Source organism: Canis lupus, chromosome 14 (assembly GCF_011100685.1).
Source record: "Canis lupus familiaris isolate Mischka breed German Shepherd chromosome 14, alternate assembly UU_Cfam_GSD_1.0, whole genome shotgun sequence".
NCBI lineage: Eukaryota > Metazoa > Chordata > Mammalia > Carnivora > Canidae > Canis > Canis lupus.
The window spans coordinates 15,893,716-16,002,800 of record NC_049235.1 but is presented as its reverse complement, the minus strand read 5'-3'; the positions used below and the strand labels follow the sequence as shown (position 1 = coordinate 16,002,800).

The 109,085-nt window shown below is 37.1% G+C and overlaps 1 long non-coding RNA gene across 1 annotated transcript; it reads left to right on the top strand.

Annotated features, from left to right (window-relative positions):
* The first annotated feature begins 34,524 nt into the window (after positions 1 to 34,524).
* On the top strand, positions 34,525 to 82,904 carry LOC111098743. Its single transcript, XR_005369164.1, has 4 exons — positions 34,525 to 34,698; positions 59,927 to 59,993; positions 74,302 to 74,393; positions 82,798 to 82,904. It is a non-coding gene; the product is annotated as an uncharacterized LOC111098743 (long non-coding RNA).
* Positions 82,905 to 109,085: the final 26,181 nt, after the last annotated feature.

The following is a 109,085-nucleotide window of genomic DNA, read 5'->3' as shown; positions in this document are numbered from 1 at the left end:
AGTGACAGCGATTTTAAGGAAAGGACGGGAACTGAGTGGGAAAAATTAGAGAGGGTGACAAACCATGAGAGACTCCTAACTCTGGGAAACAAAGGGTTGCAAAAGGTGAGGTGGGTGGGGTATGGGGTAACCGGGTGATGGGCACTGAGGAGGGCACTTGATGGAATGAGCACTGGGTGTTATGCTATATGTTGGCAAATAAAACTTCAACAAAAACAAATGAAAAAAAATTGCAACTGTCTGGAAATATTTATATTACTGTTTAGTTTTCTACAAGTTAACTTCTATCTCTAAAGAGTTTGTTAAATAGTTTAGGGAATCACAGACTATCAAATTTACACCGTTCCATGGAATCAGACATTCCTGGAGAATTTGTTAGACAAATGACCTACATTCCACTGGAAGGGCATTACATTCTTTTACAGACTTGCTTTTTTTTTTTTTAATAAATGGTGTGTAAGTAGTTTTCCTTCCTTCTATAATGCATATGGTGTCTTTTTTTCCTTTTTTGGTCCAGTATATTTTTTTGTTTCTGATTATAACTGTTTTTTGAACATATATTTCTCCACAGTAGTATTTTTAAAATAAATGTTTACAACATTTAGAGAACATTAGAACTCAGGGGGTGAAGTGAAGGACACTCCATAATCTCTTTTGCTATTTTTCCAAGTCTTTGGCAACTTTTCTGACAATTTCACCTTCCCCCATTTGTGATAATAAAATAATATCCAAAAGGCTGGTTTCATTAGATTTTTGCCTGAGTGTTAACATAGTTTTCTGGAAGACTAATACTTATCCATTTAGACCTCTTTGAATTTGCTTTTCAAATCTATATCCAGCCAGTAATATGAAACTACAAAGGCTACAGAATTAACTTTGATTTTGAGGTTGTTGTAAGGAATTTTGGGTTGAACTTTAAAAGGCTTGGTTATTTGTTCTTGTATTCCAAAATTAGGAAACCAAGTCCATTAGACTTCTCTTATAGTAGCTATAAATTTAGGCGAATTTCTTCTTGAGGTCTTTAAAATTTGCTAAGATTCCTGACCTGTCAGCAAGTGACCTTCCTTTCCACCTCTGAGTCCAGTTTTCCTGGAAGGACATTGGAGACATTGGATCTATATATTAAATCAAATTGTTTATTAACAGTGACTTGTCATGCCTGATTAAATGAGATTCATTCTTGGATATGATGCTCCAGATACAACATTGATTTGTCCAATTATGTTCTGGTAAAAAGGAGGAGAGATTTTTTTTATTAAATCTATGCAAATAGCCATGTTGTCATAAAAAGTAAGAAGGCCCAGTTAAATAAATTGCAAATCTGGAGGAGTCCAGTAAGAATTAGATTCTATTTTAAAATATTTCATATCAGTTTTCAAAAGAAGCAGATTTTACTAAATTGAGGGTTAGAGATAGCTTGAGAAAAAGAAGTACTACCTCATACACATACATAAAATTAAAATAATCTTACAAATAAGTAGCCATAATTAAATTTCCATCATCTTTTCATTTATTCTTATGTAATTAATTCTTGTTCTTTTGGAGCTGAAGTCAGCAAATGTTTTCATAAAACCTTATGTTTCTGGACTAAAAAGAGTTCTGGAAATCTTGACTCAGTACCTTGGTATTTTCTGAAAGTTGTCTAAGTGCTATCATTTTGGAACTCTGTGCCTAAGAACCTAAGAACCTATTTTCTGAAGTATCAATAGTTTAAAGAAACTTGTCCTTCGTGTGAAGCTCTGTCTTCACTTGAGTCTGTCCTGTGTTGAAGACACCTGTAGCAGAGCTTTTAGGCAAGCACCAAAATAAATTTTAATAAAAATTTAAATAAATTTAAATAAAATTTTAAATAAATTAAATATTTTTAATATTTTTAATTAAATAAATTTTAATTTCAGTGTGGTTAATGTACAATGTTATATTAGTTTCTGGTATACAATATAGTGATTCAACAATTCTATACATTACTCATCATGATAAGTATACTCTTAATTCCCCTCACCTATTTTACCCACCTCTCCCTCCCACATCCCCTCTGGTAACCATCAGTTTATTCCCTATAGTTAAGAGTCCAGTTTTAGGTTTATTTTTTTTTCTTTTTTTGTTTGTTTCTTAAATTCCACATATGAGTGAAGTCATATGATATTTGTTTTTTTCTGGTTGACTTATTTCACTTAGCATGATACTCTCTAGCTCCATCCATGCCATTGCAAATGACAAGAGTTAATAATTTTTAATGGCTGAGTAGTATTCCACCGTATGTGTATACCACATTTTCTTTATCCATTCATCAATTGATAAACACTTGAGTTGCTTCCATATCTTTACTAAATAATGTTGCTATAAACATCAGGGTGCATGTATCCCTTTGAATTATTGTTTTTGTATTGTTTGGGTATATACCCAGTAGTGCAATTGCTGGACTGTAGGGTATTACTATTTAAAAATTTTGAGGAACCTCCCTACTGTTTTCCTCAGTGGCTGCACCAGTTTGCATTCCCACTGACAGTGCACAAAGGGTCGTTTCTCTCCACATCCTTGCCAACACCTGTTGTTTCTTATGTTGTTGATTTTAACCATTTTGACAGGTGTGAGGGAATATCTCATTGTAGTTTTGTTTGTTTTTGTAAGTATTTAACATGTAAATATTAAACAACATATTACTGCACAAGCAGTGGGCCAAATAAGAAATCAAATGGCAAATCAAAATATGTCTCAAAACAGAAGAGAACACAATATTCTAAAACCTATAGGATGCAGCAAAAGCAGATGTTAGAGTGAAATTTATGTCATAAATATTTATATTAAGAAAAAAGTTCAAGAAAACAACTTATCAGTACACCATAAGGAACTAGAAAAAGAAGAATCTTAGCTGAAATTTAGTAGAGAATGGAAAAAACAAGAAAAATCAGAAATAAATAAAATAGAGACCAGAATAAACAATAACATAACATTGAAAGTAATGACCAGTTTTTCAAAAATAAATAATAAATAAATAAAGTTGACAAAGCTTTACACTAAAAAGAGAGAGAAGGCTCAAAAACCAAAATGAAAAATGGAAAACAGTACAACGGACATCACAGAAATACACACTATGATAACAGATTACTATAAACAATTATATACTAACAGATTAGATAACTTAAGAAAAAACCCAGACAATTCCTGAAATGGACAAATTACCAAGATATTGAATCATGAATCTTGAATTCACAAAGTAGAAAATCTTAGACCAATAACAAGAATGAAAGTTGAATTAGGAATCAAAAATCTCCCAGCACAGAAAAGCTTGAGACTACATGGTTTCATTGGTGAATTCTATCAAATATTTAAAAGAATAATGACAATCTTCATAAAAATCTTATAAATAATGGAATAGAGGGAACACATACAAAATCATACCATGAGGCCAGCACAACCTGATACCAAGATAGGTTAAAAACAATATGAGAACAAGAATGTCTAGTTTGTTCAATATAAGTATTGCCACTCTGGCTTTCTTTTGACTCCCATTTGTGTGATAAATGTTTCTCCATCTCCTCACTTTCAATCTACAGGTAGCTTGAGGTATAAAAGGATTCTCTTATAGGCAGTATAAGATATTTAGTCCATTTACATTCAAAGTATTTATAGTTATATATTTGTTGCCATTTTTTATTTGTTTTATCATTGTTTCTGGAGATTTTCTCTGATCCTTTCTTGTCTTTGTCATTTTTGGTCTCTCCTTTGCACTCAGAGTCCCCTTTAATATTTCTTGCAGAGCTTGTTTAGTGGTCACAAATGTCCTTAATTTTTGTTTGTGTGGGAAACTCTCTTTCTACTCTGAATGATAACCTGTTGGATACAATATTTTTGGCTACAGATTTTTCCCACTCAGCACTTTGAGTATATCATGCCACTTTCTTCTGGTTTGCCAAGTTTTGGTTGATAAATCTCTAGCTAGCCTTATGGCTTTTCCCTTGTAAGTTAAGGACTTCTTTTGTCTTGCTCCTTTTAGGATTTTTTGTTATCACTATATTTTGTAAATGTAATTACAATATGTCTTAGTGTTGGTCTGTTCTTGTTGATTTTTATAGGAATTCTCTGTCCCTCCTGTATTTTCTTCCTCAGATCAGGAAGTTTTCTGCTATTATTATTTTGAAATAAATTTTCTGTCCCCTTTTCTCTCTCTTCTTCAGAGATTCCTATAATATGAATATTATTACATTTGATAGAGTCAGTGAGTTCCCTAAGTCTATTCTACTGTTTCATAATTCTTCTTTCTCTCTTTTGTTTAGCTTCATTTTTTCCATTATTTTGTTTTCAAAGTCACTAATTAATTCCTCTGCTTCTTCTAGTCTGCTGTACATTGCACCAAGCTTGTTACCAATCTCATTTAGTGTGGTCTTCATCCCTGATTGATTCTTTTTTAAACTTGCTTATCTCTGTGATAAGGGTCTCCCTGATGTCTTCTATTCTTCTCTCAAACCTCCTGTGTATCCTTATGATTGTCACTTTAAATTCTCCATCAGGCATTTCACTTGGACCTGTTTTGCTTAGATCTCTGGCTGTGGCCTTATGTTTTTCTTTCATTTGGGATAAATACCTCTGTCTTGGCATTTTGTTTAGGTTTTTGCCTTCTTTTCTGTGTTAGAAAAGCCAGTTATGTCTCTTACTCCTGAAAGTAATGGCCTTATGAAGAAGAGGTCATATAGTGTCTATGGCCTGGTACTTCAGTGAGCATCTTTGATGTGTGCTGCGTGCACTCTGTTGTTGTGTTTTGGCTGCTCTGTCCTTCAGGCCAGTTATCTACAGAGGCTCTCTTTGCCTGCTGTTGCAGTGTTTGGTCCCTGGCCTGAGTGTGATGAGTTTTAACTAGGTGTGCTTTGATCTACTTGTGAAATGAGACCTGATAGCACTTTCATGACAACTGAGGCCCTGTAGAATTCTCTGATTGGGAGACGTGGTGTGGGCAGGGGTTTGAAGATCATTTTTCAAATTGGTGTTTCCATGCTGTCTGATCCCTGGGTCGTTTGCCTGCCTTTAACAGGAGCGGTGCAGTGCCCTCTTGGCTTTGTCCTAGCCAAATCTGTGGCTCTCTAATACTCCAGGGTTTAGGGGCTCCTGAATGACTCAGTCAGTTAAGTGTCTGACTCTTGGTTCTAGCTCAAGTCATGATCTCATGGGTTGTGACATTGAGCCCCAAGTCAGGCTCTAGGCACAGAGGGGAGTCTGCTTAAAGGGTCTCTCCCTCTGCCTTTCCCCCAACTCATGTGCCCTCTCTCTTTTAAATAAATACATCTTAAAAGCAAGCAAACAAACAAACATGCAAACCCCCAGGCTTTAGAGACATGGTGTGGGCAAGGGCCGGTGCTGCTCTTTCTGGGGAGGGGCCTGCCATGCTGGGACCAAGGGAAGCTTGACTGAGAAGTGTAGTTGGGCTACAGCACAGGGAGGTGGGACTTGGTGCAAGCAGCTTAGGCAGCCCATGTTGTGTTGTGCTGCTTCCCTTAGGTGGCTCTGTGTTTATCCTGAGAGGTAGGGGAAAGAAATGGCACCTGTCACCTCCTTTGTTCCTGGAAAAATGTCTCAGTGAATGCTGCCTCTCAGTGATGCCCTTCCAGCAAAATAAATAATCTCTCCACTGTGTGCCCTAGGTATTCTCCAAATCACTGTTTCTGCACTGTCTGGCTCTGAGTTACTTGCCTGACATCTCTCTAGGAGCAGGGCAGTGCCAAGCCTGGTGACTTTTATTATTTATTTATTCATGAGAGACAAAGAGAGAAAGTCAGAGGCATAGGCAGAGGGAGAAGCAGGCTCCCTGTTGGGATTCTGATGTGGGACTCGATCCCAGGACTCCAGGATCATGACCTAAGCTGCAGGCAGACACTCAACCACTGAGCCACCTAGGTGCCCCAAAGCCTGGTGACTTTTGAAAATCTAAGCTTTAAGCCCCTGCTGGTTGCCAGAACTCAAGAAATTTAACCCCTCTCATTTTCCAAGCCACGGGGTTTGGTGAAACATTCTCCTTGTGCATTTCCATGTGCTCCACTCTCTCTTGCCCTTCTCCATGGCCACAGCTCCTCCCCTCCACAGCACTTACAATCCATTTCTCCCCTGAACCACACTTTGTACTTCCTACCATCTTTGATGTGGCCTCTTCTATCTCTTTATTTGTGGAGATTGTTCTGTCACTCTTCAGGTTGTTTTCTGGGGTATTTAGGATCATTTGATAGTTATCTAGTTGTGTTTGTGGGACAAGATGAGCCTAGGGTCTTCCTACTCCACCACCATTTTCCTCTGTATCATAATATTATAACTTTTTTTTAAAAGATTTTTAAAAAATTTATTTATTCATGAAAGAGAGAGAGAGAGAGAGAGACAGAGAGAGTGAGAGAGGGAGGCAGAGACACAGGTAGAGGGAGAAGCAAGCTCCATGCAGGGAGCCTGACACAGGATTCAATCCTGGGTCTCCGGGATCAGGCCCTGGGCTGAAGGCTGCACTAAACCGCTGAGCCACCCGGGCTGCCCAATATTATAACTTTTAATCAAAATATTTGACTTCTATTGCACAGATAAAACCAAGGGGCAGGTAACTGAAGAGTCAATACAAGCATTTTAGCAGACTATGATCATGCATATACATAACCCAATTTTCTTTGGCCACACAGAATACCTTCACATATTCTAGTACCAAAAATGAACATGTTCATTTATATGACACAAGGATACATTCACTTTATAGCATGTAAAAATAAAAACTAATAGTATATAAAGTTAAAATTATGATTAGTAAATTCAAAATTTTATCTTATTTAGAAACTATGTAGATATCTAAGAATTATCTGTTAGTGAATCAATTTAATATTGTCTCAAGGTTTTAAGTTACCCAGAAATGTTAGAAATTATATGTAAACTAGCACATTATAAATCATAATTTCGATTGATATAAAAATTTGTCATAATGTTTCAAATTAGTTTAACATGATATATTTTTCATAATCTTAAATATAATGTAAGACTTATGTTAGGAAGTTCATATTAGCTAGTTCATGAGAAAACAACCTAAGTCTTATAAAAAATAAAATGATGAATGAATGAATGGATGAAGAAACTATGGTATGTATACACACACACACACACACAAATAGTATTCAGCCACTGAAAAGAATGAAATCTTGCCATTTGCAATAACTTGGATGGATGTTGAAGGCATTTTATGGTATGTGAAAAAAGTCAGACACAGAAAGACAAATAACATATGATCTTTCTTATATGTAGAGTTTAAAAAGACAAAGCAAAAGAAACAAACAAAAACCATGTACAGCAACAACAAAAAAAACCAAGGTCATAGATACAGAGTACAGATTGTTGGTTGCCTGAGGCAGGTGGTAGTAGGTAGGAGAAATGGGTTAAGGGAGTCAAAAGGTAAAAAGAAGTGAAGTTGACATAAAAATAAAAGAAATAAAATGTATATTTGCATATCTGTAATTCTGGTGAATTAAAGACATAGCTTGTTTAAAAAAATTACTAAACCCATATAACTAAGTCTTAATTATTTGATCTTGGATTCCTAAAATAATTCTGAGCTAACAGTATCCATAACAGGATTTTTTCCCGTAAGTGTCCAGTACATTAGGAGTTTATTATCCTTAGAAGTTCAATTTCCCTATTGTTTTGTGAATTATGGGACTATTAGAGATGATAGTTGCTTAGATATCTTGATAGCAATCTCTATAAACTAATTAGACTGGAACTCCTTCAATTTAGGGGATATAATCTAAATTATTAATGTCATTTGGAGATAGGATAACATTTTCATTCACATAATAAGAGGTCAAGACCTTTGTCAACTATAAACATGTAGACACCCAGACACGTGGATAGCTTATGGCCTTGAGTTGTATAACTTTAGCTACTGGTCAAAAATAAAAAGAGGGGTACCTGGGTGGCTCAGTCTGTTAAGTGTCCCACTCTTGATTTCAGCTCAGGTCATGAACTCAGGATTGTAAGATTGAACCCCATATTGGGCTCACTGCTGGGCATGGAGTCTGCTTAAGATTCTTGCTCTCTCTGTCTCCCTCTTTAAAAAAATAAAAATAAATAAATAGAGAAAAACAACAATTCTCTAGTTCAGATCTCAAAGACCTTTCTTCTTCTCAATGGGTATGAAATCCTAATTGATTTATGTTCACAAATAGACAAGCAAAAAAAAAAAAAAAAGACTAACAAATCAGATCTCTTTTATCGCTCACTTAATAGAATGTGTGTCTCTCTCATCCACCAAGAAACTCATCAGATAGTTAGATTATAAACCAAATTCCCAATCATTGCTGCCACCAATGGGGAATTACTTTACTATGTACAAACCAGAAGCAAAAACAAAACACAAATTCAGTAGAGAGGAAACAAAGATCCTAGAGAAACCATTAGCAAAGTTAAGTTTCTATTGCCCCTTGGGATTCCCTGTGAAAACCAAGAAAAATATGCTGGGTTTAAATTGCTAATGACATATGCTTCTTTGTTAACCCTGTTAACCCAGTTTTACCTGGCTACATCAATTCCATCCATCTGGGCACCTCAATGAGTGATTTGCAAAAGTACTAAAGGATAATTTTCAAAAAGATAAAAATACAACATTGATAGAATAAAATATGAACACATTCAAATATTTTTCTTTACTCATTAATTAATGATTAAACCAATATGAAATGGTGAACAAAATAAATTGGCATTGCTGTGAACAGAAATCATTTGCGTTACTATGGAAAGAGACACTTATGTTACTATTGGTTTTTCGGTAAGTTAATTTCTATCCATGCAGAATCTATCAAAGACAAACCAAAGATATACACCTTTTATGGAATCTGGAAATCCACAGAAGACTTCCTAGAAATGTCCAGTATTCCACTGAAAAGACACCCAGTAATCTCTTCTTGCTCTTTTCCAATACTTTGACAATTTTTCTTGACACTGGGAAACATTGGTAATCAAAACTGACAGAGATATATGTCTTTGTGGAACTTGCATTTTAGTTGGTTAAATAGACAATGCCCAATGAAACTACCAAATCAATAAACATTTTGGAGCCTTTGGAAAAAGAATGGGCTATGGAAAAAGAAAAAGGAAAGCAAGGAAAGTAGGAATAAGAGTTCTGGGTAGGGGAGAACAGGTTGAAATACTAAGTAGAGTGGTCCAGATAATGGCCTTGATTTGAACAAAAACTTTCAGGAAAGGAACAGATGTTGAGCAAGATTGTTCTGGGTGAAGATTAGTTAAAACAGTCCCTAATATGTGTCTTGTTCAAAGGACAATGAGAAAGTTAATGTGGCTGGAATGGAGTGAGTAAGGGGGAGAGGAAGTGCTATAGATTCAATGTTTTATCTTCCTCAGATTCATATGTTAAATCCTAATGTTCAATGTGATAGTATCAGAGGTGGGGCCTTTAGGAGAGGGCTCTGCTCTCCTAAATGCAATCAATGCCCTTATAAGAGAGACTGCTCCACCATATGAGGACACGGTGAGAAGACAGCCATCTAAGAACCAGGGAAAAGGGTCTTTTTTTTTTTTTTTATTGGAGTTCAATTTGCCAACATATAGTATATCACCCAGTGCTCATCCCATCAAGTGCCCCCCTCAGTGCCCATCACCCAGTCACCCCACCCCCCCGCCCACCTCCTTTTCCACTACCCCTTGTTAGTTTCCCAGAGTTAGGAGTCTCTCATGTTCTGTCTCCCTCACTGATATTTCCCACTCATTTTCTCTCCTTTCCCCTTTAATCAGGGAAAGAGGTCTTACCAAACACTGAATCTGCCAATTCCTTGATTTTGGAACTATAGATCTGTTCCCAGTCTCCAGAGATGTAAGAAACAAGTTCTTTTTTCTTTCTTTTTTTTCTTTTCTTCTTTTCTTTTTTTTCTTTTCTTTTCTTTTCTTTTCTTTTCTTTTCTTTTCTTTTCTTTTTCTTTTTTCTTCTTTCTTTCTTTCTTTCTTTCTTTCTTTCTTTCTTTCTTTCTTTCTTTCTTTCTTTCTTTCTTTCCTTTTTTTTAAGAAATAAATTCTTATTGTTTTATAAGCTACCCAGTCTATAATACTTTTATTATGGCGATCTGAACAGACTTGGACAAGAAATTGGTACCTAGATGTGGGTGCTGCTATAACAAATATCTAACAAATATCTTTGGGACTGGGTAATGAGTGGAGGCTGGAAGAGTTTTGAAATGGATGGAATGGAAAGTTTACATTGCTATGAATGGACAGTTAAGAAGGATTCTGGTGCAAGATCAGAAAGAAAAGAGCACTGAAAGCCTCAATCTTTTTAGAGAATACCCAAGTAATCCTCAACAGAATTTTGGTAGAGACATGGATGGTGAAGGCCATTTTGATGTCTCAGATGGAAATGAGGAGAGGCCATCCTTTCTATAAGGTAGCAAAGAACTTGCCTGAATTGTGCTTGTGTTCTAGTGTTTTGTGGAAGATAGAACTTGGCAGTGATAAAATGGGTTTTTTAACTGAAGCTATTTCTAATAGCTTCAGGATTGACAGCATTGAAAGCACAGCTTGGCTCTTCTTGACTGCTTATAGTAAAATATGAGAAGAGAGAAATGATTTAAAGACGGTTACTAATCAAAAGGGAAGCTGAATTTAAAGATTTGGAAAGTTCTTAACCTATTTATATTGCAAGAAGTGAGAAAGTGTGGTTGGAAGAGAGCACTAAGTGTGGACAAATGACAATTGGGTAAGATTAGTATCCATCAGTCATCTCAACAGAAGCTAGGAACTGTTGTCCAAGAAAATGGAAGAATGACCCCTAAGATAATTTGGGAATCATCAGAGCTGTCATTCTCATTGATTCCATTCAGGGTGGGTCTGTGGGGCAGGGCTTGCAAGGGCTTGGGAGGCAGAGTGGTTTCAAAGGAGGGTCTGGCCTCTTTGGGACCTTGGTGTATGTGGCCTGGCACCACCTTGCATCTTGGGACTTCACCTTCCATGCTTTAGTGCTGTAATTCCTCAGCTGTCCAATTGCTGTGGTGAGTTCCAGAGCAGCATGGGCTATGCCCAGGAAAGCCAGGGTGGCTTCCAGAATACCATACTCTCCATGACTTCCATATTTATGCCTTCTCACACTTCTTTACTAATTTTCTTAGTTCTGGCTGCTACAGCAAAGTACCATAAACTGAGTGGCTTAAACAACAAACATTTATTTCTTACATTTCTAATTATCCAAAATCAAGTGGGCTACAGATCCATTATCTAGTGAGAGATACTGGTTTAGCTTGTAGACAACAGCCTCCTTGCTGTGTGTTCTCACATAACAGAGGGAGTGAGGGAGGGGGGGCGAGAGAGAGAGAGAGAGAGAGAGAGAGAGAGAGAGAGAGAGAGATTGAGCAAGAACAAACATTGGTGTGAGTGTGTGAGCTCTGGTCTCTTCCTCTTCTTATAAGGGCACTAATCCCATAGAGGTTCTACTCTCATAACCTTAGGTAAACACAATTACCTCTCAAAGGCCCCACCTCTTAATATCATCACACTGGGGATTGGGACTTTAACATAAGAATTTTGGGGGAACACAAACATTCATTCCATAGCACCGGTTTTACAGAGGTCAAGAACTCTCCTGTACTGGATCTGTACTTAGTAAAATACTTCCTGAGTTTTAAAGCCATTCCCTGGCTGTATCAGAAAACATAATCTGCATATAATATTTGACTCCCTCACGCCTGACTCTTTTTTTTCAGTGTTTTTTGTTCAAGTACCAGATGAGAGGATCATTATCTTTTTGTGGCACTACTATGTAATGAAGAGGATAGTAGTATTTAATTTAAAGTCTACTTTTGAGGATTCAATGTTATATAATATTTAAAGTGCTTGGGATTGTGTGTGGATTAGTGTGTGCTCAGTAAATGTCAGCAATTATTTTTTATCTTCAGGCAGGTGGGCTTACTAATACAGAACCTGAGAATTAGGCAAATACATCATTCCTAGTCATAAGCAGTCTGAAGAGTCACATGACTCTTCTGTGGAAGAGCCTTTTCTTCAAGCCAACAACTAGAGGTAGGTAGAGTGGGGTGGTGGTGTTCTTCTCTATAGATTGATTTTGAATAGGAAGTTTTGGTTCTCCCAATGACTAGAAAGTACTTCTGACATTTAGTAGGTGGGGAGCAGGGTTTAAAGTCCTGTAATGCATGAAGAATTATCCCTTTCCAGATGTCAAAATTGCCTACATTCAGGAATGCTGTAGAAGGCTTGATATATGGTTAAGAATAGCTGAGATGTTATATTCTCTATACTCAGGCAACTCTCAAGAGCAATGATAGAGAGGAAGGGCCTGGGGCATGATGTTGAGATCCTAATTCCATCATATGAATGATAAGCTAAGGCACTTCACAGGAGAGAATGAGGAGGTAGAGAGATTGAGGAGGAATGTTTTGTTAGTGGAACTCCGTTCACGTAGAAGGAGTTTGGGAATGGAGAATGAGAATTCTCTCCATGTTAAAAATTGGTTGAATGTTGCCTTTGGGATGCCTGGGTGGCTTAGCGGTTGGGCGGGTGTCTGCCTTTGGCTCAGGGCGTGAACCTGGAATCATAGGATTAAGTCCCACATCAGGCTCCCTGCATGGAGCCTGCTTCTCCCTCTGCCTGTGTCTCTGCCTCTCTCTCTCTCTCTCTCTCTCATGAATAAATAATAAAATCTTTAAAGAAAAAGAATGTTGCCTTTATATTCAAACAACATTTAGGTATGTTTAATGTCTTGGGTTACAAATTTTTATAATTGCTTCCTTGCTTGCTAAATGTTGAGTGTTACTAAGAGATGCTTGAAACAATCTCAAGAAAATGTGAGACTGATTTTCTTTTCCCAGGTAAATGACTTGATCTTGTTTCCCCCTGTATTCCCAATTTATTCCTTCTTTACTTTTGGATTTTAACAGCTTTACAAAGTTATTAATTGATGTTGACTGTCCTTGATCTATTTTTCCCCTGGAGAATGACCAGCCATTTGATGTATGGATTCAGAACTATTGTATTTTTTTCTTGCATTGTATCTTTTAATAATGGCAATGTTTCATTATTCTCGTCTGCTTTAAAGGAATTTTATTTATGTTTATGTGGGTTCTTTTAAGCCACATTTTAGATGTAATAGAGAAAGAATTTCCATTTCTATTCTTGTTTTCCTTTTTGAGATTTCCAAGAAGGGGAAAGGGAAATTCTGACAATATGCTATATTCAAAGTGCATGACCTTTTATGTTATTTCAAAGCCATATTTCAAATTCAAAATGTACAAAAAAGTTATACAAACATTCCATTTTTAAGTCAGTTTTCTTTTATATTTTTGACTCCAAAGTATTCCTTACTCAAGGAATTAGAATAAAGCTAAACATTTTGATTTTAACCTTTACCGTTCAATCTCTGTCAAGGAGATAGGAATGTTTTTACACAAATTAAAATATACAGTAGCCATGAATTGAAAAAAAACCAAAAACTATAAATAAATATCAGCTGATGCCTTCATGGATTTCTTGAGAGTTGGATTGTGTTGGGGTGATCTTGTGTACCAATGATTCCCAGACTTGGCTGCACATCAGAACATCTTGAAAAAGCTAGAGAGAAACCCAGGTTGTGGATAGAAACAGACATATGAACAACTGCATTTTTTTGAAAGTATTTAACAACTTGAAATGTATTTTCTTCCCAAAGCAATGAAAAGTAGTTCTTTAAAACATATGAAGTAGAAAGAATGATTTTTCTCTATAGTGTCATATTTCTATATAATTTTACAATTGGATTTGATGTATCAAATTAGCTTTTTGGTTTATATAATCTTCCATTATAATAAATCAGGTGAAATATTTTAATATGAATAATATTTAATGTTTTCTTTAATGTAATATTTTAATGTTTTTTTAATCTTTAGATCATAGAAAAGCTTCACTTTATTACAGAATGAACCTAAAAGATAATTATATCATTTTTATACTTTGGATAAATTGTTCATAAAATGACTTAAAACTGCTCTTAGTGATAAGTGCTCATGTCTGGTAATGTAAGGAACTGGGACCTTGTAAATGGAAAATAAATGGTTTTATATGAAGTCTTAAGTATTTTTTTATTACATCTGTCCTATTATAAAGTAGTTTACTTCTTTAAATGTTGCTTGTAAAATATATATAGTGATTTTACTATAATCCTTTTAAGAAAGTAATTAGATTTTTCCAAACTTACTTTACCTCTGATAGAATAACTTAGAAAATGTAATTATGCCTCATATGTTAAGCATTTCCTTTATTTACTTGAGCAGTAAGGAAATGTAACTTAAAAATGCCTGTGATAGTAGAACATTATGATAAATATAATCATGGAAGAAACTTCTCTAGAGACAGAGGGATTATTTGACATTTTCTTGACAATTGTTTTGTAACCAGAGTCTCTGAATCTTTGAGCATGGATTGTCACCGGACATTTGGTTGTAGTATTTTTGAGTATCAACTGAATTAAAGAATGATTGTGCTCTTTCTGGTTAAAATGGATAACTAAAATCATAAAAATTATAACTGTATAGGTGAAGTTTTAAATTTTTATTTATCTCAGGATAAAGAAAGAAAAAGCAGTACCAGCTCACTTTTTCTGGTAGGAATATCCCACATTTTGTTATTGTGTTCTCTTTGAGAGAGTTAAAAATCATATTGCCTATGTGTTAAATGTTTGACATTAATACATTTTAGTTTGGAATGTGTTCTGGATCAGAGATAGTGTCATCCTGATCAATGAGACCTAGTGAGAAAAATGCTTTGATTTCTTAAATGTGTATGCTGATGTAAGAAGGACTGTGTATTTTCCCTCTAGTGACCATCCTTGCCAATTTCAATGTGTATTTTTTGAAATATTTCATTATTTATTTATTTGGGGGTTACAGGGAGGAGCAGAGAGAGAGGGACAAGCATGGAGCACAACACAGGGCTCAATATCATGACTTGAGCTGAAATCAAGAGTCCAGCCCTTAACTGATTGAACCACCCAGGCACCCCAAGAAAGTATAATAGTATTTAAACATTTTCCTCTGATTCCTGTGGTTAATCATTTTTAGAGGCATGCTTTCCTTATTACTCTGTTGTCTCTTACTTGATCCTCAAGATTTTTGCTTAAGCTCATCATAATTCTCCTCTCTTTTTTTCTTATAAATAATAGCTGTCACTTACTGAGTGCTGACTCCACTTTGACACTGTGCTGGACATTTCCAGACATTAATGATTATTATTTTTGTTTAATAAATGAAGAAGCTAAGACTTAGAATGCACAAGTCAGGATTAAAATTCTTGTCCATGTACATCAAAAGACCAGGCTTTGTCTATGATCTTTGGAATGAAGAGAGCTCTTTCTACAGTTTTAGTAATAGTAATAGTCATAGTCCAAGTTTCTGGACCACAATTAGCCAACTTGATGCTGTTGAATTCCACATAAAGTCTCCATAGATACCAGGTAGCTGTGTAGTTATGAGTCTAATTCTTAATATCTAGCAGTTGTCTGTCTTTGCTGGACTGGGTGTGCATTGTTCTCTTACCACTTCTGCTTAAAAAATCTATTACTAAGAAGCGAGGCAGGACTTATACAGCTCTCTGAGCTCTTTCTATTTGTTTCTACTTTACCAGCGGGATCTATACTACCCCAGAAGCATATGACAACATAGGGTTTCCTTCTCTGTTTTTGAGTTGTTGTTTATTGTAGATCTGTCTACAGAAATAGAAACTGAAGAGGAAGCTAAGGTACACAACTCTCAAAATAAAATGTCCTCTCAGTATGGAGTGACTGCTTAGTTTTACTCAGCTTGTACAGCTCCTGAATTTTTGAGTGAGTGATTGTAAATGTACCTTCCCTACACTTTTTTTAGGATGGGCAACCTATTTTTCCAGTTGGCAAACTATTCATGAATCATAAATTGTGTTTCTCAGTAACTTTGATCAGTGATATTGGTAAGGTATAGTTATGGAAAAATTCTCCTGGTTTCTAGCTGTAGGTTGACTATTAGTCTTATTTTTTGTTGGTTTTTATCTTTTTATTTATTTATTTTTATTTCTAGGAGATAGAAAGGGGGACAGATTGCATTATGGAAATAAAGCCAGGTGTCATTTTTTTCAAATTTAAAAAAAAGATTTTATTTATTTATTTATGAGAGACAAAGAGAGAGAAAGAGAGGAAGAGATACAGGCAGAGGGAGAAGCAGGCTCCATGCAGGGAGCCCGATGTGGGACTCCATCCCAGGTCTCCAGGAGCACACCCTCCTGGGCCAAAGGTGGTGCTAAACCGCTGAGCCACCCGGGCTGCCCTCTACTTTTTTTTTTTTTTTTTTTTTTTAAGTAGGCTCCATGTCCAGTGTGGAGCCCAGTGTGGGGCTTGAACTCACCAACCCTGAGATCAAGACCTGAGCTGAGATCAAGAGTCAGACACTTAATTGACTGAGCCATCCAGGCACCCCTCAAGGTGTCATTTTTAATTAACCCCTCCAGTAGTTATTTTGCAAAATATGCTTTAATTATTTTCCAAGTGTGGTATTCTGGCTAATATATAATGTCCTGGGAATCTCACACTTAAATGATTTCATACATGAGGACAGAGGGATCTTTGGACTGTGAAAGATTCTGAATTATTTTCTCTTTTGGTACTCCTTCAAATTCTATTTGGGAAAAATGACAATGACCTTTATTTTTCCATTATCCCTGGCAAATATGTATTCCATTGAGACACCCTGCCTTCTTTTACATTCTCTCCTTGTCCAGAACTTTGCCTTCTGAGTTTTGCTCAGATTTTTGGGGTTGAGTAATTCAAGAAAACCCTTAAGAATACCTGTGATTTCAGTTGTTTTCTTACACAATGGTGCACTCATTTAACTTAGTTTTCTAACTGTACATTTCTCAAAAGCCTTTCTCTACAAATTGCTTTGAAAGGAATTGAGAAAATACACATAGGATTTAGGAGGGAGGAATTTCTGATTGGTACAAATGACATATTTCTGTAATAGATTTCAAAAGAATATATATTTTTCAGTATAAACAGCCAATGATGATGGGCAGTTAAATATTTTAACTTCATATTCAAAGTAAAAGAGCTCATTCCTAGGGATAATAATAAGGCCTTTCACCTTACTGCAACAATTCTGTGAATTTCTCAGCTAAATTATGTAAGATTCAGATTCTCATAGTCTATAAAGTACTTGTATAGCTAGTTTTCAAAGTGTGGCTTGAGATCCCTGGGTTCTTTGGATTCTTTCAGGCAGTTCATGAGATCAAAATTATTTTCATTGTAATGCTTAAAACTTATTTACCTTTTTCACTCCCATTCTCTCACAAATGTACAGTGGAGTTTTCTGGAGGCTGCTTACTGTATGCCTTTACAGCACATGGAGTGCAGAAACAGAGAATGCGGTTGTGTTCAGTTAAGCCGGATATAAAGGGAATAAAAAATGTAAGACATTTGTCATAGGACAAAAGTGGTCTCTCAAAGGTCCCCATTCTAATCCTTGGAACTGTGGATATTTTTTTTTATGGGCAAAGGGGACTTTGCAGAGGCAATTAAAATAAGGATTTTGATATGAGGAGATTATTTTGGATTATCTGAGGAAGGCCCAAGGTACTCACAAGGGTCCTTGAATGTGGAAGAGCACAATACAAGTCTCAGAGTGATGAGATATGAGAAATATTCGACAGGACTTTGGTGGCTTTGAAGATGGAAGGGGACCACAGCCAAGTGATGTGGAAGACCCTGAGAAATGGGAAAAGGCAAGAAAAACATCTGCTCCCTTGAAGCCTTCAGAAAGGAACCCTGTCTGCTGGCACCTTGATTTCAGCCTAGTGAGACTTATTTTGAATTTCTGACCTCCAGAATTCTAAGATAATAGATTTATGTTATTTTAAACCGCTAAGTAATTTGAGGCAATTGGTGATAGCAGCGATAGGAAATGAATACAATATTCAGCAAAAGCCTCTTTTTAAAAAGATTTTATTTATTTGACAGTGAGAGACACAACGAGTGCACAAGCAGGGGGAGATATAGAAGGAGAAGCGGGCTGTCCGCTGATTGAGGAGCCTGATGGGGCTCAATTCCAGGACCCTGGGATCATGAGCTGAGCCAAAGGCACTTGCTCAACTGATTGAGCCACCCAGGCGCCCAATAAAAGCCTCTTTTAAAGGCCATATTATTATTTTTTGTATTGTATCCTCCAGTGAATCTTGGTTGCTTTCAGAAAAAAAAATGAAGCTCTAGAGTTTGGTATATGGCCTTTGTCATTTGACTTTAACTGTTAATTCAGGTTTCTTCTTTTTGACTCCCTAGTTTCCATCATCTATGCCATGCGTCTAAAACTATTATTGTTTTTCAAAACTGTCACCTTTCCCATGCCCTACTTTTGCTCACACTATGTTCCCTGCCTATATAGTCCATTTTACTGTCTTTCCAACCCCTACCTATCCTTATAAACTCACCTATAATGCTATCTGCTATTCATCACCTTGCCTCAGCCCTCTTGCCTCTTTCATAGGTAGCACTTATCACATTTTATCTAGTTTGTATGTGTTGCCTGCTTCCCACCCTGCAGTGAGCTACTTGGGGAGGTAATAATGCCATATTTGTATACTTCCAGCATCTAGTACCTTGCTTGATTCACAGTATTCCTCAATTATATATTTTTACCGGTTGCTAGTTGATTAATGATTGGCCAATCCCTCACTAACAGTTTGTGTGTTTATTTAACTATTCACTCATTCATTCATTTGTTGGAATCAGCCTTCAAACATGATTCTATCACATACTCGACTGAACTTTGCCTTATCCTGCTGCCTCTTCTAGTTACCATCCTATTTTTCTCCCCTTTTTCCTGCCAAATAACTTGGTGAGTGAGTGATCAACACATGTGTGATTTCAAGTTTCTTCTTAACTTCTTGACATGTTACTTCCATTCTAGTGCTGGCTTTTCTTCTTCAAAGAAAAGTAGAGAAAAGTATCTACTGATTTCCTTCTACCTATTTTTTTTCCCTAGTAACTAGGGACTAGTAACTTTGACACTACTACTCTGATCTTTACCTCTTTTAGTTTCCATGTATATTACTGCTCTTTTCCTACTTCTGTGGGGTTTGTTTTGTTTTGTTTTGTTTTGCTAGTTCTTCCTCTTTCCACACCTTAATTTTGGGTATTTCCCCAGTATTAAATGCTTAAGCCTTGGTTCTTCTCTCTATGCAGTTAATATCTTGAAGATTCCATCCACTCTCATGGTTTTGCCACCATGTGCAAAGATAGCTTTGTCTGTAGCCAAGACCTGCCACAGTCTTGTCCATATAAAAACTGTCAAAGCCTCCGCCATTATCTTAGACAAAGACAGATACTGAAATCCATGGATTCTTCATAAGCAACTCTCCTTTTTTGACTTGTCTTTCTCTGATGGTGACCTTTCCACTATGCTCAGTTCTCAGGTTAGAAATGTTGGAATTCTTTTTCACATTTTCTGTTTTTATCTTTTTATTTTATCTGTTACCAACTTATTTCTTCTGCAAGCTATCTCTGAAGATTTGTGTTTTTTGTTCTGTTTTCTTTTCCTGTGCTCACCACCCTAACCTAGTCCCTCATAATTTTAAGAGCGACCTGACTTTATTCCATACCTCCAGTATTTCTTCATTTTAATCAGTCATATATCCCACACTCTTCTCTCTAACCTACCATGAATCCTAACACCACTTTGGCTTCCAATACCCAACTCTTCCTGAAGTGCTTTTATGTGATCTTCCCACACAAGAAACTACAGTTAATTTGTATTGGTTATCATAACATGCCCTATGTGGTCTTCTTAAACCCTACTAAACATTGAGACTCACTCTAACTATCAAAGCTGGATTAATACCAGCCTATTAAAAAGAACCAACACACAGATTGCCACAGGGCAACAGGTCTTCCTCTTCGGAGGCCATTGTAGCAGTTCAAAAACTCAGAGGCTAGGGAACTATCTGCTTTAGAAGTCTGATGTCATTCAGGGGCAAATTGCTTTTGTAACAACAACCCCTCAGGCATAGTTTCTAGGGTCCTTGCAAGGACCCTAGAATACCAGGGACATACCAGTTATAAGAGTCACTATATTCAGGTGAGTTGCATTAGTCTTTTTTATAGTTCATTTATATTTCTTCCTGGTCCATGGGTCATCTTACTATAAGTAATGTTATGCAGCAATACAGTGAACATTCTACCCTTATGTTATCAGAGTAATAGTGATAGCAAATTAACTGAGGGTTAGCATCTTGTACAGAAGGGGAAGGGATTTTGTTAACTTTTTGTCCAAAGTTATGAATCAGGTTGGAACTCCTTTATTAAGGTTGTTCATAATCTGTCCCCATCCCCCAACCCATTTATTTAAACCTCTTTCCCAGTACTCCCCACCTAATATAGTATAAATCTCCAATATTTTCTTCCTTCGTTGTATTCCAAAATTCAGTGCCTGCTATAATTCCAGGCAGGAAGTATCTATTTAAGAGTCACAGAATAATAGAATCTCAGTGTTATGAGAGACAATCCAAATTGATGGCTGGATTCTAAACTGTTTTGCATTGACATAAACTAGACACAGAAAAAAATAAAAAAAAAAAACACCTTATAATTCACTGATGGACTGAGAGAGCACTATTGTAAAACTTTTTTAGAGGTGAAAAGCTCAGAGCTCAAAGTTAAAAAAAAAACCACCTCCAACCCAAGCACCTAGAAATACAAATCTGAAAAGATAAAATACAATAATTGGATGAAAACTAAGTTGAACCATAAAATTGCTTAAGTTTCGAGAGAGGCTCACTCTCCCAGGTGGAGGCAGGGAGGAGTGAGGCAAGCAGAGGAGGTGGAACTTGAGGCCTTAGGAGACAGAAGACAATGAATGTGGTTCAGGTTGACTGGTGTATAACTTCCAGCAAGTTAATTAATTTTTCTGTGCTTTAACACATGTCCATGAATACACATCGTGATATTTTCCCATTATTTACCTAAAGCAATATGGTCAGAATTAATGAGGTGATACTGTGAAGGGTCTCAAGTTACATAGAAGAGAAATTCAATAGAATTATAAGGTATTTTTATTTCTCCCATTGGAGATCAAAGAGTAGAGTAAGGAGAGAGATTTACATGAATCTTTTAATTGTGTCTATATAGACCAATTAGAACAGAAATCAACAACTTTTCTGTGCATTTGATCAATATGGGCAAGAGATTAAACTCACTCAGGCTGACCTGTATTATTTGATTCTTTATTAGAAGAATTTTTGGGTCTAAATTATTCTTATAATTGCTTGTTGTTGCTATTCTAATTTAACTTTTTTTTTTATTGTAGTGGAAGAATCAAAAACAAATCCTTGATTCCTTTTTAGGTGTAAGATTGAACATATTAAAGTTGTATTTTGGACAGGAAATGGGAAAAAGTATTTTGTAATAAGAACAAAAAGATATTAAGACTCATAAAAAAAGAATAAAATAGAAAATTTTGTGAGCTATGCATTTGATTCTGGTATTTCAAAGCTAAAAGTCAAAGCAGATGGACACATTGAAAGATATGTGTATCCTAAACTAGTGCCCAATCTAAACTATATTCCAAGTTAAAAATGCATTAAAAAATGCACTCGGGCAGCCCGAGTGGCTCAGTGGTTTAGTGCTGCCTTCAGTCCAGGGCCTGATCCTGGAGACCCGGGATCGAGTCCCACGTCGGGCACTCTGCATGGAGCCTGCTTCTCCCTCTGCCTGTGTCTCTACCTCTCTCTTTCTCTCTCTCTGTGTCTCTCATGAGTAAATAAATAAAATCTTAAAAAAAAAATGCACTCGATATGTTGCAGTTTGCGTTTTTGAAAGGAAGTAATTAACATACAGTAGGAACTGGTAACTTTCCTTCTTTCTCTCTTTGTTACCTTTCTTTTTAACCTTCCTTTTTTAAATAATGGATTTTTTCAATAAAAACATAGAAAAGAATGATACTTTGTATGGTCCTCAACAGTTATCAGCTATAGTGACTGGGAAGTAGTTAATTCAATTTTCTCTTCTAGAAAAATTGATCTCCTATTGTCCTCTTCCTTGCTCACATTAGCCTTAGTAAGTAAAGGTAATAAACAGAAGTACCTCCCCAATTGCATTTATTCAGCCTGTGGAATTTATTACCACAGGAGGTCATCAAGTCAGTTAAACATCTGGGCTCAAAATGAGGTTGGGAGAATTTTATAACCAATAACACTTAGATAGTAAGCAAATGACTTATGATTTTTATGCTTGAGGATATAGGATCATACTTAAGTTCATAAAATATTAAACCACCAAATCAGAAAAGAAATTTTCCTTGTAAAATATCATTGAAGATCTTTGATAGAGATCATTTCTGGTACCTCATGATAGACAAAAATGACCTAACAACAACATAACAGGAGTGGCCTTTGGTAGCAAGTCCAACATTTATTTAATACTGCAATTAAATACAACAAGCAAACTGTCAAGCAAAAATTGAAGTTCTGCCTGACGTCTACTTAGTGACAAAACAACTGGTTAAAAAGTGTAAAAATTCAGTTGAATAAATTACTGAAATTAAGGGGACATGAAAAATTCTTGCTATTTGTGGAGCTCAGCTTAAAAATATGAATTAAGGTAAACTTCCTTGTATGCATAAATATAGCCTACATGCATCTAAATAGTAGCAACTAAATAGTAGCAACTTGATTCAATTTAAAAATTTTTTTATTTAAATTCAATTAATTAACTTTTGCTGTATTATTAGCTTCAGAGGCAGAGTTCAGTGAAATGGATTCTATTTTTAATATAAAAATTTATCATTTTTATTGGTGGAGTTCAGGTATTGAAATATACCTTTGTAGTTAGAATTTTTTCATGGTCCTTCTGCTAGTTAGACCTATAATGCAGCTCCAGCTTCGCCAAGTAGCTTGAACAGGAATTTGATCATTTTAAATCCAATGCAGTGCCAAGTAGTTCTCAGAACTCCTGACTTTTAAGGAAGGATAAGATACTATCTAGGTTCAGAGATTATGGAAGTTGAGGTGTTGCTTTTAGAAGAGCTTTTATATTAACATTGACATTCAAAGTTTTGCTTTTTTAGTTGCATTTTGGATATATAGAACCATTGTGAATCAAAATTTGTAATGTGTGATACTATATAATGCATGTTAGTTTGATCTTATAATATGTCAAGTAATCTTTGATAGGTAATTATGAAGTGTCGGCAGACTTAGGATAACTTCTTGGTTTCTTTCATGTCTGGATCATGCTCTCCATTTGGAGTGCGGAGACTGGTAGGCAGAGACATCTTTGGTGGGTAGTTCTTCATAATATTTCTTTTCTCTGTGTTTGCTTTTTATGTTGCCTATATTACTTATGTTTTGAGTTGATTCTCAAGTATAGAGATGTATACTCTGTTGATTTGAACATTGGGCAAGAACAGAACTAATGGCCATAGATAAATAGAACTTTACAATTCGTTTTTATGGCTATCAAATAGCATCTATCCCCCACCCCCTAGTTTTACAAAGATTAGTAGTCCCAGAGAGACATAAAGTGGCCTGCTCAGAAGCAGCTAGTGTGATTGTTAATTTTATGTGTCACCTGACTGGGTCAAGGGGTGCACAGATATTAGGTTAAACATTATTTCTGGGCATGTCCATGAGGGTGTTTCCAGATGAGATTGGCATTTGAACAAGTAGGCTGAGTGCAGGAGACTGCCCTCCCAAATGTAGGTGAATATTGTCTGCTGCATTGAAGGCCTGAATAGAATGAAAGCCAGCGGAAGGGATAATTGGCTCTCTTTGCCTGGCTATTGAGCTGGGACATTGGTCTTGTCTTGCCCTTAAACTGGGACTTACGTTATCAGTACCTGTGGTTCTCAGGCTTTCAGACTTGGACTGGAACCATCAGCCTCCTTGGGTCTCCATCTTGCAAATAGCAGATCATAGAACTTCTTAGTCTCTGTAATTGTGTAAGCTGATACCTAATAATAAAAATCTACTTATGTGTATCCTACTGGTTGTGTTTGTCTGAAGGATGCTGATTAATACAACTAGTTAGGGTAGAAATAGGACTAGAACACAGATGTGAGTCAACTGCCATTTATGACAGCATGCCTCTCAAAATGCCTAGCATGGTGCCTAATATGAAATAAATGTTTTTGGATGATGAATAAATAATAGTTTCAGAAAACATTATAACTTTATTTTGCACAAAATAGACAGGACCTAATTGTAGATGCAAATTTTTATTGTCCCATTACTCTGTAAAGAAAGAAAGCTCTTTCCTCCCATTAAAAAAAAAAAAAAAAAAAAAAAAAAACACCAAAAAACCAAAAAACCAAAGGATAACTGAAAGCCAGCATTATCATACGCCTTTCTTTTGCCTTAGGTGTTAATTACTTATCATCACAGAGATTGTAGGCTCTGATGAGTTTTTTATAGGAACCCGCTGTAGTTATGCTCCTATACAGCCAGTTCTTTGCATAAGTGGTTAGAAAATTTGACAAAGTGGTTAGAAAATTTGACAAACTGACCAAGTTAGTTTTAATGACCACATCCCGACGCAGCCTTTAGGCACAGAGAGTTTATTGACCACATCTGCTAGATCTTTAGGAGTAATAGTTTCAATCAATCTAAGCAACATCTTGTCATGAGTACAAGGAATAGAGCAATGCTTCTAAACTATACTGTGCATACGAATCACCTGGGAATCATGTTAAAATGCAGATATTATGAGTCATAGGTCTGGAGTGGGCTCTGGGACTCTGAATTTCTAACAAGCTCACAGCTGCTGCTGAAGCTTCTGGTTTGGGAAGGAGGAAGAAGCTAGCAACTGGAGAGTCTGATGATGTGACTCTTGTGTCTGCTTCTCTACTTTTATCTCTGGCCTTCCTGGTATTTTGTGGACAATTTTATATGCTAATGATGGAGCTTCACAACTGCAGCATTTAAATAAGGCTAAAGACTTTTTACTACTCTTGAATTACCATTTTCTCCTCTAAGTTATGTAAATATCAGCCTCAGTCTTATTTTGTCTTTGCATATAGAGATCCAGAGTCATGTTCCATCTCATGCTATGAGTAATATTATATTTTAAGGAAACCTTTAAAAATATAGATAAGCAAGTCTGTTAGGAAGTATCTTTCACTTAAAGATTCATGGTTTAATTTAGAAATAAAAAAGTGTTATTTGATTTAAAATGTTAATTATTGGGAGTATGGGCGGTATCATTGAAAGTTTCTCTGGAGCAGAAGTTTACATTTCTATTGAAATGACATTCACATATACACACACACCTTTGTAGAGACAAAAAGGAAAAACATTTTAGCCACAAGGTGGCAGTAAGATATATGTGAAAAAGAAAGGGATTTCAAATAAATAATGATTTCAGACTATTTCTGAGGAAATGATTGTCAAAATAAACAGCATTTGCTAATGCAGTGGTATGCAGAAATGCCTTATCGAAGCTTCTTATTTATGGAATTCTTGGATAATCATACTCTAAATTGTGAGCTGTGCTAACTGGGCATCCTCTTGGGTCCTCTGTGAACATTGCAGAGGACAATTTCCAGTTAAAAAAACAATTGCATTGTAATATTTTTTTATTTATTTCAGTTTCGTTTCACTTAACCAATAGTTAGTGTCATAAATTACATATAAATATCCCCAGGATGTGAATTCTAGAAGCTCTGACAAGCTATCAATTTCACATGACATACTTAACTTAAACTGCTTCTTTGGTACAAGGAATACATTTATTAAAAGTTTTGAAAATGTTTTACTGTTCCACTCTTTGTGAAATTATATCACTTTTTAAAAATCTTAAATATATGACTCATTTTTTTAAAAAAGACTTTTTGTCTTGTATTATAACTGTATTGTATACTAGGAATTAAACTGATTGTATTTTGAGTATCCCATCAACAGTTCATTCGAAAGCCAAGATTAAGTTTACATAAGCAGTTCTAATAGAAAGGTGAGATAAATATTACAAAAGCTTCAAAGGTATCCAGATGAATGGGGTACTCTTTTCCCTTTGGAAAAGGATTGCAAGGGTCATGGTAGAGGATGTTAAGAAGGGCTTTGCGAAGGACAAAGAGACAGATTGAATTATTCAATACCTGTTCCAGTTCTTTAAATAACTTTTCATAAGGTGAAGCTTTGCTCACCATATATTTAGAACTTGAAAATCTCCTCAAATACCAGCTACAGGCCAAAACTTGTAGCTGTTTTGGCAGTCAACTGGGAAAAGGAAGAATGTTCTGGCTGGAGTAATGGGTGGAATTTCTTCTACTTCCCTGCCTTTGGCAGGATGCCCGAATGTCAGTTGTGTTGAAGCTGGAAAACATCCAGAGTGAAGCCGGGGCCAAAAAGCCAGGGAGTGACACCTGTGCTGGTGTGTCTCTGGCTCTTACTCAGATATCTCTTTTTTTAAAAAATATTTTTTCTTCATTTATTTATGATAATCACACACAGAGAGAGAGAGGCAGAGACACAGGCAGAGGGAGAAGCAGGCTCCATGCACCGGGAGCCCGATGTGGGATTCGATCCCAGGTCTCCAGGATCACACCCTGGGCCAAAGGCAGGCGCCAAACCACTGGGCCACCCAGGGATCCCTTACTCAGATATCTCTTATGCAAGGCAATAGGGACTGTACTTTTGTTTGCTTTAGACTCTGCTGAAGGGTTGAGCAGCATTATACAAATCATATATCTAAATATGAGTGAGATTCTATTAAAATCAGTGCTCAGAAATGAAGGAATTGTCTTTTTGGAATTTATGAACACTAAAGACTTCAGGTTTATGAAGTCTGCCATACTAGAGTGCTCTTTCAATTACTCTATTTTGAATAAAAAACCCACTGTTGTTTGCAATAACTCCACAATATCTATCAGTGCTATATTATGGTATTTACAGCCTTTAACTGACAATTAAAAAATAATGAGAGAAAAACAATTTAACAATGACTTTATAAACATTCCAGGGGTTGTAGTATCATACTCAGAAATGATGGTGGAACTTTCTGTTGATGTGAGCTTGAAACCACAGGCAAGGAGGGAGAAGAGCTAAAACCATGGAGTGTTATTGTACAGTGATGCAGTGGTTGATGAGGCAATGAAACCATCATAAGTGAAGCAGCATTTACATACAAATCATAAAGATGTAAGTACAAAACTGAATTTAATATATGAAGGATCATACTTCTGAGTAAAACTATCATTATCATTTCATTTACTATTATTGCTGCAATCAAAAAGGTGAATCTTCTCTGGAAAACAAAAATCTAGCAACAAAATTTGTTTTGTTATCTTTATGTTAGGTTCTAAAATAGTACAAATTTTACTATTCTGTTTTCTTAATTTAGCTGATGAACTTAAACTATTAATTTAAAAAATATGCTTGATTAAGAATCGAAATCATTGTGGCAACAGCCTATATGCCTACTAGGCCATCATCTTTTATGATACCAATGGGGAACACATGCAGCACACAATTGACAAGTGGACTATGTTGGATCTTTACCTCGTAGCCTGAGTAAATCATATATCCTGATCACAATGAACGCTAACTTATGATTTGGAGTGATAGCAGATACCACTATTGTTCCTAACCAATCACAAATGCATACTCCACCATCATAACCAGTGACAAAGGGGACTCATGTCATGGCCAAAGACATCCAGGACTGGGCAACAAGACATAGTATCTCCTAGATTTTCCATCCATCTTATAATATTCAGAAAATAGATATCATTTAAATGGTAAATGAAGTGTTGAAAGTTCAACTAAAAATTCATATGCCATCGTTATAAACGCAGGACTATATTTCCAGCTGAAGCCATCATAGAAGTCAACAAATTCAGAGATTTCCAGCAGGGGGATACAGTGGACATAGCAACATGAAACTCCAAGAGAGTGTTTTCTTAATAGTGACTGACACAGTGGGGACATCAATTAGATGTAGCTGTCCTAGATGTGGGCCCAATTCATTCCAATGCTAATTCAGATATAATTTGGTTACCTCCAAAGTTTAAAATGTATTTTTCTCCAGAATTGCTAAGATAGGCTTTGGATTGGCTAAACAGAGCTTGATGATGGTGAGAGTGGTTATTAACCTTGCTTACATGAGGAAGCTACTTCATTACTGCATATATAAGGGGTGAATATCATTAGATTGGAAGTAGATAATTGTTTTGTCTAGCCAATGCTGTCACCCAGATTGTGAATTAGGCAAGGCATGGGAAATTCCGTGCTGTGGGTTTAGGGTGAGGGGATCCAGGTCATACTGGTGCCAACATGCAATTGTCTCCCTGATGGGAGCTTGAGAAAGAGGAAGGTTACAGCTATAAGCCCTGGCAGCAAAGAGTGAATGAAAAAATAGAAGGGAGGCACTTATTGACAATTTGTTGTCAAGAGACAGTGGGAGAATAAGTTTGTTTCCTAGGTCAGGTGGAAAGGAAGAGCCTGCCAGGATTGTCAGTTTCCTTCTAGTAAGCCTCATGCTTCTCTGCCTTTTTTGGGGGCATCATATACATGCTTTATTCCTCAACTTGACAATACTTCCACATTTGGTGCAGAAATGAGGGGCATTCTCATCCTCCCCTATATTCTACACTAATTATGAGCACTCTTATCATCATAATTGTTTTAGTCAGGTAAGCCTCAATTGTATCAAATATGATACCCAATCCTAAAATCTGAGTTTCCCCCAAGCACATATAGCTTATTGCCACAAAAGGAACTTTGTAATGGAGCTAATTTTCAGTACTTAAGGTGCCCGTATATCCAGAGAATTGGTTCCGTCAGATGGGTGTTCTATCTTAGGGCACCATGCATAGTCTCCTGTCAGATTTTCTTTGGGGCTGGACTACTGTAGATCATGCACCCCCAAACCCTGATAGATAGTCTCTGGAATGGTGCCCATTGGCCTCATCTCTGACTCTTGCCTATACTTATTTAGGAAAGTAGGAAAGCAAATTGTCTCAATTCTGCCTATTATTTGGCCAGAGAGGCACATTTTGAGCAGTTCTGTTATAAGAAGTTATCCTCTGGTCAACAGAGATCCTGGATACTTTGCCATTGTCCATTTGTTTTTAAGATTATAGGCTTACTCCTATTGAGTGCTTGATACAATCTTGAACAAAAAGTGTGTATTGGTTTAGAGAATATTTACTTCCAAATTGGGAAGAAGAAGCATTAGCTGAGATGACTCCCTCTGATGGTAACCCAGTTGACTCTCCAGATAAACTATTCTAGGATGGAAATCCTATAGTTAACATCTACCAAGAATTGTATCCTCATGGTCTTTGAGCTCACACAAGCTGCTGCTAACTGAGGTGGGAACACTTTTATCAGTTTGGCTCAAAAGGTTATCATTTGTTCATCTTATGGTGACTCTTGACCCAGGGGCTGGTTGGGATGAGCCTCTTGAACTTCCCACTTCCTGTTTTGCCTCATCTCTCAGCCTCTAATACAACAAAACAGTTCTGTTTGGCTCAATCGTCAAAATATATTCAGATTCTGACTACTTTTCACCAGTTCTGCAGACACCATTTTTTCCCCCTAATCCACCACCATCTCTCCTGATTTTTTGCCAAAACCTCTGCATAAGTTTCCCGGCCTCCTCCCTGGTCTATTTTTCACACAGCTGCAAAAGTCACATCATGCTTTAGATCCTCCAGTGGCTTTTCATCTCATTCACAGTAAACACAGGGCTTCAAGGCCATAGCGGAGAGCATCCATCCTACAATGACAGCCCCGTGTCCTACCAGTGTTTTCCTCCTCATTACGCTTCAGCTACTCTGATTTCCTTGTAGTTTCTTCAGTTTCTTCTGTGTGCTCATTATGCTTCCACTCTGGGCTCTCTTGTTTCCTACTTGGAATGGTCTCCCTACTTGGAATGGTCTCCCTCCCTCCCCACCCTTATATCCATCCGCACAGCTTGCTCTTTTTTCCCTTCTCGGGTGTCTGTTCAAATATTAGTTTATTGGAGCTAACTTCCCTGATGACCTTATTTAGAATAGAAAACTTCAGCTTCGTTCATCTCTAGTCTCTTCACCAATAGTGTTGCCACATTCCATGTTTTTGTTTAGTTGTCCACTTAGTTGTTAGTTTTCTCTCAAACAAGAATGTGAACTACTATATTTAAATAGGTCCTTGTCCGTTCTGTTCATGTTTCTGTTTCAGTGCCTGGAGTACTGCCTGGCAAATAGTGGGTCCTCGTTAAGTATTTGTTGAATGAATGAATGAAATGTGGCATGTGCAGTCCAGTTGACCACCAGTTTATATTCCATATAAACTTATGTTAAGCCTATTTTATTATCTGCTTATTACCCTTTTTAGGTATTTGAATTTGTGACTCTCAGCTTATAGCTTAGAAACAAAAGTTAATTTAAGATCAAATGAGCAAATATTCAGATAATATGCCTTTGAGAAACATAAAAAAATCTATGTTAACACCATCTCCCTGCCACTTTCCATCCCTCCCCCAGGACAGAAAGTCCAGATCTCAAGAATAGAGGCTTTACTTTCTTGGGAAAAGAGAAAAACAGTTCATTTCTTCCCAGAGTCTACAGCAATGACACAGCCTTAAATTAATTCCTCTGAGGGAGAAAATGTGGTAAATAATAAGCTTATTTTTACAATGTAGAATAAATGTTTTTTGAATTAAATGGAATTGTACATAATTCAGATCAGAATGATTTTTATTTGACCATGGCTATTAATACTTTGTGTCTTTGCCTCACCCCTGACTGAGTTGTTAAAGATATATAAAGACTGAGGGAAAGGAAATTGCTATTTTAAAGGATTCTTCTGAGCCCGGAAAGAAACCCATGATTATATGGGCAATTAATCTATGACAAAGGAGGCAAGAATATACAGTGGGAAAAAGATAGTTTCTTCAACAAGTGGTGTTGGGGAAACTGGACAGGTACATGCAAAAGAATGAAACTGGGCCACTTTCACCATATACAAAAATAAGCTCAAAATGGATTAAAGATCTAAATGTGAGACCTAAGATCTAAATGTGAGACCTGAAACCATAAAATTCCTAGAGGAAAACACAGGCAGTAATCTCTTTGACATTAGCTGTAGAAACATTTTTCTAGATATGTCTCCTTTGGCAAGGGAAACAAGAACAAAATGAAGCTATTGGGACTACACCAAAATAGAAAACTTTTGCATAGTGAAGGAAGCCATCAACAAAACAAAAATATAATCCACTGAATGGGAGAAGATATTTACAAATAATATATATGATAAGAGGTTAATATAAAAAAAAAAACATGAGAAACTTCTAAAACTCAACACCAAATAATCCAATTAAAAAATGAACAGAAGACCTGAATAGCCTTTTTTTTTTTTTTTTTTTTTCCTAAAGAAGATATACTGGGCACCTGAATGACTCAATCAGTTAAGTGTTTGCTTTGGGCTAAGGTCGTGATCCCAGGGTTCTGGAATCGAGCTTTGCATTGGGCTCCCTGCTCAGTAGGGAGCCTACCTCTTCCTCTCCTGCTCCTCCTGCTACTGCTCTATGTCAAATAAATAAATAAAATCTTAAAAAAAGTAAAGATATACAAATGGCCAACAGACACATGGAAATGTACCCAAAATCATTCATCATCAAGGACATGCAAATCAAAACCACAATATCACTTCACAACTGTCAGAATGGCTAAAATCAAAAACATTCAAAACAGCACACATTGGCAAGGATGTGGAGAAAAAGGAACATTGTTGGTGGGGTTGTAAGCTAGGGCAGCCACTGTGGAAGACAGTATAGACATTCCTCAAGAAATTAAAAATAGAATTACCATATGATCCAATAATTCTACTCCTGAGTATTGATCCAGAAAAAATGAAAACACGAATTCAAAAAGATATATGCACTCCTATGTTCATTGCAGCATTATTTATGATAGCCAAAATATGGAGGCAACCCAAGTGTCTATCCACAGATGAATGGATAAAGAAGATGTGGTGTATATATACAATGGAATATTTCTCAGCCATGATAGAAAATGAAATCTTGCCATTTACAACATGGATGGACCTAGAGGGTATAATGCTAAGTGAAATAAGTAAGTCAGAGAAAGACAAATGCCATATGATATCAGTCACATGTAGAATTTAAGAAACAAAAAGAATGAACAAAGAAAAAAAGATAAAAGATCAAACTCTTATCTGATGACTCTTATCATATGAGCACTGTGTAATGTATAGGACTATTGAATCACTATATTGTACACCTGAAACTAGTATAACACTGTAAGTTAATTATACTTGAATTAAAAAAATAAACTCTTTTGACAATTTCTTTTTTATTTAATCAAATTATTGAGGTTTAATTTACATATAATAAATGGCACCCGTTTTCATTTTCCAGCATAAATTTTAATAACTGTACACACCTATGTAATCATTTGCATGGCATCAAGATACAGAATGTATCAGAACTCTGAAGAGTTTCCTTGTGTCCCTTGGTAATTTCTTTCCTTCTTACTTCCTTTTCTAAGCAACCACTGATCTGCTTTCTGTTACTCTAGATTAGTTTTACCTATCTTAGAATTTCAGGTAAAATGGATCATACAATATATAGTCTTTTATATTTGACTGCTTTTGTTCAGTATAATGATTTTTGAGAATTATCCATGGTTTACATGTATCAGTAGTTTGTTCAGTAGTGAGAATTATCCATGGTTTACATGTGTCAGTAGTTGTAAAGATATTTATTTATTTATTATTTATTTATTTATTATTTATTTATTTATTTATTAGAGACAGAGAGAGGCAGAAACACAGGCAGAGGGAGAAGCAGTTTCCCCACGGGGAGCCCAATGCGGGACTAGATCCCAGGACCCCAGGATCACGACCTGAGCCAAAGGCAGACACTCAACCGCTGAGCCACCCAGTCGTCCCATGTGTCAGTAATTTTATTGTTGAGTGATACTGTTTTAACTTACCAGTTTGCTTGTTCATTCACCTTAGAGTTGTCAGAGTCGGTGGCGGAATTTCTAGTTTTTGGCTATAATTAAAACTGCTGTGAACATTTGCTCAGGTGCTCATGTGGGAGTGTTTTAACTCTTGGATAAATACTTAATAGTAGAATTCCTGGGTCATCTGGTGAATATATATGTAATTTTATAACAAAATTCTGGCAATCTTTGTCTTCTTGTAAAGGGAAGCTTTCTTGGTAATTTACCTGCTTTTCATTATGCTCATATTTTTTTAATTAAGTCACTTTTGTGTGTATGGGGGTGGTGAAGACTCAAATATGGCATTTATTGCCAATCATGCCTGTAGAGAAGTTCAGAAATGGCATTCAAATGGAGGAAAAGTTTCCTCTCCCTAAAACTCTGTGGCTGGATGATGTGTCTGTCCCTCATGGGGCTGCTGGGGTGGGGGTGGGGGGAGGTTTCAATGAACTGAGACATAAAATGTCCTTGATATAATGCCCTGCATATAGTTCATGCTCAAGGACATCATGTGCTTATTATCTGTGTTTATTAATAAATTCAGATAGAAGATGTGACTCAAGTGGCATAGAGTGAAACTATTGACTTTGTACTCTATGGTGATTATCTCTCCTGAAAAGCTTACCTCACAAAATCCATGGTAGCTTACTCACTTGCATTAGTGCCTTATAATGTATGTTCATCTCCATTAAATACACGAAAGTAAGTTCAGAGGATCAAAATGTCGAGAAAGGCAGAATCCAATAATGTCTCAAATGGCAAAATGAGAAAAATAAGAGCAGAATCACAGGTGGAAAATTATAATAATTTAAAACTGAATACGTACTTTAGTAGAGACTTTCCACTTTCCTAAAATGAGATAATTTCATTAAAGCCTGTAACTACTTTTGACTTTTGCTGTGTCAGCTCTGGTGCTTAACCCTTTTCTCTGATGAGAGGATCATGCTGATAGTCTGCGTGTATTTTTAAAAATGTACTAATCTTGAAGACTCTTTAATCTGTGGGTGGCCTTGTTAAATCCAGAGGTTGGAGAGAAGAAAGAATATTCAAGTTTATGTAGAAGCTGCATTTTTAAAACAAAGAGAAACCTTTATGTAATGTATATTTTAATCAGAAGTACAAACCACTTGGTTTTGTTCCTTAGCAAGTAGTAGAGCCTATTACTGACCTCCAGCCTCAAGATGGCCAAGTTACTGTGGGCAAGCTCTGTTCCTAGTCAAAAAGAGTTCTTGGATGCCTCTATATGAGCACAACAGAAAACCTCCTGTGTAATAGTTTTCATTTTTGATGAGAAATTAGTAGGAATTAAACTGCCTTGGTAGAGATAGGTGAATCTCTAGTCTTTCCAAAATAAGATTGAATGAAGATCAAAAGGATTGCAGTGGTTAGCAGTCTCATTAATCAAGTGCTATTTGAAAAAGACTGTGTTCTGTACTGAATGCTACTGAAGATTATCAGCTGGTAAAATGCCTACATTCTCTCTCAGTATTCTCTTGCCATGTAATCTAAGAGTTGAGATAGAGAAGAGAATCACCACTGCTTTGCCCTGTTGGTGGGAGAAGGATTTCTGCTCTAGGATTATAGGGATGGCTGCACACATGACACCCCACGCTGGGCAGATGATATTGACAGCTCTTGGAGTTCATGCTGTGTTAGGAGGGAGCCTGGAGCAGCCTCCATGAAGATGAAAGAACAGAGAGTGAAGTCCAGATGAAAGCCAATGCTAACTTTCAGATAGGTATGTGTACGTATCCTCACAGCCTGGTGGAAAAGGACATCACAAGTCCTACAGAGCCTCATGGGGGTTGCACTCCAGAACGGACTGAATAAGCAAGGGTTGTGGGAGGCAGGCTTTGTGGTATCAATAGGGATAGGAGCCTTCTGGTTGCAGGGTGGGGAGTGTTATTGGCTTGATTGAATAATTCCACAGATTAGCAGAGAACTTAGACTCGATGCTCAAGGATAAATAGGAGCTACACATGGTCCTTTTGATAAGGAGAGTTGTGTAACTGGGGATCTTATGCCCAGGAGCAGGGTGGGGAGAGCTGGTGGTTAGGCCTTTGAGTACCTCCTGATTTTGCCAGATATCAACGCAACATATAATATTGGATCTTGATTTAAGCCTTATACCATACTATCCAACAAATATTTAATAACAGCTACTAAATGCCAGGCACTGTGCTAGAAGCTGAGAATGTTTCACAAATAATTTATTTCCTATGCACTTGAGGTGTTTAAAGTTTTATAGAAAGAGCAAAACATGCAAATAGGTAAGTGTTAAATGAGCTATAGTAGATATATAAATATAGGACCTGAGGGCATAGAAGAAAAGTAATCAGTCTTACCTAGATGAATAAGAATAAGAATAAGAATAAGAATAAGAATAAGAATAGTTTCCCCAGCAAAGTATTTGTTTTCTGTCTCCTTTGTGAATAAGGGAAATTGTAGCAGAAGCTCCTCCAGAGGATATTTCCTTTATATATCTATATCTATTTATAGCTATATCTATGTATATCTATCTATCTATATATCTATCTATCATCTATATATGTATCTACCACTCTATCACCTATTTTTTTTTTTTGGTCAAGGTTATATTGTATGGACATATCTCAGTTAGTTCCTGGTTAGAGAAATTTGGTAGCTGATTGATTTAGACAAATTGTTCAGCTGCTGGGGTTGGGAGGTGGGTGATGAAGCACATGGCTGCTCAAAAAAATCAACACAGTTATTCTAATTCTTCCTCTTCGACACCTCTTCTTCTCTTCTTTTTTTCTCCTTCTCCTTATTATTTACCCCCCTCCCAACCTCTCTGCACCCCCCCTCCTTCTTCTTCTTTCAAGATGTGGGCAGATTCATAGTGGGGTAGGCAATATCAGCTCTTACCTCATCCTCTCATGTCCAACCTATCAATTTGGTTCTGTCAAATCTAGCTCCAACACATTGTTAGAGTCTTTCCACTTCTTTTCATGTCCACTGCCAGCACCTTAGTTGAGGCAAAATGGGGCTCTTTCTCTGGGCCCTGAACTTTGGAGGGCTCTGTGTATCACAATCAACTTATTAAAGTGCACATGGGTTCCTTTTTAATTGGCTCTGGAACTCCACAGAGGCACAGCATGATCCTTCACCCTGACCAGCTAACCACATGATCAGCATTGTCCCTTTTCAGGGAAATTCTTCTCCACAACTCTCACCCTGTATTCTGTAAGCCAGCAATGACACATTAGAAAAAGCCATGAAGGCCTGTGATGTGTGCTTTCACCAATGTCACAAATTTAATATATTCCAAGACTTGTACAACCATCATCTCAATTTAAGTTTAGAACATTTTCATCACAACAAAATCCTGCAACCGTTAGTAGTCATTTCCTATTCTCTACCCCTTTCCCCATCCTTTTTAAAAAATTTTTTTTATTGGAGTTCAATTTGCCAATATATAGCATAACACCCAGTGCTCATCCCATCAAGTGCCCCCTCAGTGCCCGTCACCCAGTCACCTAATCCCCTGCCCACCTCCCTTTCCACTACCCCTTCTTCATTTCCCAGAGTTAGGTGTCTCTCATGTTCTGTCACCCTCTCTGATATTTCCTACTCATTTTCTCTCCTTTCCCCTTTATTCCCTTTCACTATTTTTTATATTCCCCAAATGAATGAGACCACATAATGTTTGTCCTTCTCCAATTGACTTACTTCACTCAGCATAATACCCTCCCGGTCCATCCACGTCGAAGCAAAAGGTGGGTATTTGTCGTTTCTAATGGCTGAGTAATATTCCATTGTATACATAGACCACATCTTCATCCATTCATCTTCTGATGGACACCGAGGCTGCTTCCACAGTTTGGCTACTGTGGACATTGCTGCTATAAACATCGGGGTGCAGGTGTCCCGGTGTTTCACTGCATCTGTATCTTTGGGGTAAATCCCCAGCAGTGCAATTGCTGGGTCTAGGGCAGATCTATTTTTAACTCTTTGAGGAACCTCCACACAGTTTTCCAGAGTGGCTGTACCAGTTCACATTCCCACCAACAGTGCAAGAGGGTTCCTCTTTCTTCACATCCCCTCCAACATTTGTGGTTTCCTGTCTTGTTAATTTTCACCATTGTCACTGGTGTGAGGTGGTATCACACTGTGGTTTTGATTTGTATTTCCCTGATGGCCAGTGATGCGGAGCATTTTCTCATGTGCTTGTTGGCCATGTCTATGTCTTCCTCTGTGAAATTTCTGTTCATGTCTTTGCCCATTTCCTGATTGGATTGTTTGTTTCTTTGCTGTTAAGTTTCATAAGTTCTTTATAGATCTTGGAAACTAGCCCTTTATCTGATACGTCATTTGCAAATATCTTCTCCCATTCTGTAGGTTGTCTTTTAGTTTTGTTGACTGTTTCTTTTGCTGTGCAGAAGCTTCTTATCCCCATCCTTTCCTAGTGTACTAGGCAATCATGAATTTACTTTATTTCTTTGTATATTTAGTTTTTATGGACCTTTCATGTAAATAGAATCATACAATATGTGGTCTTTTGTAACCAGCTTCTTTCACTGAGTTGTGATGAATTCTGATGCAATGCTATCTATATATTATTCCTCAGTAGGTTTGATTATTCTTTTCTTTACTTAATGAAATAGGAAATTACCCAAACATGGGAAGGATGTTCAAAAGCTATTATGTAGCCCCAGATATGACAAATGTCCATGACACATGGCTAGCTTATTCTTTATGTCTCAGCTTATATGTCACCTTTTAGATACCTGCCCTAGGTAAAGATAGACCATCCTTGGTATTCTATTTCCCAGACCCTTGTTTGTTTTTTTAAAGCACTTAGGATAACGTGAAGTGATTTTAATTGCCACGCTGTGTGTGTGTGTGTGTGTGTGATCTCTTTCCCTCATCAGAATATAGATTTCATGAGTGAAGGAACCATGTCTATCTTGCTCCCATTGTACCTCTAGCATTATGGTTCAAAATTTAGCACAGTGGTTCCAAGTAGGCACTCAGCTTTAGAATAAATGAATAATTGAATGTTATTGAATGATAAAAGGAATGTAGTGGGAGGCAAATGGTTATGGGAACCATATGGAGATTTCAAGCATGAGGAAGCTGTGGGCATCTGGGTGACCATGTCTTCTAGGTGGCTGATAGAGTTTATACTCACAATTGTCAAACTAAACAATACAGAACAGCTTTTAAGAAAAGGCAATATTCTCTTGATTTCCTCTACTCTCAGTCTTTCTCTCCAAATATCAACATTTCTAACTGTGCTTAGCTGCTTTAGTGGTTACTCCATTGTCTGCATCTTTAAATCTGACACCTTATTGCTCTTTCCTAATTTATCCACTTCTGAATTATCTATTGCTATGCTTCATGAGTCTATTTAGGTCAAATTTCTTTTTTTTTAATTTTTATTTATTTATGATAGTCATACAGAGAGAGAAAGAGAGAGGCAGAGACATAGGCAGAGACATCGGCAGAGGGAGAAGCAGGCTCCATGCACTGGGAGGCCGACGTGGGATTCGATCCCGGGTCTCCAGGATCGCGCCCTGGGCCAAAGGCAGGCGCCAAACCGCTGCGCCACCCAGGGATCCCTTAGGTCAAATTTCCATCTTTCTTCCCATCTCCTCCCAAGAGTTATATCTTTAAAACATTTCTGTTGAGTACACTTGTAAACTTAAAGTAGTTGCTTAATCTTCTGCTTTCCCCACTATAAATGGTTCTTCCTGCCCTCCAAAGTTGTAAGATAAAGATGTTTGTGTGTCTGGCCTTCCTTCCATCTCCATTTCCTAGTCTCTAGAAATTGTACTTTTAGTTTTGCATAGTTAAGATAATGACGTTTATATGTTCCTGACATAGGTTCTCTGGCTGCTCAAAGTCATGTCACATTTGAATGAATTGGTTTTGTGTTTGAACCATGTTGACTGTTTCATTTTTATTATCATTCCTGGAGAAACTGATTCCATTTTTTCCTGATGGATGAAAAAACATGTGTTTCTTTACCATATTGCTTATATCTAGCCTCTTACTTATTCTCTATACTTTTTAGAGCCAATTATTTTTTTCCATGAAGGCACTGATTTCCTGTTTTAAGTTGGAGTGGTTGCATAAACTGTGGTTTTATCATGCAATGTTCTGTTTTTCTGGAGGTTTACATTTCCTTCATTTCTTTTTTCTTATGAAGGTAAAAAGTATATATTGATACAAAATTCCCTCAAGGAAATAAAATTTCAGTTAAAAATGGAATAAATTCTATAGGCATGTTGATTATATTATTTTTGGGTAGATTATATTATTGAGCTAAATATTAGACCTCAGAATTTGACTGTAGTGTGTAGTTAACATTTAATTATATAATAAGTTCCATAAATATGGATAACTCTTTACAGCTTACATGCTTCCAGACTAATCAAGAATTGTGTCCTTAATCATAGTGCTTATTATATTATAATCAAAAGAAAAACATGAGCAGAAAATTTTTCTGACAAAATTCCTGCTAGAGTCAAAGCCATAGCTGAGAGAGGGAGGAATGTAGAACTTAATTTGAGTGCTGTTTTCTGCTGAGATATGAGTAGATAAGGTAGGTGATGACCTGATCTTTATCATTTATTAAATATGTGAAAATATTTCGAGATGGAAAAACAGGTAGTTTACATACTTTTAGAAGCAAAGTCTGAATAATTAGATATCCCAGGAGTAAACAAATTTCTCAGAGTCTGTTTCATTTTGGCAGATAGTATTTAATGGTATAAAACCTAAATTTATGGAACACCTACCCCTACACACCTACACTTACACATACACACACACACACACACACACACACACAGAGGCATGCATATAAAAGACCCGATTGGCACTTGGACCAAACTGACATAAGGCACAGTAATTGTGCCAGCATAACCATCCTTATCACATTAATGTGCCCCATTATGTGATGATTAAAACTTTCCATTTATCTAGCTTGCTATAATGTTTGCATTCCAAGCAGAAATGAGGGATACAAATTATGCTTAGGCAAGGGGAAAAGCTTGAAATAATTATGACAACTTACAGTATACAGTATATAGAAAGTTTGCAAAGTGCTTTTCAGATAGATTTGCTCATCTGCTTTCCATTACAACCCTGAGAAATGCATGTTGCTGTATATTAGCTCCACTTTATTGCTGACAAAACTAAGGGATCAAAAAAGTTATGTTTTTCAGGAAATTGTTGATAAGAAGCAGAGAAGGAGGATTCAAACCTGGGAAATATGGCTCTTAGTCTTTTTACTGCAACACAGAATTATCTGTTTATCACCTGATATGGTCTGTGTAATAAAGGGAAGACACTGGATAATTGTAGGTCTCCAGATTACTCATGCAAGGTATTGTTTACACCTCACCACCTCTTCTAAAGGTCAAAATAGTAAGGACAGATCTGACCTTCAATCCTGGCTATTCTCAGGAAAATATATGATTAAGGAGAACAACACTGTGTATCTAGAATTCTCTATCCCACCCCCATCTCAGATAACTTCTACTGAAAATGAATCCAGAAAACTTTGGGTTGGGAAAACGTCATAAAATTATTAGAGCATATTCCTGCTGCTTTGCCTCAGTGGTGTTCGTGGTTTGATTAGGTGCATTCTTTTATTTCAGCATATACTTTTTGAGCATCTACTATGGGTCAGCACAATTCAGAATGTAAAAAAAAAATGCAACACAACAAAATGATTACAGACTGTGGTCAATCATATAAGGGAAGTAAACAGAGAAAGGCAAAGTGCTTTTATTGTTAATTTATTTGTTGTGTTTAATATACTATTTTTTTGTTTTATTTTTATTTATTTATTTTAAAGATTTAATTTATTTGAGAGAAAGAGAGAGAGAGAGAATGCACTCACACTAGCGGGGTGACGGTGTGGGTAGGGGCAGAGGGAGAGGATGAGAGAAAATCTTAAGCAGCCTGACTTGGGGCTCTATTTCATGATTCTGAGATCATGACCTGAGCTGAAATTAAGAGTTAAGAGTTAAGAGTCCCACACTTAACTGACTTAGCCACCTTGGTGCCCCTGTTTTATTTTTAAAAATTTTTTATTTATTTTTAAAATTCCACTATAATTAACATACTGTGTTATATTAGTTTCAGGTGCACGATATAGTGATTTAACAGTTCTATACATTACTCAGTGCTCATCATGATAACTATACTTTTAATTCCCTTTCCCTCTACCCACTGCCTTTCTGGCAACTACCAATTATTCTCTATATTTAAGAATTGTTTTTTCATTTGTTTCTTTTAATCTTCCTCAATTTATATTGTTTTTTAAATTCCATGTATGAAAGAAATAATATGATATTTGTCTATGTTGTTGCAAATGGCAAAATTTCATTCTTTTTTTATGTCTGAGTCATATTGCATTGTATGTATATACCCCAACTTCTTTATCCATTCACTTATCAGTGGACAAAACATAAAGTGCTTTTAAGTGAAGGGGTCAGAAAGGCCTCTGTGGAGAAATGACATTTAAACAAACCCAAAAGATGGGCTGAAGCCAGAAATACGAGAACCTAGGGAAGAACATTCTGTAGAAGACACAAGAAAGAACAAAGACCCTGATATGGGAAGTGATCAAAGAGCCATGACCAGTCTCTGTGGGCAAGGAGAGAGTGAACAAGATATTAAAGTGGAGAGATAGCAGGACCTGATTGAAAATGTAAGGAGATTTCTGGGTTTCCCCTGAATGCAACAGAAAGCCATTGGTGTGGTTGAAGCAGAGATGACGTGATGTAATTTACATGGAAAAAAGTCACTATGCGGATCAGCTGAGATTGGACGGAGGGGTTAAAGCTGAAGCAGAGAGACAGCTGGGATGTTTTCAGCTTGAAGAGACAGTGATGTGGACTGTGGTGGAGAGAACTGGAGAGAGAACTGGAGAAAAATGGAAGATAGAATAAGTGAATGGATCCTTTTTTTTCCCTTTGGATGTAAAATAATGAACCTAACTTCTACCCTAGAGGCCAACCCTGTAATAGCTACTGTCAGCACAGAGGCTTCCTCTATTTTTTAATGTCATAGTCCTTAGCCAGTTACCTGGGATCCTTATTCCAAGGACAGCTTTCTTTCAAATTATGCAGCGATAGTTTATTTTTTTGGAAATGAATACACAAAATTTACATAAATTCTTTACTGATGAACAACATACCAATAACATGCACAAATCTCAAAGTGTACACATTGATTTTCTCAAAGACAAGGTATCTGTGTAAAAAGCTCTCAGATCAAGAGATGAAAGACATTCTCAGCATCTCAGTAGCTTCCCTCTGTGCCCTCCAAGTCACTCCTAATGAGTTCCCCAACAAACCACTCACTATCATGATTTCCTTCAGTACAGGTTAGCTTTGCCTATTTTTACACTTTTTACAAATTATATGGTATGTGCTGTGTTGTGACTGACTTCTTTCAGTTAGTATGTATGACTCATTCATATTATTGGCAGTTGTAGTTTGTTTATTCTCATTGCTTTATAGTATTCCATTTCCCAACTATACCCGTGGAATAGTCCCATAATTTTCCCATTCTGCTTTGATGGACATTTGTTTGTTTTTCCATGATAATAGGATTGAATCATGCTCTGCTGCACAGCAGAGTCTTTATGATAAATGTCCTTGTTAATATTTAAGGGAGTTTCCTCAGTTAAAATGAAAAGAAAAAGCTAATTATTTGATATGGACCCTATTTACAAATATTAGCACAATTACCAATGTCAGTACAAATTTACAAATATTGGTACACATCTAATGGCAACATTGATGAAAATTTGTAATTTGTCAGGCACTGTGTTGTTTGAACATATCTCACCCAATCCTTATGGGCACTTTATGAGCCTTATTCTATCTCCATTTCCCATATGAAGAAGTTGAGACTCAGATAGTTTGTCTCAGATCAGAGTATCACCACAGAAATAGACCTAATAGGATTTATATGTGTTTATATATATTCATATAGATATAGATGGATGGATGGATGGATAGGTAGATTTGCTGAAAGGAATTGGTTTACATGATTGGGAGGGTTGTCAAGCCAAGTCTGAAATCTCTGTAGGGCCAGCCACAAAGAAGGGCAGGTTGGAACTTTTGGACATGGGATGAACTGTGATCTACAGGCAGAATTTCTTCTTCCTTGGAGAAATCTCAGTTCTGCTGTTAAGGCCTTTCAACTGATTAAATCTGGCTCACCTAGATGATCTAAGATAATCTTCTTTACTAAAGTAAACTGATTATGGACTTTAATCACATCTATAATATACCTTTTTAGTAACCTTGAGATCAGTGTTTGACTTAATGATCTGACTGTTGACACGTAAAATGATCCTCATACTCATATAACTAGTAAATTGTAGGACTGAGATATAAATCCAAGTTTGTGTGATTTTAAAGTCCAGCTCTAAATTTCTATGATCTATTAAAAATTGGCTTAGACTATGAGCAGAGAATGTTCTAAGATTCAGTGGTGACAATCTACTAGGGATAATCCAGGAATGAAAAGATGACCTCTGTGCCTGAAGCACACAGATCTGGGGAAGGCAAGAGAAAGATCAGAGTCTGGAAGGCTTCTGATAGGGTCTCTGCTAAATGTTACCTGCACGATCTAGGGCAAAGTTACATAAACTCTGTTACTCTCCTTTGTAAAATGGGTAATGGAACCTATTTCCTAAGGTTATTGACTAAATTGATACATGTAAGATGCTTGGAATAGTGCCTGGCACAGGTAAGTATGGCATAAATGTTAGCCATTAATATTAGTGGACTTTTGGAAGGGGCAGGTTGGACATGGTAAACTTGCTCTTAAGCACCCATCCTTGCCCAGTCCTTTATAGGATTTAATATATAAGAAAGGAAGAATCAAGTCAATAAAGGAGGGCTGCATAACTCAGTAAGTAGTGCTGTAACACTGCCCAGATCTTTCAAAAAATTAAATAGACGCATGTTAGGCAGTGTACCATAATAAAACCTGGGGTGGGGGTATTAAAAGTAAAGATAAGACCATGAAAAAAGAAAAACATATAGGCAAATATTAGACAAGGTATGAAATTACAGAAGAAATGAGAATACATCTGACTACATAACAATGAAAACATTTAAAAATATCTCTGAACCATCTAATCAAAATTCAACAGCAAATGTCAATCCTGCTTGCTATCAAGATGACCAAGTGTGATAGCTTAAAATCCATAGAATAAATCAACACCCCAATATGTAAATGAGTGAGTTATATGAACATTCAAAATGTGAAAAAAATTGGCCGCAATAGGTTTAATTATAGAACTAAAGGAAATTAAAATAAAATTTGAGTGCATTCTTTTTTGCCTATCAAATTAGTAAAAAAAAAAATCATGCAGATGAAAATATAGGAAGATACACATATATATGTTTGCAGTGTAAACTGGTACAGTTCTTCTGGTAAGCATTGTAGCAATAATATATATTAGAAAATTTAAAATATTGCTTACCTAGTAATTTTACTTGGTCTCCAGGGAAGAAATAACCTGTAATTCTGACAAAGTGAGATGTATAAAGTTATTCATCACAGCACTATTTATAGTAAAGAAGCATTGTAAAGATTCTAAACGAATGGTAATAGTGAAATGTTTGTATCTATCTGATTACTACACAGCCATTTACAATTATGTGTATGGAGAGAGTCAGAGAAATGAGATATTAGTCAAAGAGTACAAAATTTCAATTATGCAAATGAGCAAGTTATGGAGATCTAACATACAGTAGGGTGACTATACTTAATAATGCTGTATTGTATACTTGAAAATATTTCTTTTTTTAAAAGATTTTATTTATTTATTCATGGGAGATCCAGAGAGAGAGAGAGGCAGAGACATAGGCAGAGGGAGAAGCAGGCTCCTCACATGGAGCCGGTTGTTGGACTCGATCCCAGGACCCTGAAATCACGCTCTGAGCCAAAGGCAGATGCTCAACCCCTGAGCAACCCAGGCGTCCCAACTTGAAAATATTTCAAGTAGATTAAAAAAAACAAACAAACTATGTGAAGTGATGGATATGTTAAATAACTTGATTGTGATAACCATTTTGCAATTTGATGGTATTTTGGTATATGCATACCATAACATTACTTTGTACACCTTAAATATATATAGTTTTTATCAGTTATATATCAATAAAACTAGAAAAATAAAATTATGTCTGTGAATAAAAGGGAAATGCTTTTGTTAAATGAAATGTAAAAAGTAGAATACGTCACTATTTTATATATGTGTATATAGCTCCATTTATATCCGTAGAAAGTAATTATTTTTGGGTGGTAGAATTATGATTAATGTTTTTCTTTATTTCATTATTTTCTCAATTTCCTATACCTTTAAGTTTAATTGGAACAAAAATTGCACGGAAAAAGGAACTGCTATTTGCCTAAGATGGGACAGGAAGTTTTAGTGCACTCACTCTGTTTGGCTGTACAGAATAACTTCTAGCCAATTCCTGGGTGCTTGGTGCATTCTCTTATCTCAGTTGTTATATTATTCTTTCAACCAGGAAATATTCTCTCGATTGTCTGCTTCCCAAATTCCTCCATCATCCTTCAAGCATTATTTCCTTTTAAAGTATTCTCTGACACTTCTCCTTTTCTCCTCTTCAAGAGCTGGGTGGTACATCCTTTCTAGTGTCCCATAGCACTTGGTACATAGATAAGCATGGCCTTAAAGTCTGGAGACACAGGCAATATACACAAATATTTATCAGTAGTACATTCAAATACATATAAAGTAATATCTGTTTCTAGACTGGATGCCCGTGCTTTATATTAAAATTTTACTTCATTCTATTATAATCGTTATCTTGTTCTTTCCATACTTGCAACCCTTTTGAAGGCAGTTCATTTGCCTTTCTTTCCAATTTTAGTATATGTGCTGCCGAAGCGAGCACTCATTTGCCTTTCTTACTCTGTACTGGATCCTTCCTTTTACTGAAGTGGCCCTTGGTAAATATCCATTGAGCAAATGTATTATTTAATTGGCCTAAAATGTATGTATGTATTTACTTATTTATCTAAAATGTATTTTTTTCTAAAATGTATTTTTTAAACGAAATGCTGTTTATTAGTAGTTTAAAAATAGACTTTGAAACATTCTAATCATTTCTTATCTTTTTAGCTGGAAGATAAATCTCTTTGGTGTTTCCCTTCAGTTTTGACTATGCTGGTTGAACTTCTCATCTCTCTTTGACCTTTTACATCTGTCTGGGCATGAGAACATAAAACAGAATTGAGTGCATTATTCTAGGTTTGGATATGTTGCTCTTCTGTACAAACATTTTGCTTCTGAACCTTTGTAATGATGATCAGCATATGTAAATTAAAGCAGCATTATGCCCTGCTCCATGCATTCCAAGAACATTCCAAATCATATTTACTTACAGTGGTATTTGTGAGGCTAGGTTATGCCTCCTGAATGACACTTTTAAGTTTTATCTTAAGTTCTCTTTCAAGCTTTGTAGTAGTTGCCATCCATTGCCATGTAGTTTGCAGTTCTGTCTAGACCCTTGTGTAGAATCCTCTAAATAGTTCTGAGGATTGTTTAAAATAGCATCTTATGGATGCCTCGGTGGCTCAGTGGTTGAACACCTGCTTTTGGCTCAGGTCATGATCCCGAGGTCCTGGGATTGAGTCCTGCATCTGGCTCCCTGCAGGGATCCTGCTTCTCCTTCTGCCTGTGTTTCTGCCTCTCTGTGTCTCTCATGAATAAATAGATAAAATCTTAAAAAAAAAATATAAAGTAGTATCTTAAAAAAGTAGGGAACACATGGGTGGCTCAGTCAGTTAAGTGTCCCACTCCTGATTTCAGCTCAGGTCATGATCAGGGTTGTGAGATTGAACCCCTCCCACCCCATCAGGCTCTGCACTAGGTGTGGAGTCTGCTTAAGATTCTCTATCACCCTCTTCATTCCACTCACGCTCTCTCTCTCACTCTCAAAAGAAAAGTGGGATATTTTCAAGATTTTTTAAATTTAAAATATTCTGAATCTTTAGTAAGTACTTAGTAGGGTGTGCTGTGCTTGAGAGAATGATTATTTATTTGTCTTTGACTTTTTCAGCAAGCAGCTAACAACAGAGTGGTTCAACACAGCTTAATTTGGACACTACATTTTCACCAGAAAAACACTGGATATATATTTAGATTTCATAGAACTTACAGTGAAAAAAATAGGTTCACACTCAAGTTCCAAATATATTTAAAAGTTTTTCTGATAACTGTACTAAGGATAAGTTTTTAAGTTTAAATTAACTACAATTAATTAAACTAAATGTAATTAAAAATTAACTAGAATTAAATGTAACTTCAAGTTAATTAAAATGAAATAAAATTAAATATTCAGTTTCTCAGTTGTGCCTAATCATATTTTAATACCCACGCATGGCTAGTAATTACACTATTGGACAGGACAGTTTTGGATGGATTGCTATAATTTTGAAAAATTCTACCTGTTGTTTTGCTATCAAGCTTTAACTTTTATAGTACATTTTTCAAAACTTATTTGGTATGTAATATTACTTTTTCCTTTCCAGTAATTTCAAGTCAGAATGATCACACTCTGGTTTAAGAGGCATTATGTTCTTTGCCTTTATACTTTCAGGGTCCTTCAAGTTACTGTCTGAAAATGAATTCACTGAACTGGCATATATTATCAATTGCCCATAAAAGTGTACTTCTACTAGGGAATGACATTTTCATCTACAGACTAGATGACCAGTTATGCTCCCAATTTGGGTGCATACATGCTTGCATTGTTTGCTTGTATATTCTGGTGTCAATTGCATACTCAGAATTTGCCAGAAGAATTTAAAAAGCCAATGTTAGATAATTTTTATAGATGGCATTTCTCAAGCCTTCAGGCTCCTTGATATATTTACTTATAATGAATGCACATGTACTGGTGGAGATTAGTGTGGAATTTACTTTATATGTTTATACTGTTATTCTGTGAAATGAGTCCAATCTACCTGTCATGTTGGTTGTTAGCAGAGGGTTTTTGTGTGTATGTGTGTGTGTGTCCAGGGGATTCTAGGTGTCTCTATGATTGAAATCTGTGTGTGGCTTTATTCCAGCAGAATAATTTTAAAGCCTTGTAGGTTGTAAAAATACCAAGTTCAGATTGATTAGCCATTTATTTATTCTTTCATTTATCATATATTTATGGGGTACCAACTATGTTCAGAATAATACAGTATCTAAGGATTCATGACCTCTTTATGCAAGTGACTGATATTTCCACTCACATATTCTGTTTTACTATAGTTTATATGTTAAAATATTAGCCATGGGAGCCATAACACTATGATTGTTGGCCATCTTGGCTGGACGAATCTGCTCTTGTCAGAATATAAAGGATGTGAAAATGAAAGAAAACCAAACAGAATCATTGAGCTTTGTTCACCATTCAATCACTAAATTATTGAATACCTATGGAAAAATCACTTCACCTTTTTGTTTCTCAGTTTACCTATGTACAAGGATCATGGCAAATATCCTATTCACCACCCTAGCCAATTTTAAGAGTCAATTGAAAGGATCAAATGAGCCTTGTCTATGACTGAATGGTTTGTGTCAGGATAAAGGAAACATGGTGCCAGGACTTTTGGGAGATGGAAGATCTACTATAGATGGAGTGATTAAATTTGCAGCAGCTGCAATGGGTTGGCTGAGGGGTAGAAATAGAGGAAAGCACAAGTGATGTGCAGCATTAATTGGAGAGTAATTGAATTTTTGGATCTCCTATACCCCTGTGTTGTCCCCTGGCTTCAATGAGGTACAAAGAGCATGCTGGCTTCCATTTCCTGGACTCCCCAGAAAGTATAACTTGAGACATAAGTTTGGGTGCCTTATTGGGGAGCAACTTCCTAGGGAGTAGAAGAAGTACAAGGTTAGCAGAAGCAGGAAGGGGGATGAATTATAAAATTGCCTATGGGTGGCTTTTGCCTCTTCCCATAGGATCATTGGAGAATTTGTATGACCTGTCATAGGACCTTATCTGTCAGCTCTCATCCCCTATTGGTTGAAGGTCCCCCCATTAGGTGTCCAACACCTCTTGCATTTCTGGCTTATTACGGATGGGTGCTGAGCAAGTCCTGGGCTGTCCCTATGTCTCAGTGCAACACAACTCAAAGTGTGGTAAGTACAAAAATTGAAAGGAAGTGCTTAGAAACTTTTATAGCATTTTGACTGAATAATTTTATGTCTGTTGAATCTAATAGTAAAACAATTGGGTTTGTCTTTTTGTATACTTTTGGGTTTTTTTTTTCAGTTCACTCTTTTAGTGAACTGAAATCTAGTAATTCTTTTGTATTGTATTTTACAAAGTGTCAATCAGCCATGAATTGGGGAAAAAATGATTCTTCACCAAAGATAGCTTGAAAATGACTACCTTAGTTTAAATAGGGAATCCCTGACTAGGAGGCGAGAGGCGCCCTGTGAAGGCAAGGGCACCAGGGGTGACAGCAGGTCTCACCTGGTGAGATAAGTCAGACCCCACACAGAGGTGGTCATTGTAGAGGTGGCTGGAACCAGTGGTTAAAGTCCCCAGAGAAAAGTGAGGCAGGGAGGATTTGAATAGATGCTAAGAAGTATTGATACATTTGTGTGGGTGATTAGAACAGTAGTTCTTACTTTTTTTAGTCTCAAGATGCCTTCATAGTCTTAAAAATTATTGAGGAACTCCATAGACTTTTATTTGTGTGAGTTATTATCTACTAATAGCTACCATATTAGAAATAAAACTGAGACGAGAAGTGCCTGGGTGGCTCAGTCAGTTAAGTGTCTTTGGCTCAGGTCAAGATCCCAGGGTCCTGAGATTGAGTCCCACATAGAAGCAGGGAGCCTGTTTCTCCTTCTTCCTTTGACCCTTCCACTCGCTCATGATCTCTCTCTCAAATAAATAAATGAAATCTTTAAAAAAACCAAAAACACCCCCAAAAACTAAGAAATCTGAAATATATATTTATATATTTACTTAATATAACAAAAATCTATTGTGCTGACATACATAAAACAATTTTTAATGATAGTACTATAATAAAAAATATAATATTTAATTATGTTTTCTAAAACAACAATTATTTAATGAGAAGGGTGGAATTGTTTTATATTTTATCAAATCTCTTTCAGTGTGGCTTAATAGTAGATAGCTGGGTTCTCATATCTGCTTCTGAATTCATGTATTGTTATGATGTATATTTATCTAGATAATTAATTAAACAGTTGCCGTGTGCTAGTAGCTATGTTAAATAACTGATGATACAGGCATGAAAGCCCATTGTCTTCCATTTGGATTTTAAAGTTTAGAGGAGGAAAAAGTAAACTCAAAAAACAAGAAATGACAATAAGGTGTGGAAAGGGTCCTAATCTACACAGTGTTCTGAGGGACTAGGTGAAAATGACTCTTTAGACATAGCAGGAACTGGATATAGGGAGTGACAGATTTTGTCATAGTTTATTATAATTGTATTTAAATTTTGAGTAAGATAGAAGCATCACAATTTTGATAGAGAATGAGAAGCGTTCATATTTCAGTAGCCTTAGGCTGGTGGAGTGAGTCACAAAGAATTTTGGAAGCAGAAAAGGGCTTAAAAAAAACCCAAACACACTCCCTCCCCTCTTCCCCCCCAGAAAAAAAAACTACTGGAAAAAAATGCTGAGGAAGATCATGGAGTAGAGCATTAAGGTAAAGATTAAAGAAAAGACAACCAGAAAATTATTACATAAAGGAAGTACCAGAAGTGCCCTAGACTTGGGTATGAGGACATTAAAAAGACTTTTAAGAGGCTACAGGGATTTTAAAAACTAGGACAAGACAGATGTCATGTATAATTTATTACCTAGAAAACTGTTAGTTAGAGTGGATATAAAATTGCAGGGTAGGAGAATCAGGTGTGGAAAAAAGGTGCCCCGGCAAAAGTTAATGTGCTAAAGCAATACGCTTTCAAAGTCAGTTCGTCAAGATTATTGAGAATAATGGGAGGTACAGTGGACAACTGTAGTTAGAATTTATGGGGTTGTAATAAAAAAGAAGAGAAAAAGGAAAGCTAGAATTTTTTGTTATAGCAATAATGTTGAAACTTATAAATGTTTGAAGGAACAGAGAGGTGTTCTAGCCTGCAGGATAAAACACATTTTTAGGAAAGAAGAAAGGAAATAAGGTAAAAAGAAACAATGACCATTGAGACTCTTCACCTTGAAATTTATTTTTAATTAAAAAATTAGATTGCTATAAGAAACTCCCAAAAAGATTAATCTTAAATGTTTTCATTATGAAGTAATACATTCTCATTATTATACATTTAGAGCATGTAGGAAAATCAGCCTTAGTTTCGCCATTTAATTTTAACATTTAATATTTTTTTTCTTGTGGGGTTTTTTTTTTTTTTTTCAGTTTATGCTTGTCTTTGTTTTGACTTTGGTAAGATGTTGATAAAACCATCTAATTGGGTTTAATTTGATCCCAGAACAAAATCATATACACAAATACTTTGAAAATCTTTTTATAAACAAAAGTTATGAGAGTCAAATGGAATTATGTAGGAGTTGCTTTGCATACATCACCATATTTGTGCAAAGCTTTATAGAATCTATTTCAGGTGCTCAATCTTGAACAAGTTTAGCTTATGCTAGCATGCAAGGAGGAATTTTCTAGTGAGCTGTGGTGGTGTTGTAGTCTTTTTTGGGATGCTATAACAAAATACTAAAGACTGGGTAGTTTAAAAAAAAAAAAAGACTGGGTAGTTTAGAAACAATGTACATTTCTCGCATTTCTGAAGACTAGAAAGTCCAAGATCAGGGTGCCAGCATGGTCAATTGAGGGCCCTCTTACTGGTTAATAGCCTTATTGTGTGTCTTCATGATGTGGTGGAAGGGGGCTATCTGAGGCTGCCTTGGTAAAGATACTGATCTCAGTCAGGAGGGTGTCACCCTCAGGACCTAATCACCCCCCAAAGGCCCCACCTCCTAATACCATCACATTGGACATTAGGATTTAAACATGTGGATTTTTTTCATTAATTAACTTATTTTAGACAGAGGGAGAGAGAATGAGAGAGCAAGTGTGTGTGTGAGGAAGGAGGGCCAGCAGACGAGGCAGAGGGAGAGAGTTTCAAGCAGATGCTGTGCTAAGCATGGAGCCCAATGCAGGGCTCGATCTCACGACTCTGAGATATGACCTGAGCTAAAATCAAGAGTTGGACACTTAAACAACTGAGTTACCCACGTACTCCTCAACATATGAATTTTGAGAGACATAAACACTCAAACCATAGCAGGTGGTACGTATAGAGTAGGTTTACTATCTGGAATTTCTTAAAGCAGAGTTCATGGGTATTTATGGAAAATCAACAGTGTTTTATATACTATCCTTTTATCTTGTCTGTTTGATAACAGCTTTTAGATCTCTGCTTCCAGAGAAAGAAAGGACAGATCAAAAGTTCATCAATTCTCTGATTGTAGTAGAAAGAAGCGATTCTGGTTGGGACAGGAATCAAATCTAAGCTCTGATCTCTTATTTCAAGAGATCTTTTTATTTTATAATCATCACCTCTACTTCGTCTACCCTCCACACCCCTCTTTTCCCTGGAGAGAACTAGATTCACTTAATCATATCCTATATACACTTTTTAGTGTTTTTCTTACCTTAGGGTAGTAATTCCACTTCAGGAGAAGTGTACTTTTTTTTTTAATTTTCATTTTAATTTTCAGTGATATGCATACCCTAAGATCTGAATTCAGTGTGAAAGGAATTATAATGTGTGATGATACTAGACTTACTTTTACAATTTTCTATGCATTTTATTTTGAATCCACTATATTTAGCACAGTGTGTGGATGGGCAGGAACACAATAAAATATTTATTGAATGGGTAAGAGTTGTAGTTTCCCTTGTGAAAAATACTGTTCCCAATAAATTTTGTAGAACTTTTTCCATTGAGCTTGGTTTCTGGACTTTGGGTCTGACCTTGCTCCAGTCTAAATTTCTTTCTTTTTTTAAATTTTTATTTATTTATGATAGTCACACACACACACACACAGAGGCAGAGGGAGAAGCAGGCTCCATACACCGGGAGCCTGACGTGGGATTCGATCCTGGGTCTCCAGGATCACGCCCTGGGCCAAAGGCAGGTGCTAAACCACTGCACCACCCAGGGATCCCTCAGTCTAAATTTCTAACAGGGTTTCTCAAACCCTAGTGTGCATTAAAATCACCTGGAGAACTTGTTGAATATGCAGACTCTTGCATAGATATTCACTGGGTGGGTCTAGCCATCTGCCTTTTTAACAAGTACTTAGAATGTTTATATAGAAGGTTGTCATAGGACTATACTTTGGAAAACATTGTTAGATAGGAGACTCAGGCAGATCCAACTTAGATCTGTGTTTTCCTTAATTTGGGTACATTCTATTTCAGGTAGATATTCTAGATGGCTACTTTTACGAAATGCTCTTATGGTAGTCTTTAGATCTTTAGAAGAGTTCTAAAAGACTGTCTTGTCTTAGTTGCACATGCAGAAATTAACAGCTTGTCATATATTTTCTTTCCACTAGTAAATCTTCATGACATCAGATCTTACCTGATTAAGCAGCTGACCATTGATTTACCAATGAAATATCGTAGCAACATTTCATTATCATGCCCTCATAGAGGAAGGACTAGTCAATTCCTTAAAAGAAACTGCCTTTGGCTGGCTGAGAAAAGATTGATAAACCTTTGACAATTCAACGTTCCTTCTTTAAGAATTTGTGATCTGCACCTGTGGTTAGTCCTAGAGTTACCCTTGACACTTCAAGTGGGAGTGTCATGGTTGCATTTGCTTCCTGTGCTCTCTGAGTCTTACTGGAACTCTGATCTGAGTTCCTAGATGCTCCCTGTCCTCAGCAGCTGTCAAACCAGCTTCTTTTCTATGGCACCATGCTATTAGTGTCAAAGAGTGTGTGGCTGAAAGGGGAATGAGGGAAATAGTTTGGCCTCTGAGTTGCCGCTTGTAGCATATATCAAACACTTCACCACCGAGTGATTAAAATCCCCTCTGTGACTTCTGCATTAAGCCAGAAAAGAGTACAGAGCATCTGAAAGAACATTAATGTTATTTGGGATCTGGTAAGTAAATCTATTTTTTTAAAAGATTCTATTTATTTATTCATGAAAGACACACAGAGAGAGGCAGAGACATAGGCAGAGGGAGAAGCAAGCTTCCTGAGGGGAGCCCGATGTGGGACTCAATTCCAGGACCCCAGGATCATGCCCTGAGCCAAAGGCAGAAGCTCAACCACTGAGTCACCCATGCTCCCTTAAATCTATTCTTTTACATACCACTACAATAAGAATAAAATTTTGAACTTCAACTCCCAGACAACCAACCAAGCCAACTACCCAATCTCCAAACTTTCAAGTTGAATGATATTTATAAGCCTGCAGAAAAATTATTACTGTATACATGAGTTTTAACTTATTATTTGACTTATTATTGTTATCTAGAGACCTACATATGTTAATAAGCCTCACTGTACTGTCTTTAACTGACTGTCAAATTCTATGACTCCATTGGTGGAGTAGAGGGGGGCCATTAGCATCTCCTCTAGCCTGTCTCCATATCTCCATTCTCACACTCCTTCTTGTGGAGTGACATCTTTTTTGGAGAATGCTGAAGCAGGAATTGAACATAGATGTCTCAGACTCTTCCTTTTTTTCTTCTTTCACCAGAGCCAGCTGCTGGTGAAAACTAAATATTCTGGTCAGTATCTCTAGGTTTTAAGTTTTCAGTGGTGGCATCTCTATAAATGAGGTCTGTGATTGCTTAACACTGCCCATGGTGGGATGTGACAGTGGTGGGTGTCATACTGAAAGACCTACTGTTGCTGAATGTTAGCCATATTCTCCAACTTGATCTGTGGTGGACCTGAATATGTGCTCCGCAGGGGCCCTTTAAGGAAGCACTTGCTGTCCAGCTAGAAGAAGGTGGTGGGCACAATACCTCCAACTGCCTGTTCTCTTCAGGTCTGTCTTGGCAGCAAAGAGCTGTCTGGCTTGCTCAGTCATTCCTTTCCCAGGGCAGCCCACACCAAATGAGCTAGGAGAGCGATCAGAGGCTCAGACATTTCAGCTCACTATGAGATGACTCTCATGGGCAATACCTACTCCAGAACTTCCTGCCGGGGTGGACCAGGTCTGCTTCACCTGTGACTTTTTCCTCTGCTCAGTCTTGCTTCTTCCTCTTCCTTTGATTCTTTATGTACGTCTTGAACTCAAACTCTGTTTCAGTGTCTCTGCTTGGAGAACCCAACCTGTGATGTGGCTTCTTTCGATTGTATAGATTTTAATATATTTCTTTCTTAATTTTTGGTTTTCTTGGCTGGTTCAGAACTCAAGTAGGCAAACTGTGGTGCCATTTCTGGGCTCCCTTAGCATCCAACAGTGGAAATAACTCAGTTGAGATGAGGAAAACTTTTATTCTAATCTCTATGTAGCTTAGAGAAGCAGAAAATATGGATGACATCAGGTGGCTGAGTGGAGTTCCATATGAGTAACTGGCATTGTGAATATACCATCAGAGCTTAATATATTTTCTTACTTACCCTTATTTTTTTTCTCGATCTTATAAATAAAAACATGACTTCCTGTCTTGACATATGTAAAACAGTGAAAGAGCCTTATTTCCAGGGAGAAGTAAAATATGGTTTATGATTACATGGGCTTCTTAAGAGAGCAAACAGATATTCCAGATTACCAAAGAAGAGTTAAATAACTCCAGTTTCTATTGAATACACATATACATTCTTGGCTTAGAGCATAAATGATTGCCAATATTCTGATTTCCTATAGAATATAGCATTAGGTAAATACCAAAATAGTGTCAAAAGCCTTTCTGTAAAGAATACCCACCTTCATGTGCAGTGCCATACCAAGGCAGCTCTGAGCTAGTAATTGTGAAAAATTAACAGTGGCTTCTGTTGAGAACAGAATGAATAGAAATATGACTTGCTGCTGCTGAACTACTGTTTTAATGGTAATGATATTCAAAAGGAGCTATTTCACATAAGATTTTTCTTTAGAATGTAGCATGTATTCTCTGGCAAATTAAACTTGGGATCATAATGGGATATTCTATCGCAGGAATGGGAACAAAGAGTTTTATCTGGGAAAGTCCATCTTTGGGAAGGTTTCCCTTGAAAAAATTGAGGAGAAATCAAATACATACTCAATAAACCAGATCAGCTCATTTTAACCCTGGAACTCAAAATGACAGATGTCACAGTCAGTATTCACAGTTTTTTTGGGTTTGTTTAAATCCGTGGCTCTCAACCTTATGAGAAGATGAAAATAGATCCTATTAAATAAACAGAGAAAAAGAAAACTGGCCTTATTTAAAAACCGGCCTACATGGGATGCCTGGGTGGCTCAGCAGTTAAGCGTCTGCCTTTGGCTCAGGGCGTGATCCTGGATTCCTGGGTTTAAGTCCCACATCAGGCTCTTTGTGTGGAAACTGCTTCTCCCTCTGCCCTTGTCTCTGCCTCTCTTTCTGTGTCTCTCATGGATAAATAAAAATAAAATCTTTTAAAAAAATAAAAACCAGCCTACAATGTTTCCCAAGAAACATAGATACGCAACGTTTAGAACAGGTCAAAGACTAGGCCACACTTTAACCACAAAAATGGTTAACACTCAGTTCTCATTTTTAACAACCTTGCCTTCTGAGTGATTTTGGTTTCCCAATCTTCCTGCCTCTTGGATGAAGATAATTGAGGTATTCACTCACTGACTCTTCCCATTTCTTGACATCATCTAATCCAGAACTGTCCCCGGCTTTCCAAGCTTTTCAAAAAATCACCCAATATGAAGCTCTCCTAACCTCCCATGTATTGAAAAGCCCCCAGGATTCTCCTAGGGTCTCCCATGCTACAGCAAACGAAGTAAACCTAACTTTTCTTGGCAACAAGTTTTGTCTTGGTCCTCTTTAATGGGCTTTGACGCTTGGCTGCACATTAAAATCACCTGGAGAGCTTTTAAAACTCTTGATCCTCAGGCTGTACTCTAGACCAATTAAATTAGAATTCTTGGGGTTTAGGGCTGGGCAGAAGAATTTTGAAAAGCTTCTCAAATGATTTCAATGTGCAGCCAAAGTTGAGAATCACGGGTTTAAGTGATTCTATAGGAGGTGGAAAATGTGCAACGTAGTAGCTGAAAGTTACTTGCAGCCGTGGGATTTCAACCCTGATACAGTTTTACATTGGCTCTGGTTGTTGATGCTTGTGAATTTGTCTTAATCTATTGAAGACAGCTTGATGAGCTGGAAGAAATGCCTTCTTGATGATATTCGTGATTAGCCTGGAAGAAGGTAAAGAAAGATATTGACAAAATTCATATTGGGTCCTTGGAGTGAAAACAAATGAGGTTATTTAAAAGGCTCTTTCAGCACAACTGAAATAGCAAGAGGTATACATTCTCTTCTCACATTACCTTGTGGATCATCTAGATAATGTTTTTGACTTAACTATTGTTTCCTTTAACCTGTTCTTTTAGAACTGATGGTTAAACATTTAAATATGTTTGTTTCTAAGTATTTCTGTTAACAATGTAAATTAATTTCTCCTGCAGGGCAATAGTAATTATGCCATAGAGGTTTAAGGAGGAGCATCTGAAACGTTTACATTAATACTCTGTAAGGTAATGCTTAATTAACTCATGTTTGCCATGTGTGGGATTTAATGTAGTGGAGAAGAATTGGTGACGGAAGCAGAAAAACAAAACAATCAGTTCTATAGAATATGCCTCAAGCTAGAACACTAAGATAAAACCAGACACATTTCCTTTTTAGTCCTATTTAAGGCTTATGGAACATGCTTGTTTCTGGTGTATTGGACCATTCTCCACACAGAGCTGAGTTGAGTAACTTCATAGATGTGGCCTTTCTTGATTAGGTAGTTCAGATTTTGAATTTATAATGCCAAATATTTGATATTTGCCCAAAGACAATTCTGCCTGTGTAAGGAGGCTGACTGAAATGTGGGACTACAGCTCTCCGAGCTATGTTTATGCTTCCCTTGGAACTGGGAATGACCTGCAGGCTCAAGGTCAAAACAGAATCATCAGTTTTCCTAACATGGTTGCAATAGTCAAGCAAGAGGTGCAAGGGGGTGAGGAGATCATCATTGTTTATGATTTTTTTCAACAAAATTTATCCTTCCTCCTCTGAGCTTCAAAATAACCTGGCTTTAGCTTTGCTCCTTGAGGACTGGGTTGGAACTGAGGATGAGCCGATGCATGTAGGTGTACCTTTGGATTGCTAACAGTTGTTGTTGTGATATGGTAAAACTGGACTCTCAACGATGTAAACCTTTGTTTCATATAACATTTTCTATCTAGGGGTACCTGGGTGGCTCATTGGTTGAGTGTCTGCCTTTGGCTCAGGTCATGATTCTGGGAATTGAGTCCAGTATCAGACTTCCTGTGGGGAGCCTGCTTCTCCCTCTGCCTATGTCTCTGCCTCTCTCTCTGTGTCTCTCATGATTAAATGAATAAAAGCTTTAAAAAATGTTTCTATGTTTCTCTCTACTGTCATCATGTCTGAGAATCTAAACCATATTATCTCTTATTTTATGAGCCCATGAACAGATGACCATGGCTTTATAGAAGTGGTTGGGTGATGTCATGAAACCAACCCATAAACAAATTGACACATACTATTGCAAACTTGGTTAGCTGTGTAAGCAAATGCCGAAAAGTAATACTACTTTTATGTAGCCAGATGGAGTGTTCTTTTTCTTTTTTTTCCTTTTGTTCTTATGGATCTACAGAAAGCATCATTGATAATGCATATACCTGAGACCATATGCTTTAATGTTCACTGTCTTTCCTCTCTTATTTATTCATTTCCACGAGTCTAGGCTCTCAGAATTAGGTTCTTGATGTGTAGGGTATCAAAGGGCCAAGGAGAGCCTCTGGGAAGTGAGTCTGGGACTGCTAACATGGTAGCCTAAGCCCCTTTAAGGGAGTGAGGATGAAAAACCATTTCAGTGGTTCTCAGCCCTGGCCATATATTAGAATCTCTTGGGCACTTTTAAACATTACTAGTACACTGGATGTCCACAGAGAGTCCGAATAAATAAGTCAGGGATAGGGCTGTGGCTGAAGGGTTACAGAGGTTCTGTGCTCAGGTTTGGCAGCTCCTGGATTTAGAATGAGGAGAAGCTGGTACCTCTCGTCTACAGTAGACACAAACTCCTGAGTGAGTTTGCATGCTAAAGTGGGAAGGTTGTTGGTCAGGAATCTTGGAAACCTGATTCTTACACCAGCATCACCAGTACTAAGCACTGCTACTCCAGGCTATTCCAAATCTCTGACTTTTAGTTTCTTTGTATATAAAGTTAAGAAGTTTGACTATGACCTCTTTTAGAGTTGAGTCTCATTAAAAAAAAAAACAAAAACAAAACTTCACATATTTTTAGCATGTATACTAGCTCCCCCCGACCCCTCAAATAAATTAGTATACTTGAACAGAAGTGTTATCAGTGCTAAATTAATCTAGAAGTTTTAAAATAATTTAATTTTAATTTATAATCAATATTTAAATAAGTTCTAACTTTGGTAGAATTAGCTATCTAGAAGTGAGGTTCTGAATGTATGAATTCTTGAATTTTGTCTATTCCAAAAATAGTGGGAGTTAAAATAAATGATCACATAATCCAAATGACTGTTGCATGGGGTAGAGGATATTACAGTGACAGTTTCTGCAATTATAGATATTCAATTATAGATGATTTTTAAAGTTGGTTTCTTCAGCATCTGAATGTACTTTATTTTAAGAGATTTTAGATCTTTTGGTCTTCATTGTAGAGAAGAAGAGGGAGGATGGTGTTATTTAGGCCATTATATTAGCACTTATTACACGTTTGTATCAGATTTAATTTTTTTTTTTTTTTTTTTTTTTAGCAATGTCTTCAAGAACAGAGAAGAAGCAATTTGACCTTTATTTTGGAGAAGGACAGTGGTGGGGGTGGTGAGTATAGTTCTGCTTTTCCTTGTCAAACAGAAGAAAAAAAAACTTTAAAAATAACCCACCAATTTTCAACCATTATATTTTAAGCCACAGGAGCTTGTGAGTTTTCTTTCATCCTGGTTCTGTCACATAACCAGAGAAATTACACAGCATCTCCCCAAAAAGAGGTCTAGCTGGGAAGCAATTCAAACAAAAAATATATTATAGAAATGAGATTGTTCAGTGTATCATTATAACAGTTACTCATCTTTGCCCCTCAATCTATAGTTTTCTCAGTCCTCTCTTTTCTTTATCTTTTATGTGTCTTTGCTTTTTCCATAAATATGTGTGGCAGAAAGAGTGGTCATAAGACAATGACCCCTGGGGAAGAATGTTCAAGGAATTTATTGGACTTAAATGTCACTGAGTAGTGTCCATGACACCTCTGCAGAGAGAAGGTACTTCTTTTATTCTTCTCCCTCCCCTTTTGATTTGCATCCCTGGGAGGAGAGCTAACTGTGTTCAGGATTAAAAGGACTTTATTTTAATACTGGACCAATAATAACAATTTATCATTAGAAGGTGAGCAGTGTTCATTCAGGTCATTCATCATTAGAGCACACATTTTAGTCCTTGCTTTCCTATAGGTCCCTATTTCCAATGAAAAATATGACCTTTATTTGGCATATCATATAATAATATGACAGAGTATTTAAAATCTGGATTTTTTTAAAATCTGGATTTTATTGGGAGATTAGGAAATATGGTGCTTTAATGTAGCAGTTATTATTACTGTGTAAGAAGCCACCCAAAACAATAATCATTTTTTCCCCCCTTGTGGGTAAATAATTTGGGCTGGACTCAGCTGTATGCTCCTTTTGCTGACCTCTCTGGGTTTCACTCATGTGGCTACAGTCTGCCTTTCTACAGGACTGGATAGCATAAGAGGGCCTCACTGACATGTCTGATAGTTGACATTGACATTGGTTATTGGTGATTGTCCAGGGGTCTTAGTTGGGACAACTCCTCTCTGCCTCATGTTGTCTCTTAACTTCTAATTGATGATACTGGGCTTCTTTATGGTGATCTTAGGGTAGCATTTCAAGAGGGCAAGAAGTAAAGCTGCAAAATTTCTTGTTGTGTAGGATGATGATGTGCATATAAGGATTAGGAGTATTATCATGGCTTTCTTTGTAAACAATCTACCATAAACACTTAAAGAGGCATTTAGATTCTTAACTAAAATTCTACAGAATATCCCACCCTTTTTGATAACTGTGGAGAGAAGATGTTGTAAACATGAAAAAGGGAATATTCTATTTCTGTGGAAGATGAAATATGGAGATATGTGATTCTAGATAGAATAAAGACTGGGCTAGAAATAAATATGTATCTTACTGTCCATTTTTCAACATAGAATATTCATGAAAAATGTCTTTTTCCAGAAAGCTAAGATTTTCCATTTCTTCTCTGAGTACATACCTGTAAAATAGAGCTCCTGATTTTCCTCTTTATCTTCTTTCTTCTTAATAGCTTAACAAAATACTGTTCTTCCTTTTCTCTTCATCTCTTGGTCTAGTTTTTCATGAAGCTAAACAAGCTTCTTTTACAGTTTCAGGATAAGCTTAAGATTTACTTTGTTCTTTTTTAAGTTAAAATTTTAATTTTAATTCCAGTGTAGCTAACATTTGGTGTTATATTAGTTTCAGGCATACAGTATAGCAATTCAGTAATTCTATACATTGCTTGGTGCTCATCATGATAAATCTACTCTTTAATCTCTATTTCTCTTTAATTACCTATTGACCCATTCTCCCTCCATCTCCTGTTACTATTTACTGTGAATAATTAAACATCAAAAACACTTCCATGAGACTTTGAAATAAAGAGGTGGCTTTTTGCCACTAATTATGTGATTTATTTTTTTAGTCACTCTTGGAAAATACCAATTGACATTTATTTATTGAGGTTCCATGGGGTAATTAATTTACTGTTTAATGATAACACCATGTTTTCATACTGAGAGGAAAAAATAAAACACCATTGAGAAAATCTTTTTGTTTTGGGTATGCTACACACTGACATGCCCTGTTCAGTGTGAACAAAAGGCTGTTTTTAAAACAGTGGTTTCAAGGAGACTTGATTGGAGATAAGGAGAGCTTGCAAACAAAGTAGAGTTTTATGCGGCTGAATTGAGGAATAAAGAAAGGAGGGAGAAGTAATGTTGAAAACTGTGGTAACAGGAAGTGGGAAGGATTCTGAATATGCTTTGATTGTAATTTCATTGAAATGGTGAGAGGCAGAGGTTGGGGGTGGGGATAAGTACATTTTATGTATCCTCTGCAACAAAATACATGCTTTAAAAATGCTTTTAGTTTTGAAGATGATTAAAGTAATTACTGTCCAAGTAAATACCTAATGTTGGTTTACAGATCTTGTCTCTTAGTCTCCGTACTGAAAAGCAATAGAAAAGTTGGCATCAGAAAGCTAGCATTCTGTGTTTGAGATGAGAAACTGAGAAGCCAGCTAGCTCCTTTCTTTACTTGGAATATATGAAACACTGAATCCTTCATTTTATTACCTTGTAGTTTTTAAGAAAAGTATTTAAGAAAGATTAGAAACTGGAAAACTTGATAAAATTTAACTTTCTGGCACAAGCAGCATTAAGTCATTGTTGCAGTCTTAGAAATGGCTTATTTGGAATCATTTATTATGTTTGATGAACTCAATGAAAATCATGACAGGAGCACCCTTTTTATTTCCTTGCTGTTCCTTAATGATATTTACTGTTTGCACAGTGATCATTCAATTTCCAGAGATGCTCACCACCTTCTCCTGCTGATTAAATTCCTGTTTGGTTTCACTGCCAAGTCTGTTGGATTAAATTAACAAGTTCTGTTTGCTTTAGTGGGAATGACCTGCACCAACCTTCAGCTTGTACAAAATAATAATCTCTTCAATGATATATTGATTCAGTGCTCTTTATCTTCTTTTAAAGAAATGTGCAGTGAAAATGTTATCTTCAGCTTGCTGGAATTTGCAGGCCTGCGTTGCTTATTATAGTATATTGGAGACCTTGATCTTCCACATCTAATAACTCCTTTCTTTGGCTGTTTTTAATGATTCTTGTTCTTCTAAAGGATCACCAAATCTTGATTACTCTGAGGAAGAACTTTAACATGATCTTTTAGTCTATAAAATGTCCCACTCTTGAAAATTATCTATATCAAAGGGCCAATTAAGGAAGATTAAAACCTTTCCTTTTTAAAAGTAAATCCAATTTTTATTGAATTGCTTTCTTCCATCCCTCTTTTATTTGCTTTATAGCTAGCAGCTAAGAAGTATTGAGAAGTTTTTGAAGAAAATGAATTAAAATTTTTGATATAAAAAGATTTGAAAGTATAACAAGATTTTATAAATTTTACATGGAGCCTAAGCCATTGCAAGCATTACAGCAAGCAGTAGAAAATTAAAATGACGTTCTCTGAATTTCAATTAAAAAAGAATGGCAAGGGAAGAATAAGGAATAGGGGCAAAGGAAAGAAGAGAGTAGTGTGGGGAAAACAACCCACAGTTACCATTTATTTTAGGAATTAGGCTCTGGCACACTGTTTGTGTATATATGTATTTTAAAGATTTTATTTATTTATTCATGAGAGACACAAAGAGAGAGAGAGGCAGAGACATAGACAGAGGGAGAAGCAGGCCCCATGCAGGAAGCCCGATGTGGGACTCTATCCTGGGACTGCAGGATCATGTCCAGACGCTCAACTGCTGAGCCACCCAGACATCCCAGTTTGTGTATATTTTTGAATTTATTAACGATCTGCCCCCTCCCTCACATTATTTCCTTTTCACAGATAAGGTAAGTGAGGAGCAAAGAGATTCAGTAATTTGCACATAGTGCACAAACTGGGATCTACCATTTTACCTAACATTAATTTCACTCAAAAGCTTATTCCCTTCTTAACAAAACATACTCTACCTTTCAGAAGTAATCACTTCCAAATTCTCAGCTCTGTTTTCTACTTTCTACCCAAAAACTTACCCCATGATTCTGCCTACCAACATGATAAACAAGTAAAAACATGGGTTATCAAATGAAACCTTGTTCCCACAGAGGTTCTTGCTTACCATATTCATTTTTTAATCTGTTTTATTCTTTTCATGTAGTTCAGTGAGATTCAACTCTCTGTTGTTGGTGAAAAGTGGAAAAAACCACTCAGGGAGCCTCCCTTAGCACTAAGGACCTCAAGGAAGCCAGCCTGGGAGGGAACCTGGCGTGGGAGCCATGCCCCTACTGCTCTGTCATCCAGTTTCAGCTCCCAAGTGTGAGCATCTAGTTGAGGCGAGTGTGCTTCTGAGGGGTGCTTTTTTGTACAGCATCACTCCTTACCACAAGCCAGGGGTCTTAGTGGGAGAATCTGTGCCAATGTAGGAAGAAACCTGGCTGATTTGGATTTACTGAGAGATTACATTTGTAGGCTGTACCTAATGGGCAACTAAAGGCATTGTAAAGGATAGCTGTGACCACATTAGCTTCTCACCTTGTGTGTGATGGAGGACCTGTTATCCTCATCTACCCTGGCCTTTCCACCCACTTCTCCACTGCTTCAGTGTCACCCTCGGAGCACATTTTTGGATAAGGCAACTTCCCTCACAGCCTTTAACAATTGGCCTGTCTTTCTGAGGTTCTGCTACATGTTTAGTGACCAGTGAACAAGTTTTCCATCTCTGTTGGCATCCATAGACTTCTTTTTCTCCCCCTGTTTGGAGGACTGTTTTTGTTAGTTCCAGAGAAAGTTCTTTTTTTTTTTTTTTTGAGATTTTATTCATCTATTCATGAGAGACACAGAGAGAGAGAGAGAGGCAGAGACATAGGCAGAGGGAGAAAGAGACTCCCTGTGGAGAGCCCGATGTAGGACTCGATTCCAGGACCCCGAGATCACAATCTGAGCCAAAGGCAGATGCTCAACCACTAAGCCATCCAGGCATCTCCAGTTTCAGAGACACTTCTACCCCTTCCTTCAAATTTCTCTTGGCTTTGTTGGTCCTACTTTCTTTAAAGAATCCATGGTACATATCTTCCCTAAGGCAAGGAAGCACAGTCTCTTTGAGATGGGGAAGAGAAAGGAGAAAAAAAAAATGAAGGAACAAACTTCAGATTTCAAAAAGTTGCCTGCTATAGTATTAGGGTCAATTGCAATGTTTCCTCATCCTCACTGGAGTGTCCTGGGCTCAATATTGCTGTTTCTTGTTTGGCATCACACAGAATGAATAAAAACCCAAGAGAGATGGTGTTCTTCCCTGGTATCAGTTTTCAGGAGGCTTCTGTATAAAATTTAGTTGAGTCAAAATCAGTTCCCAGGGGATAAAACTGATGGCAAGTTGTGGCATAGGTTTTAGTAGGAGGCAAGCAAGGGATTTTGAGAAAGTGGTAATTAGGCCATGGGATATCCTTTTTTTCTGTCCCTCTGACATGGCTCTAGAACTTTTGTGATATCTTCTTAATCAATTTGTGGTGATTGTCTGGAATGGATTTGAAGACCTGGATTTACCTTTGATTTGTTAAATTTCTATTATTGCCTATTCCTGGCTATATTATTAATAACCTCTCAGTCCTTTCATTTTCCTTTTTAAAAATAAGAGCTTCATACTCATGCATAGTGAGAGAGTGCTGTGGTTATTAGGCTAACATTTTTCTAAGGCCCGTTTTATTAGTATTCTTCTACTATCCCTCAGGTTATCTACAAAAGAATTTTCAGTCATTCAGCCTTTCTATTGTACTTGAACATAGGTCTTGAGAGTATTTCTTTTTTTTTTCCCACAAGTAAGTAGTATTTTTCACTGCCATTTTCAGTGACACCGCGTCAATATCAAAGAAATGATTTCCAAGTAGTTGTGCATAAGTTGAAGTTTCCAATTGATCTTTGCAGTTCTTTTCTTGCAAGTTGAGGCTGAGAAGCAAACGAACAGAAGAGTTGTAATTGAAACGGAAGCCAAGTGAAGTGGAAGGCAAAAGGGGGCTTGTAACTGGGGCTGTATTCTAACCGATTGATCTGGGACTGACACTGACGAAGGACAACATTCTGCAGGAAAGAGTGATGAGGTAACTAGCTATTACTCAGATAGCAGTGTTTTTGTACTTTATCGCTGTCTGTGAGCAGTGATAAGAGTTGGGGCGACCTTCCAAACGATGCCATAGCATTTGTAGTGATTGCTAGGCCTTGAACAAGCTTTATTATGGGGTGGCTATTCATCTCTTCAGAGAGAACTAAAATATAGCTGGACGATGTCCTATGATTAACTTTTGGTGAGGGGCTTCCACATTAAAGCAAAGCAAAAAAGGAAAGAAAAGAAAAAAAATGGCCCAATGTATGCAATTATCGAAAGGAGCTATAATGTGTTTTGTTTTTCTTTCTTAAGAGGAGAGATTGAGTATCAGAATTTGGAGATGATGTAATAGACTGTAATGGTTTAGATTTCTATACAAATGATTATTTCTTACCTGTTTTGGGACACGAGCTTTCCACTGGTACTTTGGTATAAGGTCAATGGCAAATGCCAAAAAAGCTATTAAAACTTCTATTCTGGCGATGCTAGCCGGGATGGGCAGATGGATTCATTAACATTAGACCCTTTTTCTCTTTATTATTCCTAGCTGCCTTTGCTAGAACATTTTAGTCTCAGCTATTTCTCTCCTTTTCTTGCTGTAATAATTTTTCTCCCTTTTTCCCTGGTTGTTTGACATGTTCATTTGTCTTGGGAATTATGTTGCTTATTTCTGCTCAACTATGAATTTTACTATTTCTACCATACAGTAAGTTTCATATACTTTACCTTATATTTTAAGCAAGAAACTAGTGACTACTTAATAGTAGTATGAGCACTATGTTCCTCATATTGAATATATTTTAGATACTTCAGATATGTGATTTAGTGAAAGGTAGACAGGGAATATTTTTTAGTGAAACTGAGCACAAATATATTTCCGATGTATTTCATGAATTTGTCGATAGATATGAATTATAATTCTGTCTCCTCATTTTTAAGTCTGTATGTATTTGGGTTTATGTGACACTTCACAGGAAGCAGAGTGTGAAGTGAATAAACAATAATATCTTTAGGGACTCCATGCCTGGAAAGGTGGCAGAAGATGGTATGGTGCTACATGGAGGTATCCACACAGTGGAAGCTACTACTCTAACCAGATGTAACTTTCTTCACAAAAATAAGTTTACAATCTCCATTCTATCTTGTTAGTGCTAGAAAAACGTTGTAGAAAGGATATCATGATTATAAAGCATAGATACCTTTGGAGCCTTCAATCTACAGAGGCAGAGAGTTTTAGCGGCATGCAGTCTACAGAGTGTTAATGAGCATGGAAGGATGTAAGTTATGGATAAGTTCCTTGAATTTCTCCTTCATGCTTACAAAGCCTGTGGCTTGACCTGCTCTATCTCCTCCCCTTTTAGGCTTTTCACAGTGGGTTATGTTGACAGGTCAGTATTTGATATTTTGTGATAGAGAATTGGGGGGAAAAAGGGAAAGGGAAAAAAGCTTTGTTTTAGGGCAAGAGTAGGTTGGGAGCATAATTATTACATGAGAGCAGAAGTGGAAGAGGAAAATGGTGATAAAACAAGGTGTTGCTAAGACTATCTTTTTTTTTCCACCACATTTGAGAAATACAAATAAAATATCTGCGATGCCTGGGTAGCTCAGCGGTTAAGCGGTTGGGCTCAGGGCGTGATCCCGGAGTCCTGGGATCAAGCCCCACATTGGGCTCCCTGCATGGAGCCTGCTTCTCTCTCTGCCTGTTTCTCTGCCTCTCTCTCTCTCTCTCTCTCTGTCTCTGTGAATAAATAAAAAAATCTTTCAAAAATCTGTTATTTTCATTTGAAATCACTTGTGTTTACATGAGTTGTATTCTGTAAAGATGAGCCCTGTGTTCTGCACTATGTGGGTCAAAGCATAAGCATGTGTGTGTTACAGTTATGATGGTATGAACATTCAAGACGAAGAAGACCTGGACCAGACAGCTGCATGGCTTAAACCATAATAGTTCATTATTTTCACCATTTAGAGGGCGGAAGCTTGAGGCCAGTATTGGTAAGTTAATATCTGTCTACCTTGTGCCACAGGCAATTGACATGACAGTGCTGGCAATCCTAAATAATCCTGCAAGAAAACAGAAAACTGATTCAACAGTGCAAAGTTTAAAAAATTAATTGCAAAAGTAAAATGCTCAGTATAAAAACCTAGCCAATGTCAAACACAGAGTAAAGATTTCCTTTACTTTACTCTAACTTTTCAGAATCATTGCTGCAGTTACCTGCTTCATGTGCAGAACAAAGTATACGGTATAATTCCATTTTCATGTAGCCAAACCCTAAAACTATGCTTACTTGTACCGTATAGGCAAAAGTGATCTAAAGGAAAGTAGTCTTTTATGTATGTAATTTGTGCTTGAGATAGCTTTTGATTGTGAATAATCTAGTTGGAATGTGAAATAGGTTTTACTTGAGTGCTTCTTCCTAAAATTTAAAAATCATGAGTCAAGAAACCAGAAACCACACTGGGTATTTCAACAAAGGGAATTCAATCTAGGGAACTGGTTAAATAAAACTGAAAGAGTAAAATGGGGAAGCTCAGTAATAATACAATGTAGAAAGTAGCTACATTCCTAAGGCTAGGGGGACAAAAAAAGAAGATAGGATTTTCAGAAGCTATGAGTACATACTCTGTAAACTGGGCCTCAGATTACTGAAGAGAAGTCATCACCTGGCTACTGCAGGTTTTCTGTGAAGTGTACAATGAAGCCAGTTCTAGGAATGCCAATGGCAGCTGAAGGGCCAGTGCTAGACAACAAAAATAGGAACAGAAAGGAATAATTTCCTCTCCTCTTCTCCTGCACCCCAGTCTCCTCCCAAAGTGTACTACTGGATGCACCTGACAGGGAGCAAGCTGACAAAGGACAAAGTTAGTTTTCAGCATCTTGGCCTTATAATCACCAGAGTATAGAATGATAGATTTGGAGCTGGGCCATAAGAGCTTCATAACCAGAACAATACTTATGATTATTTAAAGGTATTTCTGAATTTTGAGTTTTTGACCTTGGGTCATAGCTGAGATCTGAGACTAGTCCTTATTGGTAGTCAAAACAGAATACCACAGACTGGGAGGATGAGACAACAGAAATGTATTTCATCACAGTTCTGGAGGTGAGAAGTCTAAGATCATGGTGCCAGCATAAGTTATTTCTGATGCAGGCTCTCTTCCTGGCTTATAGATGGCTGCCTTCTCACTGATCCTCATATGGCCTCCCCTTTGTGATATGAGAAGAAACAGAGTTCCTGGTGTCTCTCCTCATAAGGACACAGATCCTATCTGATCAGCTTTTCCCTATCCCCACCTCACCACTCCATGACCTCATTTAACCTTAATTACTTCCTTAATGTTGCCATCTCCAAATACAGCTATGCTGGGGGTTAGGGTTTCAACATATGAGGCTTAGGAAGACATAAACATTTAGTCCACAACATGGATGAATTTTGCTTCTTTGATATTCTCAGCGTATGTTCTAGTTACCTCAGTTCCTTCATTTGTAAAGGTCAAGAGAAACACTAAAGAGTACCTGAGAGCTAATGATAAAGGTTATATCCCCTGCAATTAATTTCTTTACTGATAACTGCAGTGCTTGATCTTAATTTTTCTCGAGAGTAGTCTAATCTTACTTTGATTTTTATAACTGAATTTAAGTAAAACTTAAAGGTAAATTCATCTTTAGCTATATACCATTCTCTTAGCATGTGGTGTAATTTTACAGAAAACATTTTAGCTTAGTATTTTAAAAATCATTGCAAGTTTTGTTGTATCTTACTTTTCCCTCTCACTGAGTCTCCAGGGGACAAATAGGTATTTGCATGGAGTACAAAGGAATATTATATTTCTCCAGGCATTTTTTTTCTTTTAAGTATTTGACTTGATGGTTTAGAATCATAGGACTAACACCTGCACTACATTGTAAAAGTAGATCAGCCCCATTCCAGAGATGTGAAGAGGTAGTTGACGTTCTTCTTTAGCCATCACACTCTAATAAGAAATTATTGTGAGTGGAGCAAAAACTATATTCTGAATTTTATTTGAACATTGCTTTGATACTTAGTCTATATTAGAGTATAAATTCAAATTGCTTGCTGTGTTTTAACTTGTGAGGCTTATAAGTATGCCCAGGGGTTATTTAACACAATGCATAAATGAACTATGATTTAAATAAGTGCGCTAAAATGCTTGGTTTTCTATTCTCTACTGGGGAGAGTAAATTGATCACTGGAGAGTACAGTGAGTAGAATATCTACTAGAACCAAGGAATTCTCAAATTCACATTTTAATTGAATAATATCCGAAGATAGTATTCTTCTAAGAAAAGGAGAATTGACTGAAATCTCAATAGTCATGCTGTGAGCATGACTATTTTCCAACTTGATATTCTCTGAACCTACTGAAAGAGGAGATTGAAACTGAAATTTTTTCTTATCAAAGTTACTATTTTTGTACACGAAAGTGCTACTTAATAATAATAATTGGCAAAATAAAGTGTGCCTGGCATAGTACATGTCAGAGACTATGCTGAGAAGTGGGATTTTAAGAAGAAGAATGAAATAATAATCAGGGGTTTGTAATATATGAACTATATACATATATCCTCAGATATGCTTAGAGTAGGATGGTGGGACTACTGAGATAATAGGAGGATGTGCTTGTTCAAGAACAGAGGTGATACAGTGGAGGGAATGATTAACTAAGACTCTTTGGGGGTAGAAAGTCCAGAAAAGGGCTTAACAGAAGATATGATGCCCAAGATCATCTGTCGACACTCAGTACCTATTTTCTCCTCTTCAAAGACCCTATATCTTTACAGGAGTTTGAAGGCTAAAAACTATCATGAGGTACTCTAGAGCAAAATTTGCAAAGCAGGGCGGAATAGTCATTTTTCCTTCAGCAGTGATGGCAGCTGAGGTAGAAGGATCCTGCAAACATTCTTTTTTCTTACAGTGACAGACTCCTTATTTCACTGTCAAGTCATCAACCTTGGCTGTGGGGGCAGCTGTGTCATTGGCAGTACTTGTAGCTTTCTGACCTCTGACTGTCAGCAGCAGCTTCCAAGTTCTGGATTATGCCTGCCATGTTGTGACCTGAAAGCTTATTGGTGGCCCCTGACTTGTGTTCCTCTAGTCCTTTCAACAGTCAGTTGTTGGTATTTCATTCCCTGCATTAAGTGCCTTCCTGTCTGACATATCCAGAGTGGCTTCTACTTCCCACAGTGAACCCTGCCTGATACAAAGGATTTGGAAGGTGAATGGGAGCTCACCAAGTGAACAAAGGAAGAAAGGCCCATCCTACTCTAAGCAAACAGGATGCTGAAAATAATGGAGGAGGGAAGCATGAACAGTATGGTATGTGAATATGAATCAAAGTAAGTCATTACTGCTGGAGTGTGAGGAGGTAGGAGAGATAGAGTTGAGGTTGGTGCATTGAAAAGGAAATAAAAAAAAGTAAGAAGGAAAGAGGTTATGTAATGAGTTGTATGGTTTTCTAAAGCTGGCATTGGGGAGCTGTTGAACTAATTTAACTAGGGAGTGGTTCTGTGAAGGTTATATTTTTAGGTAGCCCATTCTTATGACTCTATGGAGGATGACCGGGAGGAAAGTGGTTCAAAAAGTAGAGAAGACCCAGGGAAGCGTACAGAGTAAGAGATTATCAAAGAGAAAATTCTATTCGGGTTTAGATCTTTGAGTTAAATTGCTATTGTTTTTTAATGGAAAATATTCTTAAGAAAATGCATTGTGCTAGTTTTCCATTTTAGAAAGAATTAAATTTCAAAAAAAGAGAAAGAATTAAGGCTTCAGAGAATCATTTTTCTTTTTCATGCTCAGGGTATGTATCCTTCCTTTCTTTGTATCCACAAGAATCTTCAGCCTTATATATTTTAGATTTTTTGGGAGAATATGTCAAGAGGAGAAAGAACTACTGATCTGTGTAGGAAGGGGATATTTTTGTCTTCCCTTGACGTTTGCATCAATTTAAATGGAAATTTCTTTTTAAAGCATAAATACATTTATCCCCAACTTCCTTCTTGTGAGTTATTGTAGCACAGGGTGGGAAGAAGCAAGACAATAACAAAAGAAGTGGGGACGCTGGGAAAGGAGGCATTTGGCAGGAAGAATCCAGGTTGGCACAGTTAGTCCCAGGCACACAAAGCTACTGCTAAGCTGTTGGGGGAAACTGTGAAGGCTGCTTCCTTTGCTCACTCCACATCTTCTCTTCAGTTTTTCCACACAGTAGTCTTGGAAGTGAGCCTCTGATTTCTTCAACCTAGCCCAAGAGAAGCTGAACGAACAACACAGAACACCAGGACACCTAATGTTTGCAAAAAAAGATGTGAAAACTATGGATGTCTTTAAGCAGGCAAACAAAGCGAGGAAACATTTTTCTTTTTATAGAATTAGACTCTGATGTGATTCAAACTTCCAAAAAGGAGGCAGTAGAAACTAGTTTATTTTTGTACGTGCCTTAGTCCACAGTAGCTGCTATAACAAAATTCCAAAGACTAGGTGGCTTGTAAACAACAGAAATGTATTTCTCACAATTGTTGAGAATGGAAGTCTGAGATCAGGGTGACAGCATGGTCGAGTTCTGGTGAGAGCTCTCTTCCAGGCTGCAGACTGCCAACTTTACATTGTATCCTCACATGTACAGAGCAGAGATTAGAAGCTAATTCTCTTCTGACTCTGCTGAGGGTTTCCCATTCACCGGGGCTTCTTCTTCATCACCTCATCTAATCATAATTACCTCCCCAAAGCCCTACCTCCTAATAACATCACATGGTAGGCAGGGTTTCAACATAAGAATTTTGGAGGGGACACAAATATTCCATCTATAGTAATAGGTCTCTGATGTACCTTTGCCAGAGATGGGGCTTGAAGAAAGGAGAATATTTTTTCTTCTTTATGGGCATGACCTATCCGGCCTTTTGCTCTCTAACAGAATTATTTGCCAATGGACATTTGCCTATAAATGGGCAACTCTACATATAAACTAAAATATCATACTGATGTATTTTCTAGATAAACTTCATTTATGAATAATCCATGGTTTGTCAATTAAAGACCTCCCCAAAGAATCATTTAAAAAATAAGTGTATTTATGCTATGGAATAAAAATCATTCATAGTTTTCTCCACTACCAACTTAAGCATAAAGGAATATTTAAGAATAATTATTGGATTGTGGGGTTCTGGTCTTAATTTTTTAGTCCCTTCTAACTAAGGCTGGGGAACTCCTTGGCTATATTGGCCCCTTCTGTTATTATTATTTAGCTTTCCTGGCCACCCTTTGTGAGCCCTGTTGGTCTTTGAAAGAATGCTTATTTATGAGATCTTTGGAAATTAGGATCAGAGTTTTTGTTCTCATTCATAAAGTTGAAGGAGGCTCTGTATTTACTTGATGTAGCCTTATTTGACCTGTTTTTGCTGACAACTTCACAATCAATGCATTTTTGGGACTGGAAGTTCTCTGTCTCTTTAATCATGCTTTTTGAGAAATGTCAACTCCTGGAGGAATTATTTCCTTTTTCACACTGGAGCTTGTTGGAAATGTGCTTTTTCCCTCTCTGTTCTGTGACCTCTCAGATCTTCAATGTCCCTGTATTGCTCTTTCATTATCGACAATGGCAAGAGAGATGTAGCTCTTGGGTTTTTAGCTTTATAATTCATATGTCAGATTATCAATAAGTGCTGAGCTATACCAACCTAGGAGGTTCTGTTTAACCACTTTATGGTTACTTTTGTGCAAGCCATAATCCTTTATGCAGACAACTCACTATTTCTAAATCATTGCACTTTACTTCCTCCCTGCTTGATCATACAGTTCCTTCTGCCTAAAATGCCTTTGAACTTTCTTACTTGTCACACTGCTACCCATCCTTTGAAATCAAGTTAAAAGGGCTCTTTCTCTGTGAGGCCTTTTCCAGTAACTCCAGATTTAAGTGATCCCATCCTCCTTTGAAAACCAGATCTCTTAATTTTCATGTGTTGATGATATTCTAAACTATAATTTTCAATTGCTTGCCTTACGCTGTTATCTCATATAAATATATCTGATTTTGTCTCTAAAAAGATTTGAAGTAGTTACATCTCTTATCCTGTAGACAAGATTCTTATATAAAATTGTGTCAATTATCATAACAGATGAATCCCGACATCAAAACAGTTGAATATAACTGATTTTTTTTCTCACTCTTGATAACACTTCAGTGTGGTCCCTGACAGGTATCCTTCTATATGGTGATGGAGCAGCCAGACTCTTTCCATCTTGGGGTACTGCCGTCTTCAGCATGTGGCTTCCGAGGATGCCATCTAAGGTAAGAGAGCATAGAGAGGCCATATATGCTTCTTAACTAGGTTGGCACAGAAGAGTTCACTTCTCTTCTGTTTACATTCTATAGTCACCTGACCATAGTTAGATGCTAAGAAATACCAGGAAATAAAACATCTAGCTAGAAGACATTTCCCTAGACCCTATGGGGTAGGAACACAGATCCTTGGTGAACAAGTAGCTCTGCCACAACGTCTTAGGTCTCTACAGCTCCCTTACCCATGGGAGGTGCTTGATATATGTTTGCAAGAAAGAAAGAAATAAAGAAAGAGAGAGAGAGAGAGAGAGAAAAGAAAGAAAGAAGGAAGAAGAAAGAAGAAAGAAAGAAAGAAAGAAAGAAAGAAAGAAACTCAAAAAGGAAGGAAGGGAGGGAATATTGTGTCCCAAGACAAGGGTAAAGACAATTAGAAAATGTGAGCCAGAAGTTACCATGTGTTTTATGGCTACTGGTTGTAATAGTTCACAAACTTAAGGTGGGTAGGAGAGTAGCTGTTTGCCCTAAGGGAAGAATCATCAGTTTGGGATTTATCTATGTTCTTTAATCAGGTCTTGTTCCAAAGGTCACAGATTATTCTACAGAAATAGTGATGAATATTTATGAAAATATATGTTCTTCTTTTTTTTCCTAAGTATATTTTATCATTTCAGTGCTTTAAAAATTATTTATTTGCCCCAAGAACATTCTCGAAGGTGTATTTCTATTTTAGAAAATAATTGTTCTTACTGTTGGACAAACATCCATTTGTTCTAATGATTAAAGAAGTGTTCTATTACCTTGGGAATGACTCCGATTTTTAAGACCCAGGGATAGAATCACATGATTTCTAAGACAATGAAGTGTGTTGGTTTTTTTCCCCCATAGGAAAGATTCATTGGTACTGCTTTTGCTATTTTTTTCCTATCAAGAGACAATAGATAGGGTATCTATTCAAAAGCATATAATGTTATAAAGTGACAAGATGTCAAATGCACAGGCCAAGGGAGACTATCTCTTAATGCAACACATTTTTTGGGAAAATGCTAGCATCTATTAAATTGTACAAGTGAACAAAATTGATAGCTGTTAAAAAAATTAAAGCACCAGCCATGGTCTGTTTAGAGTCAATGGGGAAGACAAAACACTTTAGATCTGAACTTCCACTTCATTTTATATGTGTGTTTACTCAGGAATTGTTATGCCTTATCACTTTTATTGTTCTTTTATCACAGCTGTGTGAAAAATTACAGTTGGAGCAGTGTTCATGTTTTTACGAAAATACATTTTATTTCATGCTACAAAGCAGATCACTACCGTTTGGACTTTTATTATTAGGACTGCACAACTCCCTCCACTTTTGCTGTATTGGTATTTCTGTGAAAAAAAATCTCGTTTTATTTATGTGTTTGTTTTTATTCTGTGATTGCTTTAGCTAAGCAGAGGTGCATCTCAGAAGAACTTGCGCTAAGTTAAAAAATTGGACAAATAAAACCTTAGTACCCAACACTGACTATAAATTCCATGCCACAAACATTGCACCGAAAATGAAGGTAAAGTTCAAAGAGGATTATTTCCACAGAGGTTGATAAGAAGGGACCTTTACATGGTGACTTAACCACTCACATTCTTGAAACTGAGAGTGATATTATGATATTATTTCATTTTTCTGGAGATCAGGTGAACTGTTAGAAAGCATGATCTCAGTGAAAACCTGGCGGAACAGAGCTTCTCCTGGAACCTTGTATAAACTTGAAGGGATGGGGCTTCTAGCTGTGTCAAAAATACAGCTATAGGTCTATATTATTAATATATATCTCTCTCTTGGAGAGAGAACAGAGTTGGCTTCCTCACCCCTGTAGTTGCAGAGGTGTTTGCTCATGCAGGTTAGTTAGCTGGACTGAGGACCACCATCAGTGTGTGGGAATATCACTGTAGCTCGTTTACCCCATTCGGCATGGAGAGGGCTGCTGCTGTTTTCCTTTACCAAGTCCTCCTGCTTGCCACCGTGCTGGGAAAACAACTGTAATACAACATGTAAACACTTTACAGTTTCATATTTGAAGTTAATTTCTCTTTGCCTTGTGGTAATCCACCAATCTGCAAACATGAACAGGCATGTGCCAGGGGAAAGTGAAAAACCGTGTGTGAGGTACTGAACTGGAAGCTTGCAAGTGTGAACATCACCAGGGAACATGCCCGGGCTGCTTTGCAAAAATGTTAGTTCCTGCCTTACTCTTCAACCAAGTTCCCTAGTGTTTGGAGGCACAGGAACATGGATAAACATATGGAATGGGCAAGGCTTTTTCTGCCACCCCAGTTGTTTAACTTTCTTTGGACTGTCTGAGCGTCAAGTCAGGAATGAGAATGGGAAAAAGGCAGAGCACCGGACCTGGGATTGGGGCTTTCTTGGAATCTGTGATCCCAAGTCACAAAGACTCTAGGTACTGTCGCCCTCACCTAGCACTCCAGATGCCCACCATCAAATCATCAATTTTTTGATACCTCTTTCCTGTCTTAGCTAGTCTACGAGCACCACATCTGATAAATTTCTTGACAGTAGGGGATACTGTCCTGCTACCCTGACTCAGTTAGAAAATGGAGTCAAATTCTAAACCAGAGCTCCTTGGGATTTCCTAGAAGCACTAACTCCAAAGCCAAGGCAGGCACTTAACTCTAAACCATTAGAGATTTTTAAGTTCTCTGCCATATTTATAGGGCATCTATTTCATTATCAAGCATTTCTTGGGCACCAAAACAAATAAGACTGGTCAGTAAGAATATATACCACATATAAGGAATTTTGAGACTCTGTGGTTATTTATAACTATTGTAGTTCCAAGTCCAAAACCATAAACATTTCAGAGCATTCAGGCATAGTCTAATGACTGTGATCAAACAGAACAGTCAGGCTGGGACACTTGCAACACAAATTTGATTGTTCTCTAAGGCCAGAGGAAGTAATACAGCCTAAGGCCATTTAGGAAATCATAGTAGCAGATATAGATAGATAACTGAGGAAATCATCCTAAAGCATGAAATGCCTTGATTTACATAGGAAGAAGGGGAAAAACAAATTCTGCTTGCATTTCCAGCCCAGCTCTCTGGGACTTCCTTGCATCTAGAGAAAACACATTGCATCTGAGATCTGCTCTGCAGATTAGGGAGGGAAATTATGTACTCTGCCTCGAGGCTGCAAGCTGAACATTACAAATGGATGCATCTGGGCTGTGTTGGAAGAAGATACACTCAAAACTGTCCAAGGAGACAGAGAGAAGCCCATCTGTGTATAAAAGCCAGAATTGGGCGGCTTTTGCTTTTGTTGTAAAAATCCATTCTGTTCAAATCCCAGCTAATGAAAATGTGCATCTGTAAATAAAAAATAAATCAGGGGACTGTATTAATCCTGCAGCTGCTGTCCACTTAACTTTACTTAGAAAAAACAACTCAATTTTCTTGTCTGACTGTTCTTACTATTTAGTAGTGTGATGACAATTTGAGGGGGACAAAATAAGTATTGAAATCTCTTTATGCCTAACAACCTTGGAAATGAAAGAGCTAGGCAGTAGTTGTATGGTCATTCAATTTTGTAACTGCGTGGGTACTTGAGGTCTAGAGTCTGACACTACAAATCCCTTACCTGGCTGGTTAAACTTCTGTTTTATTTGCCCATGTTATTAATTAAATTGTTTCTCTAACCTAGGCCTGGCACTGTGCGTGGGTCAGCTGGGCAAAATTCCATGTTTTTTAACTGGAGAAGAATTTAGAAAGAATAAAAATTAACCCAAATTTTTCTCATACTTGCATTCCATGGTGACGAGAATGTTTGACTTTTAAATTGTTAGACTCTTCTTTTCTCTAGGAAGGATCATATACATTAGCTGGAATTATATAAACGTTAATTTACCTCATTGATCACAATCCACTGACTGGAAATGAGGCAAGACCACAATGAAAAAGATAAAATATTTCAGTTCTGATGAAGCAAGAGAAATGGTGCTTTCTTTAAAAGATCATCTCTCCTAGAAGTTTAGAAATTTTAAAGATCCTGGCATATAGGCCATTACAAGTATCACCATGGGATGAGGGCAGAGATAGATACAGCTTAGGATGTACAGATAGGATGTGTGGCTAGAGCACAGTAAAAGTGACGTTGAAGGTTTGTTCTTTGTATTTATAGGTCTCATTCTGCTTTTTGTTTGTTTGTTTATGCATTTGTTTTGTTTTTTAGATTCCATACGATGGAAATCATATGATATTTATATTTCTCAGTCTGACTTATTTCACTTAGCATAATACCTTCTAGGTCCATCGATGTTGTCACAACTAGAAAAAAAAATCATCCTTTTTATGGCTGCATAATATTCCATTGGATGCATGTATGCATGTGTGTGACACACATGTATATACATGTATATATAAATATGAATATATATATCTCACATCTTCTTTATCCATTTATCTATTGATGGATACTTGGATTACTTCCATATCTTGGTCATTATAAAGACTGCTACAGTAAACTTAGGGTATATATATATATATATTTTTTTTTTTTTTTTTTTTAAGATTTTATTTATTTACTCCTGAGAGACACAGAGAGAGAGAGAGAGGCAGAGGGAGAAGCAGGCTCCATGCAGGGAGCCCGACGTGGGACTCAATCCCAGGATTCCAGGATCACGCCCTGGACTGAAGGCGGCGCTAAACTGCTGAGCCACCTGGGCTGCCCAGGGTATACGTTTTTTTCAAATTATTGTTTTCATCTTCTTGGGTAAATACCCAGTAGTGGAATTATCAAATCATATGATATTTATATTTTTAACTTTTTGAGGAAACTTATTTCTACCTTGGCTTCCCCAGTTTACATTCCCACCAACAGTGGATAAGGAAGGGTTCCTTCTTAACCACATCTTTGTCAACACTTGCTTTTTCTTATCTTTTTGATTAGGTGACAGATGATGGCTACCCTTGTGGTGAGCATAGCATAATATACAGAGAAGAAAAATTGAATCACTTTGTTGTATACCTGAAACTAATGTAACATTATATGTCAACTACACTTAAATTTAAAAAAGTGACATTGAGATGCCTAGGTGGCTCAACGGTTGAGCATCTGCTTTCAGCTTGGGGTGTGATCCCGGTCTAGGGATCGAGTCCCACATTGAGCTCCCTGCAGGGCACCTGCTTCTCCCTCTGCCCATGTGTCTGCCTCTCTCTGTGTATCTCTCATGAATAAATAAATGAAATCTTAAAAATGTAACATTGTAGGAACAGTTTTATAGATAATTTCTCAAATCAAGAACAGAGTGTCTAATATAGAGCTAAAGAGATTATATCTTTGAAATACAGCAAAAATAAATGAAATTGTAGAGTTACTGAGCAACTTTTTGTTTGTTTGGATTTTGGCAATTTACTTATATATTAGTCTTACCATGTATTAATAATACTGTCTCTCTTAATAGGGAGGATTCTACTTGTTAACTTTTATTTTTTTTTATTTTTATTTTTTTTTTTACTTGTTAACTTTTAGAGGCAGATCCCAGTGGTAAATATTGACTATATCTTCTAATTTTTCAAGAGATAGACTTATTTATCCACATTTGGTTTTGATTGATACTTGCCAAATGCATCAAAGTGGAAGACTTTAAGCTCAATAAACAGTTCATGGCACTGAGGCAATATTTTCATTTACTTGTCTTTTAACATTTTCAAAATAGTCTCTTGTTGTAATGGCTCTTAAGGCACCTGGGTGGCTCTGTTGATTGAGCATCTGACTCTTTGATTTCAGCTCAGGTCATAATCTCATCATGAGATGAAGCCCAACTTGGGCTCTGTGCTCAGCAGGGAGTCTGCTTGAAATTTTCTCCCTCTCTCCCTCTGCCCCTTCCCTCTCTCTTCTTTCTGTGTTCTCTCTCTCTCTCTTTCAAATAAATAAACAAATCTTTAAAAAATGGCTCTTACAAGTGGCAATCCTCCCGGTTTGTAATCACTATGACTTGATGAGTTTGTTCTGGTGAAATTTTATGGTGGCTGGAGAAAAATCAGGTTTCTTTTAGTATCTCTTCTCTTAATTTCTTTACTTACAATTTTCAATTTCCCTAGAGATTTTTTAGAAAGAAAGTACATTCCCTTCCCTGTGCAAAATTGCTGTCTTGTTCCTTGATATCTCATTTTTCATGGTGACCACAGCTGAAATATTTTTTCTTCTTTGTTAAACCTGGTTGTCTCCACTGTGCCCATTGCTTTGTGAAACAATGAGATTGATGGCAGTATTTTGCATTCACCTGACTGTTCCTACCAATCTCTACCAATCCATTTTCATTTTAATGCTTTTCATGAAAGGCAAGCAGAGGAAATCAAATAAACTTGCATAATTCTGTTTTGAAATTCAGCTTATTATTCTCAGTTTGAAGGGTGGCAGCTAGACAACAGAGAGGCAGCTGGATGAGGTCCAGGGTTTGCTGGGTGCTGGTGAATTTTAAGGTATGGTTAATACTTTTCGATGGTCTCTTCCTAGATTTTATTTAATAATGATAATTAAATTTTAGCTAAGTACCTTGGATGATTGGCTTTGTTATTTTTCCTCATAAGAAAAAAAAACAAATGGTGTAGAATGGACTTGTGATTAATTGTATTATTTTCTCTTCAAAGATGGGAAAATAGTCTCATGTAAACATTCTTTTCCTCGCCATGCTACATTACTAAAATGCTGATGTTGGGCATTTGTAGTTGACTTAGGTATTGAGCACAAAAATTGTGCTGGGTTCTTTATGAATAAGCAGCATGATCCCTGTTGATCATCTAAGTGTTTATCTTTCCTACTATTAGAAGGCTCATTTTATACCCACTTTTATACACTAAATTGGGAGCTCTCAACACAGGACTGTTTTCAGAATCCTTGGAAAATAGCGCCTGCAGTGAAGCTTAGGTGCTAATGCTTTATTGGTCCAATCCAGGGCAATGGAGTGACAGAAAAGAGAAGTTAGGTGAAGAAGGAGGAAAACAAATAAAGGTGATGCATTAGTGAGCTATCCTTTGTTTTACAGAAAGCCACAGGTAGTCTTAGAGCCACACAAGAGGCCTCCTGTCAGGATGTTCAGAAGTACTTTACCCTCAAAAGGTCCACTATAGTAAAGCTAATTGTAGCAAAGCAAATTTATCTACTGGCTTTCACCCATCTCTTTTCTTTCCCTGGTTAAAGTAAACTCTATGGGGTGTTGACAGAGCTATATTTTTGGGTTTGTCACTAGATTGTGCAGCTAAGGAATCCAAATTCTATGTCCTGTAACTGGATACTTCATCTGAGTCAAAAGTGATTTGAAGGGACAGAGATTACAGGCTTTGCCAGCTGCTGACAGCTGAATCACACAGCTCTGGGTCTTTGAATTGGTGTACAAGGTGATGATGGTACAACAGGCTGAAGACCCAGGAGGTGGGTGACATGGAGAGAACCTGAGGATATGTATGTGATATATTTAATATGAGTATATTACATCATGAACTAGAGGGTATTATGCTAAGTGAAATAAGTCAGTCAGAGAAAGACAATTATCATATGATCTCACTCATATGTGGAATTTAAGATAAAAGAGAGGATCATAGAGGAGGAGAGGAAAAAATAAAACAAGAAGAAATCAGAGAGGGAGACAAATCATAAGGGGCTCTTAATCATTGGAAATAAACTGAGGGTCTCTGGAGGGGAGGAGTAGGAGGGTGAAGTGACTGGGTGATGGACATTAAGGAGGGCTCGTGATGTAATGAGCACTGGCTGTTATATAAGACTGATGAATCGGGATCCCTGGGTGGCGCAGCGGTTTGGCACCTGCCTTTGGCCCAGGGCGCGATCCTGGAGACCCGGGATCGAATCCCACGTCGGGCTCCCGGTGCATGGAGCCTGCTTCTCCCTCTGCCTATGTCTCTGCCTCTCTCTCTCTCTCTCTCTCTCTCTCTGTGTGACTATCATGAATAAATAAAAATTAAAAAAAAAGGAATGAACATTAAAAAAAAAAAAAGACTGATGAATCACTGACCTCTACCTCTGAATCCAATAGTACATTATATATTAATTGAATTTAAATAAAAAATTAAAAAAATATTGTGGGAAATAAACTAGATAGAGAAACATATAATGTAAAACATGTATTTACATTCAACAAATTCCTAAAAGATAAAAACTGCTATTTTGGAGGAAAAAAAAGAAAAAAAATAAGTGTGTTCCATCCTTATGTGTGATTCTTTGCTATATGCCCTGAAGAGAAGTTATTACTGCCTTCTACTACTGCTTACTTTGTATATTCATGTCTCCCTCAGCTTTCTTATTTACTTATTTATTTTTAATTTTTTTGTGTATTTTAGTTTTTCTAGGGTGGGCTAATACATCCTTTTCTTCTTCTGTTTTTTTTCTTTTTCTTTTCAGAAACAGAGAGTGCACTATGCCATAGCATAAAGAAAGTAATTGCTTGATTGAAAAAGTACCAAGTTGAGAGATACTATTCAATAATGTACAATGTCATTTTCAACAATTCAGTGAAGATATAGATGATTGTGTTACATTGATTTGCAATCTGGCATTGAGTATAAATGTTAATAATTTGATCATTCACAATTAATAAATGTGCTTTGAGATGGTTTAAACAAAAGAGTTAGAAAAATGATGAGCAATAATATGGGAATTTAGTCATTAGTGATATACCAAGACCCAAATTCTTGTAAAGGAAAAGATAAGATGATTTAGATGACTTGCTCCTGATACCATGACTGTATTGAATACTGAGGTCTGAACTGACCATGGAGTAAGATTTTGACTAATCTTACTAAATTACATATTCTGGGTACAAAGCCCAGTTCTACTTTCTAGTTTTGTGACTTTGAGGAGTTATTCATCCTCTTCAAAACTTTAGTTTCCTCATATGTAAAATGGCAATAATATTAGCATTTCACTGTGCTCCATAAAACCAATAGGTTTTTTTTTCTTTTTTTCCTATTGTTATTATATAAAGGAAATAAATGTAGTGACTTGGGCACATAATATCTTAGTATAGACTTTTCAATATTTGAAATGTAAGTGGCTCTCAGACTCTTTCCCTATGAAACCCTGAAGGTACCACAATGCCTTTTTCCTATTCCATCTTTTCCACTCTACTAAGAATTGCAATTTGCAAATAATAGTGTTCAAATCACTCTTTGAACTGTATCTCACTTCATTTTTCATGTAGTTTGCTGCCCACTATCTGCAAACAATTCAGATTTTCATTGTTTCTTCAGATGGGATTCTCTTATAATGCTACTATCAGTCTCCTTTGGGTCCATGATTTCCATGTTAAGAAGCATTCTACTAAATATTTTAGTCAAGCAGTTGACAGAGATTTATCGAGCAACTTTATAGCACATGTTAGGTGTGATATAAAGCATTAGACATTCAGCAATGAAAAAGACTGAGTTCTTAATTTGCAGATGCTTATTCTATAGACTGTTGGATACTTAGGAAAGGATAATTTTCAGTGCTGATAGAGGTGATAATAGTAAGGAAACTGGATGAGATTGAAAACCTTGGTAAGGAGGATCACATCTTCTGATGGGAGGGCTGACTTCCCAGTGTGCTCTGCTGTTGAAAGAAGAGCTTGGGTGGTCTTTGTTTGCTTGTTTGATCTTTATAGCTGAGGATTCCTCCGTCTTTGTTTTTGGTAACACTTACCTCCAACATCTTTAATTTGACATCAGGCCTGCTGAAGTCATATTTGAAAATAAGGCTATTCTATTTCTCCTAGTCCTAAGCTTTAACACATGCACAAAATTCAACTACCGAGTCAGATGACTCCAGTGCTGATGTATGTCTTTACTGTGGCAGACAGGTTTCAGGAAGTCAACTTCTGGTATGCAGAGGTATCTAGTTCATGATTTCTCTAATGACTTTCCCAAAGGCCTCGAAGTCTTAATATTACATGAGATAGCACATATTTTAAATTCTTATCTAGCTTAAAAAAAAAGGTTTTAACTAACATGTTAATAATCATTTGAGTTGCCTATTGATGTATCTTTTTGGTGTATCTTGGAAATATATCCTTGCATATTGTAGCATGTAACTGGATAATATTTTTAGCTATCAAGATTTTTTTTCTTTTTATATTTTCTACTTTTCCACCCTCCTATTTAAAGAATTAGTTGGCTCTGGACTTTTTGCCAAGCACAGGTATGGAGCAAGTCAGAAAATGCAGTACCTCACAAACCTTTGTAGCCAGTCACTTATTCAAGGAATGTTTATGGACCCTTCTAAGTGCCAGGCACTATTCTGGGTGTTGGGTGTTGGGGAAATAAGCACTGGAAAGAAAAACAAAAGACAAAAACCAAACAGATTAAAAAACAAACAAATCCTTCTGATAGACTTTGATAGACTATAGACTTTGTGGGGGTTACTATTTTTCAGAAGGTCTTAAAGCATTAGAAAAATGTGGGGACTATTGCAGAGGAAGCAGAAGGAAGGAAATTCATGGCACAAAATAATTTGATAAGAAAAATGAAAAGAGATGGGATTTTTGAGACTGAAAGTCTAAACTGTTCCTGAGTTGGATAATGATATGGGTTGCAGTATGTCCTCCAGAAGTGATATGTTAAAGTCCTAACCTTCGGTACCTGGGAATGTTAACTTATTTGGAAACAGGATCCTTGTAAATGTAATCAAGTCAAGATGAGGTCGTTAGAGTGGGTCCTAAATCCAGTATGACTCGTATGCTAATCAGAAGGGCAGAAGGGGAAAAGCACCATGAGAAGACAGAGAAACACAGGGGAAACTCCATGTGATGACCAGGCAGAGATTGGCATGATGCAACTACAAGCCAGGGAATGCCAATGGTTTTGGCCACCCCCAAAAGGTAGGTTGAGGCAAGGAAGTATTCCACTTGGATTCTCAAAGGAAGCATCACCCTGATGACCCCTGGACATGGGACTTCTAATTTCCAGAACTGTGAGAGAATAAATCTTCCTGGTTTTAAGCCACAAAGTTTGTGTTATTTTGTTATCGTGACTCTGAGAAGTGGATAACAAGTAGTGAGGAAAGAGTGTAGTAGGACAAAGGAGGATTATGAGATGTGAGTGGGGGTAGGAGTGAGGAGCTGGTTTTGGAGAAGCTGCTCAAGATGGTAACTACTGCCCATGACAGTCAAAAGCACCTACCTGGCAGCATATTCATTTGGTAGGCCTGCCATGACAAAATATCACAGACTGTGTGCTTTAATCTCAGAAATTTATTTTTTTTCACAGTTCTGGAGGCTAGACATCCAAGATCAAGTTTGTTGGCAGGGTTCATTTCTTCTGAGGTCTCTGTTCTCGGCTTAGAGATGGCTGCCTTCTCACTGTGTCCTCATGGGGGGCTTCTGTGGGTACATGTCTGTATCTATGATTTCTCATCTTATAAGGACACCAGGCAGGTTGGGTTAGGGCTAACTACATGCACATTTGAGCTTATTTCAACCCAATCACCTCTTTAGGCCTTATCTCTAAGTCACATTGTGAAGTTGTGGGGGTACCTCAGAACTTTAATATATGAATCTGGGGGGACACAATTCAGTCCAAAACAGGCAAGGAGTGGCATATATGCACATCCAGGATCTCTGTGGGAACTGGACAACAGATTTCCCCATATTTCCTCAGAGGCAACCTGCCTTTGCCCACACATGTGGACTGCAGTAGTTGTTTTAGATGGCGCATGTGAAGCTTTCATTTTGTTGGTACTTTCCTTGGTGCTCACCCAACAGAAGCAACCTCTGTCATTGCCTAAGACTTGGTTTTTATATAGTTTATCCCACGTATACATCTCCTCTTAGTCAACTTTAGGACCCGGGTAAGCCTATGAAAAGGAGACCTAATGGGAAGGGTAGAAGTCCTTTACACTTGTATTGAGGGGGGCTAATAAAACAGCTTGGTACCTGTGATATGGGACAATCATTAATGATACTCCAACTACAAGTATTCAGTATATTCCACTGATGAATATTTATACCAATAAGTATATAAATACTCTTGAAAAAAAAATACTCTTGGGCCTGCCTGTCCATGAAAATGTAAATATGTAGATTATGCCTAATTAAAGGAAGAAGAGAGTTAACTGTAGTCAACAAGGCACATAAGAGATTAGAAACACAATTAAGGATGTAGAAAGCAGGGAGTACTAACTCTTCCATTTATCAAAAGTGCAGTGTACAGGATATTGTCTATTCCCTGAAAAGATTACTTTGGTGTGTTTTTATAAGAGATGACTAGCAAAGCTTGCTTCTTAGGAGTTTTGGGGGTATAGAAATGGTTGCCTCATCCAGGCTTGAATGCAAAGCTAGGAACTATGGCCAAGGACAGTGCTGGGACTGCTTGGATGATGTCACTGTCAGACGGAAGTCAATAGTCAGGCTGTGTATATTGTGTTTGGCCAAGGCCTTCAAGTCTACATGTGGTAGGGATACGAGTATACATGGTCTGGACAGTGCTGCTGCTGTGAACTGTGGAGAAATCTCAGTAGTCACCAAAAGGGTGCTAAGTTGTCCCATTGGAGGAGTGGGGAGGGAAATACAATTGCAGGAACAGAAAGTATTCCTCATTCTGTATTCAATAAGTTGGCCACCTTTTCATATTGCTCCTGTGTTTCCTTGTTAGCCTAAAATAATTCCTAAAATTCTCATTGTTGGCTAGGAGATGGAAGCTTTTCAATTTATATTCAACTACTGACATTCACCGGTATGTTGTAGGGCCATTTGAAAAAGTTCAGATTCTCAACTAATAATATAGCCATGAAATTTGTTGACAAGGAAAAGACCGCATAGCTGTGTTGAGAGGCATCCACTTCTGGACTTACTCTTTATCACAGTATTTCTTAAAATATACAGAGTCACCTGGAGGCTTGTTAAGGATATAGCTTCCCTGACCCCACATCAGATTTACAGAATCAGAATCTTTGGATTTTGCATTTTTTTCAAACACTTGGAGTCATTCTTGGTACCCTACAATTTGAGAAGTGCTCTACACGTTATTCAAATTTACAACTGAGCAAAATTATGAGTTATGACAACTCATGAACCTTCTTGAGTTTGTTCTCAAGTAGATGCAGTTATGAATGTAGTATATGAAAATGCTGAGGTTCTAGTGATTATTATTTCTGAGAGCAAGAAAAGCAGCAGAGGAGACTTGGAGATGTCTTTTTTTGTTTGCCCATTTGCTCTCCATTCTCTTTCTCCTTCCTCTTATCAGTAAATAACAAACACGAACCATAGAAAGAATAGGAAAAAAGCAAAAGAATCTTAAAAACATTCATTTTTTAAAATAGAATGCCCTGAATATTGTGGGAACTTTATAGGACTTAAAAACATCTCAGGTGAACAGAGTTTTATTAATCATTACAATTTTTGGTTGGTGACACAGGATTATCACTAGTCTATGCCTACCCCACCTCTTGAAATTCACTACTAATGGAAGAACTAGAAACTTATCAATAGCTTACATTTACTTCTGTATTTCTCTCCTATTCCATGCCTGTAGATATGTATACCACCCTAAGTTTTATCTCCCTGGTTTTTTATTGAGAAGTATTTACCCCATATATTAGATGCCAAATAATATATCGTTAACCTTAAAACTCAGTGTTGTTTTCTGGGACATGTCATTTTCAACCTCCCTGTTATTCATTCATGTTGTTGCATGTAGACATAGTTTATTCTAATTCTTACTTTTTCAAAATAACACCTTATTATGATAAACATCTCTGTTTATTTATTTATTGATGGGTATTTTACAAATTTTACAGTATTTTCATGGTATGAGCACTGTGTCCATGCATATTAGTTCACATTTCTTTCCTAAAATTTGGTATAGCCTCAGAGAACCATTACTGAACTATAGCGTAGTATGGTTATACATACCTTTAAAAGGGAATGCCAAATTGTCCCTCAAAGTTGATATACCACTGGAAATGTAAAGAAATCACACTGACTTCCATCACCTCCAACATTTCATATTGCCAGATTTCTTTATTTTTTCAATCAAGTGGGTTAAAATGATATTTTATTATGTGTCTGATTTGCATTTTCTGAGTGACCAGTGTTGTTGAGGATTTCTTCTTATGCTTATTCTCAATAGGTGTTTCATTTTCTTTTTTTTTTTTTTAAGATTTTATTTATTTATTCATGAGAGACGCACAGAGAGAGAGAGAGACAGAGACAGAGACAGAGACAGAGACACAGGCAGAGACACAGGCAGAGGGAGAAGCAGGCTCCATGCAGGGAGCCTGACGTGGGACTGGATCCCAGGTCTCCAGGATCATGCCCTGGGCCAAAGGCAGGCACCAAACCACTGCGCCACCCAGGCTGCCCAGGTGTTTCATTTTCTGTAAAACACCTGCTGGTATCTTGCCTGTTACATATTTCATATTCATTTTTCTTTATTGGTTTCTAGGGATTCTTTATATGTTTTAATACTAATCTTTTGTTACTTTTTACATGCTATTAATATTTTCTACATGTTTTAGATTGACTTTTCACTTATATTAAGGTATCTTTTTTCCCCTCTACGATTTGGGAATTTTCTCTCTTGTTGAAGCTCTTCTTCCATATCTCAAGGGCAGAAAGATGTAACTTATATATTTTTAAGTTTGAAAGTTTTGCTTTAAACACTGCTAGGAGCTGACTTTGATGTCTGGGGTGAGGTGAAGAGTTCTTTTTAGTTTTTTCATGTGGAGAACTAATTTTTTTTAGCTCCATTTCTTGCATTGTCCTTCCTTTCTCCTCTGGGTGACCATGTCACTTCTACCACCTGTCAAAGTTCCATATGTGGTATGGGCTTATTTCTGGATTCTGTTTTTTTCTCCTGGTCAGGTTTTCCTTCCTCATGTTAATATCATTTTGCCTCTCTAGTATAGCATTGTAATAAGTCTATATATCTGGTAGGACAAATCTCCTTTCTTCTCTTCTGAGGTGTAATTTTTGGCTCTTTGCTCTTCCATAGGCATTTTAGAACTATTTTGTTTTTCTAATTCTATAAAAGACTTCATTGGCATTTTGATTGGAGATGCATTACATTTATAAGTCAATTTGGGGAGAACTGATATTTTTGTGATATGAAGACTTCCTATCCATGAGCATAGAAGAGTTCTCCATTTATTTATGTCTACTTCAATGTTTTCCTTAATGTTTTATAACACATCATTTTAATTTATTTTATAGTTTTTTTTTGTTCTACCCTTTTAAAAAAGATTTTATTTGTTCATGAGAGACACAGAGAGAGATTGAGGCAGAGACATAGGCAGAGGGAGAAGCAGGCTTCCTGCAGGGAGCCCGATGTGGGACTTGATCTCAGGACTCCAGGATCACACCCTGAACTGAAGGCAGATGCTCAACTGCTGAGCCACCCAGGCATCCCATTGGTTCTACTTTAAATATTGTCTTAAACATTTTCTAATTCTTTGCTACATGAATCTGTTTCTCATAGGTGGTGATAATTTTGATTACTTGATTTATCCAGGCTGTAATTGTAATTTTCTATAGTTGCAAATAATAAACAATCTGTGAAGAGACATTAAGACCATGCACATATCCTACTCGTCATCAAGAGTTTGATATCAGACTCAAATTCAGCTTACTTTGTTCAAGGCTTGATGTGGAACTATATTATTGGGCCTGTGAAAACTTTGGGTAACTTTGCCCTTTCCAAATGTGCTGGCTCAATCTGGCTAGGTGCTACCCTGGCTCCCATCTACTCAGAATTCCAGCAGCTCTGGTATCAACTCTCCACCTTTACCAACTGCCCATAAGTATTTCATTCCATAGCCATGAGAAGTTCTTGTTAGGCTCTAGGCTTCTATATTTCACCATTCCTACTATTTGCTTTTTAAAGCTCAGGTCTGGATAGTCTGTCTATGTTTTGGTGGGGGAGAGTACCCATGCCTGAGGACCAGAGTGCCGTATAACTGAGGCTTGGTGGTAGCAGAACAGGAGGTTCAGTCTCTCAGAGCTTCTAGACTTTGGAAGCCAATGACTTCTGGTCTTATTAGAGTATAATTTCTCATATGATAGAAATATTTTTTCCCAGTATTAAGATAACTCAAACCTATGTGCTATCATATTTGAAGCACTCAGCATTTAAAAAAATAAAAAGCAAAATTTTAAGCTACTTACTTCTTCAGTTGACAGATCTAGTGTATTAGGGAAATCAAGATATTTCTAAAATATTAGAATGTTTTAAAACTGAGGTTAGCAATTACATTCCTTGAAAAGCCATGCAAGGCAGAAAATTGGGTTGTTAGATGATTTCTAGATTTAACCCAGGATGATAATACCAGATCCTTTTAAAAAGTTTTGAAATACCTGATATCATAACTTAAAATATGTTCTGAAGTGAATTGTTATTTTTTTCACAATTTTTCTTTACTTTTAGGAAAATTACTTTTTATGAGCACAATGAATAAAAGAAATAGAAAACAGTTTTAGAGGATTTTAAATTGTTGAACACATTAAGATAAATGCTAGAAATTTTCCCCTTTTCTTTTATTAAGGAGACAGCCATATTCCAATTTCTTTCACTTATTTTGTAATAGCACTCTCTGATTTGAAAGATTTCAAGTTGAAAATCTATAGGTAGTGAACAGAAAATACCATGGGGATGATTTGAATTGCTAGAGGTTGGCATTCTATCATGTGCAGAAACATATCATGGCAGTGAATGTCAATGCAGCTGCATGTTGTTTTCTTGGAGGGGGGATATTATTAAAAGGATTTGATTGGCTACATAAATTTAATGATGCACTAATTTTTAAAGTGCTTTTGATTCTTGAAACTCTTACATAACTTCAAGAGTTAAAAAACTCAACTTAATAGCAATAACTTTTGTACTTAAAAAAATTTTATTATTATTATTTTTTAAAGATTTTATTTATTTACATTTTTGAGAGAGAGAGAGTGAGCAGAGAGGCAGAGGAGGAGGGAGAAAATCCTAAGCAGACCCCCTGGTGAGCATGGAGCCAGACCTGGTCTTGGTCTCAGGACCCTGAGATCATGATCTGAGCCGAAGCCAAGTGACACATAATTGAATGAGCCACCCAGGCACCCCTAACTTTTGTACTTTAAAAACTATTTTGAGGGATCCCTGGGTGGCGCAGCGGTTTGGCGCCTGCCTTTGGCCCAGGGCGCGATCCTGGAGACCCGGGATCGAATCCCACGTCGGGCTCCCGGAGCATGGAGCCTGCTTCTCCCTCTGCCTATGTCCCTGCCTCTCTCTCTCTCTCTCTCTCTCTGTGACTATCATGAATAAATAAAAAAATTTAAAAAAAAATAAAAAATAAAAAAAAAATAAAAACTATTTTGAAATAGGACAAATGAGTCTGTACTCCACTTCCCCTCCTCCACATGGAGACAGAAGTAAAAATCCTATGGCTGCTAATCTTTTTTTCAAATCTGGATTTATTTTAACAATGTTGCCAGAACACATTTTGCAATTGTATTATTCGATTATCTTTTGGGAACTGTATTCTTTCCTAGGGACGCTGTGGCTAATTACTACAAACTTATGTCTTGAAATAACTTCTGTCTTTCTCAGTTTTGGAGACCAGAAGTCTAAAACCAAGTTGTCCACAGGGCTGTTCTCCCTCTGAACACTCTAGAGGAGAATCTATTCCTTGATTCTTCCCACTTTTTGGTGATTCTTGCCTTGTGCTGGTATCACTTCAATCTCTGCCTCCATGATCGTGTTGGCTTTCTTTGTGGGGCTTCTTCTCTGTGTTTCTGAGTCAAAACTTCTGCCTTTCTCTTATAAGGATACATATCATTGCTTTTCAGAGACACCTGGAAATTCTGGAATAAGCTCCTTTTCTCCATATCATTAATTACAGCTTCTGCCATACAAGGAACTATTCACAGATTTTGGGGGCTAAGATGTAGACTTATCTTTTGGGGACCACAATTTTGCTGACTACATTTCATCCTCCTCAAATCATATTCATCCCATATGTAAAATACATTTTCTCTGTCCCAACATCTCCAAAAGTCTTAATGCATTTCAGCATTAACTCTAAGTCCAAAAATCTCATCTAAACATGATTGCTTGGGCACCTGAGTGGCTCAGTCGGTTAAGCGTCTGACTCTTGATTTTTGGCTCAGGTCATGTTCTCAGGGTCGTGAGAAGACTCCTTGCATCAGACTCTGTGCTCAGTGGGGAGGGAGTCTGATAGTCTCTCTCACCCTCTGCCTCTCCCTCCACTCTCTCTCAAATAAATAAATCTTAAATAAACACAATTGCTAAAAATGTCCCAAATCTCATAATCTAAATCATCTGCTTAAGACATAGAGGAGACTCTAAGTATAAGCCACCTTGGAACAACATTTCCTTTCCAAATGTAGACCTGTGAAACAAGGTCTAGAAAACAAGTTATCTGCTTCCCAAATACAGTGGCGGGACAGACATAGCATATCAGCCACAGACATTCCCATTCCAAAAGAAAGACAATAAAAGAAATAAGAGTCACTGAGAGTTGACTAGGGTAGGCTAAATGTTGGCCCCCCGAAGGTATGTTAATGCCCTAGTTTCCAGATCCTGTGATTATTGCCTTATTTAGTAATAGAACTGGTTTGACTAAGGACCTTGAAGAAAGGAACTGTCTGGATTACCTCAGTAGATTCTATCACATGTATTCCTATAAGAGAAAGGCGGAGCGACTTTCAGACAGGCAGGCACACAGAGGAGAAGACAAAGAGGAGAAGGCACTATGACCCCAGCAGTAGGGACTGAAGTGATGCAGATGCAAGACAAGAAATACCAAGGAATGTCTATAGCCTCCAGAAGCTTGGAGAGGCAAAGAACAATTCTCTCAGAAGAGGCATAATCCTGCTGGCATCTTGATTTGAGACCTCTGCACCATCCAGATCTGTGAGAGAATACATTTCTATTGTTTTAAGCTATCAAGTTGTAATTTATTACAGCAGCCCCAGGAAATGAATATAGGAGCATTTGAAGTTTTCTTGCTCAAGATTGAATTACTTCTCCTTTATGTAGTATAAATATTTTTGACCAATGAAATCTTCAGCATTAACATTCATTTCCAAATCATGCATCACTGACAGGCAATAATAAGTAAAATCACGATTGAAAAGGAAGCCATGACATCCGTGTGTTTTCTGCCCTTGTCAATGTGGGGGGAGAGGATGTTTGTTAGTTTGTTGAAAAAATTAAATAGTCACATACTATGGAAGTTCCACTAGGTGTCAAATTTTGCTTCCTTTGTTGTGTGTAGACAAATTTCAGGACAGAAAAAAAAATTAGCTCATATATTGTATCAGATAGGGCCTATAAGGAAAGCAGACAACAGCTATTTTCACAGAGGTAATTAATGTGAGGATGTAAACAAGTGGGCACTGGACAACCGAGGAGGGAAGGGGGAACAATGAGGCTGTGCAGAGGCAGTAAGTGAGGGGAGCAGCTGCCAGCCCTTGGGAACAGGGGGCAAAGGGGAGAGGCTATGGTGATTAGATCCGATAGGCTCAGAGGAGGGACTCTGTGGGTCCTGTCCTGGCATCTTTAAGGTGACACAGGTGGCTGGTCTTGGAGTGTGGAAAACGTAGAGACTGGAGTTGGCTGTTACTGCAGCCAGCTGCTGTAGCTGGGCTGACGTGGTAGCGTCTGTGACCCCGGCCCAAGAGGGAGGCGACACAGAGGGGCAGGCATCCTCCGCCTCCTCCAGCCCCGCATCCCTCGGCTCTGCTCCCGGGGCCTGGCAGGGGCTGAGAGGCGCAGCCGCGTGGGCAGCCGTGGGCAGCCGTGGGCAGACGTGTGCGGCCAGTGCCAGCCCCGGCCCGCGAGCTCGGGGGGGGGGTAGGTTTGCAGGGAGCTGGGGAGCTTAAGAGCCGTCTCAGACGTGGGCACGTCATATAGAAATGGAGACTAATGAGGCGGCCTGTCATTTTAACTAAAAAAAATTAGTCTTGTTTTCTTTCCTAAGTTCTTAAGCATCATTTACTTCATTTGGAGCGAGTGAAAGGCAGGCTGCTGGCGCACGGGCGCTGCTTGTTAGTCCAGGGGAGGGTGGACGGTCTGGGACTGCTCCTGGGACTGGGTTGCGGGCCCCCCCGCGGAGGGAGAGCGGGAGCATTTCCAGAACTGAAGTGTCAGCTCTTCTGGGTCTCTCAGGGCCGATTGGTGGGGGCGGGGGTGTGTGAGGTGGATGGAGGGATGCTCTCGAGTTAGGGATGCGGTAGTGGCTGCATTAAAGGAAGATGCGTTTGCACAAAAGAAATAGCAGCTACGTTTAGTCTTGGGAACCATTTAGAACCGCTGCCAAGTGTTCCACTTAGTCTTAAAAATGGATGCAATTTGAGAAAATTATACTCCTGGCAAGCTATTTTACTGGAATCAGAGGGCAGTGTGATATTTTCCAGTTATGTTTCTCTTGAAAGGGGACTTCTTTTAGTAAGAAAAGGTTTGCCGTTGACATGTCTGAGGACCAATGCTGTCTTGCTGTCCCCCACCAGCCCTTACTGGTGCACAGAGGTCCAACATGCTATAGCTCCTCAGCATATGGTCTCAGAACATTCTTTTTGTGTGAATTGTGTTTCTTGACCTGGACGTTTGCCTCTTGCCCCAAGTACATTCAGTTAGGAAGGTGCAGGGCTGTGGCACCAACTCTTGAAAGGGGTGGAGGACTTACATGGAACCTCTGGCTCTTTTGTGACCTTTCAAGATACCTGGAGTGGCTTCCCAGTATCCACTGGGGTGCCCCAGAAGGAATGGATCTATGGCTATGTGTTAGCTACTCTTAGCATCATTTTCTCCAAAGGCTCTCTCTGCTGTTGTCTATTCGGCACTCTCCTGAGCATTGGTGCTTTCTGCCATAATTTTACCTTCTTCTCTCATATTTATGTTCTCACTATCTGAGAGAGTGAATTTTTTTTTTAAACATAAGTGTTCCAGAAGATGTATACTCATGATGCCCACATGAATACCCTGCTCCCCCTGCTTAGACTTTGCCACTCTTCTGTGGACCACCATGGCTATCCCTCCTGCAGACCTCTGGGGCAGGTGCCTACCTTGAAGTCTCAGAAAAGGAAGGGAGTGGCATGGAAGGGAAAGGAAGAATAGAAGGAGTAAGAAAAGTTGAATCAGGAAAATTTTAATACATATTCCCTGAAGCTTTTCTTTTAAAAAATGTAAAAGGCTGGGGCTAGAGTTGGGAGTAGGGAGACAGAGGAGAGCTCAGATGGAAAGAAAAAAAGTAGAGGAACAGGAGATAACAAAGGCCTCCAGTATATCGAGCAGAGAAAAGAAAGAATGAAAAGGATTCACTGCCAAGCCCCCCAGCCCCCCCCCCCCCCCCCACGTCAACTGCACAACTGCAGACCATCCAGTGTGACATGTTCATCTATGGGCAAGTCCCTCTGAACAGACGGTTGAGGATTCAAATTTCAAATGGTTGCTCATGGTGCCAGGTGTTTCTCCCATGCTCCCCTGGTATGTTTGCTTTCTCTGTCTTCCTCCCTCATGCTCTGCTGATGCAATTGCCTCTGATACTCCCATAAGAAAACCGGAGTAATCACACTGGAACTTTTTAACAATCACATCACCAACTTGTCCACTCACCTGCATTATTTGTACCATGCTTTTGCTTTGCTGTTACACAGAGTGTCCACACTCCAACCAAAATCAAGCATACCAGCCCCTTTGTGCCCTGGATGACCCCATTTCTTTTTACCCTCTTAAATCCTTTGCTTCTATAGTTCTTCCACCTTCCTTTGATATTATCTATTCATTTTACTCAACTGGTTTATCCGCATCAGGATTCTAGCTTAAGAACAACACAAAACACTCCCTCCAAATGCCTCATAGAGGCAGTCTTATATTTCCACTTCTATCTAAGACATGCTCAGCTCAGGGATAAATAACACCGTGTCTTCTGCGACACAATGTGTTTGACGACATGCACGGTGTATTGCAAATAATGGTACTATTTATTGTGGAGATGTTGAAATTTGTGATTGATTTACTTCGACATTTGGAATGATTATTGGCCCTAGTAATGTTACTCATTCACTAGCATTCTGATACACTTTCTTTAGTGGGAAATAGATGAAATGAAAGCTTTTATGCTAAGAATAGGGAGTGTGCCCTGCGCAGGAGTAACTGTTATGATTGAAGAAAAATTCTCTCATGGCTTCCCTAAGCCAATTAATGGTATCTCCAGCTTTTCATTTGGCATAGAAAATTCTGTCTTGCACCCAGCAGATAGTTTCAGAATTTTCTTTTCTTTTAAGGTATTGATAAGCATTCCAAGAAGACTAATTCACTTTTTTAAAAAAGTGAGGTGACTGGGTGAATATTGCAAAAAGTTTGTTGGTTTTTTTTTTTTTAATGAATCTTGCAACTTGCTTATTTAAAACAATATAGTGATCAAGAAAGACTTCGAGTCAGACTATGAACTGGAAAACAATAGTTGGAACTTAAACCAATTAAACTGTGATTTTCTTAGTTATAAATCATAGTAATTAAAAAGTAAGCAAACTAAGAGACAAAAATAAATCGGAAACCAGCTCTAAGTTTTCTTTTTTTTTTTTAAATTTTTATTTATTTATGATAGTCACAGAGAGAGAGAGAGAGAGAGAGAGAGAGAGAGAGAGAGAGGCAGAGGGAGAAGCAGGCTCCATGCACCGGGAGCCCGACGTGGGATTCGATCCCGGGTCTCCAGGATCGCGCCCTGGGCCAAAGGCAGGCGCCAAACCGCTGCGCCACCCAGGGATCCCAGCTCTAAGTTTTCTAAAGCAACTAGTGTAGACTATTGAAATATTCTATCCCGAACTAGGATTTCATTCAGTATGAGACCTAGGTTGGAGCCAGTGTCTTAATAGTGACACAAACTCATGGTGTTTAAAGTGCAAGATAAGCACAGGACAAGTTGAAGTTCCTGGATACATCACTTGTCTGTGAACTCCTTGAGAGCCAGGGATAAGACAGTGCTGGACAATTATTATATGCTCAATAAATACCTGTTAATTGACTCAAGAATCCAGTCTGTTATAGCTGGCTGAATTCACGATCACCTTTCAGCTATAAATAGTATGTGGAATTCATCAGGTAAGAATTAGGGTAACCTTCATGTACCTTTTAAATTTTTATTTCTTACTTAGCTTTAACCTCTCTTTATTCTGAACTCCACCCTTATTTATCCTTGAGGTAAAAACTTGGACATGTAATTCTCCTCACTGTATAGCATTATTATTTTATTTTATTTTATGTTTTTGAAATTTTTTTCTCATTTTATTTTATTTTTTTAAAAGATTTTATTTATTTATTAATGAGAGACACAGAGGAAGAGAGAGAGAGGCAGAGACAGGCAGAGGGAGAAGCAGGCTCCATGCAGGGAGCTCGATGTGGGACTCGATCCCGGGTCTCCAGGATCAGGCCCTGGGCCGAAGGCAGGGGCTAAACCACTGAGCCACCCGGGCTGCCCTGTGTAGCATTATTATTAACAGGATTTACAACTTTAAATTTGAGCACCAATTTATAGATGAAGAAAGAATTGAGAGATGGCAATGCCAGAGTTATGAATGAGCCTCAATTGTCCTTATGTTCAGCAGCTTAGTTTGTTTGTTCAGCTTTTTAGAGAATCTTTATCTCATTCTGGGTTAAATGATCTGCTCTAAAGTGCTTCCATGGTCATTGACTTGCTGGGAACGATTTTTCAAGAAGAGAAGACTGAAGGTAAATGTTGATCACATGGAATTTGGTTCTCTCTTCTTGTTTTTAATTATCCTTGAGGTCACTGAGTACAGAGGAGCCTTGCCTTCTACTGATAAGACTTCTTATAACAGTTATGGATAAATTTTCTTCACAACAATTAATTCTCAGCTTCAGTACGAGTGCACATGCCAACAATATCTGTAAAGGAAGAGACTTCCCTACAGTGCTCAAGCTCTAAGCATTAACAAAGTATAAAAAGAAAAATTAAGTCACTTCACTGGCTAATACCCTTGATTTCTTCTTCCCCAAACTACTTGTATTTCTTCCCCAAACTACTTGTACTTGTACTATGAAGGCTATATCAGTAGGTTTGGAAATAGGCTGAGGTATTCTACTGAAGTGAGAAATGTACCTGTACCACACTGGCTTCTGGTCAAGGAATGAAATACACTGATGAAGAGTGTCACTCTGTAAACATGGACCATGGAGTTCTGGGGGTGGTTTATATCAGCTTGTCAGCATTGTTTATTAATAACAGTGAGTCTTGATGATTCCTGCCTGGTCTCAGTGAGACCCAGAAAGGTCTTCACTCTTGAGGCTAATTATGTCGTAGAATTATGCCTGTGTGAACAGCAAGGTTATACGGTATGTTGGCAAACTGAATTTAAATAAAGTATAAAAAATATAAAATAAAACCAAAAACAATCCAGCTGAAACTCTCTTTTAGGCTTTTTGATTCCAAAGTGTTTGTGCACATATTGGTGGTTCCTGATCTGAGGGAGAAAGTGCACCCTTACGAAGGAGCCCACCTCTCCTTTGGCTGAGATGCATATCCTTACTTAATACTATTGCTACATTGTGTCTTAAAAAAATCCCTGGCATTGTACATTTATTAAAAGAATATCACAATTTTGTAGACAATTAGACTGGCTCTACTTTATTTTTTAAATGTTTGACTCCTAATATCTCTTTTTAAGATAAATATTTTATGTTTTTAGAGCACTTTTAGATTCCCAGCAAAATTAAGAGGTAAGTACAGATATGTCTCATATACTGCAGTCCCCACCCACGCATAGCCTTTCCACTATCAACGATGATCACCAGAGTGGTACATTTGTTACAACTGGTGAACCTACAATTGACACATCAGGATCACCCAAAGTCCATGGTTTACCTTAGGGTTCGTTTTGGTGGTGTATATTCTGTGGGTTTGACAAATGCATAATGACATGTATCTACCATTATGGTATTATACAGGGTATTTTCACTGCCCTAACAGATCCTCTATGCTCTGCCTATTCATCTCTTCCTGGCAATATTTGATCTTTTTACTGTCTCCGCAGTTTTGCTTTTTCCAGAATGCCACCTAGTTGTAATTATACAGTATATAGCTTTTCCAGATTGGCTTTGTTCATGTAATAATAGGCATTTAAGTTTCCTCTGTGTCTTTTTATGGGCTGATAGTTCATTTCTTTTTGGTGCTGGGTAATACTCCATTTTCTTTGTGTACTGCAGTTTATCCATTCACCTACTGAAAGACATCTTGGTTGCTTCCAAGTTTTGGCAATTATGAACAAAGCTGCCATAAACATCTGTGTGCAAATTTTTATGTGGACATAAGTTAACTAATTTGGGTAACTACCATGAGCATGATAACTAGATTATATGGTAAAAATATGGTTAGTTTTGTAAGAAACTGCCAACCTGTCTTCCAAAGTTGCTATGCCATTTTGCATTCCCACCAGCAATGAATGAGAATTCTTATTGTTCTACATCCTTGTCAGCATTTGGTGTTGTCAGTGTTCCAGATTTTGGCCATTCTAATAGATGTATAATGGTATCTCATTGTTTTAATTTGCATTTCCCTGAAAACATGTGATGTGGAGCATCTATTAAATCCTTTTGCAAAAAAACCCCGAAACAACATTACATTTTTAAGCATTGTCTTTTTTTTTTTTTTTTTTTTTAGCGTTGTCATTTTGAATCCTGTGAGTCTTCTTTAGCCACGAAATCCTGTTTAATGGTCACTATGAAAGCAATACTGCTGGCAGGTTTGTTTTTTTTTTTTTTTGTATCCTGGCAGAACATATTTGTATATCATTAAAAATTTTTGACAAATTACAATTATACCGTCAATAATGTTTGATACTTTACTGTTTAAAAAATCATGTGAATATGCATATTATTTTTCATTTTAAACTAAACTAGAAGATGCAACAAAAATGCAGATATCTTTGGGTTAAATTTGTAAAAATCTTACAACTGTATGTAAAAAATATTTTTTTTTTACATGAGCTTTAAAGTTTGCAATGAAGCAAATTTTTTTTTTTCAAAAGTACATGTTCCTTTGAAATCCATTCTCCAACGTTATATTTACCTTGATTTATTACCCAAGGCTTTGTTTAGGTCCTGAGCAATTGTTCAGATGAGGTCTTGAGCAATTGCTCGTTTGTTCTGTTTTTAACAGACCACATATATAGTTACATGGTTGGCTGCATTTCATGACTCCCTGTTAGACTAAACATTTTTTTTTTTAGATTTATTTATTTGAGAGAGAAAGAGAGAGAGCAGGGGGAAGGAGCAGAGGGAGAGGGAGAGAGAAACTTAAGCAGATTCCACACTCAGCGCAGAGCCCCACACTGGGCTTGGTGGGGGCCTCCACATGGGGCTCCATCTCCAGACCCCAAGACCATGATCTGGAGATCATGACCTGAGCCAAAAGCAAGAGTCAGATGCCTAACCAATGGCATCACCCAGCACCCCTAGACTAAACACCTTTAAATAGCTATTTTACTTTGTCAGGAACCAAGGTTATTTGCTCTGGGCAGTGAGGTCTGAGATTGGGATAGTACATCCTAGACCTGAAAGAATGTACAGTATTTGAATGATATGATGGATAAGTGGTGGGTCAGGAAACTGAAAATCAACTTCCATAGGGCCTCCATTTTATATAGTGTGGTGGCGGGCAATAGAAGTTCATATGGTTAAGGTCTTTCACTATTCGAGTGCAATCATATTTCACAATAAAGTATCAGATCTGCTTGCTCATATTTCCAAAAGACTCTTGCATAGTGTTGTTACTTTGGATTTAACAAACCTAGGATTTATTAATGAATAGCTTTTTAGAATCAAATCTGTAGAAAGTAGAGGAGCATGAGGGCAGTGTGTATGAGCACATGTGTGTTTATCCCCTAGAAGGTGTGATCTCACTCACACACCTGCTATTGTCTATGAAAGCAGGCTTACTCAATTTTTCTCATCAAATTTTCTCATTTTTTTTTTTATTTTTATTTTTTTAATTTTTATTTATTTATGATAGTCACACAGAGAGAGAGAGAGAGAGAGAGAGAGGCAGAGACATAGGCAGAAGGAGAAGCAGGCTCCATGCACCGGGAGCCCGACGTGGGATTCGATCCCGGGTCTCCAGGATCGCGCCCTGGGCCAAAGGCAGGCGCCAAACCGCTGCGCCACCCAGGGATCCCAAATTTTCTCATTTTTAATGTTTTGTGTCAGATTAGTTTTTGAGCTTTGAATATTAGAATGTATTCATGGTTTAGTTGGCTTCCTACAGCACTTCCATCCTGTGGATCAATGAAATTCTTTCTTCTTATGTGTATAATAAGATCTCTTACCTTTAACAATCCTTTTAAAATGTCTCTCTGATATGTCATCTGGGCTATTTAATAGTGTCTATTGTACTGTCATATGCATGAACATGGATTCAGGAAGAGTGTCAGCCTCACAGAAGCATGAAGTCAAGACCCCCTGAAGAGCTTCACAATATCATTAGAAGCTGGAGGGGCAATGAGGGCCTTAGGGCAAATTTGGGAGTTGTCTAGCATTCATCAATAGTGTATAGGGGGGAATATCAAAGCCTGATAGAGGGAATGACGATTTTGTTCTGTTCAGTCTTTCTTCACTACGACTGCACTGAACTTCCACTTGAACATCTGCCATCATGGTTACTTCTCACTCTGCTGAGAAGACAGTTTGTGAAACACAAGTGAGGGTGTTTTCCTTCCTTCCTTCCTTCCTTCCTTCCTTCCTTCCTTCCTTCCTTCCTTCCTTCCTTCCCTCCCTCCCTCCTTCCTTCCTTTTTTAAAAAAAGATTTTATTTTTTAAAATATTTCTTTATTTCAGAGCGAGAGTGAGAGGAGAGTGAGAGAGAGAGAGTGAGAGAGAGAGAAGAGGAGAGGAGAGGAGGGGAGGGAGGGAGGGAGGGAGAGAACTGAGTGGGAAGCACAATGTGAGGACTCAATCTCCCGACTGGGAGATCATGACCTGAGCTGAAACTGAGTCAGGTGCTCCACCAACTGAGCCACCCAGGCACCCTTCCCTTCTGTCCTTTAGCTACTGTCAGCCGCAATTCTTTGAGGAAGCTGACACAGATAGGAAATGGAAGAATGCATTGAAAACAGAGTAGTAGAAATCATGCTTATTTAGGTAACCAGAAAATGTCCAGACCGTTCAGGAAAATCGTGCTTTTCCTTTAGGTCAACAGAACCCAGTTGGAAAGAAATTTAAGCAATTCTCTTACCATAATCATTAATATCTGGCTTTGAGTTAGCTGAAATTCTTCCAAAAGTTTAAGTGAGAATATCTAAAATCAAGAGAACTTTTAAGAGAAAGGATATGAAAAACTGATATGAAATATAACAGTCTGTCTGTGTTATAGCACATTGCATGGGGTAAGACAAATAGGAAAATAATCATTTGGAAATTTATTAAGAAGTCTATGGAGTGCATTTTTGTTTAGTGTTTGACTTTTTCTCTATCACAATACAGCACAGAATAGAGCTCATATAGCCTAGATCCCTGATATGAAGTACATGACATAAAATTTAAATTATCTCCATTTCTCACACACACACAGTCACTGTCACCAATGTTAAGGATACCAAAACAAAAACAAAATGAAATTAAGCAAAACCTCCAGAAATATGCAAAACATTTTATGTGTGAATGACTGATATTGAAGGCACTCTGTCTTCAATGTGTTTCAGGGTAATAAAAAGTAACTTCTTTGGTACCTATCATATGTTAGGGACTAGGCTATGTGTTTTACTTACATTTCTTATTATTTAATTCTTATAATTGACCATATCAATCGGTTATTTTATCCCTTGTTTTACTCTTGTGAAAAACCTGACATATTTAGAAATTTAGAGATAGGATCAGAAGCAACTACATTCTGTCATCCTACCTCATTTCCATCCTTCTCTCTCTTCTTAAAAAAAAAAAAAAAGGTTTATTTTTATCACATAACAAAAAGTCCTGAGGCAGGCAGTGGCAGATGTTGGTTCAGCTGCTCAGTGAGTGAGGGTAATGTCTTTGCAAACCTCTTGGCCTTTCCTTCATGGTCCTCAATCTGGTTACAGCAGTTTGAGTTCTCACTTCCTGTATTCAAGGGAGAATGGGAAGGAATGGGCCACAGAATGCAATGTACCTTCTTGTAAGGACGCATAAAGTTTTAACATAGCTACTACTATTGAATTCGTGCTTACTCAAAAAAAAAACTTAAAAAATTCATAAAGCATAGCATCATGCAAGAAGGTACATACCATGGTTGTACAACTCATAATTAGGACAAAATGAACACCTCAAACAAGAAAGAGAATACCATTAGCGTTCCAGAGCTCTCCACCCTGCATTCTCCTTGATCACTACCATTTCCACTTCCCCAGAAGGGACCATCCTGACTTTTATATAATCCATTTTAGTGCTTTTCTTTATTATTGTATCCCCTAAATATGCAGTAAATACTGTGGTTTTAATTTTGTGAACTTTTAAAATTTAAAATTTTAAAATTTTGTGAATTTTAAATTTTGTGAATTTTTAAAACCAAATGAAACAATTCTATATTTATTATTTTCAGTCTTTTTTCTTTCAATATTTTATTTTTTGTGTGCATTGATTTAGTCCCTGTAAATATTGTTTATTTTCATTCCTGTATAATAGTCTACTATATTAATATGCTTCAATTTATCTCCTATGTTGTTGATGAATATTTAAATTGCTTTATGTTTTTGACTAATGTTAACAATACTCTAGTGAACATTCTTATTGTTTCTTTTTGGACGTGACTACATTTCCAGTGGATATTTACAATCATATTGAAACTGACTCATTTCCATTGGCTCACAGGAGCTGACTGTGCTTACTTTTCCCAAAATTTCAGTTCAGGAGCATTTTGTTGGTAGCTTGGAATCAGCCATGGGAGGAGTGTTTCCTCCATAGAAATCGGCAAATACACAAATAAGAAAAATCCTACCTCCCCCCTCCCCCACCCACCAGAGAGCTAGATAGTAAACATTTCCTAGCACAGCCTCACTGGGTATTTATTTAGGAGTGGATTTTCCTTGTCAAAGGTTGTGCATATCCTTCACTTTCAGTTTATGAAGACAAACTATTTTCAAAGAAGTTGTACCAGTTTATATTCCCATCAGCAATACATATAAGAATGCATATTTTTCTATAACCTTGCAACCTTTTAATTTTACACATTCTAATGAGTGTATAGTTGCATTTCTCTGTGTTTTTAACTTGCATCTTTCTGGTGACTAGTAAGTTTAGAGGTCAGTTGATACATTCCTGTGAAGTGTTTGTTCAAATCTCTTTAGCCACTTTCATTTGGTTATCTGGCTTGAGAAATTGATGTATAGGAATTTTTTATATATTCTGGATATGAGTCCTCTCTTGGATTTACATGTTGCATATATTTTCTGCTCTGAGTTTGCCTTTTTACTCCAATAATGGTATCGTTTCACGGATGGAAGTTTTAAATTTTAAATTAGTCCAATTTATCATCCCTTTCCCTTACGGTTAATGCTCTTTTCTATTTTTTTAAAGAAGTCCTTCCCTACTTTGAGGTCACAATGATATTCTCTTATATTATTATTTAGGAGCTATATTGTTGCCTTTTACACTAGATATACAGTTTACTTGAAATTCCTTTTGTTTGTTTGCTTTGTATTTAAAGTGTCAAATTTTTCCATATGTATTTACAATTATATCAGCATCATTAATTGAAAAATTCTTCTTTTCTCACTTTTAAAAAAAAGATCAACCTTTGTTGTAAGTCAGTTATTTATATATGTATGTATGAGTTTTTGGACTATCCGTTTAATTGATGTTTTAATGATCTTTTTTTAAAAAAATATTTTATTTATTTAGTCATGAGAGACATAGAGAGAGAGAGAGAGGCAGAGACACAAACAGAGGGAGTAGGAGGCTCTCCTCACAGGGAGCCCAATGTGGGACTCGATCCTGGGACCAGGATCATGCCCTGAGCCAAAGGCAGACACTCAACTGCTGAGCCTCCCAGGCGTCCTTGATCTGTCTTTCCTTGAGGCAGTGCTAGAATGTCTTAATTAGTGTTACTAAATAATAAGTCTTAAAATCCAGTAAGCAAATCTTGTCATTATGTTCTTCCTCAAGAATGTTTTGGCTGCTCTTGGCCCTTTACATTGTGAAAAATTAATAAACGAAAACTTCATTAAAATGGAATTGGAAGGTCAGGAGGGGGAGTTTATAGAGGGAGCCATATCACTCAATGTCAATTACAGGAAGAATTATAAATTATGGATCTCAATGAAGAATAGTCAAAAGGAAAGAATCACCAATTACAGACCCCAACAGGAAAAGATGTCATTGCATCTCCTACAGAAAATAGACTATACTGGCAACTCAAGCAATCGGAAGCCATCATTACTCTGAACAGTTGTTTTTTTCCAATGACTTTTATTCAAAACAAACTTTCCAAACTTCTTTCTTCTTTTCCATAAGGTAATGTTCTTCTCCTTTGTTTTTTGGACTTGTCCACGGTTTTGTCATAGCTTGCATGTCCAGAATTGCAATTTCTCTGCTATTTCTGAATACACCCATTTTAACTGGAAAAATAACTTTTATTTTTCAGGTTAACAACATTTATACAGAAAAGTTTGGAATCCACTTGGACATTGTCAAATGTCAAGTTTTAACCTCTCTCTTCTTTCTCTCTGTATCTCACACACACTCACTCTTTCTCTCTCTCTCTCTCTCACACACACACACACACACACATCCTTCCTTACACACCTCACACTTTTTAGTTTGGGATTGAGATTTTAGAAGATCTGTAGATTAGTTTTGGGAGGTCTGATATTTTCATATTTAGTCTTTCTGTCTATAAATCTAGCATATCTTCAATTTATGAGTATTTAATTTCTTTTCAATATGTGATATACATATCTATGTAGAGACATTTGTTTTACTTCCAGGAAATATGTACTTTTTTGATGCTATTGGAAATAGCATCTTTTAAAAATATATTATTTTCTAACAGTTGGTGAAATATTAAGATGCAAATTATTTTTTTCTTGCCTCATCACAATGTGCAATAACTCTTACTTACAGAACTTTTTAGCTTTTTCTATTTTCTCCTTGAGTTTATTATTTTAAGATAGTTGCATAATTTATTGATTTTTCTTCTTTTCTAATGTATGCATTTGCCAACATGGATTCTTTGTGAGCATTGATTTAGCTACATCCTACAGGTTTTATTTACAATGGCTTTATTATGATTTGGTAAAATATATTTTTGCTTTTCACTGTAATTTTTTCCTTGACCCAATAGTTATTTGGATATACATTTCTTAATTTTCAAACATGTTGGTATTTTTCAGTTACCTTTTTGTTCTTGCTTTCTAGCTCAATGACATGTGGTCAGAGAACATATTTGTCATTTAAATACTTCTAAATTTGTTCAATTTTTGTAAATATTGCTGTGTGCTTGAAAAGAATATATATTCTTATTTGATGCAGTGTTTAATTTCTTGTAAGCTTATTCAACAAAGTTTTGGAAGAAGCTTATTAAAATCTACTGTAGTTTTAAAGTATCTTTTCTTTAAAAGTTTAAATTTACATCTTTAAAGGCTCTGTTGAATTTTGTATCTTTCTGGTAAGTGAAACCTTTTATGGTTTGGGAACTGTTCTTCTTTATCTCTATGTTTTCCATTTCCTTTGGGGATTTCTTTTTGCCATAAAGTTTACTCTAATATAAATTTATCTCTAAAAGTTTTCTCTTGTCTAGTGATTGAAGGCATATAGTTTTAATTTTTTGACTATTAATGTTTTTGTATCCTTATATTTTAGATGTGTCTCTGTTACACTGCACAACTTTGAGTTTTGTTTCTATCTCATCTGCTCTGACAATTTATTATTTTTTAAATAGGAATAGTCATCCCATTGACAATGTAATTACTGACTTGATTTTTTTTTAAATCTATTGACCTCACTAAAAGTTTGATATTATCCATACTGTTCAAAATTCTTTTCCCTGTTCTTTCACTGTTTTGATTGGTTAAATATTTTTATTGCTTCATTTATTTCCCTCTATTGTTTTGGAAATTCAATTCTCTTTTGCTATTCTTTTAGTGGTTTTCTGAGAAATTACACTGGCACTGCTTCATTATTAACAATTGATATTAACTGGGATTTTTTTTCTCTTCCTAGAAAATTCATTCAGCCTATAGAATATCTTTTAGGATTTCCTATGTCTGGCCAAAAAAGTCCTTAGTGGTTTTTTTCTCCCATCTGAAAATATCTGTTTTGTTTTCATTCTTATGAGATAGTTTTACTAGATACAGAACTCTGAGTTGGCAGGTTTTTAAAAAGCACTTTAAACATATTGTTCTGTTTCTGTGGCCATTATTTCTGATGATAATTTAGTAGGCATATGAATGATTGTTCCCATGTATACTATGTATCATTTTATCTGACTCTTTTAAAGATTTTTCTCTGCATTTTTGATTTAAAAAAATGTGACTATGTTTTGCCTAGGTGTGATTTTCTTTGCATTTTTCTTCTTCTTCTTTGCCACTGACTTTGGGAAATTTTTAGTCATTATATCTTTAAATGTTTTTTCTGCTTTATTCTCTTATACCTTTGTTTTTTCTTTTGGGTTTTCCGCTTCCTTTTTTTTTTTTTTTTTAAATTTTTTTTTATTTATTTATGATAGTCACAGAGAGAGAGAGAGAGGCAGAGACATAGGCAGAGGGAGAAGCAGGCTCCATGCACCAGGAGCCCGATGTGGGATTTGATCCCGGGTCTCCAGGATCGTGCCCTGGGCCAAAGGCAGGCGCCAAACCACTGCGCCACCCAGGGATCCCGGTTTTCCGCTTCCTATGTTAGGATTTTTGTTAGTTTCCCACAGATTCCCCAAAGGGTTCTGTTTATTGTTAAAAAGACTTTTTTGTTTGTTTTGTTTTTGTTCTTCAGATTATAGAATCTCCATTGATCTATCTTTAAGTTAATTGACTCTTCCTTAGGTTATCTCCCACAGAATGTGTATTAAACCTATCAGTAAACTTTCAATTTAATATATCATATTTGGTGGGTCTATATTGTCTATTTGATTTCTTTTTCATACCTTTTGTTTTTCTGCTGAGATTTTTCAAAAAGATTCATTTATTTATTTTAGAGGAGAGAGAGAGCATGAGAGGGAGGGACAGGAGAGAGAGAGAAATCCAAGCAAACTGCACTGAGTGTGGAGCCCAATGTGGGGCTTGATCTCAGGACTGTGAGACCATGACCTGAGCTGAGACCAAGAGTCAGATGCTTAAGTGACTGAGGCACCCAGGCATCCCTCTGCTGAGATTTTAATGTCTTTTTATTCATTATGAGCATATTTTTCTTTACATTATTGGGCATAATATAATCTCTGATTTAAAATCATTTAAAAATAATTCCAACATTTCATCATCTCATGGCTTTTTTTTCTTGCCTTTTCCATTGCGAATAAGTCCCATATTTTCCCCATTTCCTTTTATTCTGGATGTTGTAATTGATTGTATTATATTGTATTATATTGATTGTATAGTAGTTTCTCTTTATTTTGTTGTTTCCCTAAAGATTATTGACTTTATTTAACAAGGCAGTTAAGTTGGAAAACTGGCTCCTTAGCTGTGGGCAGCAGTTTATAGAACAACTCATTTTCTTTATTCTTAGATGAACTTTTTGAAGTCTGCTCTGCATTGG